This window comes from Pholis gunnellus, assembly GCF_910591455.1.
Source record: "Pholis gunnellus genome assembly, chromosome: 1".
Taxonomy (NCBI): Eukaryota; Metazoa; Chordata; class Actinopteri; order Perciformes; family Pholidae; genus Pholis; species Pholis gunnellus.
The window spans coordinates 6,378,500-6,522,678 of record NC_136528.1 but is presented as its reverse complement, the minus strand read 5'-3'; the positions used below and the strand labels follow the sequence as shown (position 1 = coordinate 6,522,678).

At 42.3% G+C, this 144,179-nt stretch overlaps 7 protein-coding genes across 20 annotated transcripts in view; 2 read left to right on the top strand and 5 right to left on the bottom strand.

Annotated features, from left to right (window-relative positions):
• The window catches only part of LOC306696773 (brevican core protein-like), a gene marked incomplete at both ends in the record, with an annotated part of 13,194 nt that extends 6,998 nt beyond the window's left edge, over positions 1 to 6,196 (bottom strand). The window contains 12 exon segments of the mRNA XM_079160472.1: positions 1 to 648; positions 754 to 852; positions 944 to 1,016; positions 1,552 to 1,650; positions 1,654 to 1,689; positions 2,124 to 2,410; positions 3,196 to 3,489; positions 3,629 to 3,756; positions 4,410 to 4,584; positions 4,819 to 5,110; positions 5,919 to 6,010; positions 6,115 to 6,196. The exon segment at positions 1 to 648 is cut by the window's left edge and continues 909 nt beyond it. Coding sequence (XP_079016598.1) covers positions 1 to 648; positions 754 to 852; positions 944 to 1,016; positions 1,552 to 1,650; positions 1,654 to 1,689; positions 2,124 to 2,410; positions 3,196 to 3,489; positions 3,629 to 3,756; positions 4,410 to 4,584; positions 4,819 to 5,110; positions 5,919 to 6,010; positions 6,115 to 6,196 — 2,305 coding nt within the window.
• A 36,763-nt stretch (positions 6,197 to 42,959) lies between these two features.
• On the top strand, positions 42,960 to 64,243 carry c1qtnf4 (C1q and TNF related 4; the record flags this gene model as incomplete). The annotated part of the gene is made up of 3 exons (XM_079157573.1): positions 42,960 to 43,022; positions 62,916 to 63,277; positions 63,467 to 64,243. The coding sequence occupies exons 2-3, from the start codon at positions 62,921 to 62,923 to the stop codon at positions 64,241 to 64,243; spliced, it is 1,134 nt and encodes a 377-aa protein (XP_079013699.1). The 5' UTR covers positions 42,960 to 43,022; positions 62,916 to 62,920.
• Positions 64,244 to 69,585: 5,342 nt separating this feature from the next.
• ndufs3 (NADH:ubiquinone oxidoreductase core subunit S3) lies at positions 69,586 to 73,084 on the bottom strand. Its single transcript, XM_079175300.1, has 7 exons — positions 72,999 to 73,084; positions 72,544 to 72,609; positions 72,185 to 72,282; positions 71,366 to 71,515; positions 70,961 to 71,086; positions 70,755 to 70,874; positions 69,586 to 69,979 (listed from the first exon to the last, which is right to left on the bottom strand). The coding sequence occupies exons 1-7, from the start codon at positions 73,051 to 73,053 to the stop codon at positions 69,809 to 69,811; spliced, it is 786 nt and encodes a 261-aa protein (XP_079031426.1). The 5' UTR covers positions 73,054 to 73,084; the 3' UTR covers positions 69,586 to 69,808.
• Positions 73,085 to 73,584: 500 nt separating this feature from the next.
• Positions 73,585 to 76,191, bottom strand: ptpmt1 (protein tyrosine phosphatase mitochondrial 1). The gene is made up of 4 exons (XM_079166263.1): positions 75,930 to 76,191; positions 75,449 to 75,529; positions 74,687 to 74,878; positions 73,585 to 74,067 (listed from the first exon to the last, which is right to left on the bottom strand). The coding sequence occupies exons 1-4, from the start codon at positions 76,074 to 76,076 to the stop codon at positions 73,939 to 73,941; spliced, it is 549 nt and encodes a 182-aa protein (XP_079022389.1). The 5' UTR covers positions 76,077 to 76,191; the 3' UTR covers positions 73,585 to 73,938.
• Positions 76,192 to 77,711: 1,520 nt separating this feature from the next.
• Positions 77,712 to 86,893, bottom strand: prc1b (protein regulator of cytokinesis 1b). Of its 2 annotated transcripts, none has more exons than XM_079165405.1 (14): positions 86,763 to 86,893; positions 86,406 to 86,538; positions 85,477 to 85,599; positions 85,011 to 85,244; positions 83,750 to 83,920; positions 83,084 to 83,233; positions 82,842 to 82,989; positions 82,625 to 82,761; positions 81,730 to 81,825; positions 81,498 to 81,644; positions 81,305 to 81,415; positions 81,105 to 81,218; positions 80,039 to 80,218; positions 77,712 to 78,335 (listed from the first exon to the last, which is right to left on the bottom strand). In XM_079165405.1, exons 1-14 carry the CDS (start codon positions 86,771 to 86,773, stop codon positions 78,264 to 78,266), a joined length of 1,827 nt encoding a protein of 608 aa, XP_079021531.1. In that variant the 5' UTR covers positions 86,774 to 86,893; the 3' UTR covers positions 77,712 to 78,263. The 2 variants fall into 2 exon arrangements, with proteins under 2 accessions (XP_079021531.1, XP_079021532.1); XM_079165406.1 differs by having other exon boundaries at positions 80,116 to 80,218.
• An 881-nt stretch (positions 86,894 to 87,774) lies between these two features.
• Positions 87,775 to 118,913, top strand: ppip5k1a (diphosphoinositol pentakisphosphate kinase 1a). 13 transcript variants are annotated; one of them, XM_079157346.1, is made up of 31 exons: positions 87,775 to 87,821; positions 90,986 to 91,434; positions 92,423 to 92,618; positions 93,068 to 93,158; positions 93,263 to 93,348; positions 93,984 to 94,138; positions 94,479 to 94,580; positions 95,038 to 95,199; positions 95,475 to 95,596; positions 95,751 to 95,852; positions 96,641 to 96,727; positions 96,806 to 96,881; positions 97,076 to 97,185; positions 98,547 to 98,632; positions 98,747 to 98,872; positions 99,049 to 99,170; positions 99,832 to 100,014; positions 101,219 to 101,360; positions 102,115 to 102,338; positions 102,575 to 102,702; positions 102,783 to 102,897; positions 102,991 to 103,098; positions 103,495 to 103,611; positions 103,717 to 103,848; positions 104,426 to 104,519; positions 106,476 to 106,601; positions 112,790 to 112,849; positions 113,417 to 113,578; positions 116,313 to 116,450; positions 116,545 to 116,658; positions 116,973 to 118,913. In XM_079157346.1, the coding sequence occupies exons 2-31, from the start codon at positions 91,291 to 91,293 to the stop codon at positions 117,581 to 117,583; spliced, it is 4,221 nt and encodes a 1,406-aa protein (XP_079013472.1). In that variant the 5' UTR covers positions 87,775 to 87,821; positions 90,986 to 91,290; the 3' UTR covers positions 117,584 to 118,913. The 13 variants fall into 13 exon arrangements, with proteins under 13 accessions (XP_079013472.1, XP_079013471.1, XP_079013474.1 ...); XM_079157345.1 differs by having other exon boundaries at positions 103,495 to 103,623; XM_079157348.1 differs by lacking the exon at positions 112,790 to 112,849 and having other exon boundaries at positions 103,495 to 103,623.
• Positions 118,914 to 124,015: 5,102 nt separating this feature from the next.
• map1aa (microtubule-associated protein 1Aa) lies at positions 124,016 to 131,836 on the bottom strand (the record flags this gene model as incomplete). Its single annotated transcript, XM_079178813.1, has 3 exons — positions 125,113 to 131,836; positions 124,495 to 124,721; positions 124,016 to 124,171 (listed from the first exon to the last, which is right to left on the bottom strand). The coding sequence occupies exons 1-3, from the start codon at positions 131,819 to 131,821 to the stop codon at positions 124,016 to 124,018; spliced, it is 7,092 nt and encodes a 2,363-aa protein (XP_079034939.1). The 5' UTR covers positions 131,822 to 131,836.
• Positions 131,837 to 144,179: the final 12,343 nt, after the last annotated feature.

Here is a 144,179-nt window from a genome sequence, read left to right as displayed (position 1 = left end):
TGAGCTCTCCAGAGCCTACTTCAGATGAAGGGAAGATAAAGGTCCCCGTGCTTCCCTCTCCAGCTTCTTGGAGTCCACCTGAAGCCGAGCCCTCTCCAGAAAAAGTGCTGTTGATGCCCGAAAATACAACATTGATGCCGGATCCGTTTCCACTGACAGCTGAGCCAGAAGAATCTGTACTGCTGAGACCTGATTCTCCACTGGGCAGCTCAGCAATGGCACTGCCAGCCAAGTCTCCAGAGCCAGACAAGTCCCCAGAGCCAGCCAAGTCTCCAGAGCCAGACGAGTCTCCAGAGCCAGACGAGTCTCCAGAGCCAGACAAGTCTCCTGAGCCAGACAAGTCCCCAGAGCCAGACAAGTCTCCAGAGCCAGACGAGTCTCCAGAGCCAGACGAGTCTCCAGAGCCAGACAAGTCTCCTGAGCCAGACAAGTCCCCAGAGCCAGACAAGTCTCCAGAGCCAGACGAGTCTCCAGAGCCAGACGAGTCTCCAGAGCCAGACAAGTCTCCTGAGCCAGACAAGTTTCCAGAGCCAGACTGGTCTCCAGAGTGACCCCCAGAGGCGCCATCAACCGCAGACCCTGAGCCAAAGTCTGCTGAGCCAGAGCCCGAAGTCTCCACAGGTGTAGGAGAGACGATGGAAGGAACAGCTAAAGAGACATATAGAAGAAAAGAGTGAGGCACATTGGAAATAAAATGACATTTGCACTAGTAAGTAATACTATTAATTTGTTCATAATTTAAATATAGCTTACCAGGCCTCAACAAATCAATGGTTGATGTTAGGTTAAGGAGGGCCTCCTGGATGTTTGTGATGTTCAGTCCAGTTTCATTTGCAATAAGTAGAAAATCCGCTGTAAGAATTGAACAATAAGAGAAAATGATGAATGAATGATGATAAATGTTTTTATAAATCAGCCCAGTAGACAACAGCCAAGCATGTACCTCTGAAACAGTATGCATGAAATCTGGTATCAAGTTCAGGGAAGTTAGTTTGGTTGGGGTGAGTGTTGTAATGGTAAAAAATATATATCAGTATCATGAAATGGTTAGAAACATTAGAAGAACAGAGGTAGACACATTTAGGCTTGTCCAAACATGGGGTAAGAACAGATAGCTCTGTGTAAACATGATTTATGATCAGATCAGGAACTGAGAGTTACTGTTTACTTTAGAGGACCGTAAAGACAGACACAGGAAGATGATCAAAGGGTCACACTGGGGGTTTGTTCCTGTCCTGGGGATGTTTAGGTTAATGTAAATGAATCTGACAATGAGATCAATGGAAAATGGGAGATCAGATCAACCAGCGTAAGACACCTTTGACCTGTCTAAAGGAGGAGACTGTTCCTGCTTTAGTATATAGTGTGTGAGGATTTGAACTGATGTTGAAGAATGCTCCCAGCAGTCTCTGTGTGAAGAGCTGTGTTGGGGTATTCTCCCTCTTGCAAGAGATTAAATGGAACTGGACAACTTTGAATGATTTGGAGACTTGGATTATTTTGATTTGCGAATAACACTCTCTTCTCCCGATTAACATAAAAATATTCTACGACAGTGTACACAGTGTTCACTCCTGATCTCCCAGCTCCACACTCAGTGCGGGGTTTGTTGATGGGATAGCGGACGCTACGATCCACGAGACAGCCAGCTCAGCACTTGTCAAAACCTTTTTTCCAGGCTGTATAGAGCTTGATTTTGTTGTTGTATTATTGCCATTTTTTAGTTTTTGTGCAAATGTCTTAATTTATCCTTAATTTTGTGCTATAAGCTTTATTGTGAGGCTATTATTAGGTATAATTATTATTATTATGAAGCATTGGCTTCACTCGGCAGGACCGGAGGTTGCCGCATGGTAAATACGCAGCGCTCCCATTGCAAAGAATTTAAAAATAACGTGAACATTTGCTTAGCTTAGCATCCCCTGCTTTTTACCCTCCTCGTCCCTTCATCCCACACCCCTTCATCCCACACCCCTTCATCCTACAACTCTCATCCCTTCCTTCCTCAATTCTCCTTCCACTCCCAAAGTCCATCCCTCTCACTTCAACATGCAACTGGACACTATGCAGTTATCCTAACATGCATCAGCAGTTCAGTATTACTGACCAGTTGGAGACGTCACAGAGCCGTTGTTGGGCTCTCCTCCGACATCGGGCCGGGCGGTGGCTGGTTCTATCAGGTCAATGGCGAACTCTGTGACGTTTGGCGGCTGAGGCAGCGGCAGCCCGGTAGGGCTCTCTGTGAAGGCAAAGTCCACAACAGTAGGCTGCTGAGTCTCCACCTCTCCGACCGCCTCGCTCTCTGTGGTCGTCCGCCTGAAGTACACCTCTGGGCTGTGTGTCACCGCGGTAACACTCAGCACACCGCTTCCCTCGTCTATGATGCCCAAACCTTCCTCATCGGGGGACTCTGGAGGTGATTGAGGAGAGAGAGATTAGTGATGAATCTCTGCTGTAGCTCTGGTTATGTTGGTTCATCCGTTGGGCTTTCTTCTCTTGTTATCTAATTATCTGTTTCACAGAGTCAAACTGCACTAACGGGATTTACAACAGATGAAATTAAGAATTTTACTTTCATACAATTATCAAGTATATTTGCAAAATATGGCTAAATCCGATCACATTCCTTCTTGGAAAACAGCCATTTTATCTTCACTACAGGGTATCTTAACAGGAGTATGTTGAAGTCCCATCCAATAATATTGAGTTTATAACAGGTCCACTTGTCATGTAAAACGTGTAAACCTGCACAAATTTAAAAAAATGTTGCCACTCAGGACAGTGCAAACTTTAAACACAAAGTTGACATACGTTTTACAGGTGATATGGTGAATGTGTCTGCATACGTGCCTGCATACGTCGCCATTTGTTTTTGAGTTTGAGGAAAATATCTGTCTCTTTAACTGCCAAGTGTTCCACTATGTTCATCAGCTAGTTGTCGTTAATGTTATCTGGTTAATGCTTGGTGCTGGACAGGTAGCGTACAGTGTGTTTAATAAAGCTTTTCACTGAAACAACGTTGATGAGAGTGGTGAGACTAAACCAAACCAGTAAACCAAAAAAACAAAATATTGAGCTCAAAGATACTCTCACAGCTCCCTCCGCCACCCTAAACGTTAAGTATTGCTGTCTTTACTAACACTCAGTGTCATGTATTTGTTGGTTAAGGGGGAATTGTTCTAAAGGATGGCCCACCTGTGTAGCAGAAGGCGCCGTAGCGGGACTCAGGAAGTGGGTATCCTGTCTGGTTTGTGTGGCGGTAAACAGTTCGCACCCCCAGCAGACCCCCTCCACATTGTGGCCGACGGGTGTTGATGGGGTAGCGGACGCTCCTGTCTCCCAGCCAGCCGGCGTTGCAGACATCCATCCCACCCTGCCAGGCCAGGTAGAGCTGACCAGTAGTGGCCAACTGAGCTACCTGATTGGTGCACGCCTCCACCGCCTCAGAGTAGGTGAACTTTTCTGCAGAAGCGGTGTAGAAAACTCTGCCTGTATCAAATAAGAGAGGTTCATTAAAGTCAATGAGTAAAATAAGGATTGAGCTTAAAAACATCCCCAAACCTGAAAATGTAAGAGGATTCCCACAACAATCACAAACAGAAACATTGCGGCGTTGATCTCAGTGTACCTGTCATCTCCTCAGTGAAGCAGTAGACGTCATAAGTCTCTTTGAGGTCCCTCACTCCGTATGTTCTGACCCCAGGCAGCTTCTCTTTGTCGCCAAGGCAGTTCGCACGAGGATCACGGATCGGGTACCTTCGGTTAAATGGAAATGAGCTTCGGTGTCTTCAATACGAAATACGGTATGTCTTAAATAACAAAAACTATCAAGCACAAACTAGCCGTGTTGCAATTCAAATATCAAATGTTATGCAAACAATTTTGCACAATTGAGGAAGTTCTAGCAAACCTTTCCGTTTCCATAAAGCTTTTCTAATACGATACTTCAAAATGCACATAGAATACATGAATGGGAACACGGCAAGTATTAAACTGCCTCTGCACCGCAACTTTAGAAATGGAAAAAGAATTCTGATTTATGACTAGAACAGTTTGACACACGGTGCTGAGCTGCATCTTCTATGTGGCATCTACTGTTGTCTGCTGTCTCCCCTAAAGACCCCCTGTCCCCCCAAAAGAGACAAAACTGGTCTATGTGGGTCTCTCAGAGTTTTTAAACAGTGTCAAAGTATTTAGTAAATGAATAAACATTACAATTGCCATTTGGGTGGCCAGTATTTTAGGTGTTTGTTGGACACTTTTATACAGTATAGTGTGTTTTTCGCTATCCTTAGCATGTGAGTTTCATGTTTGTGAGTTAACACCCCGAGTGTGTCATGTCTCTCTACCCCTTCGTTATAAATAGATATAGTAAAGAGTTGTTGTTGCCCATCATATGACAAACTGACCTGACTGTGTGGTCAGAGAGCCAGCCGGCGTCGCACTGGTGGAATCCATCGTCGTAGGCTGCTTGAAGCTGTGCGGCTGAAGCTACGACGGCACTGTTCTGGGTGCATGCTGCCTTCGCCTTTTCAAAGGTCAAAGTGTAGCGGCCCATGATTGCCCGGTAGTGGAACACCATACCTACAGAGTTAAACAAGGACTTTAGTTCTACTGAGAATGAATTAAGTATCATCTTTTGATGACCAATAAGACTAAACATATAGACATAACTACCTGCCACTTATAGGCAGAATAACAACACATGTTGCTGGATCGCTTGGAGCCGATTCATGCACTTGTCTTCTAAATTTAGTTGCATTTGCACCATGACTTGAAGAGTTATGGCAGTTCATGTCAAGTAGGCCATTTTTTCACCTTGAACCTGCACATGGATAATGTCGTGGCTGTCCTCGATGCCGTGCTGAACCTCACAGCGGTAGAATCCTGTGTCACTGGACCGCAGCTCGGATATCTTGATGCTAGCGTCCGTGGAAGTCAAGGGGTAGTTCACCAGATGAACTCTGTCCAGGTAGCTCTCGCTGATGCGCACCTTTCCCTGCAAGGCCACTAAGATAGTCGTGACGTTTTCTTTGGTGACGAGGCTCCATTTGATGCGATAAGCGAGGGGAGCGATGGTGGGAGCTCCAGGGTCTGGGCCGGTGTGGTCCTACGTAGGAAACAACAACACAGTTCACCACCAGTTTCATTTTTCACATCTGAAAACAAATTGTTTTTTTCAGTATGTGACAGTGATGCAACCGGACATGCTTTTGTTGATTACTTTCGGTGCTTGATTGTATGAGGATACATTGGGATGTGAGATGTTTGATTGTAGACGGTGAAGCTTGAGCCCGCAATGTCATACAATATGAAAATGTATAATTGGGAAATGTCCTATCTGGTAATGTTAAGAATATTTTAAAATAATTCTCGGATCTGCGGCAAAAACTTCTAACTAACTTCTCACCAAATTTCAAAACAATCTGTTACAACCTCCTCTTCTGAAAAGTAAAGCCAATGTTGAAGTGCCTTAAAGCTGCATTCTCACTAATGTCCATCAGGGGGCGACTCCTCTGGTTGTATAGAAGTCTATGAGAAAATGACTCTACTACTCTCTTGATTTATTACCTCAGTAAACATTGTAAACATGAGTTTATGGTCTCAATCTCTAGTTTCAAGTCTTCTTCAATACAGCATGACGTTCATTTAGTAAATGATGGTCCATTTAGAGTCAAATAGACCATAAAGCAGGGTCTGGGGCCTTGTGATCCTACTTGGGAAACAACAACACCATAGAGGAAACACAAGAGGAGAAATACAAATGTTTTTTAGATTTTGGGGTGCACTGTCCCTTTAAAGTACATATATATATATATATATATATATATATATATATATATATATATATATACAGTGGGAAAACATACTGCTTTTTAAAATAAACCGACATAAAGTAAAAGCACATGATTACTCACCTCAAAGTGACAGGGTAGTACCAACGTGGCTCCCAGTAGAGGACGCTGTGGCTCCAGAGGGATGACTACACTTATCAGCGCATCCTCCGGGTCTGTGGAAGAGACCAGCAAGAGTTTTCTGGTGAATACACTCCGAAGACTAGACTGCTGGTTATGGCAATGACATCTAATTAAAATATGATATATTATTTCTTACCCATAGAGGAGGGCTCTTCATAATCAAATGCTGCTGAGATGGCATGTAAACACACAGAGAGCAACACAATCCTCCTTATCATGTTTTACCTGAAATTAAAAAAAGGAACATTAGCAAAGATCCAAGTCAGTAAAAACTCTTTGTAACATCAGAACACAGGACATTAAGAATTTAATAAGTCGTAAAGATGTCATCTGATAAATGTTATTTTCCTGCATGCCTTATATTCAACCTTTTTATTATGATGATGTAAAATCATATAATATGCATTTAATGCTGTTTCTGTTTTCACTGATTCAGTAAAAAACTAAATATATTTTCTCTTTTAAGTGTAGTAGTGCATGAAACAATAATGGTTTTAAAATAATAATAAATAAAGGTTTGAATTTGATTGATTTTCTTTGATGGGGACGACGCAATTTAACATATACAGTTCAAATACAGAGCATGAAACTGATGTGGTGCCCAGCCAGTTGTAGCTATTGCTAATTTCCGACTCCGTTACATGTACAGTGTAGTTAAAAAATAAAACTTTTATTATTATAAAACCACAATAGACTACAAATATGGAAAAACAATAAAATACACAATATACCAATACATCTTTGTAATTTAAAGTACAAGTACACTGTAATGAATTGCTGTAAATTTACGGTGAATTTAAAACGGTATCTTACAGTATTTCATAATAACTGTAACATACAGTTACATTTTTGTAGAAGTATTTTTTGTGAAGTGGTGGAAATACAGTTCTCTATACAAGTTCAGTGAATCACGATCCATCTACATCGTACTGTCTATTGTTGGTTATTGTATCTGTAATGATGATAGAATATTTTTTATTATTCAAACTGTTACAAACCCGAAATTCAAAGTCTCCAGTATTGTTTTGTCTTCATGGTTATTGAACTGTTAACATCTCAGATAATGTTTCACTTGGTCTGTTTCATTACATCATGTTGCTAATATTAGCGGAGCTAGCTTTGTAATGTTAGCTAGCTTGAGCTAAATTAGCCTTAGAAAGGTGAGCTAGCTAACAGTATAGCAAGTTAAGTTAATGTAAATAAAGTGAATCACCAATTACAGAGTTAAGATGTAATGTTAGTAACCTAACCTGTGTTTACTTGTGCTCTTATTGAACCGACTGTAGGACCGCAAACGGGACGATTATCAAAATGGAGATGTGTGTTCAAGACGATGAACAGTTGAGGTAACGCTAACAGTAACGTTACGTGCCCGATGGTATGCTACTGTTGTTCTGTGGTAGGTACCTGTCCCTGGAGTGGTATGCTATTGTTGTTCTGCGGTAGGTACCTGTCCCTGGAGTGATATGCCAGCTGATCAATTGACAAAGAGCAGTTTGTTTTGAAAATTAATTATTTGTTGAAGGGTGCATGTGTCATTTTAACTAGATATTTTGGTCTGCGAATGGTCACAAAGACTGTCTATAAGAAGTGGACGCAGTCACCGTGACATCACCCATTGGTTTGTGGTCTGATGTTTTGAAGCCTTGAGTTTGGCGATTTTGCTGTTGCCATCTTGGATTACAGCCTGTATTACAGCCTGTCAATCACTGTGTAGCCCACCCTAAATCATACCCTGCTTTATGGTCTGTTTGACTCTAAATGGACCATCATCCACCAAATGAACATCATGCTGTATTGAAGAAGACTTGAAACTAGAGATTGAGACCATAAACTCATGTTTACAATGTTTACTGAGGTAATAAATCAAGAGAGAAGTAGAGTCATTTTCTCATAGACTTCTATACAACCAGAGGAGTCGCCCCCTGGTGGACACTAGAGAGAGTGCAGCTTTTAAGACACTTCAGCATTGGCTTTTCTGGAGATTGCCACCTGCTACAAATACACACTAAACACATGGAAGTCCTCCATAAAGTTACATCCAGTCATTTGAAACACATTATGAGCAGTTTGAACGCCGGCCTGAATGCCTGCTCTGTCTTTATAAATATGCTTCTGGTTCTGACAACATTCTTCCTCTCTTGCCTTGTAGAGGGAGGGTCACATCTTTTAAATCATAACAGTCCAATCCAAATGATTTATGTTGCTTAAATTCTAAGTTGTTTGAAGTCCAAAACTCCACCTATAGAGTCTCAAACAGACATGATTCCAGTTTTCCGAAGCAAAAGATACACAGCAACGACATTTCCCGAAATAAAACATCTCTGTGACGTCGACGTGCCGGTCGAGTGACTACAACTCTCTCCAACAGCCAGCGCTCTTATTTCGTCACAGGAAAACAAGGCGCTCCAGTGCTTTCAAGAGTAAATGTTTGCTGTTACTCCATCTGAGTAACACTTCCTGCTCCTCCCTCCTTCCACACTGAAAGTCAGAGACTTTTCCCAAACTCGGTTTGTGTATTTGTTCAGATCACATCATTGACCAAATCATGCACTGAAGGACACAGACTTGATCTTGACACGTCTTATTTCAGTCTCAGCACAATAACAACAAAATAATTGCTTGTTAAAGATGTGAGCAACCTGAAAAATATACTATCTTATACTAACTGCCTGTGTGACAAGTGCATTTTTTCACTGACTTAAAGTGGAAATTTAAGTTAGAAATTGATTTTATTATCACATTTACTTTCTGTCATGTGTTGCCTTTACTTGATTCTTTTAAAGACCCTGAAAACTTGGTTTCAAATCTTCATGTTTAAGATTAGAATTAGAATCTGATGATAGTTTCTGGGTTATGCTTTACTACGTCCACTTCTTAAATAGAGTCTATGGAAACAACCAAAGCTGCTCCAACTTCGGCAGAACATTCTCACTAAGTGAGATAGTGGCTGCGACAATATGTTTCCAGGATGGAGTACTTTCCTTCACCTCTGAGCAGACTGAAGAATTGAAAACTCACAAAGTTTTCTGGGCTGCAGAAACATAACACAACTTTCTACATCGTGAACAAATTGCTCACAGAGATTTAGAGACGGGAGGACGTCCCTCCCATTACCTGGGCTCAGATTTGTACCTGGCAGACAGAGTTTGCCAGGTACAAATCACTGTGTAGCCCCGCCCCTAAAGCATCCCCTGCTTTATGGTCTGTTTGACTATATGGACCATAATTTACTAAATGAACATCATGCTCTATTGAAGAAGACTTGAAACTAGAGATTGAGACCATAAACTCATGATTACAATGTTTACTGAGGTAATAAATCAAGAGAGAAGTAGAGTCATCTTCTCATTCATCCAACTTTCATGTTTCCAGCTTCTTCAACGCACTTTTTTTTTTCTAACACTGTGAAAAGTGTTTGAAACCCTGGAGGGAGTGTCTCTCCAGGACTGAGCTGCGGTGTCTGGACTTCAGTGACAGTTCATTAGCAGCTGAGTTGTGTGAGTGAGCCGACTCCACACTGAGCTCATTCAGCCTCTGGCGAGGTCCACTCCCAGAGAGACCGGGGGCCCATAAGACCAGATCTGTTCCCCCTGAAGCCCCTATTATGGCAGCTCTGACGACACCAGGGCCTGTGTAAACAGCAGCCTTTCCATCACGTCTCAACACTGCTGACATTCAGGCCGGAGACTCGGAGAAGTGTGAAACATGATGGGAGGAGTCGAGGGCCGAAGGTGTGTGGTCGTGACGGAGCTTTAAAGCTCTACATGAGGCACATTTCTCAAGTTAGGTTTCATCACGTTGAATTATTTACAGACAGAAGTAAACCGTCCATTTAAATAATTAGACACAACTCCCTAATAATAATAATAATAATCCTGTAACAGGGATGTATAATATGTTAATGATGTTCTTTTATCTGTTTTTGAATCTGCTTCATTATATAATTAACTTAAATATACGTCTGTGGTACTTCATAGTGAGTTGTACTGCCTTTCTGATACTTTACCAAACAACATGCTTTGATGTCATGTTGTTTGTCTCGTATCAAGTCATTTTGGTTTCAGATTTGGTTATAGTTTGTATTTTCTTCAGCTATTGTGAAATGTATTTTTATTCTAATATTTGCATTCTATAAATTGCACAGATAGGATACTGAGCTACGGATTGTCCAGTTGATAAAAACTGCTAAACACAAATAATTTACATTTCTTTTTTAAATATTGTTCGTCTTTCACACAAAGCACAAATAGAGACGATGGAATAAGATAAACTGAGCTTTTTACAATAAGATACATTTATACAATATAAAGGGTATTAAAATAACATCACAAGGATATGAATTAGCATATATTAATAAGATTAAAAAGAAAATAATATGTTGTTACAACAATAAAGCACACAGTGACGTAAATAACCTTTTCATAACTTCTGCATTTCCTCATAAAATATGCCAAAACAAAACAATAAAACAAAGTATTTCGCCCACCTGTTGTAGAAGTACCTTCACACTCTTCTTCAGTGGTGTATTGTTGGTGGTCGGCTGAGCTCCGGGGTTGTGAGTTTTGTAAAAGTCCCAGTGAGCAGCAGCTGAGGATGCTCGGCTGTGTGCAGAGGAAAGAGACTGGGACCAGGTCTGGCACCTCTGAGGGAAACACCGTCAAGCTGCTCACCGTGAGCCATGAGGTGGACTGCTTTCAAAATAAAAGCAGACTACTGCTGCTTCAAAGATTTCTCAAAGTGTGCTTCTGGGTTAAAGATGTTCACATGATGGAATTCAATGTCTGTGAATGTAAAACCAAGCATTCAAATGCATCCAAGCCACTGTAAATGTAAAAACCTTAACACCTATCCTAGACACGTGTTTTCACAAACGTTTATTTAAGTCTCAACAGGCCATATCTATAAATAATGAGAAGAGGGAATTTTTGGCTGAATAAACGTTAATTTTATTGTCATTTCTGCATCACCTCATATTACTTACTTATTTAAAACAGCCATTTAGAAGAGATATACGTTCGATAAATCACACCTTTGTTTTATGCACGTGTTATTGAAAACATAAACATGTTAAATACTTTATAAATGAGACCAAATAAATACATTTAACTGAAATTAAATTAGGCTCGTTTTCTCTCTCATCAGTTAAACAAACAGAATGTAACCTAGTAGTAATCTAGCCTTTTATATGAGATCAATATTAGAAGTAGGCTACAATTATCGGAGCAATACGAACATTCAGGCTCCCTAATGTGGCTCACAGGTGCACTGAAGATATAAATGTTAAATAAAAGACTATGGAAGGAATTCTGCAACTTTATTTGGGACCCTGGCGAGTCTTTGGCCTAAATAACACATCCTTAGAAACACTGGACCTCCTGCAAGAACTTATTACAGTGTGAGAACATTCTTGTCTCAACTTTCTCTCTCTAACCCGTCTCACTCCCAACTCATCCAACACTGACGGTGGGTCAGTGTCGATGACACTTTTCATATTGGTGTCTGTAAAATAAATATAATTAATAGGGCTATGCAGGAATGCAAAAGAAAACAAAAATACACCATCCAAATATAGTTTGGAAAGTGTAATATCTCATAAAGCGGCATTTTAAACACATCACTAGTACAGCAATAAAAGAGTATCCTGTAGCATTAAGTGATGACCATTCATCTAATTATGACAGGATTACTGCTGCACTTGTTTGATCAAGTTTTGTTTTGTGTTCTCAGCCTGAGGTCCTCGAGGAAAAAAGGCCAGACGATCATCATCTAAGTCTCTTCATTCAAAAAAATACTTTTTTTACGTGAGTTTTTGCTTTTACTTTAATTGTCACTTTATTTCATTTATGGTATATTACTGGAGTTGGTACCAAATCATACACTCCTATCTGTTAAGCTGCCTATTTTTACCGCATTTGATTATGTAAATGTTATTAATAGCAGCAGTAGTAGTAGACAGATCATTGCTGTTGTCACCTTTCAGCATGGCCTGTCATTTTTAGTACATATATTCAAATTGGGCAAATGTTCTGCTTTTATTTTGAAGGAAACGTAACTGGGGCTGTTTGGCATACCTGACTCATGTGATGCCGGAGGGCGTGGGCCGTTCCACCCGCTGGGTAGAAATGAGGTAATGATGTTCTTTGAATAATCAGACTTGAGCTTTTGAATCGGATGAAACACAAGACTGTACTTCTGTGTTTCTACAGGGGTCCATTTGAATGCACTGCCATGATGTAGTACTGAGCTTATAATAACTTCATTGCTCTGTGTAGTATTTATTTCTATCCATCATCACCTCCTAAGTGATCCCTGTCTGTTTAAAAGTGACAGATTTAGGATAAAAACATTAAATAAACAAAAACAGTATATATAACTGCGTCCTGCTGTCACCACGTTAATTAATGTGCCTCTAAAACATCTCACTCCTCGCCTCCTTTAACTCCTCTCCGCCCGCTCACTTTCACTCCTTAAAAAGAGAAAAACTGAAGACAAAGCTGCTCTTTCACTGAGGTACCACTGAGAACAGGAAACAGCAACATGTGCAACTACAGACGCCTACAAATGACCCCCCACTTAACTTACAAAGGGAGTCCAGGTTGAGTGAGACATAATGACAGTAACGCTCCATTTCCAACAGCAGCACATATACATATATATATATATATATACATATATATATATATATATATATATATACATATATATATATATATATATATATATACATATATTCTGCTTCAGTTTCCTAGCCAGGAGTGGGGGGAATGCATCGCTCCAGAGTGTTGGACTTGTTCTCTCTGGATTATAATCTGAATAGTGTGCAGTAACTGAACCACCCGGACCGGGCCTCAGAGACACTCGGGCCTGTCCCACATGTACTCTGAGATGTTTAGAGTTTGAGTCAAGGTGTGGCTACAAACTGGGCTATTTATACTGGACGCAGGGTTCAAGGGAAATGACTAAATTGTTCAACAAAGTTTCACTCAAGCTCCACCTCAGCAACCTGTTTTGCTATGACATAAGAATAATGGTGAAGTGTAAGTTGTTCCTGTGTCAGAGGCTGTTTTGAGGCAGGTTATATTTGTGTCTGTGGTCTTCTGTCTTCATCAGTGTTGAACTAAAGCCACCTACAGCGATGGAGACAGAGTTTCAGTTAAATCCTCGGGGATCAGCAGACATTTCCTCTTTCATAAACTCCCTTCACAAAAAGAAAAAGGTCACTTTCTGTTCAGGAAAGGTGCTGCAGTCTGAACAATGACGGTTGTTGTTTGATGAAGTTTGCATGGCAGAGATTGACCGAGGCAAACCTTTAAGGGGACGAAATACAATTTTGTTTTGAAAAATTACTTCAAATATGGTTAAGGGAAAAGGGGTTGTGAAACAATAGTGTATTGAAGGGAGAGAAACCGTTTTGGGGTTGTGTTCTCCGCAGTAAGCTCCACAAAAGAAGCAGGTATGATTCCTAAAACACGGAAATGAGTCAGCATTTGTGTACGTCCGGTTCCATCGTCTCAAATCAATGTGTTATTAAAGAGATTTTAACGTTTTGTTCTACGATATGAAAATAGTCTAAATCTCTTTTAAATCACTTCTTAAAACACATTTTTACAGACTGGCTTTCATGTGATCTCGTCGCTTTTTTGTTTCATTTTTATTTGTTGATTTTACTAAATTGACTTTATTCTTTTTATTTCTCAGTTTATTTTTATGGTATGGACTGTCTCACTGAGCTTTCCGTTTATTGTTATTGTCTTGCTTTTGCTGCTTTGTCTGTCAAAGCACTTTGTAAACTCTGTTTTTAAAGGTGCTATATAAATAAAGTTATTATTATTTTTATTATAAATGAGACAACGTCCTCAATAGAACACTCGTCCTCCTTCAGCTTAGTAGTGGAGTTCCTTTATAGCCTAACGTTAGCTTTTTATGCTACACTTCAAACATCATAAATGTGGAGTTCATGAGTTAAGATTATCTTGATGAACAAAATGTGTAAATATCATAAACGTTTGTTTGACACAGAGATTATTTTCTGCAATAATCCAAAATTCAATGGAAAAGAAATCCCATCTGCAGACTAGAGACACAATCAAAAGTCAGATGACAGGAGACAGAAATGCCGTTCAGTGGCTGATTGATAACCAGCAATGACTCATGAGGAAAGTGGTCAGTATGTCGATTCACAGATATTTATAGATTAATAACTACCAATTGATTCATCGAGCAGTTTGGTTTCCAGTAACTCATAATGAACCTTTCACCTGGAGGTGTGTCAGTGTTAATTGTTCTGTTGGGTTTGTATGGACAGGGCGTTTCCAAGCTGATGGACTTCTCGTAACTAGCATTTGAACCTTTTTTCTCATACCTGAGAAGCTTCCCTGCAGACAGGAAATCGGCTCTCCACCCGCTGAAAGAATTTAGTCAGAAACCTCTCAGCAGAACATGTTTTGAAAGCAGCGTGTGTTTGTTTTTTCTTTCCTCGTACACATGAATGGCTTCTCTGTTGCCTGCCGAACAGAACTGAGTCTGCAGCTTCAGCTTGTACTGGAGGTCAGAAACAAGCTGCACGTGAGACCTTTAAAATATCTACGTGTTAAACATGCTGCATAGTGTTTATGTTGGGGAAAATAGTATGCGTGGATACATCTTGGATTTTGGAGTTAAGAGGAAAAACAAATATAGATAAGCCCAAGTTTAAACCCACAGGAGCACAAACTTGTTCAACAAGTGCATTTAGATTTAGGGAAAGTAGATGAGAGGGAACTAATCTTCTGTATACAGGCCAAAAACCAAGTATACGTCTCAAGACATATGTCCACCACATAGACATATCGAGTCAAAGGTGTTTACATGTTGGATATCACTCTAAAAATCAGAAAATACTGAACCACAACATTTTCTCCAATAGTCTTTTAGTTAACATGAATATGTGCAGTTCACCTTTGAACCACATGAGGGAGCCTGAATGTTGTTCTTGTTGTGATTTCATGATAGGATTCTCCTCAATGAGGATCAGTAATATTACTTGTCATTGATTATTCTTATCTTATAATTATTCTTATTCTTATTTTAAAATGTATTAATTTACAATTTAGTCTATGACATTTTTTGTTTAAATAATGAAAAATGTCAAAGGTGACAACTTATTGGTTGTATGTGTTGTTGAGTATTAATGTTTATTAATGTCTTGATTATCATAATTGTTTGTTTTTTTAATCAACTTATCGTTTGAGCTCCAGATAACCTGCTGAATAACGTTTGTATTTCGAAAGCTTGATTCACCGAATGTATGTTAGCTAAAGAATCGTCATAACTGTTTATTGTTACAGAAGAGTTTCCCAGATATTGGTTTTAATGTTCTGCAGATTTGGGAAAATCTCAAGATGCAGCCTAGAGTGAGAGGAGTCCGATGCTTGAACCATGACATGATATCTAGATATAAGATGTTAGAAAGACCTTCTTCCATACGTAACGTTATATCACAACAGCTGTTCAGGAAGGAAACGTCACCATCGAGGTTGATTTTAAAAGATTAATGACACATCTATGGATCATAGTTTGCTTTAGGGCCTACCGTTTGTCTTATTCTGTCAAATCATACAGAACATTTAATACGTGACATTTTATAATATATTTATAGTAAACAGCACATTAGAGTTGGTTTAATGGTGTTGTGAATATGGCCAAATATATATACAGTTGCACTCAAAATGATTCAACCCCCATTGCAAATTAGGTTTATTGGCAAAATTGACAAACTTTCAGCTGTTTTCAATAAACAACTCAAACAAGGACAATTTAAATAGCTCAACACAACTAAGGTACAAGTGGTTTCTCCCAATTCAACACAAAATGTCACTTTTAATGACACTACAGTCTCAAAATGATCCAACCCCTTCATGACAAGCATCTTTAGCACTTAGCACCTTCTGCTGTTATGACCTGATGCAAACGTGATGCATAGCCACCAGTTCTGACAGCGTTCCTGAGGAATCTTAGCTCATTCCTCATGGGCAATGGCCCCCAGCTCTCGAATATTCGTGGGTTTGCGTGCTGCAACTGCCTTCTTCAAATCACACCAAAGATTTTCTATGTGGTTCAAATCAGGCGACAGTCTAATCTTCCAGGACCTTTTCTGAAACCAAGCCTTGGTGGACTTTGAGTTCAAAGTTAAAGGAACACTGGCTACACCACCTGGACGATAGAGGAAGCTATCGACGGCTGCCACCAGATTTCTGAGGCGGCAGGTGGCCAAAAACCCTTGAGTGACTGCAAAAGACCTGCAGCAAGACTTGGTGGCAGCAGACACTGAGGTTTCAGTTTCAGCTGCATACTAAACGCTGAAGGTCTCCATGGCCGAACTCCAAGACGTACACCACTACTGACCCACAAGCACAAGAAAAGTCGGCTCCAATATGTTCAAAACCATATAAATAAGCCACAGAAGTTTTGGGATTCTGTTGTGTGGAGCGACGAAACAAAACTGGAACTTTTCGGGCCTAAGGATCAGACGATGAAGCACAGTTGTGTAGTAAGAAGAGCGGCAGGAAAGAGAGGAAAACGGTGCCATGTGAACATGAGCTAATCCCTGCTGAGTGGAAGCGTGCAGTGGTCATTCCCATTTAGAAACCTGGCAAAGAAGTTGATCATCGTGGATCATACACACCAGTTGCCCTTGTAACCCATTGGAAACTAGATAATATATCTAATATTTAAGATTATCTCCTTTCACTGATTATTATTTTATTTGAAAAATGACCACATCTTTTTTAAATTCTGCATTTAATTTATTATTTAGTTTTAGCTCAAGGGTCTAATTTTGTATTTGTAAGTGTTCTATTGGAAGAAACTTGACAACAACCAAAGTTATTGGTTCAAGGTTGAATAAGCGATTGTTATCGGTGCAAAACTCCTTCGCTCAGGACGTTCACAAGGACCTAACATGGGCTCTCCACTTCACAAAGGTTGTTTTTTTTAAAAAAAAAGGCCCAACAGCGTCTGTACGGCCTCAAGCGACCGAAGAGAGAGCCTATGAAGGCCTATGAAGGCAAATCGCTGTCAAAATCCGAGAGTGCAAATAGTCCCCTAGTGAGCGAAATCCATCACTGCTCTTCTGCTCGCGAGTCTTTCACCTCCTCGCTCGCAATATTTTATTTTTGACAGCAAGTGGGCGGAGCCAGTCACCATTGTGTCTAGATTTAATTGGTTACAATCTGTGTCTTTGGATTGGTCGGATATCACTCTGACACAGACCTTAAGTGGGGGTATAGAGGTGGTTTTCAATAAATAAATATTGTACTTTTTACTGTACTACATCTCAGAGGTAAATATTGTACTTTTTACTCCACTACACCTCAGAGGTAAATAAATTATAAGATAAAAATGTATTTGACGACTTGGGAATGAGTCCGGGCTGGTGCAGTACACCCTACCTACCACCCCCCAAAAGTGATGTCTCCCCCTAAAGTAGTTTGAACACTGGGTGGGAAAGTCGGGGGGGCGTCAGGTGGAGAACGGCAGGTCTGGGACATTTCTCAGAAATGTATGGTGGGTAATAAGAGGCTGGGGGCAGAATAAAAACAAGTGAGGCAACAGTCGTGACAGAGAGGGGTACACGCCCCTCATGTGCTCATAGCTGTTGGACAACAAACAACAACAAAAATGCAATATTTTTTCTTTAAAATAGTCCCAAGTAAAAACTAGATACCTCCAAAACATTTTAGGTGCTTAAAAAAGTAAAATATTCCCCAACTTCTACATCCAACTGGCAGCTGACATCAAGTGCGCGGACGGTCCACATAAACAGATAGTTTCTCTGCTGTTTATTTGACTGAAGTGAGTCATCGCTCCGCAGCGCTGGGACTCGCCTCCCAGATCAGCACGCTCTCCTCGTTTCCCTGGCAAAAAAAAAATACTAAAATGAGGCGAAATTTTTTCCGCGCCAGCAGAAAGTGTCTCTCCACAGAACAGCTCTATTTTGAGAGGTATCCCTCTAATCTAATGTGCTGCAGGCATCTGCACACTCACACAAACACACACACACAAACACACTCACACATATGGGTACTAATGTGTACAAACACCATTCCCTACAGTGTCTGACTCTGTATGTATGTGTGTGTGTGTGTGTGTGTGTGTGTGTGTGTGTGTGTGTGTGTGTGTGTGTGTGTGTGTGTGTGTGTGTGTGTGTGCGTGCGTGTGAGAGAGAGAGAGAGTCTGAGCACGAGGTGGACATTTTCTACAGCCTTTAGTCTCTTGGTAAATATTACATGACTACTGAGCCCATGTGATCAATGGTTTTCTGGGGCGTGTTTCCTCATAAGCAACATTAATAACTCAGTGATTATTAAAACCAGGAGGATTTTGGCGACATATCAGTGCTGTTTCAATGTTTAGTACAACAGACTGTGTCTTCTGCAAACAAGCTGATCAATTGACAAAGAGCAGTTTGTTTTGAAAGTTAATTATTTGTTGAAGGGTGCATGTGTCACTTTAACTAGATATTTTGGTCTGCTAATGGTCACAAAGACCGTCTATAAGATGTGGACGCAGTCACCGTGACGTCACCCATTGGTTTGTGGACTGATGGTTTGAAGCCTTGCGTTTTGCTATCGCCGTCTTGGATTACAACCGTTGCCATTTTTTTTTTTTTTTGCAAATCATAAACAGAAGTGACCATATTTGGACTGAGGAGGAGTGACGTACAGCCGCCGTACACGTCTCTGGTAGAGACCTGTCAATCACTGTAAGCCCCGCCCTAAAGCATACCCTGCTTTATGGTTTGTTTGACTCTAAATGGACCATCATTTACTAAATGAACATCATGCTGTATTGAAGAAGACTTGAAACTAGAGATTGAGACCATAAACTCATGTTTACAATGTTTACTGAGGTAATAAATCAAGAGAGAAGTAGAGTCATTTTCTCATAGACTTCTATACAACCAGAGGAGTCGCCCCCTGATGGACATTAGAGAGAATGCAGCTTTAAGACATGAAGCCTTGGCTTCACTTTTCAGAACAAGAGGTTGCTGCCTGGTGTATCAACACCATTATACAGTATATTATTACCAGCAAGTTGCATTATTTTATTATTATTTTATAAAAGTACAATATTTACCTCCGAGATGCAGTGACGTTGAAGTATAAAGTGGCAAAAAATGGAAATACTCAAGTGCAAGTACCTCGAATTTGTACTTAAGCAAACATACTAAGTAACATTAGTATACTATATCCCATGAGGCTTTGCCGCTCGCTTGCTGTCAAAGCCTCATGGGAGTTTTTACCTCCATGTATTTCTACTTGCTGAGTGTCTGGAGACGAGCACACACATTAAACGATTTTTAATGGAGAACTGGTGTACGGTGGCATTGTGTTTAATGAGTTGTGGGATGTAAATGTTGTTATTTGAAGCGTCTCAGCTGCTCTCGGGTCAGTTGTGACGCTCTTGTTTAATTTGTCTCCAGGTTGCAGGAGGCGGGAACGTGTCTGCAGGTGAGTGGGAGGGAAAAAAACACCTTTCGAACTGACCTTTAAGGTGACTGTGGAGGTATGACTTATACAGGCGTGTTTGTGTGTGTCAAGGATAGTCAGGAGGTTGGGAGAAACATCTTTCTCACACACACACACGAGGGCTGGTTGTGTGGAGGAGTAAAGATGAGCGGCTGGTATCTTAGCAACAGCACGTTAAAAAAAGGAGGAGAGGGGAGAATGCGTCGGTGAAGGTGGATGATGTACCAAACTACTGATACTCTGCACAAACACACACACACACACACACACACACACACACACACACACACACACACTCATTCATGTCAAGGCTCAACACTAATGGGGTATTTTGTAGCCGGAGCCCCTGGACAGCAGACAAAAGGTTCGTCTGTTTGAGCTTCTTGATGTTGTTCGGATCTGAGCCAGACTTGTTTCATGTTTTCAGGACTTTTGCACAAATGTTGAAAGCTGATACTGAGAGCTCTTAGAACAAAAAGCTACCAATGTTTAAAAATGTATCTATCTGTTCCTATTTATGCCATAATATTTCAATAATTTAGTGCAAAATCCTTCTGAACCCAATTCCAAATATCACAAAAAAAACAACTGTTTTTACGCTCAGCTGAGGTAGAGAAATGTGTGCGTGGATAAAAACGACACAGACCTTTAATTAGAAATTAGCTAAAATTCCACCAAAGCGGTAACCTCTGGTTCTGCCGAGTGAAGCCAATGCTTCATGTGTTAAAGCTGCATTCTCTCTAATGTCCTCTAATGACTCCTCTGGTTGTATAGAAGTCTATGAGAAAATGACTCTACTTCTCTCTTGATTTATTACCTCAGTAAACATTGTAAACATGAGTTTATGGTCTCAATCTCTAGTTTCAAGTCTTCTTCAATACAGCATGATGTTCATTTATTAAATGATGGTCCATTTAGAGTCAAACAGACCATAAAGCAGGGTGTGCTTTAGGGCGGGGCTACACAGTATGGTAAATAAAACAACATGGTGACGGCCGTAATCCAAGATGGCGACGGAGAAGTCGCCAAACTCAAGGCTTCAAAACAGCAGTCCACAAACCAATGGGTGACGTCACTATCGCCTCTAGAGGTATAAGTGGTTTTACAAGGACAGGACTGGCCGTTCATTTCACTCGATACCTCTGCAACACGTAGACGTCTTTGACAGAAGTACAACACTGTAACGTCGTCACATTCTGTTCACAATGGCAGTTCTTTTTTTTATGTTTTAAAAGTAAATTCCTGCCAGATCTTACACATTGCACCTTTAAAAATGGGTCATGCAGTCAACATCAAAAGAAATGTAATGGCAACTTTAAAAGCTGCATCATTACTGCACCACAGGAGTATATTCATTAATATTCAATACAGCCATGTAAATCACAGAAGTAGGTTCAGTTGTGTCTGAAAGGAGAGTGAGGAACCCTGTATGTACTCTTGTTTAAGCATTAAAGATGCATTTGACTTTGTATACTATATTGTATGTTCTCTGTTTACTTTTGACCCGTTGGACTTTCTTTTGCAATGACTTCTGCTTCAGGAATGGTCAGATGTGGAAATTGAGATAAGAAGATAAAATAACCCTTCATTATTCCCACAGTGGGGACATTTGCAGGATTACAGTGCAAACAAACAAGACACGCACGTTTAAATAAAACAAGAACAAAACAAGTATAATAAGGAAGAAATCACACAGTAAAAATATAATGAATAGGTAAAAAATAAAAAAATAAAAAATATGATATAATTGGACTGAATGGTTGTTCATTGACTCCACATAGTTGGAGAAAGATGGTGAAAGCTCACTGATTAACATGTTATATCACATTTGTTTGATCCATATACACAATTAAAACTGTATCACCTTGTGATTGACAGGTCTCTACCAGAGCCGTATACAGCGTCTCTACGTCACTCCTCCTCAGTCCCAATACGGTCACTTCCTGTTCACTGGTTGCAGAAGAGCCAAGATGGAGACGTCCAAATTGCCAAACTCGAGCCTTCAAAACAAACCACAAATCGACGGGAGACATCATGACGACTACGTCCACTTCTTATACACAGTCTGTGGTTTCTAGGAAGCAAATGTGCATAACCAAATGTTGAACTAGTGCTTTTGATGAACAACTGGTGAATATCAGTAGGATGAGTGTCTTTGGTCACTGGATCACAGAGAACAGGGAACCAGCTGCTATTAAAAATAGAGTCTGACATCTTTTGTTCTTTCTTCTCTAAACTGCTTCCCACCATTGTCGTCGTCGTTTTTGTGTCTCCCTCAAGTTCTATGAAATCTAAATCGGTGCCTTTTGGCCCGTCTCGTTTGGATGATGCCTCTTCACCTATATATCGCTGTCTGTCTCACTTTCTCCATCTCACACCCTCACACACACTTCTGAGAGGTGTTTCTCTCTTCCAGGGTGCGAATGGGATTGGCTTCACGAGGGACCAGAAAAGATACATGGGCGGATGAACTGAAAGATGACGGAGGGAGGAGATTGATGGAGATGGCGGTAAAGGGGGGGAGAGAGAGAGAGAGAGAGAGAGAGAGAGAGAGAGAGAGAGAGAGAGAGAGAGAGAGAGAGAGAGAGAGAGAGAGAGAGAGAGAGAGAGAGAGAGAGAGAGAGAGAGAGAGAGAGAGAGAGAGAGAGAAAATAGGTTTTGTGAGACTGGAGTCTGACCTGAATCTGTACCACGAATACGACTCGGAAACTAAAAAGAAGAGAGGAAGAACAAGAAAGAAGGCGCCGAAACAAAAAGAAAACCTAAGCACAAATTATAGCTTCCTGCTAGATCAAGAACAACTCTCGACTGATGCACAGCTGGTAACGTCTCTTCCTTATTCAAATCATATTGTGATATAGTTCATTTTAAAGTTATCTGAAATTAATCTTTCGCACATTGAATCTACTTTTCACAAGTTTGTAGAGAAATTATTTATTTAGATGCAGTGACTTAGTTCATATCATATATTCCGGCATTTATACAATACAATGAAAGTTAAGAACATCTGAAACCATTTGAGGAGAGTCTATGGAGCAGAGCCGGATGGTTGTATGACTTTAGTCAGAGCTGGAGGAAGCTACGCTATGATTGGCCAGTCTCTGTTCGAAAATATCTGTACACCTGTAGACAGGGGCCTTAATCTGCTGGAAGATATCTGAGGAATGTGCGTATAGGGGTTTGGTTCGGGAGGAAGGGATGCTGAGGGAGACGGAGACCGAAGGGTAGAGTGACAGTTAGTGTAAAAGATATATCAAAGTGAGGTGGGACAGTGAGGATGAGAAGCAGAGAGGAAGAAGTGTCCTTGGCACTGAGCAATATCCTTCTCCCACTGGGTGTCATTACAGACTCAGAGCCTCAGCTTTAAGGACTCCACAGGGCCAAACAGCGCTGAGCCGGACACGACCACACTACGGTGACACTAAGTATTAAAACACATCATTTCTGTGACCTCCAGGCTTTGCCGCTTTGACACGTTCGTCTGTCGATGCTTTCGGTGAGGGCACAGAAGTAGAACAAAGATTGACTTCATAGGCAGCTTTTAAAGGTAAATGAAGGTAAAATAATGATTTCTAGCTCCGCTTTTTAAACGAGACCACGAGTCAACAGCCATGTTAGCCGCTCTGTGAGGCACAGTGGTGGCTAATGTCGTAGTTTAAGTTTTAGCATGCTAACATTTGCTAATTAGCACTAAACAGAATGTACAGCTGAAGCAGATTGGAATGTCATCAGTCACGGGCAAAAACCATGGACTGGTGGTCAACGATGAGAACCTTTTTTTTTTATCCCGTTTGAATTGTGCCTTGAACACGTGATGTTTGTCAATTTAAAAGACCATTTTTCAAGTCAAGAAAGTCTCCCTTTTGTCGTAAAACTGTGAAAATACGTAATTAGAGAGACAACACACCCAAAAGTGGCCTCACTGACGTCTCTCTCTGAAGCTACGATGTCTGTGCGTTTCACACCAGGATGTTCTCTCAACAACAAACGGGTCTTAATCGTTCGTTCTCTTCCCGGTTGATAAAAAGAGTCGCTGAATAAAAACACATCAGGTAAGATAACGTTACATTTGTGCGTGGAACATTGCTAAGTTAGCTAGCTAGCAAGGCAAGCTAACAGCCATGTTGGTGTTGTACATTGTGTGAGACGAGATGTAGTTCATTGAGCCAATTCACAGAAAACCAAATTATACTACGACAAATATGAGAAACTGAGACTTTCTTGACGTGCAAAATATTCTTTTAAATTTACATTATGTGTAATTCACGGCACAATTCAAACGGGACCAGATACAAATATTCGTCATTGGCCATTGACTACCGTACATATTTTTTTCAGATATAAGGTCACACCAGGGGACACCGGAAGGGGCGGGACTTCGCCTCTCTATATAAGTCTGGATTTAGTCAATGTGACATCGCTGTGATGTCACCCAGCGGCTTGTGGACAGCAGGTTTTGGAAGCATCCAGTTGGGCATTTTGGTCGTCGCCATCTTGGTTTTTGGTTTAATTCGATTTTGGTGGTCAAACCATTTTTACAGACTGGCTTTCATGTGATGTCATATTTTTACTGTGTTACTGCTTTATTTTATTATTGTTACTAAAATGTATTCATTTATTTGTTTATTTATTTGATTTCTTAGTTTGTTCTTATACTATCGATTGGTTTGATTGTTTCTTCTATTGTACTGTTTTATCAGGGTTTAACTCTTATCTTAGTTTGTCGTGCTTTGTTGGGCGTAAACTCTGTTTTTAAAGGTGCTGTATAAATAAAATTAATAATATTATTATTATGTAAACTGCACCATGACGGTTGGCAGAGAGATACAACCGCATGGCGATAATTCCAGTTTCTGTTTTAGAAACTGATATTTGTAACCACATCAGAAGGCGTCAGATCAGAAAATGGGTCGTTCCGGGATGTATTTTGTCATTTAATTTGGAGGATTTATTTATGATTGAGGCTGTAAAACTGAATATAAGCCCTGCAGAAATTGGTAAATCACATTAGAAGTATATAAATACATGTAGCAGAGGCAGGGTTGATGTATTTGAATACATAACAAAGAGCGTGTGAGGGGATTTTCCTCCCTTAGCTCGCAACATTAAATACATTTCCGCCTTGTTAACTAACCATATGAAGGAAAATGACAGTGAACAACAATGCAGTGGCACAGCATGCCTCGTTACATTTGTACAAATCATCTTCCCTGTGTGTGTGTGTGTGTGTGTGTGGCCATGCGTTTCTCCGGGTATACGTGAGTGTGTGTGGGTGTCAGAGCGAGGATGAGAGGAGATGGCTGGATCTGCAACGCAGTCTGTCTGCTCACACAACACACACTCTGTAATTGGACTCAGAGGAGCGAGGAGATCCGCCCGGAGGCTTCGGATTATGCTGATATATGGCATATATTGCTAACATTCCTATCTCATATCTGGCTCCGTTGTCAGTACACCAGCAAAGTGAAATAAGGACGAGAGGAGAAACGCAGTCGGCCCCCCGAAAAAACCCCAACAGAGCATCGGGGGCCGACTGTCAAGTCGGAGGCAATCTGACACGAATCAGCTTCGAGCTTGTTGCGTTTTATCTTCGGAGACATTTTTTTAAATCAAACAACAGATTGCTCCTCTGGGGCATAACACACACAATCACAGGGACACACACACATTCAAAAGGCTCATTCATCACAGGCAATTTGATTTAGTTTTCCCATCATGTTAGCTCAAAATCAACAACAGCATTCTAGGAAACACTCATCAGCACGGATGTGGAGGGGTACGGAGTCTCAGATGTGCCAATGTTGCTAAAAAGTTAAATCAATCAAAGGTCGTTCAGTTTATAAATACAGTAAACTCAACATTGACAATGGACTGAGAAACATTGATACTGACACACAGTTTGGCTCCTTATTTTTTTTAACTCCATATTCTATCTCAACATATCCTAAAGTTGTTTAAGTTTTTGTGCGTTTTCCTTTGAGCAGTCAGTGCAGCTGGAAAAAAACTCCTGTTTAGGCAACAGAGCTACCTGGTCAGGTTTGGGAAAAGATTGTGGTTTTGGGTTCAAAATAACTACGTTTGAAATACTTGGTTGCTTAACAAAACATGTAAATATCATAAACGCTATTCTGCAATAATCCTCCCAAAATGATCTCATAGAATAATCCCATTATCTTTTTGTTCAGGGAACCAGTGCGATGATAACTTCCTGGTTTGGCCTATAAAAATACGTTACCCATGTAGAACTTGGGAACATTTAAACATAAAAAACATTATATATAATACGTAAATACTTGGTTAGGTTTAGAAAAATATTCTGGTTAAAAGGGTTAAAATAAGTACAGAGGTGACGTATTTAAACGTACCCTTTACTTCGGGTTTCACTCGGGACACAAGTCTCCTGGGTTAACTTAAAGTCCTGTGTCTTTAAACCCGCCCTCCTACATGGACTTTGTCTCTCTTTTCAGGTGGTCTTGGTTTGTAAATTTTGGTCCCCACCAGGGTTTGATTGACAGCTTTCACACCGACCCGTACAAATCTACCAATCACATTTAGCGGGCAAAACTAGCTGACTTCATTTAAACATTTCTGTTATATTTGTTGCGATTCTCTATACATTCTGGCAGCAATTAATAAATAAAGAGTTTTGGAGCTAGTGCTGCTACTTTCATTGGAAAAGAGTTGGCAACACTAGACTGGGTTCTTCGGTTAGATCATTTTTATAATTCTGCATCTTCTTCTAGTCCCAAGTCCTACACATCTACAGTGTGGATTGAAAAATAAATGTGAGCACCGTAGCTCGTAAGTACAAGATCTTTTCTTGTAATTAAAATATAGCAACTCATAATTAAGATATAAGGTGTATTTCTTCGTCTTTTTCGAATGCTTACGTTCAAAATCTGATATTCTACCAACATTTAAATTATAAATATTTAATTCCGCAACCAAAAGTACCCAAAGGGTCTCTTATAATTATCTATATTCCACACACCTGATACATTATGAACAAATCAGACTCCGTGTCCTTGTCGAATGCGTTCGACGTGATGCTAATGTCAGAGAGGCTTCATGCGGCGAGCTCTGCAGCTCACGACACAAATCTGAAGCCACCAGGTGTCTGATGTCTGAGCCGCTACCTCTCCATCACGTCCGGCCTTTCACTTAAAATTCAACTCATGTGGTTGTCCATTAATTTGTGGGAATTGAGGTCTCAGTGTGTGTGTGTGTTTTATGTGTTCAGTATTCGCTCGTTGTCATAGGATGCAAAGTGTTGCCATAGAAGAGAGAGCAATTCATTTGAGCTCATTATGTGGCTGAGGTGGGCCGTCATTAGTCTCCAGAGGAGGTAATGAGAGCAGAGTTTCTCCTCTACGGAGCTCTTTAAAACCTGGAGGGGTTGAGGGGGGGTTATGGGCTCTGCAGACGAAAGCTTTATCTTGGGAAAAATCTGTTAAAATATATATATATACACATTGCAGATTTAAAGTTCAACTCGTGAAAATATTAAAAACATAAAGGGCTGATGCCTGATCCCTAACGCAGGAAAAAACTGGTACAAAATCCAATAAAGCTTCACAGAATGAAAGTATTTCTCCTTATATGGCCGGGGCGGGCTGAAGTATTTGAAAGCTACTTCACTTATTGCATTAAAGTTACTGAAAGGAACTTTAATGTATTGATTTTAGCTGTCACTGTGGTGGTAGTGTTCCTGAGCACCAGAGTCGATTTAGAAAACCTCTTATTTTACTGCAGCAGGGTCTGACAGACTGCCCCTCTCAGTCCTGGTTCTCCTGTGCCTCCCTTCCCTCCAGCGGGTCCAGCAATACGTCCTGGGTCTCCAGCAGCGTGGTGTCGGTGTTCGCTCCCAGAGAGGAGAAGCTTTGCTCCTGGAGGAGGATGCGGAGGAGGAGGAGACGCTGCTGCTGCCTCCGGAGCTCCGACTGCAGGTCCAAGGCTGCAGGTGAAGCCGGATCTGGGTCTGTCCACGGTGGACCGGTCTCTGCTGGAGGATCTGGGTCTGTCCACGGTGGACCGGTCTCTGCTGGAGGATCTGGGTCTGTCCACGGTGGACCGGTCTCTGCTGGAGTCTGAGCTGAAGGAGTTTCTGGTGAACCTGCATGATGTCATCTGGTTTCACCAGAATCCGACCCGGTGGCCCCGATGACGAGCATTAATAATAATTCTATAGAAATAGACCATCTTCTCTCTGATGGTCTCTCTACTGATGATGACTACCTTGTGATTGACAGGTCTCTACCAGAGCCGTATACAGCGTTTCTACGTCACTCCCCGCTTTCCAAATGGTCACTTCCGTGCGCTGGTTGCAAAAAAACAAGATGAACACGACCAAAACGCTGAACTCTAGGCTTCAAAACTTCCACACAATGACTACGTCCACTTCTTATATACAGTCTGTGGAAAAAGATACTGAATTTAGATTTCATTGAATATTTTTCACCATTGACAACGATTTATTATATTTCCAGAACAGCTGCAGTTGAGTGATCAGACATGTTTCAGGGATCTAAAATCTGGATTTAGTCCGTCTGTCTGAATCAAAGAGCGAGGAGCTTCTATCTGTGTTAAATCACACGGGGAGAAATCCATCTGAGAACACACACGCTGAACAATTTCTACCTCCACAGGGGGTTAGGAAAGGGACCAGAATGCAAGGAGGCTTTAGCCAGCATGTGAGAAATGCAATAACCTCTCCAGTGACATTTGAGTAATTTGAAAAAAAATAAGTAGAAAACAGACTCAAACTTATTCTCACTGTCTCCACCTCGACGTAAAGCCCAACTGTGTTCGGATTGACAATAATAGATCCTGTAACGATGTAGAAGCAGAGGAGGCGGGGATTTTGAGGGGAAATCGAATAAACCTGCTCTGAATTTCCTGAACGGGGTGTGGCGCAACATTTAGATTTAGAGTTGTCCTTAATGAGGATTCCACTGCAAAGAGTTGTGGCTTTTGTGTCTGTGCATTTACATGCAAAAGATCAATTCAGGTGCCCGAGAGACCAGCCAGTCGATAGTTGCTGGACCAGGAGCTGAGGGCTCAGTAGCTTTAGACGCTCCTGTCAGCTCTGATCAGTGTGATGGAGCAGAACGTAGGCGAACAGGCCAACAATGGGCCACAAGGGTTACTGCAGTATCAGGAAAACCAATATCTGTCTTTGCCAAGTCTTCGCTCGGGGGATTTATTGCTGGTCTCCTGGGAAGCTTTTTTCTTTTTCACTGCTCTGTGTTTGGGTTATTTTCATTTAATATTAGCTAAAGTTGTGCTCTGCGACGGGTTGAAATTAAAAAAAGAGATCCCACTACTCTCCTCAAAGTATATTTTTGATATGACCCCAAATTACAAACTTGTAAAGGTGTAAAGTTGACGCCTCTGTGAGCAGGATGTTCCCCAAACTGTAGGTTTTATTTCCTTGCACCCTAATGCACAACTCGCTGCTCTGGTTGGGGCAAGTGTTTTTTCTGGGTGAGAACATTAAAGATGATCTGGGATGTTTGAGTAATACATCAACAGTGGTTTAAATGTTTCAATAAATTGAAGTTTAAAACCAAAGACTGGACGTAGTCGGTGTGACATCACCCATCGGTTTGTGGACTGCCGTTTTTGAAACCTCTAGTTTGGCATTTTGGCCGTTGTTATCTTGGATTTTTGCCGTTGCCATGCTGTTGATGTTTTTTGCAACCAGAGTGAGACCGCGGTAGAGACGCCTTATATGGCTCTGGTAGCCACCTGTCAATCATGCTTTATCGTCCATTTGACTCTAAATGGACCATAATTTACTTAATGAACAACATGGATTGTATTTGTTGGTCCTAATCAGCCTCATGAAATAAACTACTCCTGTCAGACGGAGTTCTTCAATCAGTCCAAGCCATGTTGAGCAGTATTTATCTAATCTACGTTGTTCTTGTACCATTCTGGCAAAGTAACGCAGCGCTCAGATGCACCGTGTGTTGTGTGGCGTTTGAGCCGATCTGTCTTCGTTATCATTAATTCACGTGGTAACGCGTTGGCACAGAGCCAGCCTATCAGAGAGCCCCTGGAGAGCAGCTCGGGAGCTCCGTCTGTACTCGATACCAGCAGACGAGCACACTCCACTGACCTTAAGAAAACGTGTGGAATCTTCTTCCTGTATCCGTGTGGTTCTCTGCACATTTTCATGCAGATCAAAAGACATCCTAGAGATATTATTTTTCCACTGATCTGCTTCCATTTAAAACAGCCGAAGGGTCCCGACATTCTCTCTATGGGGATCTATTTTAGATATCACAAAAAAGATCAAATGAAAAATTTGAAAGTAAAAGTGGCACAAAACTGCAATAGTCAGCAGGGAATGGACTAAATCTCTCCACCCAAAACAGTGATTGTCCAATCAGCAACGATAACCAGAGCATGGCAGTTTTTTAGAGGATGGAGTCTCTCAACATGCTGTGTTCCTTTCTAAAACCAAATAAACAAGAACAAAAGTGTAACTAGCTAACCTCACTTCAAAGCACGATAATCAACGTATCCTCATGCAACAAAAAGTTATTGGGGGTTTTTTCTTGCATTTTCCTACAAATGTCAGCTGAAGTGTTTAGGCAACAAAACTATGGTTTGGATTAAAATAAAGTGTGTGTTTAACACAAGATGAAGAGATTCTAGTTCTTTGATATAAAACAGGTCAGTAAAAACCCCTCTGGTGAATGTAGAAGCTTCTGCGTGTCTTAAAAAAGAGTGTAAACTAGACGTCCTTACTAGAACACCATAGTCCTCCTTTAGCTTAGTGGTGGAGACCTGAAGTCATGTGAACGTGGTGGATTTTCTTTATAGCCTAACGTTAGCTTTTTATGCTACACTTCATAAAAAAAACATCATAAAAGTGGAGTTTCTTTATGAAGATTATCTTGATGATCACCGCTTTTTGCCACAGATCTTATTTTTTGCAATAATTCAATTACGTTCATACTTCCATTATCAACACTGATTATCTTTAAGTAACATTTTACATAACATTAATGTGTACATTTGAAGAAATAGAAAATCAAATCGAACTTTCACGTATAAAAATAATTTGTACAATTCATCTGCCAGTTTGTTGCTTGTGAGTAGCTTTCGTCACAGCTGCTTTTGTCTCTCTTTGCTGCAAGTCGTGCAGCTTTTCTTTCTGATCCAGTGCAGATGTCCAACTGGACCAACAGGGCCGGTGCCGATGGGCTGCGAGCCAACAGGCCAGGTGTTTCTCCTCCAAAAAAACTAAAGAAACGGTATCAGCAGGCTGCATGGAGGAATGAATTAATCAGCTAACCTGTAAACAAGTCTTAGCTCAGTGCATACCAATTTATTTTTCTACACCTGTGAGTTTTCTTGCATAAGCAGCTCCTCCCAACATTTAAATGAACTAATTCACAGATTTATTTTGCCTGATTTCTGTCCAATAATGAATAATTTAGTTGAAAAATCAAAAATACGTATATAATGTAGTTCTATTTATCAAGCTAGATTGTTTTGGTGTGATATGCCTACTGCTGTATCAACCGTAGTAATGTCTTTCTTCTCTCCAATAATAGAAAAATAAATTTCAAAAGTTTTACAGCAAAGTGTTGCCAGTAATCATGACCCAGTGACTCAAGATAATCCAAAGATCTCGTTGTGAGCGGTTGCATACTGTCTTTTAACCAGAGTTCCACAGAGCCACAAAGGAACAGCTGAACCACAGACTGTCGTGGACGTCACTCATTGGTTTGTGGACTGATGTTTTGAAGCCTTGAGTTCGGCGATTTTGCCATCGCCATCTTGGATTACTTCGGTCACCATGTTTTTTTTGCAGCCAATGAATGGAATAGACCATATTTGGACTGAGGAGGAGTGATGTAGAGACCTGTCAATCACAGTAGCCCCGTCCTAAAGCATACCCTGCGTTATGGTCTAATTGACTCTAAATGGACCATAATTTACTAAATGAACATCATGCTGTATGTAAGAAGACTTGAAACTAGAGATTGAGACCATAAACTCATGTTTACAATGTTTACTGAGGGAATAAATCAAGAGAGAAGTAGAGTCATTTTCTCATAGACTTCTATACAATCAGAGGAGTCGCCCCCTGGTGGACACTAGAGAGAATGCAGCTTTAACACATGAAGCTTTGGCTTCACTTTTCAGAACCAGAGGTTGCCGCCTGGTCTGAACAAGGTAAGGTGCCACCCTTTTGTCCTTTTGTACAGTTTGTCCTGTAGGTTTATTTACGAGTCACATGACGTAGATGACTACGGAATGTTTTTAACTCAAACTCCTGAAGCAACACAACTTGGATTGTGGATTTTCTCCCACATTATTTACACAGTTGCCTTTCCATGAAGTTATTGTATCACTGAAGACTGTTGCCCTCTCCTCGCCATCCCTCACTTCATCTAAACACAACATTTTTCCTTTGTTTCTTTTCCTTTTTGGTCAAATTACAGCCTCAACTGGCAGGTTCTATTTCACTTTTGGTAATGGAACCATTAACAATTGTTCCTGTGGGATTTCAGTGTTGCACTTTCTCTCAGTGTGTTCCTTCTGTATTTACTCGGTTGTTAAATATGTGCTACTTTAAGAATGTCTACACGTAAAAAAATAAATTGTTCCCTCCCAAAAACTACAGGGAAAGACAGAGGCTCTATAGTAATAAAAAAAAGAAATACAACACAAAGAATTGCAATATGTGTGACCCTGCCAGCAATAAACACCAACTTCTTGGGTCACGTGCATAAAAATGTAAAGATTCACGACTAAAACTCTTACCATAACATAAATAGTTAAACACAATCTGTTCAGCATCATCATCATCATCATCATCAGGGGAGAAAAGACACAAGACGGGCTGGCAAGGGACCCTAGGGAAATATCAGGATCCAACCTGTGAGTGGAAAGGAAAAGGTCTGAAGAGATGAAAATGGAGAAGGGGGAGGGGGGTGATGTGAGAGAAAGGAAGTAAAAGAGAGAGAGAGAGAGAGAGAGAGAGAGAGAGAGAGAGAGAGAGAGAGAGAGAGAGAGAGAGAGAGAGAGAGAGAGAGAGAGAGAGGGGAGGTTCAAGGAGGAATGAGGGGAGAAGAAGAGGAGGTGAGCGGTGGCGGCGAAGCTGAAAAATTGCATTTTGATGGAGGCAAATTGAATCAGCTCTGCAATGGAGGCCTGAGGGCAAAGAGACAGATTGAGACGGTCATGACAGTGCCGAGAGATTACTGCCACCTGTGTGTGTCTGTAGGTGTGTGTGTCTGTTGAAGTGATGATTGCCTGCCGTCACTGTCTTCAAGTCTCGGATGAGGATATTTGGGCTCACACTGTGACAGCCACTCCACCCATCTTTGAGGTGAATGAACACACGCACACACACACACACACCTACACTTACACACACTTTTATGGATTCTTGGCTGAAACGCCATCAACGTCTCCTAACAGGATTATGTCCGCTAGCAGACAAACACAGCCAGCACAGGTCTGTCTGAGAGGACTCAAAGTCACATTGAAGAAATTTGGATAAACTCGCTCTCAGCAGTCACGCTATCATCTGCCTCACATTCGTCATCCAACAGAGAAAATACGTCTCCCTGGATGTCTTAATTTAAGCGTGGAGGGTTTAATAATACCACATGACGCATGATAAACAGCAGACTGGATGTTTTATGGGGGGGGGGGGGGGCGGTTCGCCGTCTTGTCACGTATCGCTTCTGCTGCACCTCAAGGCAGTTTGTTTTTCAGAGCAAGTCACGTTTGCTTGTGGAGCAGCTTTTAAACGCAACAGGAGCCGACCGAAGCAATGTGAAATATAAGGACAAGAAGGGATACTTTTTAATCTCTTTAGGGGAAAATACTGCCTGAAATACAGACATGCACAAAGAGGACCTATACACATGCATTGTGTATGGAAAGAAGTCAGAATGAGGGGATCCTCGTGGGCTGGTGCCTCGAGCAGATAGGGGTTCAGTGCCTCGGTCAAGGGCACCTCGGTATTGCCAAGGAAGCAACGTCCGGTTCTCCCGAGTGAAGCCAATGTTGAAGTACTTTAAAGCTGCATTCTCTCTAGTGTCCATCAGGGGGCGACTCCTGTGGTTGTATAGAAGTCTATGAGAAAATGACTCTACTTCTCTCTTGATTTATTACCTCAGTAAACATTGTAAACATGAGTTTATGGTCTCAATCTCCAGTTTCAAGTCTTCATCAATACAGCATGATGTTCATTTAGTAAATGATGGTCCATTTAGAGTCAAACAGACCATAAAGCAGGGTATGGGGCCTTGTATGAAAATTATTCGTTATAATTCATACAAAAAAGAAAGAAGCTCGATGATCTCATTGCTTAAATAAGGTTCATTTCATAATAACAGCAGCAGTATATAACACCAATTGTCTTATTCATAATTTGTAAACATAAGACTTTAACTGTCCGGTTCTCGTTGTCACCGTTACAATCTAAAGTTTCTCACTTCTACATTATTTGTGTTCGAGTGTGCAGAGTGATCTCAACGATACGTCTGAGATGAATTCTTTCTAAGTAACTTTGAGGAAAGCATCGTTTGTAACTCATCTACATCACAGCCTCATTGTCATTATCACCATCGACAACAACAACAAGCGCTGGTTTTGTTCTTTCTGCTGTGTGAACCCACTGTGCAGCTATATTTAGTTTGCCAGCCTGCTCCATAAAAACAGACCTAATGATACAACTAGAGCAGCCCACAGTGACAGAGCCCCTTTGCAACCTCAAGCAACGCTCTTCGAAGCCCTTGATGTTGATAATAACAACCCTGAGAACCTGCAAAATTCATTTTGCATTAACATACGCTGCTGTGGAAGATGAAAGAGAAACCCCTAAATCTATTCTTTTTTTCTGCAGTATATTAGTGAGCAGGAGGTTAATCTAAAGAACCGCTTTTTTTCTTGAAGTCCTAGTGAAGCGAAAAATATATTTTCCCAGTTTTAATCCTGTGTCCATGTGTCATTTGTTCATGTGTCTCTTGTCGTATGAGATAGATATATATATATATATATAGATATATATATATATATATATATATATATATATATATATATATATATATATATATATATATATATATATATATATATAAATATTCACGGTTGATTTCTGGTTGGTGAGCGGGCTTGGAGCTCGACGCTGCCTGGCAGCATGGAGGGAGCCCAGGCAGCGTTCAACAGCATGTACTGGCAACGCTACAATACAAGGATTCAAGAATAATTTATTGTCATTACAGAGATGCACAACGAAATGCACATGTAGCCCATTTGTGACAGAACAAACACATGCCAAACAAAACAAAACTAGTAGTACATTCCTGTCCTGCTGTCCGCTCGTCAAGTGCAGCTTGATCCTGGACCACGATGGATCCAGGTCTCTGGTCCATCTTATTTTTCTGTGACCGGACATCAGACAGCCAGGAGCATGCTGGGTAGTGGAGTAGCCATCTTGGATTTTGAAGTCGGGATTGGTGGGGGTTTGTCCAAGTCGGAAATCCGACTTCAGGCAGCATTCCAGTGGAAATCTTTGGCTGTGAAGTCGTAATCTCTGAGTTCATGTGGAATGCAGCATAACAACAGGTGAGGGAGGTGTATGTGGAGCCAACAGTCTTTTGTAGCTCCATATTGGGCTAAACTCTAAGCCCGTCCACTTCTTAGCGCTCCATCCAAATGCCACTGGTTTTGATTTAAATCCCTGTTGTTACTGTGCCCCGCTGAAGTATTCCGTTTCACTGTGAAATACGTCACGTTACAGAAGCTAAAGAAGGTCTAACTTCCGTTTCTCTGTAACCTTAATTGAGTTTTTGAAATATGCGAGACAGATTGATGATCTATGGCTGCAGGAAGGCAAACTGTTTAGTATGCAAACGCATACTAAGCAGTCAAACTGTCTATGGATACAACACACGACTTGCTGCCATCTGTCTTTTGAAAATGAGGGAGCTAAGTATGAGATGTGGCTCATATCTTCGATCCATATCTCATTTAAAAAAGCAATTTAAGATATTAAAAATATCCTAGATGTACAGATACAGTCATTAAAAATGTAAATACAACAAATCACCATCAAATCAAAAGCAACTCAATATGACCTTAACATTTTGAAATAATTTGAAAAATTCAGGATGGTGGAATGCACAACTTCCCTCCACGGAGGTTGAGATGGAGTGTGAAGAGCTTGTGGATTGCTGTGATGAATAATTAACCAGAGGGAAACCGGGATCCTTTAATGAAACCAGCCTCTTACATCAGTGGCGTGGAGGAGCTCAATCATTTATCAACTTATACTCACGTTTCCACACAGGCTGGGGAAAAGACACTTTGTTAGCATTTTGATATGCGAACACACACACCACCACTCAATCAACCAGCACTGCAGCGTCCCAGAGGATTTTAATGTGAAAGATCTGAAATTTACATTTTTGTTAAGAAATCGTTATTATCCTTAGTCTTTGTTTTGATTCTGTATTTTAGTGAATTACCAAAAAGACTATAACTGTGTGGTTAGGCACTAAATAATTCTGAATACCACTTAAATTTCAACAGTTACAGTTAACTAACCAGCTCGTAGGCCAATGCTGTTTGCCCTTTGCTCAGTCCCATCTGTGATGCAGGCACTGCACGTTACCGGGACTCTTTACATTACAAGTGTGAGTGCTGAAGTTATAGAAGATACATTGAGCTCACATCTTCTCAGAAACCTTGGAAGCACAGGACAGAGAACAGGACTCCGGTGGTTCGAGAGGAGGTGGACTTTAAAAAATGCACTACAGGAATACGCTACTGTTTGTCATGTGTTTGTTGTGTTACAAATGGGCGACAACTGAATTTCGTTGTGCATCACTGTGTTGCATAATGACAATAAATGACCCTGGAATCCTTGAATCCTGTAGGACCCCAGAATACCATCTTTTGGGAATTAGAACCATAGCAGGACTAGTGGAAATCAGTGTAAACGTTAGCCTGCTAACTTTCTGGGCGGAATTCGTTCCAAATGACTCTTTTGGTAAGAAATAAAATAATCCCTCAGCAAGTTACAGCGAAAATGAATTGTCCTGCAGGATGTACGCAAATCCTTGAGTTTGTATTGACATGTGTGCCTAATTCATCAAACTTATAACTACCAAAATGTTTTATTGTATTTTCTGCAATAGTGTGGTGTAAACAGTTTATATAGTCTGGACCCACGACAGAAGGACAGCTAACTAACTACACCCTCTTCTTTGTGAAACAAACACCACACGTGGTGTGCCATTTCAACAGTCACACAGCTAACCAGCTAGCTAGCGGGCTAATGCTAGCCTTTGCTTAGTCCCCTTCATGACTTGAGACATCTGTAGATCTCTCAGAGACTTTGTACGTCATTTACTGCAAGTCATGATTCGAATCCCAGGTTAGAAAGGGCTTAGGTTACAACTAACCAAAAGCCATCTTGTGGGAATCAGTGCTAACGTTAGCGAGCTTACTAGCTTCCACTTTTTACAGTAGCTATACTTAAGATTTTAGTCCTGGTTGAATTAGAATTTCTATTTGAGAGACTCAAATACAGCATTTTTTTCCGGATACATTGCCACAGACACCTCGTTTGCAATACTTTCATTAGTTGGCCATAGGCTCAATCACATTACCTCCTTTGGCGTTAGATAGTGAGTTAACATACATTTATTTCAATGAGAGTCATTGATGATTGCCATTTTAATTTGAACTTATTAGAGTGGCTTCCTAACCTTCCTCCATTTTATGAGTGGAATAAGAAATTGAACAGCACAATGTCCTCCAAATATCGAATGTTGTAAAGGAACAGACTGTAATCACTACAGTATGTAACCCATTCTATGTGGGCTAGTTGAAAAGGGAAACTTAACTTCCTCCCTGAAATTTGTACCTTTGACTACTTCTCAACTTTGTTCAGAGCACAAAGAGTCAAATAATTCACAGCCGCAGAGACAGACTCTGATAAAGTACCAGGCTTGTATTCAACTTAGAGCACAGAGGGTTTTAAGAGTTTTTTTTAGAAAATATGATTGGGTTAAATGATGGTTTTCCTGCTTAATTCTTCTATGAGGATTTCAGCCATCTTTATTTCCCCGTGTTTCTCACCCTCTAATCGTTTCCTCACATATCTGTCCACTGTCACCTCATCCATCCATCCATCCATTCATCCATCCATCCATCCCTTCCCTCCATCGGTCTCTCTGGGAGACATGGAGCTGTAATAAAACAGATTGTCAGGGAGGATGAAGATGTCATGTTGCAGGCTTATTGCCGTATGCCTCTTTCCACAGATGAGACGCTGCTTTGTTTGCCTGGAGCTGCCTACGCACCAAGTCACCTTCTATTTGAAGATGAGTCTTAATTTCAACACTGGGGAAAAACTCTGCCGTTTGTGTTTATGATGAAATATTCCTATATCTGCCTCTTGTGTTATTCCACATGCTCCACGCTAAAAATTTGTATTCTGGGAGATGGCATTTCAAAGGCTTTTTGGACTAGCAGTTGCATTTGCAGCAGATGCTTTTCTCACTAATTAACGCCAGCGAAGACAACTCTGACATTCACTCACCGAGAGCAACAGAAACACAGGCTCTTCCCTTTTCCCACACTCACAGATAGAGCGAGCAAGGCACTGTTCATCTCTCTGCTTGGCACATTTACACCGGCTATAGGTTAATTGGCTAATCCCAAGTGGATGTAGGGATTAATGACCACGTAGAGGCAGGCAGATAGTCTGTAAAAGACTGACAGCAAGGGTAGAGGCGGAGAGAAAATGGCAATCGGGAAAAAGAAAATGAGGGGGACATTGGGACCAATTTGCCCGTCTTCTCCCATCATTAACTGATAGCTGGGACGGGTCATTAGCCGAGTCTGTCCTGTACTTTGGTCTCATGGTGAAACACCTGCTGAAAGTGGCAGATGGTGAAATTTAAGAGCCCAGAAATAGACGTCCATGAGGGGGAATGGTTGTTAATTCAGCTCCTGCCCTATTTTCAAATCACCAGTGCAGTGCCCGTTCAAAACATGCCTGTTCAGAACGGGCTGAATGCAGAACCGCTCATACAAACAACTTCACACTCGATGCATTTCCTTTGGGTCCGAAGCCATACACCTGCCATGACATAGTTGCATCACACACAGACTGTATATATAAGAAGTGGACGTAGTAGTCGTGATGTCACCCATTGGTGCGAAAACTGCTAATTTGAAGCCTCAAATTCAGCATTTGGCCTTCGCCATCTTGGATTATGGCCGTTTCCATCTTGCTTTTTTGCAACAAGTGAACGGAAGTGGCATTATTTGGACTGTATAAGAGCAACATATCCTTATACAACGGTTTGTATGATATCTCATGAAAATTCACTGGTGCACCCAAATAAAACGGCAAATGGTTTAAGATTTGTATGATATTTAGTAGGGCTGGGCAAGTTAACGCGTTATCGCATTAACCTCTTGAACCCTAGGCCTATTTTTAGCCCTGTGCTCGAAAATGTCCTACCCTTACGCAAGAGGGCTTATCTCGCTAACTACAAGGTGTATTTGCAAAATAACACAAATAAATGTGAGCTTTGTTAATATGTGTACATATCATTGTATATGTTACTGGTAAATGCTGAAACGGATGTTACACACAGCTCAAATTGAAAATTTTCAGGTTCGTTTTTTTTTTTTGTGCCTAAAAAGCACTTTTATTGATTTTAAATGATGCACAGGCAGGCATAAACTCTCCCAAATCATATTACAACATGTCAGCAGTCCTTTTAAAAAAACAATTGGCTTTGATAAAGTGAAGTACGCCTGAGAAATCAATGCCGGTGTACAGGTCAGCCAACGTCAATTCTGATTTTGGAAGGCACCGATATCGCTGTGTTATTGTACTTTTAAATACTATATATCTATATATTTCACTTCTTTTATCACTAATAGTGTTCAATCTATCTAATACAGAAGTTTGGCATCATTTTGAGAGCCTGGGCCATATGAAAACTCAGCTAAAAATACATATGTTTTACTCCAACACAACATATATTGAACTCTTACAGTGGCCGATGATAAAATACGCAGCAACTCAAATCTTTTGGACAATGTAGCTTAGACATTTTGTTGGAATCCAAACACCAAAAGCCAGACAGCATTAATGAATAACCAAATTATGACACCAGGAACCTGATCCGTACAGAAACTTGCACATGGACTCATGTGAACAGAAATGTTAAGTGTAAGGGCCTTCTTTATGGAGAGGTCATTGGAAGACAAATCTATAGTAAAAATGTAGTACTAATATTCTTACCTCTCATTTTCCTCTGCAGCCAGTCATTGCTTCTTTCAGTTGAGCCACCAACAGGTAAACAGGAACCTATGGGCACAGAACTTGCTATTTATCAAATTGTTTTGGCAGTTTGATGTCACATAAGACAAACCTGTCACTGCTAAATGGAATTTCAAAAATAAAGCCAGACAGTCAGCACACAAATAAACAAGGCCCAAAAAGTGTTGCCTGTTCTACATGGCAGGTTAAATAACCCCATTGTGCAGGTGTCACAGCTGTTGCTGATCAGCTCTAATTGGCTCTCTCTTCAGAGAGTCAGTGCTAGTTGAGATTCAGCCCTTTCCTGTGAATAATGTTATACAATCTATCAGATCATAAAGCTCTGAGAATATTGTATTTATGAATTTGATGACAATTTTTTGATGTATGTTAGGAAGCAATCACCATTTTAAATACAATCTCGCTTTAGGTCCAAACACTGACAATGCTCCATAAATGGGGAAAATGGAAGATTTCAATGCCACTCATGCCAAGATCCCACTAATTCCCCTCCATCTCATTGTTATACAAATAAAACACAAAGGCTTTGATGTGAGCTTCCCAAATTTCTGTGATTAACACCAGAGTCGATGCTGCTCACTAAGTGTACCGTGAATTTCAGACTGAGCCGTCTGTCTGACACTAAGACAGGCTGCTGAAACCAATAACCTCCACAGAAGATAATAAAAGATTTTATTTCTGCTCTAATTTAAGCACCGCAAATAAACAATCAGGTGACAGACTGAAGGCTTCCTGTTGGTTTGTTCTTAAACCAAACTCATTAGCACAGAGAGACATAATGCACTGTTTTATGAATTCAATAATACGGTTTAATTCAGCCCAAATCAAATAACATGTTATTTTTATTGCAATCAGGTACTCTTCAGGAAGTGATAGCACATTTCCAAAAACAAAAGAGCTCTCTTATATACTAGTGTATTGCGATGGTTAATATATATTTTCTTTGTGTAGACTGAGGAGTATTGGCTAATAACGTTGGGGATGGGACGATAAAGGAGCGGACTGTTGATTGCTGTGAATTTCCATTATTGGGATATTCATGAATATCTTCACTTAAAAGACTTGTTGCTAGCTCGCTCGGAAAAAAAAGTAGTCTGATTTAAAGAAAACAAGAATTATCATGTAAGAAAGACCTATTTATTATTTATTTATGTAGGTGGACCTTATGATTTATAATCAGTTCATTTAAGATTGATTCATTTTTTGTTTTAAACGGGATAGTTTGCAGTTGATACTATACTGTTTAACTGACAATAACATTTTTACTGATTAACCGTCTATGCACGCAGTGATATTGAAGTAGGATATGATGATTGTCAATTCAAAAGATGATTTTGTGAGTCCTGAATGTCGCATTTTGTTGTGAAACTAAACACCCTAAAGTCTTGAAGCTACGATGCCTGTGTGTTTGTACCAGGATGTACTCAGACAACGGGTAGTAAAAAAAGAGTCTCTGGATAAAACACATCAGCTAAGATAATGTTACATTTGTGTATGGGTAGCTAGCAAGCTAAGCTAACGGCCGTGTTAGTGACGTTCATTGTGCGAGACGAGAGATGGAGTTCACTGAGCGGTTTCAACTGAACAAACTAGGACATTTTTTACTTGTAAAATTATCTTTTGAATTGCCAAACAATTCAAACGGGATCAAAACCATATTTGTCTTCTGCCATTGACTGCTATACATATTCTTCTCAGAATTATGGCCTCTCTTTAAGGTCAATGTGCAAGACGAATAAATGAGTCACTTGAACGTAGACATTTGTCATTATTGGACATTTTCTGGAACAACTAAGGGGCCGATCGCACCGAGACGCGTCGCTAGAAATGAGTCCCCCGCAAAACCGTTGTTTTCCAATGGCACTTGTTTTTCAGGCAGGTTTTAGATGCGACTCGCTTTGTTTTTGAAACGTCCACGCCTGTTGCGCCGCGTCTCGGTGTGGTCGGCCCCTAAGGCTGTCGTTTAATTTAAATAAAGTATATACCGGTAAGCATTTCAGCATAAGACCATCATCAAGAGACCGGTTCTTGGTACGATTTCTCTTTCGGTTGCTTACAGTCACCTCTAACTTTCTAGTGTTTGTGGTTCTGTGTGAGTAACAAACTCTCACAAGGAGTAAACAGAACCTTCTGTCAGTTTGGACATGTCCACACCATTCCCCCCCCCTCCTACATCCCCAGCCTGCCCATTAGATCCGTTTAGCCTCATTGCCCGGCCGTGCTTCCCACTCTTTTTAATTCTATTTCTGTGTGTTGGCCAACACACAGAAACAAATGAGCGCGCCAGTTTGCCGAGAAAGCTATCCAAAGGACGCTCGCATGCAGCAGAGCGCGGCGGCAGCTTGCCAAACGCCGGCCAAGAAAAGCAGAAAGCACAGGAGGGATTCAGTCAAGTGCTCATTTAAATATGAGCGAGCAACAGACTGTGGAATTTGAATGAGATTATAAAGGGAGACGGGGGTAGGATGAATTTCAATTTGAGAGCATTACATGTATTCTCTCTCTCTTCTGTGTCTCCCCCGCCTCACCCCCCCCTCCCAGAGGTGAGATAATGACTCCCAACAATGAGCAGGAGGGAGGAAGTTGGCAGCGTTGTCACCACATAGCGAAGCCCAACGGTTATTATGGCACGGCCGTCTCCTCCCTCCTATTTATCTGTTTACACACACACACACACACACACACACACACACACACACACACACACACACACACACACACACACACACACACACACGCGCGAACAAACACTTTTGCGCACACACACACACTCTAGGATCTAATTTAACAGCATCTAACCAGCAGCTTCACTGCAGTGGTACGCATTGCACCTCTAAAACCTCATTATATCACAACATCCCCTAAGCATATTACATATATATATATATATATATATATACACATAAACATATATAATATTGCCCAATGCAGCTTCAAAAACAGCTTCAGGTTGAGGGAAAGACGCTGAAGGAGGGAGAAAGAGACAGATGGAGAAAAAACAGCGAGTGACAGGAAAAAAAAAAAGAGCAAGGCGGGTGAGAGAGGGGAGGGGAGGTAGTAGAGAGGGAGGAGAGAGAGAGTAAAGAGGGAGGGGGGGTTGATCCAACAACAGCGCTGGTGAGACAGAAGTTTCAGCTCTGCGCTTCACACACAACCAGGACAGAAGCTACCGAACACTCATACATACAGGTGAGACAACTCTTCTTCTTCTTTAGCTCTTTTTAAAGCCCTTTTTATACTATGATACTGACATCCAGGTGTGAAGGTGAAAGAGATGAACTTCAAGTTGTGAGTGTGCAGGCACGCAACGCCGGAGCATTTTATCCTGAGGGACGAATGTCAACACAAAAAGAGTCCGGAACGAGCCTCGTTCCTCCCAATGCAAGAGTGTCATTTCCCACATGAAGTGGCTGTCTGTGTGTGTGTGTGTGTGTGTGTGTGTGTGTGTGTGTGTGTGTGTGTGTGTGTGTGTGTGTGTGTGTGTGTGTGTGTGTGTGTGTGTGTGTGTGTTTGCGTGCGTGCTGGTGAAAAAAAGCACTGTACTGTGTGTGTGCGTTCAGCAGTCGGCGCGTCGGAGCAGCATGCATTATTTATCTCCAGAAACAGCGATACCTCAGAGGAAGAAACGTATATATATATTTATATACTGTAATGTGTCATGTGTGATGGCTGAAGCTACAACCTGCCTCTTCTTATATGCTTCAGCTGTGCACACACACACTTGCTACATCTTTGCCACAGCAGGTTTGCAGCGCATGCAACGGATATCCTATGGTTTATTTATCTTTCATTATCTGCGGCGGAGATGCCGGAGAGACCCCCGAGGCAGCGGGAAGGCGGTGAATAACGCTGAGGTGATGAGATCTCCCTCATCTTTCAGACGGCTTTTCTCACACTGAGGAGGTTGACTCCTTTTTGTCTGCAGTACCTTAATCCACATCTGCTGCTGCAGGGCAACAGATTCATCATCTGGCTCAGAGTGTGTGCAGATTACATATTTGTTAAGGGGGCATATGCTTGTGTTACTTACAGCATCTGTGTGTTTGTGTGGCTGCATCGAGCAGCTGCTGCCCTGCTAAATTGAAGACCGGAGGCAGATCCTGATGTATAGAAAGCAGCAGTTATACACACACACACACACACACACACACACACACACACACACACACACACACACACACACACACACACACACACACACACACACTTTAATGACAATTAAAGGAATGCTCCACTCAAACTCCTCCCCTGTGGGATTGGGAGGTGGTTTCTGAAAAAAGTTTGGAGTTTGGAGGAAGACTGCAGCTTGGATTTACAGTTGAATAGAGTGTTTTTTTATCGGCTTCCTCACACAGTCCAAAGCAAAGACTGGATATAAGAAGTAGACGCATTCTGACGTCACCTATTGGTTTGTGGGCCGATGTTTTGAAGCCTTGAGTTCGACGATTCAGCCGTTGCCATCTTGGATAACGGCCGTCGCCAAACCTTGGCTTTTTGCCACCAATGAACAGAAGTTACTATATTTTGAATGCGGAGGAGTGACGTAGAGAGGCTGTTTATGTCTCTGGTAACGGCAGCAACCTATCAAACCCCGCCCCAAATCATACCCTGCTTAATTGTGGACTGATGTTTTGAAGCCTTAAATTCGGCGATTTCTCTGTCGCCATCTTGGATTACGGCCGTCGCCATGTTTTTTGCAGCCAATGAACAGAAGTTAACATATTTTGAATGTGGAGGAGTACGGACGCCGTATACGTCACTGGTAGAGATTGTGTAGCCCCGCCCTAAAGCATACCCTGCTTTATGGTCTATTTGACTCTAAATGGACCATAATGTACTAAATGAACATCATGCTGTATTGAAGAAGACTTGAAACTAGAGATTGAGACCATAAACTCATGTTTACAATGTTTACTGAGGTAATAAATCAAGAGAGAAGTCATTTTCTCATAGACTTCTATACAACCAGAGGAGTCGCCCCCTGATGGACATTAGAGAGAATGCAGGTTTAAGATATGAAGCATTGGCTTCACTTGACAGAACAGGAGGTTGCCGCCTGGTCCAAAGACATGAACCTTATGTTATTGATGACTCTAATGGTGGAGATTCACCAAATCTGGCCAACAAAGAAAGACATGACGGAGCCCCAAACGGTCCGCTTTGATCCGGAAGGTGGACGGGGCTCTCCATAGAAATGAATGGGATCCGTCAACTTCACATACGTCAACAGATGTGGCGCATCTCCACCTGTTGGTGTGAATGTGAGCTTGCATGTTTGTCCGTCTCTGTGATTGCCTGGCGACCTTACAGATAATGGATGGATTGATGGATTCCAATAATGAAACAAATATTGCTGCCTGGTCTGGGAGATGTTCGTGTTTTCATCTTACAACTTTCACAGCGTGTTTTTACTTCATGGAAGTTAATTGTAACATTCAGGTCGCCTAAAATTGTGTTATTCAGTGTTGGGTTGTACTAACGGCTAATCGATTGCAAGCCGGAAGTCTATAATTCCGATTCCAATTTAACTGCGTCCCAGTGCATCTGCTCGGGAAAACATTGACGCTAGCAGCTAACGGTTTGTCTCCGAGGTTCACAACCATTTACAAAGAACCTAAGAGAAAAAGTGTGTAAAGTAACCATCTAGTACCGCGTGCTCACATGTAAGCACAAATTACTACAACGTTGTTACAGCACGTTTCACACAAAAACTCAATGAAACACAACATAAAGTAATACAAATGATGAAAAGATTGAAGATGGTTAGCCAACACGCTGCGGTGACGTCAGGTGTGTTTATGTCTGCCATTTGGAGTTCTGACTTTCCAATGCACTTTTCCGTGTTGGAGGATTCCCATAAATGATGCCGGTGACAGAATACCACAGCCTCCTTCCCCGCATCTTATCAAAAACAAAGGGCAGTGACCTGACTCAGGTATTCAGCACTACAGCTCCACAACATTGACTTCATACTTTAAACAAGTCGAGGCTCTGATGCCTCTCTTGTTTCGTGCAAACGCTTTTCAGTAGTTATATTTTGAAACAATCACACTCTTCTACAGGTGTTACTTTACCCGAGGAAGTTTTTCTGATGTGTTTTTCCAGGGTTGAGTCACTGTAAGAGTTGAGAACAAGCATCATACTCTCTCTGTTTTCATGCTGCAAGTATTTTTAGATCTGGTTCGACTCTTTTCTCCGTCGACCTCGTGCAGCACGTTGAATCGCTGGTGCCCCAGTGTAAGACAGTTACAGTCCATGTACACGCAGAACAACGCAGACCAAATGTAGACGTTACTGATTGGAGATCCACAGATCTCAGCATTCTAGAAGAGATCCTGAACATCATGTTGTGCTGTGCAGCTGCCACCAGACCAGAGCTTACAGGTTAAACCATTTGAACTTACAGAAACGACTACAGCCAATCAAATATATGTATTCTGATGAGCATCGCAGCTTGAGTGAGATATACACACACACACACACACACACACACAGGAAAAAGGTTCAGAGATTGTGGCAATTATTAAAAGCTGCAATGTGAAGCGCCACTAACCTAACACATTTAAACATGAATTCACTGCCCAACAATGAATACAGTTGGGCTCAGTGGATCCACAAGAGTCTCAGCTTTCCAGCCAAACCCAGTTTATGCAATTCAAGACTGTTTAGGTACATTTCTATGTGGTACACATGCACTGCACGTCCATAGTAACTAAACCTCAGAAGGGGAGGGTGTAGCTTAAAACTACATTTTGCACCAGAGTGGAGCCACGCTGGTATTCTGAACAAGCCTCCAGAGTGAGGCTGCAGCGACTAATTACAAGAACGACCTTCTCTGTAAGTCAGCCGAGGATAGCAGCGGTTTGATCTTTTGAAATACTTTGTAAGCTAGCAGAAAGAATTGCTGCACATCCCGTTTTTTAAAGCGTTTTGCAAAAAGAATATTTAAACGAACGAATGGTTTCTTGGCCACAAGGAACGCTCCGTCAGCTGCAGATCTTATTTTCAAAGCGTTGGGAGGAGAGACGAACAAGATGGGAGGGCCTCTTGATCATGCACGAGTCGGCACACACAGCGCTGCTGTTGTGGTGTCGAGGCTGGTTGCTGTAACGGGAACAACTGGCAGTATGTTCCAAATAAAACCATCGATTCGCTGCAGTCGAAGGAAGTTCACCTCTGAGAGGACTCAAAGGAGATGGAGGTCTGTTCGCTCGGAGCGTGCCAATCCTTGAAAGCACAACATGCATCCCACTCAGGACACAGAAAACAGAAACCGGTCCACGTGAGATTATTGACCGAACTGCAGGCGAGTGTGTTGTGGAACAAGGGTATGAAAAGAAAAGTATGATGTGAGAGAGGCAGTCGAGGTTTGGATTACTGCTATATACCAGTCATGAAATAAACCCCGAGCTGAGAAACATGACAGCTCGGCTGCAGACTTCTACAGGGAATCGTCATCTGATAATCCCTCTGTTGCTGCCCTTATCCGTCTCCTGCAACATCCTTAAAAAAAATCCCTCTAAACCGAACCCTGATCTCTTTTTCTCCGTGTGCAGAACGTAACCTTCACTTCAGCCCCAAAAAGAGAAGTCCTTCAGGAGGTTCTCCACGTTTTCATGCGTCATCTTCCTGCTTTCTACCGAAGAGAAAGTGTGACAGCGCTGAATAATAAAAAGCACGGAAAGTGAGAAATTATTACCTTTGAGCTGGCGGCTCGTAGCTAAAGGTGAAATTGACGCTTGGCGCACTACAAATCAAAGTTGAGCTGGTCTCAACTCTTTTTACATGAAGCGTCAACCAATCATGTTCCTCAGCAATTTGCTGCTGACGTCAGCATTTTAGCTTGAAGCAGCTCCAACACAAAGGCCGCCAGTGACTCGAGTGATTCAATTAACATTCGTTTGTTCGTGTACTGACCACCTCGAGTTAATCAGAGAAACTAGAGAATTAAATGAGTGAGAGCGATACAACCAGACTATTTTCAAGCACTAAATGGATTAACCACAAATAAATGAGAGAAGTCTGTCTGATGGATTTCTCCTTGTTGAATATCAGCGTAAAAGTAAAATAGCAGCTCTAAAAAAGAAGTTTTTTGATTCTTAGGAACTGAACCTGAAGCGTCGTCGATGTTTTAGATCACAGAAACTTACCACGTGTTTTTTCCTTTGTTTGGTTATCCAGCAGAATAAGAGAAAACCACTGATTTTGAATGATTATTTTATTGGTGTTTAAATCGTGGAGTGAGACATACTACGCTCACATTTTAATCCCAAACCCCGTTTGTGTGTTTAGTCCTCGTAATGACTCGCACTAGGAGCCCATGTCTGTCACTGTCACCCATGTTTCCTGGTTCTCTGCCGTAGCTGTTTACTCTCTCTCTCTCTCTCTTTTCGTCTCTGTGCGGTGAAGTGACAGGGCTGAGTGAGCAAGTCTTTTCTGCTGCAGCTTTTCTTTGTACTCTGGTTTTGTCAGGAGAAAGAAGACGTTTACAGGACGGATTTCAGTTCATAGAAATGGATATTCCTCTGTTGTTTCGCTTTAGCTGACAAGCTCACACCTCAAAGTCTCTTTCTCTCTTTTTTGTATTCCTTCTTTTCCGTCATCGTCTCCATCCGTCCGGTCCCCACAGGCTGGTCCTGAGTCCACAGTTGAGCAGGCAGCTGACAGCACAGTGACAAGTGTTGAGGATGAGGAGGGAGGGAGGTTGAGGATGAGGAGGAGGAAGGGTAGAAGAGGGACTAATGAGAAGGACAGCAGCAGCAGGGGTCTGTCACTGCACCTCCAGATAACAGCCCCCCTCTTTGATATCTTGTCCCAAGTGAGCAGGTCGCTCCATCGCCAGCTTGTTGCCACTTCTGCTTCTTTTTTTTTTAGCCTTTGTGCACTTGTTAAGGGAGGAGGAGGAGGAAGAGGAAGAGCCTGGTGTCAGACCTCGTATGGATCAAAAAGCCAAAGGCAGAATGGAAAGAAGATCCAGCAGTGAGAAAGGACCGTTTATTTTACCGACCTCACACCCAATACGTTCTATGAAATGTGAATCTATTTTCATTCCAACATCAGACAGTCAAACGTTACAATAGTATTGACAATGTAACACATCATCTAAACAATGTGTTTAAACTTAATTAATAATTAAAATAATCAGCCAAACCCATTCCATTAATACAATCAGAATGTAGTATAACTAATCATAGTAATAGTAGTAATACAAATAATAACCGTAGAAAAATATACAAAAATCAAGAATAAGTAAAAATCAAAATATTTTGGTCACAGACTCCTTCAGACAAACATCTCAGTAGATTTTATTCATGGGGTTCTTATTTGTTACCAATTTAAGAGACTCAACTGAAAATGTGTTCACAGGTGAAATATAAATAATTAAATCCACATGTGCTGTTTTCTAAGACGTGGTACATTCTGCAATACATTGAAGTAAAATGGTTTGTTTTTCACATTACTTTTTAAACACATTACTGTATGTATATATAAGAAGGTAGTTATGTTGCATAGCTTCTCACAATACGTATAAATATGAAATATGTATTAATATGCAGTACTTACAAGAAGTTCTTGTATATTTATAGAGACAGTTAGCAACATGGAGATCTTTATAAGTATTATTTTAAGTTTTAGTATCTTTGCAGTTATGTTTCTCAACACATGAGCTCAGAGGTCTGGAGATAAATCAGTGAGCTTGAAACAACAAATATAAATGCATGTTTGAGAGGTAAAAGTGCTTTATTGTTGTAACTCCCCTCTGCAAGAAACGTAGCTTGTAATAAAATGCTTTTGTCTATTACGGTAGAAAAGAGAACCCGTCAATACGCTGCTCCATTTCCCTTATTAACTTGGCAGCTGTGGTTGTTGTTACTCAGCAGGTTTTCTGGGCCAGACGCTGAACCTCAAATTGATCCTGTTGGTAGCGCTGTGCCATCAATGAGAGTGTGTGTGTGTGTGTGTGTGTGTGTGTCTGTGTAAAGTGCTTTAGATAAAAGCAGCATATAAATGTGGTCCATATACATCAAATCCACAGACGGTAACTTGATTTTCTCTCAAATGCGAAACATCACAATCCTGTAACCGATAAAAGTTCACTGAAATCATGATTACTTGTGTTTAATTTGGGTCACTGTGCACCACGGTAACATAACATCTTTAATTAACTGGTAGCTTTAACTGTGTATACAGAGTATTCAGGTTGTTTGGTTGCAGGACATTGTTTTTTGAGCTCAGGATGTATTCACGCTACTACGTTTACCTTTTTAAACCAAGCAACTCTAGTGACCACCAGGGGGTGACTCCTCTGGTTGTATAGAAGTCTATGAGAAAATGACTCTACTTCTCTCTTGATTTATTACCTCAGTAAACATTGTAAACATGAGTTTATGGTCTCAATGTCTAGTTTCAAGTCTTCTTCAATACAGCATGATGTTCATTTAGTAAATGATGGTCCATTTAGAGTCAAACAGACCATAAAGCAGGGTATGCTTTAGGGCGGGGCTACACAGTGATTGACAGGTCGCTGCCATGGTGTTGTCTGGTCTGGGACTTCGTTTTAGAACGTTAAACCTTTCACAGTGGCTTTTCACTTCAACAAAGTTTGTTGGTACGTTTTGGTCGCCTAAAAATGTGTCTCAGTCAGTGTTGGGTTGTTCTTAGCTCCACTCTCTTGGAGTAGTATGGATGCAGCCTCGGTCCGGTACACCTTTCAAAGGCTACCAGTGTCCTGATTGCGGTGCGACGTATCAACAGAAAAAAAAAAGCTTTTTTTTCCAGTTTGTTCCAGACGATGTCCCAACTGCTGTTTTTATAAGAACGTTTTCTTTTGTAGATCTAAAACCTGGTTTCAAAACCTAAAGGCAGTGGGAAATAAAAGGTTTAAATATTTATAAATACAAAACACAAGCAAGCAGCAAAAGGTATTTTAGTTCAGACTCCAGGTGCCTTCTGTCAGTTCTCCTGCCCAGAAACCTCACTCTCCTTCGGGCTTTGGTCTGCACACATGGCTGATCATATGAAGAGTGCAACACAACAGTCAGTGAGGATGGACTCTGAAGAAATAATCATTGAAAATGCAAAATACTGGGAGTGTTTCGTGTTAAAACTATTCATACAAGAATTTGCGACAGTTGCAGCACTTTATCAGTAAAACGTTAGAACAGATTCATGCAGGCAGAGGACCAACTACCAGGATGCTATTGATCCAGAGCAGCGTCGGGCAGTTTGTCCGAGGTAAACTGTATATCCTGAGCTACTGTAGGCCATTTTGTTGAGTAGCCTTTTAGTGAAATGCTCTGAGTGAATTTGAGTTCCCTCCATAAACAGAGTGTATATGGCTAGGACTTTTATTTTGAAATGTAAGAAGGGAAGGAGTGGATCTGGTCTGCGGGCGACTGTGGCTAAGTGGATAGCAGGGCAGTCCTTCAATCAGAGGATCGACGGTTCGATCCCCGGCTCTGCTGGTAGCATGTTGATGTGTCCTTGAGCGAGACACTTAACCCCCAAAAAGTTGCTCCTGTAGCTGTGCCTATGTGCATGTGATAGAATCTGAATTGTAAGTCGCTTTGGATAAAAGCGTCTAAATGAATGTAATGTCTGCACGGCTTTTGAAAATGTTGCTTTTTTGTTGTGCAAATTTAGTGTTCTATGTGAAAGCAACCTTTGATGTCCATCCTCAGTGGAAGTGTACATTTTGATATTAACTTCCAGTGAGATGTGTGAACTTTAATATCCAACCTTCCTTCAGAAGCCAGAGCTTTGATTCGGCCCTCCCAGCAGGTAGCTGGTCTCCTGAGGCGGCTTCACAACATCAGTCACACCCTCCAGCCTTCACGGAGAACCGAAGGGCAGTATTGATCATTACATAAGCCGTCATGTGCTGGGATTTGTCTGCAAGCACATCCAGATGTGAGCTTTATTCATTTCTTTGTGCTTTGCGTCAAATTCATTGGAGGATTTAAAAGAAAGAATTGGTTTTGTGCTCTTTCTAATCAGTCCTTTGAGGATTTTTGAGTTGGAATCAGTCGCTTGCCCCTGAGAGAAACAGGTAAAACACATTTTTATTCTTTTTCAACCTGGCAACGCGCAATAGATGTGAAAGGCTACTGAAGTCTGCCGGGGGGGGGGGGGGGCATTTTCTATGTGTGTACCACAATGTAATTAACTATTTAGACATTTATATCCAACCTGAGGTAAATTATGAGTTTAAGTGTGCAGGCGGCAACTTCTGGTTCTGCCAAGTAAAGCCGATGCTTCATGTGTTAAAGCTGCATTCTCTCTAATGTCCACTAGGGGCGACTCCTCTGGTTGTATAGAAGTCTCTTGATTTATTACCTCAGTAAACATTGTAAACATGAGTTTATGGTCTCAATCTCTAGTTTCAAGTCTTCCTACACACAGCATGACAGGTCGCTACCAGAGACTTATACGGCGTCTATACGTCACTCCTTCACATTCCAAATATGGTAACTTCCGTTGATTGTAAAAAAAACATTGCAACAGGCATAATCCAAGATGCTGTTGAAGTCAAGATCACCTAAACCCTCATGACCAAGAACAGACTCGTTCACTTTCATGTTCTCCATAATCATGTGGGGGGGTTCCTTCCCCGTCTACATAAAAACGATCAAAACAGTGAAAATAAAACCAAACCAGACCATCACACAGAATGCAATACATGTGCAATTTACAATTCCTGCAAATTACTTGTCAAAATGAAGCACGCATCCTTATTTCTAGTGTTTGAAACCATTGTTCCATAATTATACAAGGAGAAAAATACACTGCGGAACATTTTTTTCACCCACGGTAGAAGTGACCGCTTTCTCTTTTGTTACTGTTGCTATCACAACAGTTTCAGTTTAACTGTATAATGTGACTCAAGGTCAGACGAGAACTTGCTGACATGCATTCTGGAAAAAGAACATAATCACACGCCCATGCAGAGGTGGGTGGTGGAGGGGAGGATCGAGGTTTAGGGAGAGAAGAGCGTGCACTGCTTTCTTTGGTTCTGTACTCCTGAACATCGGATCTGAGATGAAACGATGACTGTGTGGTTACAGTGCTGACTTTCAGCTTTAAATCTGAGGGTGTTTTGGCCAAATCTGATTAACCATGCTGCTTTTTATACCCTTTAAAACCTGCTTTTTTTACCATTTATGAACAAAACATTCATGACATCACTTTTTAAGTTGTAGCTTGTTACAAACAGTTGGTCATTTAAACATCCAGCTGTTACAAAGCAACATCATCTTTCCTTTGGAGTCCTGTTTGTTTCCATCTGATGAATGTTAGTCCAATACTCGCCTCTCTTTTATCGCTGGATTTGGTCTCCACCATGTCCTGGAGGGAAATATCCATCTCTCTTAAATGCTCCACCATGTTGACTCGCTGGTCTCTAACTCTAGCCGTGTTTCCATGAAATCTCTTAAAAAATTAATATTAACTAGGCTCATTTTCATCAACTGGTTTGGAGAGAATAAACTCGGCTACCGCGTAGTTTATTTAGAAGTTGGCGCTATAGGCTACGCTTTATGCATGACAGTAATCGAAGAAGAAGTCGAGGTTAAGAACCAGAAACGAAACAAGTCACCGTGGCCTGCTGACCATCTGCCAGAGACAAAAAGAGAGGTCTTCAATAACTTCTTTCAACTGGGAAAGTTGTAATAGTTCTTTCATGTCCGCCATGTTTAATGTTGTGACTTGAAGCGTTAATTCGAGCATAAACTCCTTTGTGTGTTCTCGTAGCTTACGTGTGAGCATAATCAAAGCATGAAGCAGTCAATGAACAGGTGAAAGAGTGAATCACCCCAACAACAAGACGGCCTTCAGCATGCGGCCTTAACTGGCCGCTCAAACGATCATGCAGTTTGCTGCACCTGAATGAGAGATTAAACGTGGACAGACACGGACTTGCACAGTCACTCACGGATCGCATGACCCTCCTGGCGGACATGATGAGGAGAGATGAGCTGCTGAAGACAAAGTGTCATCATCAAGCTGCTCTCACTGGTTTTGTGCCTGTGAGGATTTCAAGGCTGCGTGCAGTAATTCTAACAAAGATATTCATATTCTAAAGGCGCTTTTACTTTAGACGGCAGTGGGAGAGGAGGAAGCAGCAGCCCCCCCCCCCCCACCACTCACTCCTCCTTTTTGTTGTTGGGAGATGGGGGTGGTTGGCCTTGAGCTGGAGCTCCACAATGGATGGTTTGTCTGAGCGCTTGAAGCTGTTTCATCCTTTTGTGTGTGGCTAAACATGAGCATTAATGGGAACGGATGGCTTTTTTTTAGCCTGGACACGGACAGGACTGATGTATGATGAATGTCATGTAGACGTAAAAGCTTTGGAAATCGGATTTTTAACTAAACCTTCTGTGAATTAGAGATGTAGATATAGTGCTAATAATATTTCACATTCTAGTCATGAATTTAAATGGCAACAAATGGGCCTTGTTGCAGAGCAATTTTGCCTCGGGTGAGATGAGAGGATTGACTTTAATTTCCTGTTTGTGGAACAGTTATGGAGCTTGAGCTGTTTAGCTTAGCTTAGCATGACAACAGGAAACAAGGTTTCTGTCCAAAGTTCAAAAACACACCTACCAACACCTCTAAAGCTCACTGATTCACACAACGACTCCATCTTGTTTAAGCAAGAACAGAAATGTGAAAGTGGTTCAGGGAGAGTTCCACCTATCAACCCCACAAAAGCTAATTATTCATCAATAATTAGTTGATATAACCTAATAATAACTACATGCATACTAAGTTAAACCAACAATCCCGAAAAGCTGCACTGCATTTTACAGATTTACAGAAAATGACTGAAGAGAATGATTGATGTGTGTCTAAAATCTTGATTTACTGGCAGAGGAGTGAATGTGTGAACGAGTGACGAGTACTTTACTTTCTGATAACAGTCCCACAATGCAAAGCGCCGCATTTATAGATGGAAAAAATACTGTAAACACAGTGATATTGACATGGTCACTACCGATCAAACAGCTCCAAACAACACCGCTATAGGTCTTTACTAGTAAAACACTCAGTGCAATGTTTAACATCTACCATGTACAGGAATCTGCACCGTATTTATTCCCTTTAATCTACGACCGTCTTTAAGGCTTACACATCCACTAAACCTGTTCTTCAATGCCTGCCGTCCTTAAACTGGAGGATGTTTCTACAAATGTAAAGGCGTTAATAAGTAGTTAAATGCTGTTATCCTCAACACAATGACATTCACACGTAACACAGAACATGGCGATAGTATTATTCTGTTTAGCTTCATGGTCTCAGTCTTGTTTCAGTTTCCAGTTCGTCAGAAATCAATAAATTCAGCTTTCAGAGAACATGTGCAGGTCTATTTAATGGGGTAGTGAATGAGTGCACAATTATATTTGGAGCACTTAACTTACACATAAATCCACTAATTCTTTTATTTAGCATTTTAAGTTTTTTGTCTACAAATGAAACAAAAAAGACACAATGTGTTAATTGGTGAGCTTTAGAGGCGTTGGTAGCCGTTTCATCTTTGCCTCCAATATTCATGCTAGGCTATGCTAATTGTCTCCTGCAGACACGTGGCATTCATACCAACCCTAGCAAATAAGCATGTATCACGTATATCTACAATGTAAATTATGATGACAAAAACAGAACTAGTGTGTGTGTGTGTGTGTGTGTGTGTGTGTGTGTGTGTGTGTGTGTGTGTGTGTGTGTGTGTGTGTGTGTGTGTGTGTGTGTGTGTGTGTGTGTGTGTCCATGCATATGTGCAATGAGTGTTAGTTATTTTGGCATCAGTGCAGACAGGAAACCGTGTTCGACTGTACAACGGAACAATAGTTCTCTCTGTGTGGCTTTGATCTAATGAGAGGGAGAGATGGATGGAGGTCGGTGTGTGTGTGTGTGTGTGTGTGTGTGTGTGTGTGTGTGTGTGGGGGGGGGGGGGGATAGTGAAACAGCCGCTCCAGGAAACTGATTTTATTTCAGCTTTGATTTTATTTCAGCTTATGATATAAATAGAACCATATCAAGTGATGCCAATAATACTTTAACGCAAATCGGCTTCTCATTCACACTCAATTAGAGCACAAGCTGGTTAAGTTGATAAAAAAAAGTATCTGTAGGCCAACAGCTGTGCAGCTAAAGGAATTTCACTTCCAATAAGGAGCAGTTTGTAAAAGTAATTAATAAAGTAAACATACGCGTACGTAGAATCCACAAGAGTACAAGTAAATATATAACACCTGTAGTTCATCTGGTCCGGACCAAAGGACCGACAGGTAACTCCTTCATTGGACAGTTTTGGCGATCATCAACCTGCATCATCAGCGCCCCACGAGGGGAAATCAAACTCTGGTGATTGACAGAAGTTTAATGCTTCTAATGTGTGTATTTATGAAGAAACAAGTTGATAATAGGTATTATTATTATTATTATTAGATGCTTTTCGCGCTCCCAGATGACCGGTGCGAACGTCTGGGAGCACGCACACATCAGCAGCGTCACACGTGTTTTAATTTAAATATTTTGAACAGTGTGTATTCACACCGATCTCGTTTGGACCAGTTGTTTAAAAAACCCGGAGCGATTCACCCCAAAGTTCTGCTCCGTCTTTGTTTGGGCATTTGTGAACAGAGTAGATCTCACTGGGATGAGGAGCAGAACTAAATCAACCCTTCCATCCGAATAAGCCAAATCAAATTATCAACAGGACATTTAACATGCGTTTCTTTATAGAGCATTTAACACGTGTCTTCTCTCTTTACAGAGAAGTAGGCCATGAATATGAGTTTACAGATAATTACAATTCCTCCTCTGCATCGTGGAGGTTGGTTTATTCCGTTTTGCCGGTTACACTCGTCGTCTTCTTGCTTCTTCACGGTACATTTTGTTTGTACGCCATCTGGTGTTTCGGAGAATAATGCAACTAACAGCGCGCTGAGCGTAAACTTAGCGAGTAGAAACAAAGCTTTACTCTTCTACACACACTCATCATGCATCACAATGTTATCTAGGACACACACACACACACACAATTCCTCAACTCACAATCGCACAAAAATAGACCTTCCCACCCACACAACATATTTAGGCCACACACACACACACACACACACACACATTTACTGTACATCCACTCGAAAATAAATAACAGCAACGCAGCCAAACACCTTCCCACACCTTCACACTTTATTCTAAATCCACTCTCACAAGTATTTTTTTTGTTGCAATCCTCTCTGTCCTCGTTCTCTCCCTCTTTTTCCTCGCCTTCCGTTTCCTCTTCCTCCCGCCGTCCTGCTTTTCATCCCGTCTCAATCATCAGTTATTGATCCGTCTCCGGGGAGCAGAAATCAGCCTCTCGCCTTCCTCTATTTTTAGACGTAAAGGAGGGTAGATCTCAACCTAAAGCACAGATTCAACTGGGATCTGATGAAAAGAGAGTTGAAGGAAGGCCTGTAAAATAATGTATATTTTATATTTTCATTTTTTCTTCTCTGTAATATTGTGTAATGTTAATATTATATAGGTGGAGGCTTTAAATAAGCCTAGTGGGTTTTCTGTCTCTTCCTGCACCGTGATGTTATTCATCTCGGTTTAGTTTGTGTATTTTTTAAATTGTGCAAAGTAAACTAAACGAAGACTAACGTCCGTCTCCAGTGCAACCGCAGTTTTCAACATTTTGAGATTTTAACTTCAATTTAGAAAGTAACAGATGAAGCTTCAAGGTCTGACGATCCTCGAGTCTGTGAGGCTCCTTTCACGATCCGTCGTGTACTTTGAAAAATGCATGAAGGTCAATCTGAAAATGAAGCCGGTTTTGAAATCCTCAATCGGCTGACCTTTTGGAGACTGAATGGGGTTCAGCCGGCAGGTTTGTGCCGCCTTTAAAGAAACACACAAGTAACTGATGGTGTGTTCAGACTGTTTTTCTTCGAAGGGCACATCGATCCTTAAAGCTTGAGCTGAGCTGTGATGACGACGGTGTTTGACATTCTGAGTCACTCACAGGTTTTGTAGATACCAGAGATCAGATGGCAGCGTTTGATGACAGAAATGATTACCCAGCTGTGGAGGGAGAGACGACTGTCGCATAAAGAGTAGAGAGCAAGGGTGGCCAAACTTTTATGATTGTGCATGAACAGAAATATATGAGGAGTCACGGGCCAAAGAATAGTGAATAGTTTTCCCGTCACCACGGGTCTTAAGGCGAGTGCGTGGGACAGACAGAAAATGTACCAAGTTTGACCTGAGAGTGAATAAGGGCGAAGTAGTTCAGCAACATATGCAGGAGTCTGACCGGGTAGTTGGGTCAGGTTAGTATTGGTAGGCCTACTTTATATGAAGTAAAGAATCTCAAATATTTTTTAAAGTATAAAAAGGACACAATCCTGCAATCCTGCATTGCCACTAGACATTCTGCAGGGTTGTGTTTTTCCCAGCGGGCATTGCACCAGACCTCCACCCTTCACGTCATGTGTGGCGAACACGCACACACACACACACACACACACACACCAGCCTCCACACGCTGCTGCTTCAGGCTTCACTCTGCAGAGCCGCAGGGAGTCACCCGTCAACGCCGACAGTGACTGCTCGTCTGAGACCGGTTCGCCTGGGATGACCCCCCCAAGATCAGAGTCCTCCTGATAACACCGCTGCCGGGGTCACTGAGGCAAACAACCGCTTCATCTCTCAGGATAACGTGTCATTTACATTTGTATGTTTCTGTATTAATTTAAATGAAACTGGCAGAAAACTCAATTAAAAAGGGGAAAAGTAAGAAGTCAGTATCTGAAAACGTATTTGTGTCAAAGTGCAGCACATCAGAGTTACTGTTACTGCAATCAAATATTTGCGAGTAAAATACTTTTCAATACATCTGTGAACATGTAAACAAAAGTGAAACCTAATTTAGTCTTATTCACCGCCGCTATGTTAACACAAGCACAGCATGAACGATCAGCCAAAAGCTTTTATTTATTTATTATTAAACTTCTCTGATGAATGCAGGAATGACTGATACTGACGGATGTCTGTGTTCTTTACAAACGTTTTTATTTTAGTAACATTTTACATTTGTTTCCAGTGAAATTTTAATATTTCTCTCCATTTCATCCCCTTTGTAAAGCGCTTATTAAATAAAATGGATTATTATTAATAATGTAATTGATTAACATAATCTGTTTCTTCTTTTTATTTTGTGGTGGAAATCTGAAATTAAGATTGAGAACAAAGTTGTCTTTCAAGAGTTCATTACAGCATCTTCAAATGGGCTCAGATCAAACAGAGATCAAACAGATCAAACAGAGATCAATGTACTCCACAGAACAAGAGTGCCGTATTACAAAGTTACATCTCTATGTTGGCTTCATGATTAAGTGTTGGGGGTCACGTTGACATTTACATAGAATTAGCTGGAAGGTTACAGCTGAGTGGGGAATAAATGAAAATATAATATCTCGTCCTCTTGAAACAAGTAGCATCAACAGCTTTCATCCAGCTAATGAACTCGTGAAGAGTGTTGCTGCGCTGAGAGGCTCCGATGAATGAAACCAAATACTCGGATTTAACAGGAAACACAGTTCACGTCCAGAAGTACAATAGTAATTTACTACTTAATGCTGATGTTGAGTGTAATTAAATGACTGTAACCTCAACCGCACACTCACATGGTGCGTACACACATATACTGACACATGCTTAAAACAAATAAACATGTGCAAATCCAAAATCAAATCAAATAAACATTACCTATTGCAAACAGAATGTTTCAAAAAATAATAATAAAATAAAAATACTGATTTATTATGTATTATTTGTGTTATAATGTTGTGGTTATAATTATAAAACAATAATAATAGTACAGATTTAAATGGTGCATTTAACTAAGGAAGAAGTGACTAGTCAGATTTTTTAAAATGCAGAACAGTGTACTTTTTCTACGTGCACTAATTCTGCTGCACTCTTTTCTGCTCAGTTGCTCTGTGTTGCTTAACTCCCATGGGTGCTCATTATGGAAGGTTTGTTTGATCTATTCTTTCATTGCTGTTTGAACCTGAAACATCAAACTCTCCAAGGAGTAGTCTGTCGACATGACTAGTAAAAACTGCTGCCATTACACAGACAAACAAACACTACTTTTCAGTGCGAGCTGCCATTATACGAGCACGCCTAACGGCTCTATTGTCTTTTTATTAGTTCAGATTTCTGTAAAAAAAAAAAGATCATATCTGCACTGCAGCATCTTTTGTTGATTCCTCCTCCTGCTGCAGCAGCACAAGTAATCAGACAAAAACAATCAGTTGTGCCTCGGTGCTTTAAGTACAATTAACCGCTAGAATTACTTTCTATTTAAAGGAGGTTGAATTAAAATAAACATACAAAGAGAACATTTCGTTCCAAGAGTAAATAACTTCCAGGCTTTGGTAGTGATGCATTGCTTGTGATGATCAGGCAAGCGATTCAAATGCAAGGATCACAGGAGAATGGAGTGAAGAGCAAAAATCCAAAAAGTTTACTGAACTTTGGTTCACAAAAGGCAAAACAGGCAGTAAGCAGAATGAACACACCGCATACAAAAAGGCATATACAAAAGTCAAACAAAGAAACAGGCTACAATCAAAAGATCCAAAAAATGTAAATCACAGGGAATATCAAAACGCTGGAGCGCTATAGTCTAGTGAAAGAACTGAGACAATCTGGCAAATAAGTGGTGAACAGCTGGTGTATAAGTAGTGGGAGGTCTGATGAGCTCATGAAACACAGGTGAGGATCAAAACAGGCGGGAAACTAAACAAAGGCAGGAAGTAACGCAACCTAAGAAGCAAGTGAATACAAAAAATAAAACAGGAAGGGAAATGAACTAGAGTTAATGTGAGTCGTCACATTGCTACTGTGAATACAGACTAATATATGCAACACATAAAGAAGTATATCTATTATCTATGACCAGGCGGCAACCTCCGGTTCTGACGAGTGAAGCCGATGCTTCATGTGTTAAAGCTGCATTCTCTCTAGTGTCCATCAGGGGGCGACTCCTCTGGTTGTATAGAAGTCTATGAGAAAATGACTCTACTTCTCTCTTGATTTATTACCTCAGTAAACATTGTAAACATGAGTTTATGGTCTCAATCTCTAGTTTCAAGTCTTCTTCAATACAGCATGATGTTCATTTAGTAAATGATGGTCCATTTAGAGTCAAACAGACCATAAAGCATGGTATGATTTAGGGCGGGGCTACTGTGATTGACAGGTCTCTACCAGAGACGTATACGGTGTCTCTTCCTCACTCCTCCTCAGTCCACATAAGGTAACTTCCATTCATTGGCTGCAGAAACACAACAACATGGCAATGGCCGTAATCCAAGATGGCGACGGCGAAATCGCTGAACTCGAGCCTTGAAAACGTCAGTCCGTGGCTGAGAATATATATACACACACACGTGGGAAAATGTTGGATGTAAAGATTCCACTGTTTTTTCAAATTTTTGCAAAAGAAATTATCAAAGAAATTCAGCTTGTGTTTTTTTCTTTTCTATGATTTAGCAAAAAGCACAAAAATAAGCGTCCCGACACTGCTCGAGGTTCAGAGGGTTGATGAGATTAAGGGGCAGTTCCACCTCTAAATACTGAGGCGTATACTTCATGAGAGTCACGTTATCCTCGTGTAGGTTGATAAACTGAACATGGAGGCAGCTCCACCCGAGTGTGTCAGCTTCCTGTTGCTTCATTAGAGGAGGACAATGAGACAATGAGAGCGCTTGTCTCTGCTAATAAAAGACACATTAATACCTTGTCTGCTTGAATGACTCAAACACAAGCACAGGGATTGTGTGTGTGTGTGTGTGTGTGTGTGTGTGTGTGTGTGTGTGTGTGTGTGTGTGTGTGTGTGTGTGTGTGTGTGTGTGTGTGTGTCTTTTGTTTGTTGAAGCCTGTGTTGTGTGTTTTTGTGAAGTGCCCATTATGTGAGTATTGTCTGTATATGTGTGTGGTTTAAATGTTTTTTCCCACCAAACTTCTGTTTGTAAAAACTGTCAAGAACCAAAAGCTGGTTTTGAATGTGTGGTCAGATTTGTAATTTTGTTCAGTTATTCTTTAATTTTTTTTGTTCCTAAATTATATCCAATTTCTGGGCAATTTCACGCATTCATTGCCCCTCGTTTCTTCTCCGTCTCTACAGTCAAACCGTTGAATAAATGCAAAAATGTCAACATGGACACCAATATATGTTGATACCCACCAAAGCAATGATTAGTCTCCAGTTTATACATTTTGTTTCATATTTATTCTCATTATTATCGACTCTTTTGTCAGTATTTTGGTTCATTTAGTAAAAAGAAAGTAAGAAGCCTAAGTTTGATGAAATCTTGAGTAAAGAGGTATATATGAGAAACCAAATTATAGTTTGCAATTTGTGCCATTAAGTCATAATTTCAGGTGTTAGTTGCTCAAAATGTCAAGGAGAAATCCTCCGTAAACCAGAGCCGCGGTTTGACTTGAAACACACTGATCTGTAATGACCAGAAGTGAATTATGAAACGATAAAACAGATTCTACATTCTGGAAACGAATACAAATATGAGGCTTAATACAGATGAGATTATGATGAGCAAGAAACAGAACAAACAGTCCTCAGGCATTTTTAAGATCTTAGTCTCAATGCTGCGTTACATTAATAAAAGAGTGACATTTATTAGAAGCATCAGAGAGACAAGCTGCAGCTGACTGCAACGCAAGAGGTTGAAGGTTCCATACAATGGATTTGCTGAGGTGTTTCATGTTAAGAGAAAAGAAAGTACTGCAAAAGTCAAGAAACATGAATAGAAAATAGAAAAGTAAAAATATGTACAATATATTTGGATTGGAATGAAAGAGCTGCAATGTGCAAAACATTAATTTTATTCAAATGTATTCTAGATATTGTAGCAACAGAGGTTACCTTTGATCTGAGCTCTCTTCTAAAAGAGTCTAACTTTCTTTATATCACGCTCAGCAACAAAAACACTGCATCCATGTCGCAGCTGCAGCATTTACATTTTAAAAGCCGTATATATGCAACATCTTTTTATTTTCCTTCAGAGACGATGCTGCTCCCAGCGAGCGTTCTGATTGGCCTGCTGTGCCTGAGCCACGCCGGCGGCGCGCTGGCTTTCGCCCGGCTGCTGGACAACGTGGAGCTGCGCTCGGCGTTCTCGGTCGCGCGGACCAACAGCATGGAAGGCGGGCCCAAGATGACCGTGACCTTCGACGCCGTTTACGTCAACATCGGCGGGGATTTCGACCCGAAGGCCGGCCTGTTCCGCTGCCGCATCACGGGCGCGTACTACTTCTCCTTCACGGTGGGGAAGTTTCCGCACAAGGACCTGTCGGTGATGCTGATGAAGAACCGGAACGAGGTGCAGGCCATCGTGTACGAGGAGAACGCTGGAGAGGAGAGGAAGGTAGGTTCAGGCTAGCTGTTTTCCCTCCAAGTAAATTCTTACAAAAAGGTCTTTTATCATGTGGAAGCTCTCCAGGTGTCTCGCAGTGCATCATGGCTCTTATCACAGAGGGTGTGTTTGGGTTTTGGTGGGGAATGAAAGCAGAACCAGAATCTGGTGTAATGAAGCCTTTGCGTTCTCCATCCTCAGGTGCAGAGCCAGAGCGTCATGCTGCAGCTGGAGTTCGGCGACACCGTGTGGCTCCGTCTTCACGGTGACCCTCGCTACGCGCTCTACAGCAACACCGGACACTACACCACCTTCAACGGTTACCTCGTCTACCCGGACACCTACGGCTTCCAGACGCACCACCACCAGCACCCCGCCCTGGAGCCCCACCAAGACAACCAGGCCACGGAGCACGTGAAGTCCGGAGCGGGAGAGGTGGAGGAGGAGCTGCAGCATCGGGAGGAAGAAGAAGAAGAGGAGGACGACGATGACGAAGAAGAGGACGAGCAAAGATCCGCCTTCTCGGTGGGGCGCACCCAGAGCATCGTGGGAGTCGACCAAGCGGGCATGCCGCAGCACCAGCCGGTCGCCTTCGACACGGCGTTCGTCAACATCGGCCGGGACTTCAACGTGACGGAGGGGCTGTTCACGTGCCGCGTCCCCGGCGCCTACTACTTCTCCTTCAACGTGGGCAAGCTGCCGCAGAAGACGCTGTCCGTCAAGCTGATGAAGAACCACCTGGAGGTGCAGGCGATGATCTACGACGACAGCCAGGGCGAGAAGGCGCTGCAGAGCCAGAGCTTGATGCTGTCGCTGAAGCCGGGGGACACCGTCTGGCTCTACTCCCACCAGAGGGACGGCTTCGGGGCGTACAGCAACCACGCCAAGTACATCACCTTCACCGGCTTCCTGGTTTACCCAGACTTCCCCAACACCACCACCAGCAGCAGCCAATCATACGCAGACAAGAAACCCTAGCTGCAGCACGTGAGCGAGGGACTGAACATTGTGGGAGGAATTCATGCAAAAGTGGAAAAAGGGTTTGTGTGCAGAATACTGGCGGGTTGTCTTTGACGCTTCCTCTACATATGAATTCCTTCTCAAAGTCAGAGAGACCTTGGACTGAATGAATGAAAATCTCTATCCAGTTGACGGCTTCACAGGATTTCACTTCATCGCACTCGAAAACGTGGAAACCTTGAACGTCAGTGATGTGAACTCCAATCGAATGTTTCAGTCTAAAACTCGTTACCCGCTCACCTCTGTGTCGACACGACTCTCGTTCACGACCGCCGCAAGGAGTTAGATATCGTACTTCCACGTCATTGCACAACAACAAAAAATCAATCTTGTGTCCACTGTAAGTGCTTTGTAATTACATTATTTTATAATTAAATCAATAGTGGGTGCAAAAGTTGACATACGTCTTCTGGTAGGAAAATAGTTCCCTCTCCCATTAGAGTGAAAACAAAATGTCAATTCAGTCAGATTATCTGGCTCAAACTAAATGGTCATTAAATGCATTTGATGCACTTCTTTAAGCTATAATTTAGGCTCCTAAACCGCAGTAATGGAAGGGGAGTTTGGTCGTCCTACATGAAGGTGAAGAGGTTCATTTTCAAGTGAAATACTTTCTGTTCGTGTATTTGTTATCCTCGTCAAAAGACTCGGTATTTCTGCTCGTGTGTAAAAAAAGAAAAACCTGTTACTTTCTTTATGTCGTTAGAGGCATGTGGAACTGTAAATGAGTCGCTCTTATTTTATCTCGGAGCGTTTTCTCGCTCCGATACTCGGTTGTAGCAAGAGAAGAGGACGACAGGACGAAGCAGACGTCGGTTTTTGGGGAAAAACTGCGTCTCCGTACCGTCTGGACCATAATTTGATTTTTAATTCCAACAGCAGTTTAATTCATGTCTTCAGATGACGACCACAGTGGGGGGGAAATTGAAAAGAGCTTCTCCCGGGGCCTCTGTAATATGCATGTCTGTTTAATTTCACACCGCCGGGAGAAAGATGATGCTCTTCACGTTGCGATGCACCTTGACTTCATGAAATCGTCTTCTGTGTTGGAGGCACCACGTGAAGTGATACTTTACAATTTTAGTTTTACAGCTAACTGGAGGTGAATTTCTGTTTTAAACTATCGTCTGAACACATCAATTTACTTACGTTTAAAAAAAAAGATGCAACCGTGCAAGAGTTTTATGAATTTAAATGAAAATTCAACTGCTCACAGCTCATAGACATTCAACCTTATAAATCAAGATGATGAACGGTATTAATATCACATCCACACCGAGGCCATAACCCACGTATAAGGGTTGACAGGAAGACATTCTAAGGGTTCAGTAGAGACCACTTCCTTAAGGACTCCTGCTGAATTTGGAAACCAACTAGCTGGTTCATGAACCCACAAAAACTTAAGATAAAGATAAAATATTGATTTGCAAATGGGATATTTGGTTGTAGCTTGTGCACAAAGACAGCATAAGATAGAGAAAGTAAAAAGTGACAGTGGTGTTATTAATAATATCATTAAAAAAAAACAACTAGTGAAAGGTTACGTTTTCTTTTCTGTAAACAATTCCTCTAAAGAAGTGCATTCAGCACAGCATTACAATTAAGATTCCTCTTGATAAAACAAAACACCATCACAATAAACCTGAACATGTATGAGACACACATTGGCGAAAGCTGAATTTTCTGCAGAGTCATAAGTGGCTCCACCTCACAGCGGTCTCTTTGGCACCGGGTAAAAAATGGCCTCACACCTCCTCAGTCAGCGAGTCTCCTGCTTCACACTCTCACCAGGCCTCTCTCCATCGCGGCTGCACTGACTTCTAAGAAAGTAATACGGTTTAGGGACAATGAGATGCAAATTTAATTGTTCACAGTGTGAAATTATTCTGCGCAGTGTGCCTCATTTCAGATCGTAATGTATTCCGTCACAGTCTGACCCCTTGGTGGTTTCTCTATTCCAGCCTCAGTGAGAGTTCAGAGCACAGCGGCGGACCGATGATTGCTTCAGTTGTACTTTAAGACTGACCTGACCCAGTTCAGAAAGTCGAGATCAGAACCACAGAAGTAGAACGGACTGTGAACCGTTTTCCCCGGTCATTTGACTGGTACAAAAGAAAATGCAGATTGTTGTTTGTTGTTCTGGTGACAACACACGTTAGTGAGGGTCGTAAAGTGTTCGCCGGGAAGAAAGCGGACGCAACTTCGTAGACGGGTGGCTGGCTAGTTAGTTAGCTAGCTAGCTAGCTAGCCAGCCAGCTAGCTTGTTCCTCTCTAGGCGGAGGGACCGTTAGACCACCAGCCTGCTGTTCAGCTCATTTTCTGTAACCGGTGTAGCATTAAAGCATGGTGGAATTAGCAGGCTAGTTTGCTAATTTCGCCATGCTTTAATGCTACACTGACAGTAGTGTGTGTATGAAGCAAGTTGTTAAATGTTACTCATTTCGCCTGGCTCTCATAACGCTTCACACCGTTACTACTCCGCTGCTGGTTTTAGTCGTTACTGTCGTCCCGCCGCGCCGATCATCCTGCTACGTTGATTTGATTTGAATGGGAATGTCCGTTCCACTCATCGTTTCTCTGATCACAATTCGTGGTGTGTGAAGTGACTTGAGCATAACTCATCTGAAGCACTTGTGTGATGCATGCACGTAACAGAAAATACAGTGAATTAAAAAAAGAAGATTTCTCATGACTTGCTGAGCAGCTTCACAGGGTCGACGCCTGTTTACTGTGTATTTTTATTAAGTGAATCGTTTGTACAGTAACTGACAATGTGTTGGATGTATCTGGTCTGTGCTTTATTTATTTCTGATAATCCTGATGAAAGATGGATCATCTTTTATTACAAACTATGTCGAGCAGACGTGAGTCAAAACACTGTTGGAAATGTTCCAAAATTAGTGAATTGTGTGTCCCAAGCACACAAATCCAACCATGATGGAAATACAACTAAAAGAATATTAAAAAACAAACATTTTGACCCACGTCTTGTTTTCAGTAGTCTGACTCTTTGAAAACGTCTCGAGTATTTCTTACATGTACAATGAATGCTTCAATGAAAATGTTTGACAAAATAAACAACATGGAAACGTACGGCCTGAACTCTGAATGCATCCGTGATGTGAACTAAAGATGGAATCAGCAGCATTCAGAGGAACGTGATCATTCTTGATTTTATATTGTGTGCTGCAGCACCAACTGCTGGTGGACTCCAGTATCAGAGACGGAGGACCCAAAAGGCTCTTAAAACGCAGTTAACCACTCAGCTTTTTACTGTGATTTAGTTTATGTATTGAACCAGTTAAAACCAGTTGAGATAGCATCCGTTTCCAGATGTTGACCTGGCCAAGAGCACACATCGATGTAATACGTACAAATAAAAACAAAAAGATACATTATAAAGTATACAAAATATTTCACATAAAGAGTAAAAAGTTATCCGACTTAACTAAATAAAAAATGTGTTGACGATGAACATGTTATATGATAAACCACTTTTAGTTTACAAAATATAGTGCAACATTTCAACGTGGACGCTTCACGCCACAGAGCTCTGAAGTCCAAACTGAACTTTTGCAGCCTATTCATGAAACTTTTTAATCAATTATAAACACACAGTGAAGCGCCACAAGAATTAAGCAGAAAAGAGACAAAACTCATGAAAATTAGACAAAAAAACAACAATTAGTGACCGCTGGACACCACGGCGGGTGCAACAGACATTAATAAAGTGGCACTTCTTATAGAACCAACAGCGGAGTAAAACATCACCAAAGCAACATATATATGAACAATATAAACTCAGCAACAAACACACACATTTAAGCAAAAGTGCAGTAATTGCGCAGTGCACGTACACACACACACACACACACACACAGTTACAACAATGACAACATTGTACTCACCTGTCTGACATCCTTCTGTGAGTCTTTAGCACCATAATAAAACCAGTCCACTCAGCATCTCTGTCCCAGTACCAGTCCTCAACCAGCAGAGTCACTGAAATATCAGCTCCTCGATGAAGTCAGAAGTCACATGAAGGACCCACCATGAGCATTTTAACATTTAGCATGGTAGCAACACCCAGCATGCACCTGGTTTGATTTGGTTCACTGTGCATGCTGGCCGGGTGGTGCATTAAATCACTCTATGAAAGCTGCATTCTCTCTACTGTCCACCAGGGGACGACTCCTCTGGTTGTATAGAAGTCTATGAGAAAATGACTACTTCTCTCTTGATTTATTACCTCAGTAAACATTGTAAACATGAGTTTATGGTCTCAATCTCTAGTTTCAAGTCTTCTTCAATACAGCATGATGTTCATTTAGTAAATGATGGTCCATTTAGAATCAAACAGACCATAAAGCAGGGTATGCTTCAGGGTGGTGCTACACTGTGATTGACAGGTCGCTGCCGCCACTCCTCCGTATTCCAAATATGGTCACTTCCTGTTCATTGGTTGCAAAAAAGCCAAGATGGCGACGGCGAAAAACGCCGAACTTGAGGCTTCAAAACATCAGTCCACAAACCAATGACGTCACGATGACTACATTCTGTTATAAACAGTGTGTGTCAGATACAATAATTGTAACCTTAAATCATAATGACCCACTTCTTCAATTAACATTCATATTTAGAACATTTGTTTACATATAGTACATTTTTGAGGTATTTTACGTGGGGTTTTTTCGTGCCACTTGATATTTCTACTTGTCTACTTTTATCGGATAGCTTTAGTTATTTTTAAAATACTCATTTTTGCACCCAACACACATTTAAATGTACAGGTTAAAGCTGAAACGATTAGTGGATTAACCAGTTGATCACTCACTTAAATAACATGCATAACGGTATTCTTATAGATTTGTTTGGTTTTATTATTTTCACTATTGTACTGTTTGTTATGCACCATTTACCAAATCAGATTCCTTGTATGTGCAAACAAATCATTTCTGATTCTGATCTGTTTATATTCATAGTTTGTATAAATAAATAAATCTGTAATTATTGTGCACTTGATAAGACTAAAGAACCTGAACGTTGAGCTCTGAGTAACTGTGACACTATTTTTGTTATTTTTTATAAACCAAACAATCAATTGATTGATTAATGGAGTAAATTAGCAGCAGATGAATCAATTATGAAAATAATCACAAGTTAATACTTAAAAAAGAGCTCAACCTACTACAACAGTAAAATCCTGCTTTTACATTAGTGCATGAGTAACAATAATCAAATGATAGATTATATAATAGCTAAACAGTCACACACACAGTTACAGTAGCAAGTGTTTGTATTTTTTATTAAAGTCAAAAGTATGTGGACACCAAAAGAAAGGCTTGTTTTGTTTTAGGCCCAACTGAAAGGTGAAGAGTTAGAGTATCCACATACATTAAACCAGAAAGATACTGAAATTAGACAGATCCACAACAACTCTAATGAAGGTTGAGTTATTACTGTTTTTTATTTACATAAATATTTCAGGTATTTCAGAATGTGGTGATGAGACCGAGGGACGCTTCACTTGGCCTCGGGGGCCACGTCTCCGGCCTCCAGCTTGGGCGCGGCCTCTTTGGGCTCTCGGTGGGCAGGGAACACCTCCCACGGCGTGTTCAGGTCAAACTTCCTGAACTCCTGCGACAGCTCGACGGGCTCCGCCACCACTCGCTTCACCTCGTCATCGTAACGCACCTGCAGAGGGAACGTGCTGCAGTTTAGCAATTTAAATAAGTATTAAGTCATTTCGTTCTAAATCGGTCTGGTTTTGGTGGAATATATAAAAACAAAACAAGGTCAGAAGTCTTAATTAATGCTGACATTAATAATTCATTATTTCAAAGAAATCTACGTAGTTCCAGAACATATTTAGGCCATAAATGATTCCTTCTAAACACAAACTATTACGGATTTTTAAGGTTTAAGGCAAACTCCGTTTTAGTTTTAGCTCATAAGAGTTTGGAGAAATAGAATAGAATAGAAGAGGCATTCAAACAGACAGCAGGATGTTCAGAGAGGCGGCAATTTTTTATGCTTTCTGTTGCCATTGTGACCGTTGTAACGGGATAACTTCAGAATAGAAAATGTAAATTAGAAAGCTAGTGAGCTAACTAGCAGACAGCTGGCTGGTTAGCAAGCTTGCTAATTCCACCGTGCTTTAATGCTACATTGGGTCTAACAGTCTCACTCCCCACATCGCCGGGAAAAGGACAAGCTAGCTAGCTAGCTAGCTAGCCAGCTGTTCGTCTCCGGAGCTGACTCCGAGCTCTTCCCGGGCGTGACGCGTGTTGTCACCATAACAAATATCAACAATCACCATTTGCTTTTATGACCACGGTTAAATGACCACAGAAAATGGTTTAACGTCCTCTCGCTCTTCCTATTGTCTGGGCACAGCTTCCATCCTGCCAATACGACTACATACAAGAGTCACACACACCGACGAAGCCGAATAAAGCCGACTGAGTACCTCTACGTATCCTGAGAGAGGGAAGTCCTTCCTGAAGGGGTGACCTTCGAAGCCGTAGTCCGTCAGAATACGCCTCAGGTCAGGGTGGTTAGCAAAGAACACGCCGTACATGTCCCAAACCTGCACAAACACACACACACATTTATGCTCAGTTTGTCTGAATGTCAGTGGAATTTAAATAAAACGGGACGAGTTTCTTGACTCACCTCCCTCTCGTACCAGTTGGCGGCCATGTGGACCGGAACCGCAGAGTCCACCGGTGATAACTCGTCTGTGTACGTCTTAATGCGGAGACGAGAGTTGTAGCGCAGCGACAGAAGGTGGTACACAATCTGTAAACCAGCACACGTACACACACACATAAAAGACAAATAATACTCTCCTGTCAAAGTCAACATCAGAACAAAACTTTTATTTTTATTTTAATTAGATTTGGCTGTTAAATCCAAAGATAAAAATATCTGTGCTTTATTTCACAGGTAAAAATGTGGTGTAAGATGGAGTTAAATGACTATAATACTACAGTAAAGGGGCAGTCTTATCAGATTTGTTACCATTAATTATCACCATTAGGCCATATGTCTAGGTGTGTGTGTGCGTGTGTCAGCTACCTCAAAGCGGTTCTGTCGTGATGGGATGTCGACAGCCGTGAGGTCGATCATGTTCCTGAACTGGGTGTTGGTGTGGTCCCTCAGGAAGGTCAGCACAGGGATCACTCCGTCAGGGTGGATCATCACCTCCAGCTCGTTGTAACAGCTCACCTAAACACACACAGACACACAGACACACACACACACACACACACACACAGACACAGACACACACACACACAGACACACACACAGACACACACACACACACACACACAGACACACAGACACACACACACACACACACACACACACACACACACACACACACACACACACACACACACAGTAAGCCATCTGCATGTTTCTAAAATCTAAATATATCGTGATAAATATAGTGATTCTAATAGTTAATTAACTTGTCCTGCATTTATTTACGGAACAAAGAGAAGATTTGTGCCTGCTGTGATTGGTTGTTCCTTGTCACATGATGCTGCAGCTTTGAACTACTTTTTATCTTGGGGTGCCGTATAACACACAAAAGCTAAAAGCCTATTTATCCAATTAAATGTGTCCTGATTGTCTGCTCGCAACAAAACAAAATCTGGTCCATGCGGCCGCTCTTCATGTCAGCACATACGAAGCAGATGAAGGAGGGTTTTTTTCCTGTATTTGACTCGGACGGACGACATCTCGTCGCCGTTTTAATTTTGTTCTGAAGGAATGCGGAGGAGTGATGTAGAGACGCCGTATACAGCTCTGGTAGTGACAGCGACCTATCAATCACCACCACCGAGTAGCACAGGAGGACTGTGAGCTCCGATCCTCGTATGAACTGACCTGGACCTGCTGGATATATTTGGGCATCATCTCAGCCATGTACTCCCCAAAGGCTGCCAGCTGGCTGTGAGTGACGGCATCCTTGGGCCTGACGGTGGCTGCATGGAGGACAGAGGAGACAAGAGGTTAGGGAGGACTGGACAAGTCATCACTGCACTCTCCTGCGCTAGCAAACTCATCATTAAAAGTTAAAGTGATCAATAACTATAACACAATAACATAATAAACATATGATTCTGAAATGGGCCAGTCTGCCCAATGAGTACTTGATGCTAGTACCTTTGTACTTTTACTAAAAGATCAAAGTACTTCTTCCACCACTGGTCTCCTGCAGCATCAGTTAGTTAATATGTACTTACGACTGGTTTCGGTGGTGGAGCTCTGCAGTCTGTTCTGCTGCTGGAGGAGACATGAACTTCTTGCAACTGGGGAACATAAAACACGGAGGAAGGAGTGAATAAAAAAAATAGTATAAACACGCCACTGAGGACTTCATCTACAGAGCTGTAGAGGAGCTGGAGTGATGTGAGCAACACGACAATAATAACAAGTAAAACACTCATAAATCTACTTATAAGACTCCTGCACGAGCGTTAATGATGTCTAAATAAACTGTCACATAAATAAAACATGAACTGTCCTCAGCGCATGCTAACGTTAGCATTAGCTAGCTCGAAGGTCAAACCTGACACATCTGACGGGTAAGAAATAACACTGCGTTGTTTGCTCCGCCAAGAAAAGACACACCGGACAGTGTATGCATCACTGCAGCAAACAGCGAGTATAAAATAAAACAGGTTTATGGTCAACTTACGGTTATAACTCCTTCCAAGACCTCCGCGGACGAACCGTACTAGCGACGCCGCCATGGTTGTTCCGCAACCGCTTTCTTCTTCGTGCAGAAGACGTTTAGACTGTTTGGCGGGCTGTCGCCCCCTGGCGGGCCGGAGGAGGAGCTTAGTATTCGTCTCAAATTCCCTGATTTTAATCGGTATTATATGGAAATAAATACTCAATCTAAGATATTAGAACAATACAATAAAATGATACCAAATAATATAACACATTTATGTTACTTAAAGCTGCGTAAAGGAAATCAATTTGTTGTGGTGATTTTGGCGACCCCTGTGGACAGAAGTGGTAGTGTTTCTGAGCACCAGACTCCCTTCAGAAAACCTCTTTTACTGCAGCAGAGTGCTCTCTCAGTCCTGGTTCTGATGGTTCTTATGAATGGATGAAATCATGAAACAGCAGCGTCTGTCAGTAGATGTTTAAATGTTATCACGTTACTAACACACACACACGTAACATGAAATAAAGCATTTTCCTGTAAACGCAGTAATAAAACGTCCTCATCACTGTCAAGAAGCACACAACAACTTGATATAAGTGGAGCGTTTTTTATTATTACAGTCACAAACAAACAGAATTGCAATGTTGCCTCCTTGCTTTAGGAATATGACAGTATGTTCCGACTGAAACAGGATGATTGGTCTGTTCAGATATTTGAAAAGTTGTTTTTATGTACATTTATTTTACACCTTTATGCCACTAGCAAGAAACCAGCTGGTCGGGCAGTGAGGAAAGTTTCTTTGTGATCAGGGTTTGTATAAAAAAAAAAAAAAATGTGAAAATGAACTATTAAAACTTTGGAATTTTCCAGTAAAAACTTGGGAGAATTATATTTAAGAAGGTTAGTTTGGCATTGTCTTCATTGGGTAAACATTCTGATACAAGGCTCAGCATCTGATCTCTCAGCTGGACTGTTGGCACACCTGCTCGTAGTATTTCCTGAGCATCTCCAGCTGAGCCGAGCGCACCAGGATGTGCGGTCGAACGGACGCCAGCTTCTGACACGCTTCCTCTGGAGTCCAGCAGTGTAGCTGAAAGTGTAAAAAAAAGTACAGAAACACTCAGAATCTAGATACTTACTATATAATATATATTCACTCAGTCAGGACCAAGTTCCATCGAATCAGTGGAGTAGATTCATGACTTCAATACCTCACAATCATCTGTATGTTGGTACCGTTGTCATTGACCAGTATACATTCTGCTGAGTACGTCACCGCCACACGGCCGCTGCAGACATTTAGTTTTTTGGGAAGATTGTATGAAATGTCTACCACAGCATCTTCGAGTCGATTACCGGCATACATTGCTGCTTGTTTTTGAGTTTAACTGAAGATTGCCTGCATACATTGCTGCTTGTTTTTGGGTTTGACTGAAGATTGTCTGCATACATTGCTGCTTGTTTTTGAGTTTGACTGAAGATTGCCTGCATACATTGCTGCTTGTTTTTGAGTTTGACTGAAGATTACCTGCATACATTGCTGCTTGTTTTTGGGTTTGACTGAAGATTGTCTGCATACATTGCTGCTTGTTTTTGAGTTTGACTGAAGATTGCCTGCGTACATTGCTACTTGTGGACAAAACCCACAGTCCTCTTCATTCTGTGTAATAATGCATCGTTCAGCCACCGAGTTGTTGTGCATTACTGACCCGAATGAGGTACGCAGCAGCCATCGTTGCGCTACGGGAGCGTCCGGCCTTGCAGTGCACGTACACGCTGCTGCCTTGCTCGCGGTGCTGCAGGGCGAACTCCACGCCTCGGCACAGGTTCTCCAGGCTGGGGACGCCGGTTAAGTCAACTGTGCTCAACCTCAGCTGCTCCACGCCTGCGGCCCGCCACTCCTGCAGCCAGCATCAAACAAATCAAGTCAACCCGTCATTCATGAAACTCCAAAACTCAAGCTGTGGTTACGTTGTTGACGTCAGCCTGTGGCAGCTGGTCTCTCTCTGTGGAGAATTATGTTTATCATGGGGTCTGATTGACCTGCAGCAACCCAAAGCTGCACCTAACGATTATGTTCATTATCAAGTAATCTGTCAAAAGAAATAGTGAAATATATGTAAGAATTCACCAGAGCCCAAGATTGTGATTGCTCATTTCATTTATTATAAAATGGTTACAGATTAACTTTCATTTGATTGACTAATCGATTACTCGTCTATTTGTTTCAGGTATAAGGTAATCACCTGTAGTTCAGCTGATTATCATCATCTGGAATACAAATCTCTTGAGTAGTTTCACAAAACACAAAGAAAAGCTGTAACATTTACACTAAAACTGTCTGATTTCTTGATCCAAACTGTTATAATTTAGCTTGCAGTCAGTCACATCACACTGAACATCTTGTTGCTGATTTTAATCTTCTCTTAAACGCACCAAATGTTCACCTGAATGTTGTGAAGTGAACTCACCTCAGCTGAGTTGCAGAAATATTTGGTCTCATACTCCTCGTTCATGGTGATGACCCCTCGAACGTTTTCTGTTTCTACCAGCTGCAACACAACAACAACAAACATCAGGTCTCTGAAACAATGATACTTTAGCTACAGAGTCCATTTTGAAATATCCAGGTAGTAACAATTGCTGAATTAGTTAATTGGTGGTTCTCACAGGACAGAGACGCTACAAACATATGATTGTATAGAATGACGCATTGCTGTAGATTAAACTTGTGTTTCTTAAAGTGGGGTCTGTGGCACAATGCCAGGAGTCTGTTTTCAGATTAATTAATTGAAATTACAATAGAAAATGTTTCATGTATTTATTCATCGATCTACCTATCTTAACTATTGTTAAGGTTTGAATGCAGGACTTTTACTTGAAGTGGAGTATTATTGTCACAGTGTGGTACTACTAGTACTTTTAGTTCATTAAAGCGTCATTGAGTCGCACCTGTTTGGTGTCAGACCTGAACGGAAGCGCTCCGAGGAGGACCGTCTCGTCCACGCGATCGAACCAGCGTCTCGACGTCACCTTCTCCATGACAACATTGTAGGCTAACGTCGGGTAGAAGAGCACCCGTGCTAACGCTCCGGACATGACTGATCTACTAATTATGTTAACAACTTAGCTTTTAAAGTCCGCCGGCTTTTGGTTAGTACGCACAGTGACTCACGCGAGTCTGACCTGACGGTTTAAACGTTGGGTCGTTACGTTACGTTTTCTTCCTTTACGGCAGGCTGCTCCGGTAACAGCATGACTTCCGGTGTGAATCCTTCAGAATAAAATCATCCGTGACCTCCACAAATGTGATTCTTTGAGATAGTTTTGCAAATTGTATTTTATTATTTTTATTTGTACAACAATGTATTTTAAGGGCCACTGTTTAAAAACAAGCAAAACAATAAAATAATAAAAAATTCAATAAAATACAAAAAATAAAAATAGAGCAGATGATCTGGAACAGATTTGGCATGGCTACTTGCTTCCCATCTGCAAAGTGCATTAATCCTGCTGTCCTGTACAGTAAACATTTTAACATTAACTTTTAATGTGACATCGACCATACAAACTTTATTTAGATAACTAGATAGAAAGTGAAAAGATACTAGATGCATTTTTCAAATCACAAGTTACATGACGTGTCTGCAGGAGGAAGAAAAAAAGAGATCAAAATAAGAGAAACATTTTAAAAACATGAAGACAGACAACTGTACAAACCACCAAAGTAATAGAAATCAATGAAAAGACATTTTTCTGGCCCAACATGTTAAAAAATTAGCTCATGTAGCTTTTGACTTTTGTGCTTAAGTACTTCGCCCAGTTTTGGTTGTTAAACATCCCCAAATCTCCATTTTAGTTCTGCACAAAATATTCTGTTGACCCTTTACTTAAGAATCCCTTTTAACTTAGACAACAATGTTTCTCAGGGGAAGTTTGGTTCATACCTATCACAAAAACGATGACATCAGAGAAGGAAACCTAAATGTTAACATCAGCCGGTCCTATGTCATGTGAACTGACCTCAAATCAGCTCACCTCCAATTCCATCCTAGAATTTGGAAATATAGCATTAAATATGCGCAGCTCACCGATAAGTTAGTATTTAGTTTGCATACGAGGCTGATCACAAGTCAATGAAACCTTTCAGACCTTCAATCTGCAGACACAGAGGTGTCAGCAGATGTGGCCTCGGATAAGCCAGAGATATGTGCAGAATAAAGTATTTAGTCTCGAATAGAAAATCCATGTCAAAGTTTACCCAAGTACATCTCAAATAAAGTTAATGACAAACTCGACCTGATAAAGCTGTCTGGAGGCTTAACATTAAGACACACACAATAAATTTAAATTTCATAAAAACACAATTTAGAGTAGACTTGGTGGGAGTTGTGTGAGACTGTATGATGATTTATCTTAGTCGAGCTTAACTAAAACACGTATACTTTATAATACAGATATTTGTGACATTTTCCAAAACATTCTACAAACCTGGAACGTTGCAGGTTTTTCCAATCGGTCTCATTTTAGAAACGCGTGTCTTTACATTTCACTGTATTTGTGGTAAACCATTGAGGCTGATGTAAAGATATATAGATACTGTATTTATATATATATATATATATATATATTTTTTTTTATAAAGGAAAATTATTCATCATAAAAAATATCACTCCATACTTTAAGTGAAAATACATTTATTGAATCCATGTGATTTATATTCAAACAGCAATATACAGAATATAGAGCGTACTTTAATGTCCAGTTTAAACAACTAACATCTTTGTCAAACAGGAGTTACTATGAAGAGCAGCGGATACAGAAATATGTACACAGATGCATACATGTATACACACACACATTTGGATGGAAGTGTGTGTGTGTGCGTGTGTGTGTAACATTTCACAATGCGCTGCAAATATATATTTTTTCAAAAAAAAGTGCAAAGTAAATATAATACATTTGGCCTGTAACCCCGGATTGCACAACATCAGAAAGCTAGAATTTCTTTCATTTTTTTATATAAAAAAAAAAAAAATGTGCGGTACAAAATGCAAACATCTATTACATCTCGATAACTGGCGAAAATCATTGAGCCAAAGTAGTGTTAGTTTAATTTATGATACAGACATTTCTCTTCCTCTTACAGACAGTGATAGACCACTGACTTAACACTTTATACATCATTACCTTCATGTACTTATAGAAGCGTATGGCAGTGAGAGGCGCTGATCCGCTTGGGAGGAGATCAGAACTTCTTTGAGAGGAACACGCTGCGATCAGAGGTCAGAGGTCAGAGGTCGTGGAGTTCAGGATGTCGTGCTGGATCTTGGCGTTAGAGGCCTTGGACAGATCTCGCTGTGAAGACAGAGAAGCAGACTTGTTGAATCCTCGAAATGTAATGCAACGACGGGAGGAAGACGAGACAGGAGGAAGCAAACGTGCCTTCAAGAAACAGCCGCTCTACGTTTCCTTATCATTATGAAGTGACGCTAGTGTTTGTTAGTGTGAACTCTGATCCACAAGAAGAGCTTTTAACCGCAGAAATCCACACTTTTGCTTAAACACTATTAAGTAACATCACGTTATTTGCATCAAGCTATTTGGAGAAGTGTTGTTATGGAGCTACCGTCCCTTTAAATAGGGATTCCTACATTTACCAGGAAGCTGTTGGACAAACTTGCTGCTTGAGTGAATGCAGCTGTGGCCCTTATTAAAAGCTACGACAAGGAACTTCATTTTGTGGTGATTCTGGCCCACTGGATAAAACTTAAGTAATTCTCTTCTCTATAATAATAATACAAATTGTGAAGTTGCCTCATACGTCACGTCACAAAATAACAAATGCTTGTTATGTTCACTATAATCTGTCTTCCTTTACCAAAACATATATGAGTGTTTGGGGCAAATCTGTCCTTCTGACCAATCAGAGGCATCCCCCATCCCGTCTCTCCACATGGCATCAGCCAGCGGTTTAAACACGTATACTCGTGTGTTACTATGCATGACTCTGGCTACTCGAGGTCCATGCATAGCAGACGAGTGAGAAGTGAAAAGTCAGGTGAAGAGACAGAAACATGTCAGAAGTTGTGGATAAACAGGTTCAGACCGACATGAGCCCAGCAGGCTTCCCACTAGACTCTGGAGGTCCTCGTCAGAGACGATCCATCCGGTACCACAGACGGGGATCTCTTCATACACCAACATGGAACCAGCCAGCAGACTAATATTTACATAACGTAGCGTACATTATACAGTTTCACACACTTTAACATGGAAACCTGCATCTGCTTCCGTGAGACGTTCACAACACAATCAAAATACTCTCAAACAAACTACAATTTGAACCTTAATTAATGATCGTGAACATAACTTCAGACGGCCATGTTGTCTGTTTCATGGCGCTCTGATAGACAGACTAGTAGTTCATTGGAAAATAAGAGAACGTTGAAACAAATTTCCAGAGCATTTGACTTTTTCACTCATTTTCTGTGTTTTCAATGACGTGTAAACAGTCCTCTCACGCCTTAAAGGAGCTCAGCTGTTGTTATGTGGCCGTGCTCTTGCTTCGTCTGTCGAAGCACTTTGTAAACTCTGTTTATAAAAAAGGTGCTCTATAAATAAAGTTATTATTAAAACTTAATATAATTACCACCCTGAGAAGTTTCCAGCATTTGGGCATTTTGGCGTTCCTCAAATTCTTCAAACTGGAGAATCTAGACTAACGGGACATCCCACTGCATGCTTTCTAAGGCGGGGCTGATGTCGGTCTGAACGCTGACTGTGCACGTTAAAGCTAAAGCAGCAGGTTAAGTTGCTCGTTCAGGGTAATGTTGCCTTTAACTAGAGGCATGCGGTTACTGCAATAAGAGAGATTAGTCAGAATTACACAGTTTTAGGATTCCAAACACACCTTGACTGAACAGATTCAGTGTCGACCAAGTCCCTCTAAAACATAAATTTACACCATCAGCATTCACGACACGCTTAAATGTGTTGTTGCACAGAAATGAGGAAAAGGGAAGCAGAGAAAATAGATTAGAGACAAAAGTGGAAATTACCGCAAACTGGGAATATGTGCTGGCAACAGAGGCTATGCTGAAGTTACGCTGTGGACTAGCAGGGGTCAGCAACGCACCGCTCAGAGGGCTCCCCTTCAGCTGGGCCTCGTTCTCCTTGTTGCAGCCCTGCAGCCGAGGGTTCGGGGGTTTACCGCCACACGGAGTCCACGATGCCGGAGCCTGGAGGGACACACGTCAGACCAACTATCCTCTTGAACGACACATCGGGTACATTTTACAGTGAAAAGGATGAACGAGAGTGAGCGCAGCGCAAGAAAAAATACTCGTTCACATTCAGCAGACATTTCAGGAGCAGTGACGACAGCAGAAACACTTCGGCTGAGGTTATGTACAAAGCACCAACAAATGGAGAAGACAGTGAAGATTATAGTACGCTAGTTCTTCCAGAAGATAAATACTTGCCACTACTTTGTTTTTGGATTAAACCATAAAGTTATTTTTCATTTCAAATATGGCAGAAAGTGCCGTTTTTCAGCCTCTCAAATGTTTTGTATGATACTAAACTGTTTAGGACGAAACGAGAGCTTTAAAGTGTCGATCCTTTAGCTTTCAGTCCTGAAACATGGAGTTGTGCTCAGAGTCGAGCAGTCTGGAGGTTTGGGCTGTGTCAAGAATTCCACACTAACATGAGATTTTTCTGAAGTGTAGTTCTGTTGCCTGACGGCTCAATCACCGTCGTGTTACCTCCTTCAGCGACAGATAGCGACTTAACAGATATTTATGTAAATTTAAATCCTTAAGATTTTCCACTTAAATTTGATCACCTCTGACTTTGAGGAACGGGAATGGCAACATGCCGGTATTTTTGCATCCTCATTTCCGTTCTTGTCAATGTAGACGTGCAGCAGGAGTTCCAGATCAAATTAAATTAAAAATGAACTTCTCCTCGTTTTGACTGTCTTTAGTTTAGGCAGTGAGGCTCAGGTTGTGGTTGCTTAATACCGGCAGGCTGAGCGAAACCTCCCCAAGCACCTCCGATAAAAGGATGAAAGCGAGACGCAACATGTGAGCGGGCCCTTAGTCTCTTCTTGACAATGAAACCAACCTTGTTAGCGGACAGAGGAGGGCGGAGCGCGGGCGAGCGGCAGACGGTTCCGCCGTAGACGGAGCGGCTGGTGCTGTTAGAGGCAGCGCTGGACATGCTGGAGGTCCCGTTAAACTGACGAGAGAGGCGGAGGGGAGCGGGTTAGTGGGTTAAAGAGGCCACATTCATAAGAAAGCTTAAAAGTGAAATTGTTTTGCTACCTTTCGTGATTTATTTGGGGTTTGAGTGCAGAGGAGTCTGCGTTTGGTGGGGGTCCGTACTGCCGTCCCGTACAGCATATCCTCCTCGGTCTGCTTGCTCTTCTTGAGATGCTGTGAGGAGTTCGTAGAGAGAAGAGTGAGCAACACATCCCGGCTCCATGAGCCCATAAAAACACCGCGGCAGCTTGTTTACCCTCTCTTGTTTCTCCATCTCTTTCTCTACTCGGTGCAGCTCCCACTGTTCCTCCACATACTGCAGAAACTTCTGCCCGTTTACCAGAAACTCACGATCCTGTTCGCTTTCCCACGCATCAATCTGGGCTTTTAATTTCTTTTCCAGCTAAAAACAAAACAAACGCACGAGTTAGCGTTGAATGCTCAACAGAGAAGCTAGTTTAGAATGAGAGGCAGCCCTCACAGCTTACCTTGGGCAGGCTCTTGTGCAGCTCAGACCTCTCTTTCTCCTCTTTGAGAAGATTCCCTCCTCTGTTGGTGAATCTTGTCGGATCTGTGGCTTTTTTCTGAGAGAGAAAGATGAACGAGAAAGTTCTACCTCAGCTCCTAAAATAACTATAAACTGTAGCTAAAATACAGACACGCAGAACCTGAAGGACACAAATGTCCCCATTGAAAACACACTTATTTTTCTCCACGGCTATTACAGCAAAGAATCATGTATTATATTATATCAGGCTTTCAATCTAGAGCCATGGATTCAGAACATGTGTTTGAAGGACAAATCCAGGATGTCAAAGTGATTCAGCAAAGAAAACAAGTTTAAAGATAAAGATAGAAGCTGAAGTGTAAAAGTGAACCAACACATCACCTGGAGATCCAGACAGAAGACATGAAACTAAAAGAACACTGGTCCTCTTTATTCACGGTTAATCATTAAAAAGAGCAAACATTAGCACACCAGTAGGTCGACAGGTGCGTAGGAGAACACCGAGCTCGATGTACCAAAACACTGACTAAATATCTCTGAATGCAGTGAAGCAGACAGTGAGCGGGAGTCTTCTGCTCTATACTGTCACCATCATTAAAATAGTTTCAGTGGAACGTCATAGACGCGCTAACGCTAGTTCATGATGTGCTAACGTACTCTGCTAATGTTAGCTCCACGAGCTCCAAATCCACTAAACCAGCCTGAACATGAAGAACATCTGAAGCCACCGATGAGTCTGTGGAGACGGAGAGTCGCTGGACGATGCTACGCTATGATTGGCCAGTCTGCGTTTGTGGGTGGGACTTAGAGAAGTTGTGTTGCTCCTCTGGTTGCTGCTCACAGCGAGTGTTAGTTCCCCGTCACATGGTACTCACCTCCAGCTGCAGGAAGAGTCTCCAGCTGTCCTCCCACTGGTGAACGCCTTCATAAAGCTCCTTGTGATCCTCGTAATGCTGCTTCAAGCGCTGGATCTCAGCGTCATGCAGACTTAACAGATCTTCAGTAACGTCCTCTATGAAAAAAATAAATAAATTAAAGTCTGAGTCTCTAGTATTTTTCCGACGAAGACAACGTTAAACAAAAACAACCCACCGCTAAAATATGGAGCGAACGTCTGCCGCTGGTCGCTGCTGAAGAAGCACTTCTCCCAGAACACGGCGATCTCAGAGCGGATGGCGTCCGTCACGTTGTGGATGTTCAGCCGCTTGAGCTCCTCCAGACGCTGAACTTCTGCTTGTAGCTGAAGAGGAAAAAATAAAAGTGTAAACTTAAAAAATGAACAGGAAAAACTAAAACAAACTGGGAACCAGGAAGTAATAGTCAAATCTTCTCACCGCTTCCAGGTTCCCCTTCCTGGATGTGACCATGTGTTCGTTGAAGGCCTCTCTCTCCTCCTGAGGAACGTCCAGTCTTCCCCACAGCCGCTGGATCTTCTCCCGGTGAGCCTCGCACGTCGCCTCGTTCTCCGCCTTGCGCTCCTCCAGCTGCAGGATCGACACGAACACCGTTGGATCGCTTATTATATAAACGCATCAAACATGAGAGGGTGGGGGAAAAGAGGAGGAGGAGAGGGCTCCATCTCATCTTCTCAGAAACTAACAATCAGGATTATAACTCGCTGAAGGGAAACGGGGACCAACCGAGAGAGATATTAACATGACACATTATGTGGATAAGATTGCCTTAAAGAAACATCATAAATGCATTCAAAATGTCATTACACTTAAGTAAATGAACACTGATATTAACAGTGTGGTGATGCAAGTTATTATGTTGGAGAACATGGAGACTCTTTAGAGACATTGAACCTGCTCATTACTGTGAACAGATGAACTGTAGCTTCGTACTTAGGCCTCAAGCCGACGTGAGGAAACATCCGGCAGGAAGCACTTTGCGAGCCCACAAAAGAAAAGTGTGCTAAAGAGTCAGCGCGTCCATCCTCGGGGAACATTTATTCCTCAAGCAGCTCAAAATGCCGTTTTGTAAAACAAACATCTTACCTGACAAACAAGCAGTTTGAGTGACGTGATGTTGTCTATCGAGAGGCAGAAAGAGTCCTCGTCCTCACAGACCACGTCCTTCTCGAAGCTGGTCTCGGGGACGTGGTCCAGCTCCCCCATGTACAAGATGATCCGCCTCTTCAGGTCCGTGAACTCGGCGTACCGCCTCGCCTGAAACCACGAGAGCGGCGCACCATTTGGTCAAGAACAGATCAGATCAGTGTTTATGACAAACTGTGGAGGTCTTGTGGTGACCTGCTGTTTGTTGTTATACGACAGATATGTAGTTTTATAGCAACACCAACCTCATCTTTACTGTAAAATGTCACAAGAAAAAAAAGTTTGCTAGCATTCAGGAGTGTATTATCAAATCATCACCCAATTTCAAGAGTTTTCCTTTAACATGAATTCTCAAAATGAGCCAGCAAAATACACAGCAAACCCCAAAAAACTAGAAAGTTATCATCTTAAAGCCTTGAATCTCTTTTCAGGTAAAATAGAGCTCAAGGAAGAGAGAGAGAATCAGACTCCTCTTTGCATTTTCAACCCAGGGTTGAGGGTTTGAATTTATTGCAGAGAACACATGTATTTTATTAAATACATTTAATAAACAGCCCAAAAGAGGCTTTCATCTGCTCCTGGTCATTGTAGTTCCTTCAGCCCGTTGTCTGAGTCTTCATGGCGGTTTAAAGACTACGAGCTTCTGTCTCCACAGTAAATCATCTGAGTGTTTGATGGTTAGAAAGTAAAATAAATATTACTGTTGTCTCTTCTTCACAGCACCACCGTGCTGTCTCTCTCTCTTTTTCTGTCTTTTATTTTAAATTAGGAAGTCAGGAGGCCGACAGCAAAGCCTAACGTTACTTTTTAATGTTACCAATCAAACAGAAACTCCCTTCCCTCGTCCTGAATCGATTCTAGAGTACTTTCTTGTTTTATGAATGAAGCTGTGTGTGTTTGACCAATCGTGGACAGTCATCCCTGCAAACCCCACCCTGAAAGCCCCATGACCAGGGTCTTTTTAGGGGCTAAAAGACCCCCTAGAACTCAATCTGGATCCCTGTCCCTGCAGTCAAAACACAATGAGTTCCTTGAAACAGTTCCCTGGTGAAAGTTCCTGCTGTTGAAAAAAGGAGCTATAGAAAATTATTGTTCTGCAAAGACAAACCATCTGCAGTAAGACCTGTAGCTGTCTAGAAGAAACACTTTCCGCCTCATGCAGTCAAAATAACTCCACAGACATAACAAAGCGAGCTCTCACCTTCTCCGTGTTCTGGTTGGCGATGTGCTGGCTGAAGCTCTCCAGTTCTTCCGGCGTGGGGACGGATTGTGGAAGGATGCCGTACGGCATGGAGCACAGGATGTCGCAGAGGTCCTGTTCCTGGTCCAGTAGAGCCTTCAGCTGCTGCATCCGCTGAGCCTTCTCCGTCATCAGAGCCCCCACCTGGGTACGGATGTTCCTCTCCTGCTGGAGCATGCTGATGCCAGTCTCCTCCTGAACACACGAAGAAGAGAACGACAAGTTCAGGATGTTTCTCAAGCCACTAAAGTCTGTTTATCATCAACTAATACCTACAATCACTGAGAGGCGTTTCATATTAACTGACATTATGCAAAATGAAAACATCGTGAGCAAGCATGTTAAACATTTTCTTAAATAACTAAATTAAACAAGAATAGAAATATTTGCATGATTTAGCAGCATTGACTCTGCTGGTGGTCGTTACCTCAAACATAGGCAGCTGGAGTTCCAGGTAGAGCGTCTCCATTTCGGTCCTGCAGCTTTGGATGCTGCTTATGAGTCTGGTCTTCAGAGACTCCTCCTCTTTGATCATCATCTCCAGCAAACTCTGGCAGATGAAGACAGTGAACTGAATCAGCAGTGTGCAGACAGATGTGTGGATCTATTGAAATCCAGTAACAGATACCGAGGGCCGATATGGATACAGCTATTGATTAAAGTGATGCCTTTACGGGCCCAATATATTTGGAGTTATCTTTTTATCTGCATGTTTGAAGCCTTCTTGAAACTACAAGTATGTTTATACACCGTCAAATTTCTCAATCAGTTCATATCTTGGTCCCATTATTTCACTAACAGAACATTAATATCAGATAGTTGTCTGTGAACTTTAGCAGATTCCTGCACAAACCTGTACAGCTCTCATCTTAAAACGGATATATTGTGCTTTTTTTCACCATGTTTCCTATATGTATGTGTCTTAACTTTGCAGGATTTGCTTTTTATTTTCTCTCACCAAAACACTGAAGTAAAGTCCTTGGATGTGAAAACCTACCTGGCAATAAACCTGATTCTTCTTTGATTAATGGACAGATGTCTCGATGGAGTGGTTAGTTTCACTCACCCCCTCCCCGCCCCGCCCCCCCCCCCCCCCCCCCCCTCCCTCTGTCGAAACCTGTTTATAATCCCTCAGATCACAGATACATTTGCTGACCCAAGAAAGCAGCAGGTAAACGTTTAGGTAAACAAATGTCTCACCTTGATGTGGTTCTTGACGACATTAACTGGAGGTCTCACCTTAATGTGGTTCTTGACTACATTAACTGGAGGTCTCACCTTGTTGTGGTTCTTGACGACATTAACTGGAGGTCTCACCTTGTTGTGGTTCTTGACTACATTAACTGGAGGTCTCACCTTAATGTGGTTCTTGACGACATTAGTCCTCTGCAATCTCTGGTCCTCGGGGATACCGATCTCCTCCCAAATGTCCTTCAGGTGGCACAGCGCTTTATTCAGGCACGACACGGCCTCTGCTGCGAGCACCTCGCTACAGGGACAGACGGCAGGACAGGTGATCAATACATCTATAGGCACCAATAGTGACGTTTAAAAACCACAGAAGTCACGTAACGCTATCTCATCAAGCTAACAGACGTTGGAGTTGTTTTATCTAATGCTAGCTAGCACATTTGATCAACAGTTAGCTACGTGCTATCTCATTTACCGAATATCCAAGTTTATTTAACGGTTAATAAACAATAAAAAGCTCACCTCTTTCTCATTGTTGAATTCCACTCTGTTGTGATTATCAGTGAAGAGTTTAAAACAAACTCAAAGTTGTCACAGAGACGAGCGGAGCGTCACCTCTCTCTCTCTGTCCGTTTGTACGCAGTTCAAAATACGAGTACCGCGGCGTTCTGCTCTCTGATTGGCTCAAAATACGAGTACCGTTGCGTTCTACTCTCTGATTGGCTCGTTCTACTGGAGCGCGTGTTGGGTCAAACCAATGTCGGCCGCCAAGGGGGTGGGTTTCAGGGTTTCGAGTGAACCGCCCATCTCTGGACAACTGAAGAGGGAAAACAAACACACTAGTTTTCATTAAGGGTGTGGTGATGTCCAGCAGCAGTTTGACACTTCATGAAACAGAGGTGCGGTGGTTAACTTTAGACTTGGAAGAATTCACAGCAGACCAGTGATGGAAAAAGTATTCAGATAAAGTAAAAGTACACAGTTAAACCTGGCACAACAACATCAGGCAGTGGCCCTATTCTTTACTAATTTTAACCAACACTGAATAAAATAAACAAAACTAAACATTGACAAAACTATGTAAGATACTTAAGTACCTTAAAATACCTTGACCTCATTGCATCAGTGAAGCAGCTATCAGCAGAAAAAATAATGAAAGGTCAAGCACAGTGTCCAGAGAACATTTTATTAACACATGTAGTAGAGTAAAAAGTACATATTGTCAGTAGAAGTATAAAGTGGCAAAAATGTAATTACGAGTAAGTACAAATACCTCATATTTTTATACCTCATATATATATATATACTCCACTATGCTGCTGTAATCCTGTAAATGTCCCCACTAATAAAGGATTATCTTATTTTAATAAATACACACGCAAACTGACTTTGTTGCTCGTTGTTCATTGGCTCATGTGTGTTACGCCTGCTCAAAGTTTTCCTCTTTTCCCATTGGTTGTTACAGACGTCCATCACCTGTGCGTCAACCAGAAGAAAAAAAAAGAAAAAAAGAAGATAGGTTTCACATGCAAACTGTCAAGCGAGCCGATGGCAGCGATACAAATCCTCCAGCTACACTGTGTGAGTTCATCATTTGTAACGTTATGGAAACATCACCGACACGCGTCACAGTCGGTAACATTAAATAAGCGCACAGACATTTGGTACTTTACTTCAAAACGCGGACAAAATGGCAGTGGTTGTAGTTGGCTAGCTGAATGCTAACATTAGCTAGCTGAATGCTAACGGTAGCTACATGTCTTTTTACACTGCTAAAAATAACCGAGAGCTAATGGCAGATAATTCATTGTTTAAAATATTGTGATTGACGTTTCAAAAATATCAACGTCTGTTTTTTTTTATTGCTAAGTTACACGATTTTTTGTGAATATGTTTTATTGATTTTCACAGGTTTTATCCCAATGAATGCAATTACAGTCTGACATTTAAAACCTCATTCCCACCCAGCTACCCACTGTAGGTTTACAGGCTACAAAACGTATACATGCAGGTAAACTCAGGTGAGATAAAGACATAAGAAAATAAATAAGAGAGAGAGAGAGAGGAAAACAAAGAGAATAGTAGAGAATTACTAAGAAAAATGTGGAAAGTCACAAAATAATTAAATAAAGATAGGAGATCCACATTAGTCTTAAGGAGTCGTTGAAGTCAAGAAATTACCGCCCAGTGGCGCCCACACCCACTTCAGTCTGCCAGTCTGGTTAGGTGACAACATGGCAACCAATAATATATTTAAAACGTTCCCTCCTTAAGTGTAATCCCGGCTGTCTTTATAGAAACAAGCTGTGGCTCAGATTCAGGCTCCACTGTCTGTGAGGATAAAGGATGGAGGTGTGTGAGTCTTCTGGTTCTAGGTCAGGTAGAGACAGCAGACATGTATTGAAAGGGCACGTTTCTGAATACAAAGTGGTGCAATAGAGATCCAGAACTTCAGGCGGTGATTCTTATTATCATCTATGCGATGAAGAGAGAGGCCTTGGCACTGTGTCTGTGTTGAACATCATTTATGTTCCACGTGTGATTCATGTTTTTACTATATTGTCATATCGGCTTCTATGAGAACCTTCACTGTCACAGATGCGTCTCAGGGAATACGCAGCTGTTTTGACAATCTATTATTTGTTAAAGTCGTTTTCTGGTTTCCAGCTTCTCAAGTTGAAAGATTTTGTGTTTTTATATCATGGTAAATGTAATATCTTTAGGTTTTTGTTGCTGTTGGTCGGGCAAAACAAGATGTCTAAAGGCATCACTTTGTGCTCTGTTAAGCATTGGTACTCATTTTTTTGGGGCTTTTTTATTTTTGGCGAAGCAATCGATTGATCTAGGAAATAATCAGCAGTTTAATCGATAATGATCTGTTGGCAGATCAGTGAACGATTCTGCTGCTTCTCTTAAGTTTAAAACCAACAGGATTGTGTCAAACGTTTGAGACAAGATTCGATATTTAAAGCTTCTTCTAAAGTTTGTCATACTGGGGCTACAGGGGTTTGACCCCACAGCATGACATCATGGGGGGGGGGGGGGGGGGGTGATCCTCCAAACTCTCATCAAGTGTAAAGAGGACGTGACCTCACTGGCGAGCGATGGCCCCTCTGGCACCTAAGCAGGTGTAATAGAAGAGATTAACTGTTACGCTCAAGCTCTGAAACACTAATCCCCTTAGGCATGGAAAGAGTTTATTCTAACGTGTGTGTGTGTGTGTGTGTGTGTGTGTGTGTGTGTGTGTGTGTGTGTGTGTGTGTGTGTGTGTGTGTGTGTGTGTGTGTGTGTGTGTGTGTGTGTGTGTGTCAGGCAACGGTGAAACTTTTGTAATGTTTAGCAGCCACAGACCCTGTTTTCTTACTTCTATTGCCTTAAATGGATGTGACCAACATCAAGGCACGATACTTTGGTAATAACTGTGTTCAAAAGTAAAGATAACGTCTTCACGATACGTTTATTAAATACATCTGTGACCGTCTTCTGCACGTCGTCTTTCACCCGCTGAATGTCTCTTTCCCAAGAACTTTTATTAGGCGGAAGACATCGGTGGGCTTAACCACTCGACCAACCACTTAACCGGCGGCGACGTACATTTGTTCATAAGTCCGTCAGTGAATTAATCTCTCAATAAACCCACAATTTTCCAAAGTTCCTAAATTGACATATTAAATAAGACAATTTGCTATTATAGAAAACACAAACATTTGAATTTTCTTCTCATATTTGTTTTCACTTAAAAAAATACTTGAACGAGTACTCTATTATCGGAATAGTTGCCAATGAATGTTCTGCTGACTGACTTCATGGACTAAACGCTCTAAGTGAACATGCTACATTCATGCTTAACTATTTGTGAATCCCAGGAAGGTTAGCTGAGTGCTACACGTGTGGAGGGAACTTGGTCTTGTTTGTTTCCTCAGCTGGAGATCCCCGTGGCTTTTGGACAGTAATGTGTTTGTTTATCTCGTTTTGACCCCTTGTAGGCTGCTTATGCTAATAACAGTATCTTCCACTGACCCGTGAGTGACTGTCCTTCAGATGGGTGTCTTATAGCGCGCCAGGGAGTAACGAGTACGACGGTCCTCGTGGTCTCCATGACTGGCTCATGTTTAGTGGTGATGGAGATGCAGATCAGAGCCGACGCTCCTGCTGTCTGTGCAGCAGCAGACTGCAGCGTCGGCGTTAAATGTGTAACAGTAGAGCAAGTCCTGGAGGTAATTATTGCTCAAGCACACGGCCATTACTGCTCAAAAGTGACGGGGTAATAAGTGGGATTCAAAGTGCCACGCTTGGTATTTCTTCTTTTAGTTGGAAAACCAGAGTCACCCACACAGCTGGGCATAACGAGACCTCCAGACGTATTCATGTAGACTTAATGGATTTCATGAAGATGTGGTGGATGCTTAAATCTTTAGATATAAGAACAGATAATACATCCATCTATACATTTTACTGCCGTTTCTCACTCTTATACTCTTCAGTCTGAACTTACGTTCACTTTGCTTTTGTCCCGCTTGGTTTCTGTTCAGTTTATCCAGATAACGTCTGTTTGGAAATTAGCTGCAACATTTTCAGAGATTCTTTTACTCACTTGTGTGTGAACAGTCAGCTGGTGAAATCCTACTTAGTCATTCATTTTGTAGGCTTTGTGCAGTACATACTGATACCGAGTATGTAGTGCGTGGTACACACCACGAGGCCAAACCCTATTATTAATAATGAACGTTTTGTCTCTCGCGTAGGACGTACAAATGGAGGACAGGACTGTCACCAGATAATCGGTGCTGAAGACTCTTGAGAAACCCAAATGAGATGTGAAGAATGAGTGACTTGAATAACGGCGTCATCACCGAGGACTGAACCATCTCCATCGCTTCACACGTAACCTCTCTCCGCCTCACAAACGCACACCTTCGTCCACCCAGCTCTGCTCTCCAGCCCAGGCAGAGTGGACCCGTCGCCGTCCCTCAGGCCTCGCACCCTCATATCGGCTGCGTTGGTGTACGATGGCGCGGTGGGACGCTGAGGGCCGCCGCGGGAGACTGTGATGTCAGAGCCCAACAGCCCGGGCGAGAGCCGGCGTGGCGCTCCCAGATTCTTCGTGGGCTGCGAGGACGATGAGAGCGAGGCCCTGGACGACAGCATGAGGACAGAGATGGAGCTGTATGAGGACGACGAAGACACGGACTCGGTGAGACGTCAAACTACACTACCTCTCTACTTAAAAATGTGTCGGTGCGAGCGTCAGATGATCAGTGAGTAATAGATAATCCGATGCACTTAAGTTACCTGGTTATTGCAGCAGGTCATTCACTGCCAGCGCTCTTCGAGCCGGCCCGTTAGCATTAACATTGGTTGCCGTGGTGAATGAGTCAGCTGGATAGCAGACGAGAGAGTCTCGGGCCAGACTTCGGTCAACAAAACAACCGTCAACCCTCTGAACCTCCCGTCACATTTTACTCTCTGTGGCCTTGATTTTCACAGCAATATAAACTATAAATATAATATATAATATTAAGCTATTCACATTATTACAGCCTCTCCTCTCTGCTCTGTGTTCACTTCCTGAAGTTCAGTCAAAGTTTCTCTGATTTGTTGTCACGTGACTGTTGGTCTCAGATGAATGAATCATGGCTTCATAGTTGCTCTGAGGAGCTCGCAACTTAATGTTTTACAGGATCTGGTTAAAGGAAACTGTTTATTTGGGGCAACATTTTAAATGAGACACGTAGAATAAAATGTTTTTGATGAAATGTCACAATTTTTATCTTTGTTCCGGGTGTGTTTTCTGACGGAAGCGTTGGTCACACACGGTGTGTTTAAGGACCTTCGGAAAGATGAAAATCTGACAATTCTCACCGTTGTTACAGCTTCTGGCTGTGATACACGGCGTAGTGTTGGTGATTGTTTAAAGAAAACATGCTTTTCCATCCTGCCGGCAGATTTTGTGGTTCAGAGAGTTAAGGACTATGGTTGGGGGGCTTTCATTTGATTTGAGATTGTCAATGACTTTCTCTGTCTTAGGAGAGGAGACACTACAGAAATCTATTACTGTCAGTCCTTAAGTGTGAGCTTTTATGGGAGCTTTAAGGGACAAAGCTGCCGTTGTTTCTCCTGCTTCCTCGTACAGATTGTTGAAATGTTGTCCCCTCTCTCTCTCTCTCTTTCTCTTCGTTCAGCCCCCGGAGCGACAGATCGTGGTGGGGATCTGCTGTATGATGAAGAAGTCTAAGTCCAAGCCGATGACCCAGATCCTGGAGAGGCTGTGCAAGTTTGAGTTCATCACCGTGGTCATCTTCCCAGAGGACGCCATCCTCAATGAGCCCGTGGACAAATGGCCTCTGTGTGACTGCCTCATCTCCTTCCACTCCAAGGGTACAACACACACACACACACGTCACACACGTCTTCATTTATTATACGTGAACCTTGTTTGATGTGTTTCAGACAAAGGTGATATCTATGTCCGAAGCCATTATGTTTTCGTTTGTCTGTCGGCTCCATTCCTGTGAACGCCATATCACAGCTTGAGGGAATGTCTTGAAAATGTAGCAAAAAGGCGTCCACCTTGACTCAAGGATGAACTGATGAGAATCTGGTGGTCAGTGGTCTCTGTGACCTCACGTCCGTCTCCATTCTGGTGATATCTCAGGAATGTCTTGAGCGAATGGCTTCAAATTTTGGCATAAACAGAATTATGTTGAGTCCATCAGAGTCATTCTCTCGACGTCGCCGTAACTCTGAACTCCTCTTCCCCACTTGTTATTAACATCATGTTGTCCATGAGCTTCATCTATTGGTTCATCTCTCTGCATGTACACCAGGCTTCCCGCTGGATAAGGCCGTGAGCTATGCCAAACTGAGAAACCCTCTGCTCCTCAATGACCTGAACATGCAGTACTACATACAGGACAGGTACTGCTGAGATGTACTCTTTAACTCTACGTTTACAATATTGATAAAGAATATACAAAGAAGCATCGTGTATTAATGTGTTATTTGATGTATTTGTTTAACAGGAGAGAGGTGTATCGCATCCTACAGGAGGAAGGGATTGATTTACCGCGCTACGCTGTGCTGAACCGCGACCCAGACAACCCAGACGGTCAGTCTGCCGCCTCAATGATATTCCATAAGTCTTTACTACAGTAGATAGCTGACTATATTCCTCGATGAAAAGTCCCTCAGAAAAACAGCTCCAGTCCAGGCAGCATCCTGAGGCCAGTATCCTAAATATAGTATCAAACATGACGCAGTCGCAAGTGTGCCATACTTAAAGGGATAGTTTGGATTTTTGGAAGTGTGGGTGTATGAGGTGCTTTTCCATATTCAGTGTATTACCGACTGAAGATGGCGGTTGGCGCACAACCCCAGTTTGGAGAAACAGACGGGAGTACCAGCATGGGAGCTAAGCGTTTACTTCCTGTTTCCTTTGTGTGGAAGTCAATGGGTTTTATCAATGGGTTTTGGTTCGATGTCTGAAATACGGTCTGTGTTTAACTTTCCGTTAAAGTGTAAGCAGACATGTCGTAGAATATTTTCACCTCTTTATCTTTCTGTCAGACAGCTACCAGACTCCCGTCACAAAACCAGTCATTTTACCTCAAAGAACACAGAGTTGCTGGTCTCCCACTGCCTTTATTTGTTACTCTGTTTGTGTTATTCTGTGTACATTTAAAGGGATAATCAGAAAAGGGGGGCTTCCTGGCTCACAGAAGCATTTTCTCTGTGTTCCTCTAGAGTGTAACCTGGTGGAAGGAGAGGACCACGTGGAGGTGAACGGAGAGGTGTTCCAGAAACCTTTCGTTGAGAAGCCCGTCTGCGCTGAGGACCACAACGTCTACATCTACTACCCCACCTCTGCTGGTGGAGGCAGCCAGCGGCTCTTCAGAAAGGTGTACATCAGACTACAACAACCACTCTATTAATACTTCACTGTTAATGACCGGCCACTATCAGATACAGGAGGCAGATTGTTCAAAGAACTTTCTTTTCACTGCTGTCGTGGGTTTTGGGGTTCAGAGGATTAATGCAGTAACCTGCACCACTTGATAGCTTGTCCTGTAATGGTACACGAGTCTGTTGCTCAGAGAAAGCACATTATCATAATTGAGACACACTGTTGTCCAACACGGAGCTGCAGCCTTTATTTCAGATGGTGATGGACCTTAAAGAGAGTAATGGGAATGCACCGTTGCACTGGATGGTTTTTCACTCGCTGTGTGATTCGTGTAGATCGGCAGCCGGAGCAGCGTGTACTCACCGGAGACCAGCGTGAGGAAGACGGGCTCTTACATCTATGAAGAGTTCATGCCCACAGACGGCACGGATGTCAAGGTAGAGTTTGTAATTTATGTAGTAAAATAAGTGTGTATGAATGAAAAAAAAAAATATATATATATATATATATATATATATATATTTTTTTTTTTTTTTTCATTCATACACACTTATTTTACTACATAAATATATATATATATATATATATATATACTCAAATGTAGATTTTTAAGACTAAAAGGTTTCTGAAGCATTTCAAAACCTCAGACATGTTTAAAGTGCTCTGATTGTCGGTCTGAACTACGTGCAATATAAACGAAGCTCAAGTGTCATCGTTAAAAGGATTTTGTGTAAATAAAACTTTGCAATGTTGATACGGAACAGGAAAAAAAGCACTTCACAGCTCTATTATTTTAATTAAGAATTTAAGAATAATGTAAGTCAGTTAAACCTAGAATCAACGTTTGCATTGAGAGTGATTGAGGATGTCTGGTGGTGTGTCATGTGACCTCAGGTCTACACTGTGGGGCCCGACTACGCTCACGCTGAGGCTCGGAAGTCCCCGGCTCTGGACGGGAAGGTGGAGCGAGACAGCGAGGGGAAGGAGGTCCGCTACCCGGTCATGCTCTCCGCCATGGAGAAGCTGGTGGCCCGTAAGGTCTGCCTAGCGTTCAAGGTGAGGAGGAGGAGGAGGAGGAGGAGGAGGAGGAGGAGGAGGAGGAGGAGGAGGAGGAGGAGGAGGAGGAGGAGGAGGAGGAGGAGGAGGAGGAGGAGGAGGAGGAGGAGGAGGAGGAGGAGGAGGAGGAGGAGGAGGAGGAGGAGGAGGAGGAGGAGGAGGAGGAGGAGGAGGAGGAGGAGGAGGAGGAGGAGGAGGCATCGCCGCTTTGTCCCGCCGCTCTCTTTCCCTTCGTTGTGGAGCATCGTTGCTGAATTTGTGTCCTCTCTCTGCAGCAAACTGTGTGTGGCTTCGATCTCCTCCGAGCTAATGGACACTCGTATGTGTGTGACGTCAACGGTTTCAGTTTCGTGAAGAACTCGATGAAGTACTACGACGACTGTGCCAAGATCCTCGGGTACCATGTTTATTTTTATTTTTTTTGTCATTGCTGGTCCACTGGAACATTTTCTCCTGAGATTTGATTTGAGTTTGATTGATTGGAAACCTTTGATCTCATTGAGCTTGCTTTGTTTCATTCCTCGTTGGGTTTCCCTTCATCGGCTCCTCAGGAACATCGTGATGCGTGAGCTGGCGCCTCAGTTTCAGATTCCTTGGTCCATCCCGACGGAGGCGGAGGACATCCCCATTGTTCCCACTACTTCAGGGACCATGTGAGTCAGAACCGTTTACTGATGTTCAGTTGGCTTCGAATCAATTTGGGTGGTCCCTTAAAGGGATAGTGTGGTTTGTTTGAAGTGAGGTTGTGTGAGGTACACACCTTTCAGACGGGGAACAAGCAGGTATCTACGCTCTCTTCAAAGCCATGATACAGCTATCGTTACCTCCCAGATCTCAGAGGTTGCTGGTCCACTTGCTGCATCGATCAGTTAGCTTGTTGGTGTGATTTGGTGAATTCTAACCACAGACGTATATAAGAAGTGGACGTAGTCATGGTGACGTCACCAGTTGGTTTATGGACTGATGTTATGAAGCCTCGAGTTCGGTGATTTCGCCGTTGCCATCTTGGATTTTTTGCATCCACTGAACAGGAAGTGACCATATCTGGACTGTGGAGGAGTGACGTAGAGACGACGTATAGTGTCTGGTAGCGACCTGTCAATCACTGTGTAGCCCCGCCCTGAAGCATACCCTGCTTTATGGTCTGTTTGACTCTAAATGGACCATCATTTACTAAATGAACATCATGCTGTATTGAAGAAGACTTGAAACTAGAGATTGAGACCATAAACTCATGTTTACAATGTTTACTGAGGTAATAAATCAAGAGAGAAGTAGAGTCATTTTCTCATAGACTTTGGTTATTCATATACCATCAGATACCCTGTTGACATATCAGGAAGTTATGACACAATAGATACCACCCAAGCCTAATCTTTACATTAAAATAATACTGCTATATTAATAATAATATTAGCTAACTTTCTCTTGCACTCTTCAGGATGGAGCTACGATGCGTCATCGCTGTCATCCGACACGGAGACAGAACGCCGAAACAGAAGATGAAGATGGAAGTCCGCAACCCCATGTAGGTTATCACTGCTTTTACTGGGCTGATTAAAACAAAACGTTTGATTAATCTGAAGTTTGTCTTCCATTAATCCAGGTTCTTCGATCTATTTGAAAAATATGGAGGATACAAAACTGGGAAATTAAAGCTGAAGAAGCCCAAACAACTGCAGGTAACAATTAGTGTGTGTGTGTGTGTGTGTGTGTGTGTGTGTGTGTGTGTGTGTGTGTGTGTGTGTGTGTGTGTGTGTGTGTGTGTGTGTGTGTGTGTGTGTGTGTGTGTGTGTGTGTGTGTGTGTGTGTGTGTGTGTGTGCTCGCTCGCTCGCTCGCTCGCTCTGACAGCTTGTTCCTCTGAACTCTCAACAGGAGGTGCTGGACATCACGCGTCAGTTGTTAGCAGAACTAGGACAGCACAACGACTGTGAGATAGAAGAGAAGAAATCCAAACTGGAGCAGCTGAAGACTGTTCTGGAAATGTAAGTGAAGGGAACTGGGTCTCTTTATTAACCACTAGACACTCCGTCTCATATTCATTTAAGTCATTTCTAGGTCATTAGGTTGTTTTAAAACTATGATAGACTGCAAAAAGGAAATTACATTTTTTTTACATCCATACTGGTTTTGTAGTGAAACTGTGCAAGAACTCCGATGTATGGTAAGTATCCTGTAACATTATACGGTGATATGGTATTAGTCTGGGTACATGCATTGCCTCACTGCTCACCTTCTTGTAGAATTTGGACAGAGTGTCCTGAGTTTGTCTTTGGGTTCGTCCCGTGCTTGTGACAAATTAGTTTTTAAAAGGTCACCATCTGCCAAACACGACTCCAAGAGCCTTTGATGTTGATTTGGCTGCAGTGTATCGCCTGTAAACAGCCTCCTACGCACAAGAAACGTGAAGCTAATTGTCTTTTATACGCCCAGATGGTAATGGCACGACTTCACTCATGTATTCTTTAAAACACTAGGTTCAGTTCAGCTCTATCGTCCCACTACAGGAAACTAGGTTTGCAGCAACGATTCATAAACGCATCAATTATAAAAACAAAACCTAAGAATACAGATCAGACGATACAAGACGAGGTAATGGTTCATAAAGTATAGAAACGTCAGCTGATCTCCAGTCCAGTGTTCATTTGATGAAGTGCAGACCACTGGCTCTGGATGAGGCGCGTAGGGAGAGGACGGACCTCCCGTGTGAGATTTTGAGGAGAACCCTTTGGTGGACACGGACCCTCAATCTCTTTGTCCTTCCAGTGTTGCAGTCAAGACCACCTCGAGTCCCACACAGACTAAAATGTGGAATATTCAAACCTCTGACTCACTTTTCAAATTGATCTGAAAGATCCACATTCCCATAAACACTCCTACAGAAAACAAATGAAGATTTATTCATTCAGTCACTCTTTCATTGCCATATATTCTGTATGTGTGTGAATTTGTCCTTTTGTTGTCTCTGATAAATCACAGTAATGACGTTAACAAATACAGGCAGTTTAGTGCTGATCGTTGTTGATCGATATATATATATATTTTCAAAGTCCTCTTTGTGTGAGACAGAGTGAATACGCCTTCAATTATGAGACGGGACGAAGAATCTTATTTACAGCTTCACAGTCATTGTATTTTAATAAGGAAGACTTGCATGTAACTGCACATCCTGGTCCCGTTTCTACACGAGTAAACACCACATCGTTAGTCGTCTAATCCTCAGGAGTAACGGCCCCCATTTTGTTATCGGAGGTATAAAAAAAGGAGGCGTACAATCATGTTTATCCATAAACAGCTTTATCTTTTTATTGACTCCAGATTTGTTTTATTTTCTTGCCAATAAAAGGTACGGCCATTTCTCTGGGATCAACAGAAAAGTGCAACTAACTTACCTGCCCCATGGGCAACCCAAAACCTCAAGTGAGGAAGAAGGTAGGACGATATTAGGGCTTTTTCTTTTTCTTAATCTCTTACTATAAAGTAGTATGTTTTCAAGTTGGAGCGGGCCAACTGAAGTTACCGTTTGGATGGTGTGTGTGTGTTCAGACACGCGTAAGGAGGGTCCATCTCTGCTGCTGGTGCTGAAGTGGGGAGGAGAGCTCACGCCTGCTGGCAGAGTTCAGGCGGAGGAACTGGGGAGAGCCTTCCGCTGCATGTACCCCGGAGGTCAAGGTGAGACACACACACGAACACACACACGAGGTGTAACTGTGTCGGACTGAAAAAAACGATTCCACGGTGGCGACATCTCATAACAAACTGCTGCTTGTTGCACACAAAAATGCAGCCGGTTTTGAGTAACTCTGTAAACCAGCAGGGTCCTCGTCTGTTTTCACCGATCTTTGTAGGAGACTACGCTGGATTTCCAGGCTGCGGCTTGCTCCGGTTACACAGCACCTACAGACACGACCTGAAGATCTACGCGTCCGACGAAGGCCGAGTGCAGATGACGGCCGCGGCTTTCGCAAAGGTAGGCGGCTATTCTAAGAGCTCCGGACCAGAGAGACGTTTCTGTTCTGTAAGCTACATAGTTTAAATGCAGTTACAGGACGTTAATAGAATGTCCATTGATAGAAAACACAGTGTGTTTAATAAACCAGCCGGAGTCATCGTCTCAGTTAAATAGAGGGGAAACAGCGCCACCTGCAGACTCTCACGTGACATTAAAAAACAAAGAAGCGAGAGATTGTCAGAGGAAAGCACAAAAAATAATAATTACAAAGGCTCGCCCATCCAGACGATAAATACTAGGTGCTGGACGGAACAACGTGTAAAACATACTAGATAAAATATATTTAATCGACTCCGTTGACGTTTTCCAAGCTCTTCTTCAGAAAAGGAAAGCGGCCTTCTACGAGCTAGTTATGTTTTCCTTTCAGCGATTAACAGCTTCGTTAGATGAGAGAGGGCCACTGAGTGATGTCCTCTACTGTGAAATAAAACTACAATGTGTTTTCTGTAGCGTAGAAATGACTCGATGTCAACAAGATCAGACAAGTCACAAATACATCATGCTGTTTGGTTTCCTTTAGTCCCCGTACAACAGCTCATGCTAGCTGTCATCTGTGTGATAGCCACACTGATGAGTTATACAAATCACAGATTTCACACTTCTGTGTGTGTGTGTGTAGGGTCTGCTGGCTCTGGAGGGCGAGCTGACACCCATCCTGGTTCAGATGGTGAAGAGCGCCAACATGAACGGGCTGCTGGACAACGACAGCGACTCGCTGGGCAGCTGCCAGCACCGCGTCAAGGCCCGACTCCACGAGATCCTGCAGAAGGACCGGGACTTCACCGACGAGGACTTTGACAGGGTGAGTAGAGGACGAAACTTTAGTCTGCCCTGTGAGGCCCCGAGGAGGGTAGCAGGGGGGAAAAACACAAAATCACTTGCACAGTTTAGAAAATACACAAACATGACGGAGATAAATAATATCACAGAGCACGAAGAGGCAGAAAACCCCACTAGGCTTACTTGAAGCCTCCACCAAAATAATGTTACATGTTCACAATACTATAGAGAGCACAACATATGTATACATAAGATATGACAAAGATAAATATACTAACAATACATTATCAAAAAGACAGAAAATATGAGCGTCTGCTTGTTTGTTTAGCTGTGTTAGCTCCTAACCAATAGTAATGCTACATGACTGAAACAACATGCACAATAATAAACGGGGAAAGCAAGTACAAAACAGCAATTAAATGATCTTTTAAGCTTCTTTTGTTAGAAATCTGTACACTTGTGTGCACCTCTTGTACAGCCGGTGGTTTTTACACAGGAAGCACATGTTTTGGGTCATGATGAGCAAAGAGTCTGCTGCAGGAGTTTGAATCAGCTACAAATACAATAACTAAGAGATCGGTCCGTAGTTCACGGGGAGGCGTGGATTCAGATTAGCTTTTTTTAAGAAGACGCGACAGCTGCCACGGGTCCTTCAGCTTGTCGGTGTTGAACCAGATCACATTGGTCTGGTAGCTGAATAATAACTTGTTTTTCATTCATATGTATTTGGTCTAAAGTCCCTTTTTATAAATGCGCCATGGAGGCACTCACCCCGTAACTCCACAAGTTAAGCTGCTGAAAGTATTCTAAATATAGCTTAAATCGATTCTTTAAGGTGTCTAAAACACGTCCACAGCAGTTCAGTTCTCCTGTCTGTTCCTATAAGCTCATCTACTGTAGGCAGATACATAACCTACATATTCTAGTGTATGTTTCCCACAGTAATAGTTAGCCTGAGATGATGATATGTAGAGACAGCGGGTTCCTATCTCCTTTTGATCACTGAGGATTACTAACCTGTTCTAAAGAAAGCAGAAAGCATGGGCTCTCTTGAGCTAATTGTTTGCAGATTGATTATATGTGGCTCTGTTAAATCCAATGACAAAGGTTCAGCAGCCTTTTGAGCTCTTTGTAAAGTGAAAGCAGTCGGTATTCATTTGTTTCAAACAAGGCTTTTTATTAAATCTTTTTGTGCTTCTTTTTCTTTTTGTTTCCGTGTGTGACAGCTGGCCCCAACTAGCAGTGCCTCTTTGGTGAATTCAATGAAGATAGTCCAGAACCCGGTGGACACATGTGACCAGGTCTACGCCCTCATTCAGAGCCTCACCTCCCAGATCCGCACAAGGATGGAGGACCCCAAGTCAGCCGGTGAGCGATGACGTTTGGATGACTGCCTGGTGATATACAGCCCACATTATATCTTCCCCACCGATGGCTGGCTTTCTGCAGGCGCATTTCCTCCGTGGCGTTGTGCCGCAATGGGCTCTTGTTTGGCTAAGAAAATAATAAAGGCCCCGGGTGAAGTTGGCTTTGCAGCGCCCCCTCGCCTCTTTCTGGGCTCGTGGACTTAAACTTTGTTCATGCTTGCGCTTGGCGCCGTAGCGTGAGCCTCCGCAGACGACGCGCGAGCTCTGAGCATGTGTGCTGCATTATTCTCCGAAACGCCAGAGTGCGTATGAACAAAAAGAAGAAAAAGACTACGAGTGTAACTCATAGATATGCCCAAAGACTGTAGGTTTAACGCAGTAAACTACCCTCCACAGTGACTCAATCTCATACTTATGGATACTTTATTGTCTTTGTCCAAACCCTGTAAAGAAACCAGTAATGTATTAAAAGCATTATAAAGAAACAAAGGTTGAATATCCTGTAAACTATTTGATTTGGCTGCAAAATATTTACTCAAATGAAGATTTTTCAGATCTCCTGTTTCTAAAGCATCTGAAAACGAATTGGCCTTCTTTGTATAAGACGTGTGAATAGTGATTTTATCAGTGAACTATGTGTGACATCGCACACGCCACGCACAAATTTACAAAAAATTCTAAAAAGGCATGTTCAATAAGTAATGTTTCCAAAGTCGATGACTAATCGTGTTAAACGATCTCGTCTGTCTCACCAGACCTGCAGCTGTACCACAGCGAGACTCTGGAGCTGATGCTGCAGCGCTGGTCCAAACTGGAGAGAGACTTCCGCATGAAGAACGGCCGCTACGACATCAGCAAAATACCGGACATCTACGACTGCGTGAAGTACGACGTCATCCACAACGCCACTCTGGGCCTGGAGGACACGCTGGAGCTGTTCAGACTGTCTCGAGCTGTGGCTGACATCGTCATCCCACAGGTGAGGAAGAGGAGGGGGGAGAAGGAAGAGAAGGAAGGAGGAAGTTCAGATAGAGAGGAGACGGTTGTTACATCTGGTCGACTGCAAAGAAACATTTTTAAGGCTAATTTCCGTCTTTTGTTTCAATATTCAAGATATAGAGAAGGAAAGCACAGTGGCTAGATATTTATAGATGAACTTACTTTCATTCTTTAAAGATTTGTTTTAATTAACATATTTTTCTTCTTTGTTTCAAGGAATATGGCATTAATAGAGTGGAGAAACTGGACATAGCATATGCCCACTGCCTCCCACTGGTGAGAAAGATCCAGCTGGACCTGCAGAGGACCCACGAGGACGAGTCCGTCAACAAACTGCACCCTCTGTGAGTAAATTGAAAGGCCGTTTGGATGGGGAGACGTGATGCAAAGTGTTTGGACTGACTGAATGTGGCATCTTCTTCAGGTACTCTCGAGGAGTGATGTCTCCAGGGCGCCACGTCAGGACACGGTTATATTTCACCAGTGAGAGTCACGTCCACTCCCTGCTCAGCATTTTCCGCTACGGAGGCTTGCTCGACGTAAGCGGTCGAACATCAGTCCCACAGAACTGTAATGTTTCCTCAGATGGGGGTAGAAGTTATTTTTTTAATACGCGTGTGTGTTTGCGACAGGAGGAGAAGGACCAGCAGTGGAAGCGTGCCATGGATTACCTCAATGCTGTCTCTGAACTCAACTACATGACTCAGATTGTCATCATGCTGTACGAGGACAACAACAAGGTAGCGTGTTTGTTTGTTTGTTGATGCTTCACATGGCCTCCATGACACTGTCTCATCCTGGTACCGCTTGTCTGTGTGTTTACATTTGTATATGTTTTTTTCAATCGATTTTAAAGTATAAACTTGTAAAAGAGGCACCATGCAAGTCCATTAACGTTAGCTATTTAGCCCCGAGCTATCGGTAGACGAGCCGGTCACTGGGATGTACTTCGATATAAGTAAAACCAATCATTGTTTTATATTAGATTTAACAGTTTAGCATCAAACAAAAAACAGTAGTTCTGAGTAGCGTACATGTGTATAGAGGTGTGTATATAAATAAACTTGTGCAGCAGGAGATTAGAAATGGTATTGGAACATTTAACATCTCTAACATCTCCGTTGTTCCCCCTAAAGGACATCTCCTCAGAGGAGCGCTTCCACGTAGAGCTTCACTTCAGCCCCGGAGTCAAAGGCGTCGAGGAGGAGGAGAACGCACCGACCGGCTTCGGCTTCAGGCCGGCTTCTGCAGAGGTAACACGGCAGGTAGAATCCCATCCCAGTGTTTTTCACCGTGTTGTTGTCCCGCAGACTGCAGCATACGTATTCTCTCTCTCTTTGTTCTTTCTGCTCGGACAGAAACAGACCGACCCCGGCAGCCTGGAGGACCTCTCGCGAGATGAGACCGACCGCGCCCTGCCGCTGTCTGAGCCAATCACCATTCAGAGGAGGTCCCCACTCATACGCAATCAAAAGACCGGATCCATGGAGGTAGGAAGAAGCAGAGTCACTGCACCAGACTCTAGGCCTGTACCAGTAGTTCATTTCAGTTCAATGACTGCATTGACAACAAGATTTGAATGCTGCGCCGCTTCTTCTTCATTCTGTTTCAACCAGACAGCAACCTCTTCCCCACATGCACCTGTATTAAAGTCTAGAAGCAATTTAAATGATGGTAAAGCCATCCCGTTACCAAAATCATTTTCTTTCATTGTGGACTTGAAGAGTTTTGTTCATGAAAACACTACAAAGCATCAAATCAAGTCTGTTTAGCTATTTGTTTATTTACTTTTATAATCAGTATATTTTATAGACCCAGAGCTGCTTCTTCTGTGGTTTTTGCCTCTCCCCTTGTCCTAGGGCATATTTTATTCTGCCAGCTAGTAGAGACTTGTGCATGATATCAAATATAGTCGAGATGCCATGTTACCGCTGTCTGAGGATTGTGTGTGTGTGTGTGTGTGTGTGTGTGTGTGTGTGTGTGTGTGTGTGTGTGTGTGTGTGTGTGTGTGTGTGTGTGTGTGTGTGTGTGTGTGTGTGTGTGTGTGTGTGTGTGTGTTTTCACCAGGTTCTGTCAGAGACATCGTCCTCGAAAGTCGGCAGTTATCGCCTCTTCTCGTTGTGCTCACGTCAATCCCCCGAGATGAAACAAAGTGGATTAGGTACGTGTCAGAATGCACCGTCAACTGTGTGTATATAGACCTCATCACTGCCACTGTATTGCAAGAACAACAGCAATAATAATGGATACATTTCATACCTGTTTTGGGATCAATATTCCAGTTTTGTAACTGTTGGTCCAGTTTCCAGGACTGAGATTACCATCCTTCTGTAATAACTTACTTTTTTATGGAGCATCTCCATTTGAATTTAGTTTTGATATCAATGTGCTGGTTTGTCTTTGTCTAGCAGATGAGCCCAGAAATCAACTGTGAAATTGTTTTCCACTCATGTGAACGAAATGCGATGTAAATCATCAAATATGTGTCCCAGTGGCGTGTTCAGATACTCAACTGAGGCGTTGAAGTCTTTGCAGAGTTAAACTCTCAACATTTCACTGGCTCCTCTTTCCCCGACAGCGGGCCTCAAATCATTTCCCCAATCAACATTATCTTGATAGAGTTCCTCTGCAGGCTGTTTGGTGGTTTGTTTGTTCTTATCAACGTCTTTTCAGAGGAACGTGTGTTGAATTGTATCGAGCACCTATTCAGTGCTGCAGTCTCAGCTGTCCTAAACCATCAGAGATGCGCATCACGTTTTGGTGTCAGTCCCTCAGAATTACAGAAACACCACCTTTGGGAGGCGCCATTATACGCTTCTGTTCATCCGTCTCACAGAATGACAAAGTCCCCTCGTAGTCCGATCTAATTCTGTTGCTTTTTCCTTTATTTCCTCTTTCCATTCTACTCTTTCGCGCTCTCTGTTTGGACAAACTAATGTCAAAAAGCACTCTGGCAAATGTAGGAAATCAATAATTTAAGATGAAAAAATGTATACACTTAATAGTCCTGTTATATTATATTGTTTTGTATATTATAATATTGTATATTATATTGTCATTTTTGAGGTCATGTTCATATATCGTACGATAAGTCTAAAATGTAAAAATGATGGTGGTCATGTCCATCTGTTGTACGATAAGTCGATAACATAAAAATGATTGAGAGGATGTCCATATATCGTACGATAATTAAATGTAAAAATTATCTTGGTAATGTCTGTACGATAAGGAGATAATGTTACAATAATTGAGGTGATGTCCATATATCGTACGTTAAGTCTAAAATGTAAAAATTATTGTGGTAATGTCCGTTTATCGTACGATAAGTAGATAATGTTACAATAATTGAGGTCATGTTCATACATCATACGATAAGTCTAAAATGTAAAATTTATGGTGGTCATGTCCATCTATTGTAAGTTAGTCATTAACGTAAAAATGATTGTGATAATGTCCGTTCACGTACGATAAGTCGATAACGTAAAAATGATTGAGAGGATGTCCATATATAGTACGATAATTCAATAACGTAAAAATGATCGTGGTAATGTCCGTTTATCGTACGATAAGTAGATAATGTTACAATAATTGAGGTGATGTCCTGATATCGTACGATAAGTCAATAACGTAAACATGAATGAGGTGATTTCCATATATTGTACGATAAGTCAATAATGTTACAATAATTGAGGTGATGTCCTGATATTGTACGATAAGTCGATAACGTCAACATGATCGAGGTGATTTCCATATATTGTACGATAAGTCGATAATGTTACAATGATTGAGGTCATATTATGGTGACAGGGCTAACAATAAATTATAAGATAGCACTTAATGCATTTAATGTCTCGCAAATGGATATTAGAAAAGCTGTGAAAGGATTTGAGGGTGGAGTGTTTCCTGTCAGCCTCGATGCAGGACATTAAAATCGTTCTCCTTCCTTCCTCTGGTGAGGAGGACCGATGTGCAGAGAGCTGTTGGTACGAGATGCATGGTTTCCTCTGTCTGCCTCTGTTTTTCTGTCTCTCTCTCTGGATAGTTGTTTGAGTAACAGCATGATATGTAGTAATGACTAACCCCCCCCCCCCCCCCCCCCCCCCCCCCCCCCCCGCAGGCTCTCAGTGCGCCGGGCTCTTCAGTACCACTGTCCTAGGGGGGTCCTCTAGCGCCCCCAACCTGCAGGACTACGCACGCGCACATCGCAAAAAATTCTCCAGCGGCAGTCTGTCCTACAAAGACGGTACGTGTTTGAGACCGCGCTCCTATCACAAGAAACCTGCACAGGGCAACAGCAGATCAGTGCCTCACACATTTCCTCTTAGTCCTTCTACACGTAAAATGGTGTACGTTTGACTTCCTGAGCGATGCCCTAAACCTAAAATATATATATATGTGTGTGTGTGTGTGTGTGTGTGTATGTTTAGTCTGAACAAGTGGTGGTTATAGTAGCTAGAGTTTGTGCAAACACAGCAGCAGTAGAACTTATTTGGACTGGAAGAATGTGTGCTCGATGAGAAAAAGGAATAAACATCATGTATACACATATATACATGTATTTAATAGTTCTAGTAACGTCTGTTTTCTTAGACTCCATAATCATTCTTGCCACCAAACCCACGCGATTGTTTTCCATCTTCTTTCATTTATTTTTTCTTTTCTTTTATCGCCGCACCACTTTGAGTCAAATTGGTGTATTTGTTTTCCAGCAGCTTTGATACATGCTGCCTCAGGCCCACTTTAGACGTCATGTGTAATAACAGGAAATGTGGCCACGAGAATAGCACATGTAACAACGGTGTCATCACATCGGTGTCGTACAGTCGACACGTTTTTTCAAACTTTATGCGTTTGGTTTGTGGCGGAGCTACTTAGACTTCGGTTGTTTTTGTCAACTGCAGCGTCGATGTAGCTCGTCATTATTAGACCAGATAGAGTTGTTTTAGTCTGATATTTTTATTCAGATTTTTACTTTAAAAGCTCCTGCTTGTGTGAAGCAGCTGCTCATTAGTACGTGTCCATTAACTTCCCCTCATTCTCAAAAATCCTCATCATCTTCCTCCTCCGATGTTATTTTTCTGCATGGTCCACGGCTGCGCTGACTTCCTGTTACAGTCTGTTCAGTGGTTGTAAAGGAAATATACAACCGTGTTTATTTCACAGCCAGTTGAAAGTACTCAAAGTCAAAGAACTGGAGAAGTTCTGACATGACTGACTACATGTTTACATGCACACTGGTATTCCACTAATATTCCCAATATGTCAAATATTTGATATGTCTCATGTAAACATCGAGTTTATTCCGAATGCAAATATCTCAACGTCGACCTTTCTGAAGAATGAAAGGAGGGCGGCTGAGTTCACACGGTCCGACAAGTCCGACACCGTCGGGAAACTTCACACACATTTAGAAGCAAAGAAGCCAAATGGCACAAGCGGCTCCGGCCGTTTCACTTCTCCGTAGTTTGACGTGATAAACGACGTGTTCGGGAACGGCGTGGACGTGGGATTCACTGGTGACGAGGATGAGGCACCGGGTCAGTTTACGTGAAATCGGAAAATATGCAAGGCCGCATGTAACCGGGAATATTTGTGGAATATTCATCTTCATTAGAAATGTAAACAGCTTATTAGGAATGTTGTCTTTTTCGGAATAAGGGCAACAGCCAGAGTATTTGATGCATGTAAACGTAGTCATCAGAAACATTGTGTGTGTGTTTGTGTGTTTCATTTCACATTTCATTTTTTGTTCTGAATATCTGGGCCCTCTGCTGATGGAGTTATACATCTAGTGCTTGTAACTGTGTGCAAATTCAATGTTAAATTCAAGGAGCTGAGTGATGCATCATGGGCCGCCGTGGCTCGGCCCCGAGTGTGTAGCTGATGTTTGTGGTGGAGTCGTCCAGTAGATGTCACTGTGGTACCACACACAGACACACACCACCCCCCCCCGGTCCTCTCTCATCGTCTGGTCTTTGTCATCCATCTTGTTCCCTTTTCAACAATCAAAGGAAGCGTTCTGGTCTTGATGCAGTCCAGTGCGCGCATATTGTGCTGGTTCAGTGCATGCTCCTCCCTCCCTGTCATCTTTTTATTCTTATTTTTATTTGTCTCCACGCTGAAGCATCTTTATCCTGGTCAGGATCACCGGCTGATATCTTGTTTTATTGTTGTTTACGCGGTTGAACGGCATTTAAGTGGGATTGTGGATCATCTTGTTAGACCCGAAGCAGGTTTCCAGTCACTGGTGTGACCTCTCATCACCTCCTAAGTTACAACATTTCATCTCACTCCGTCACCACGAAGATGTTCCTTCCATGTAAACATGAAGTACCTCTGACCTTCAGTCAGGTGTTCCTCACTAACAGACTCTTGTTCTGCTGGTTGATCCACATTAGAGAAGAACAGGGACATGACTTAAAACATGATTCATTCAATTTGCTGTGGCCTCGAGTAACACTAGTGATTTATTTATTTATATTTTTTATTTCCTCAGAGTTGTTGTCTATGCCGGCAGTAAAACGATTTTCTGTGTCGTTTGCAAAGTATCCGACTAATGGTACGTCTGCTTCTTTCAAGTACTTTTCCACTTCACCTCCCTTTTGTCTTGCATGTCTTCAAACTTGTTTCTGGACCTTTTTGGGTTCTTTTTTTCATTTTTTCTCCACATGGCCCTCCAGCATTCCAGGTTTCTAATGATTTTCTTTCTTTCTCTTTGTTTACCCGTATGCTTTTGGACTGTTCCTTTTCTAACACTACCTGACATTCTCTCTCTCACCAGGGTTCCCACTGGTCAGTTCAACTAGTGAAAGAGTAAGACTTCAGGGTACAGGGAATGTCAGCAAATCTTTGCAACGGCCTCATAGAAGTGTAGCCGGAAATAAAGACATCTTCACACGACTTCTACCTGTGAATACATAAATGCACGTATTCTCTTCAGAAGGCCTTTATACACCGGGAGCGTGTTTTTCGTGCGATTATTTTGCATTTCAATATGTGTTTTTTCAAACTTTATTTCTCCTTCCAGACCAGATACGCTCTCTCTGTTCTTGCATTTCATAATAAAAGCTCAAGTCAGACAACAGGACCCTGGTAGTTGGTTCTCTGCCTGCGCAAATCTATTCAAAGCTTTTATTGAGAATGTCTCTTCCAAATTTACCGGCATAAATAGTTTTGATGCGAAATAATCGCAGGAGAGTTCTTTTGCATTTTTTCCGGATGGTTAATGAGTCACATCCCCCGGTGTGTGAAGGCCGATGATGAACAAAAGACCGTTCTAATCAACTGAATCATCCTAAGCTACCTTTAGTCGGTTAAAGCAAAGTTCTTCTCACACCTTGTTCCAGTTAACCCACAGTCACCATTTCACACTCACTGCAAAACCTACTTCCCCTGGAGCCATTTAGAAGTTTCATTTAGTGTCCAGTTTAGATCACAGACTCAATCTGAGTCTGACTTCATTTCAGTTTGTCTCTCAGAGCTTCTTTACTGCTGTTTACACGAAACCACTTCCTCAACACACGCTAAATATTTTACTCAAGATTAAGATTTGGGACACTTACTAATCGTCCTCATTTTTGCATCACCGCTGCCAGCTGTAGAGTTGCACAAACAGTCATTTGATGGCGGACATAAATATATAATAAATATAGTCGAGAGGCAGGACGCGGTCTGGAATGAGTCCCTGCTCTGGTCCGGCTGGAGGACGGTTGGCTCAGTAATGGAGTCGTTTATTCCGGCTTTGTGTATTTTTGCAGAGTGATTTCTGGCACAACCGTTCCTCCTTCCAAGGTGCACACTTTTAGAATAACTTTATTATTAGACCAGCATGCTTTGGTTTGTTGTTTCTGTTTCAAGTCATAACTGATGTCAGCAAACTGTTTTGTCACGGGGGTCAGTTGAAAAATAATTTCTATACTTTTTTTATTGAAGGGATACTTCAATTTACTGTCACAATTCCATACAGTTTGGGGACGTGCGAGAGACAAAGGGGAGGTTGAAGCAGCAGAAGCTGAGATATCCTGACGTTTAGTCCCCCGCGTTGGTCGAGGTCCTAAACTCCTCCCTCTCAGGCTTTCTGTTAAAAGTGAGTCTGAAGGCAGAGATGATCCTCCGGCGCCACAGAAGACAAACTGCACAGTGGTTCTCTCTGCACGGCCGCGTCTTAGAGCTGTTCTCAGTCAAACAAAAAGAAGATCTTTACGGTGCCGCGAGGGAGATACAAGTGGTAAATCTACAAGAATAAAACAAACAAATTAACAAACAAGTTAAACTCACAAGAAGAGCGTGAGCTGCCGAGTGCAAACCTGACTTTGGCCTAAAGTAGTGTTCCTGTGGTGAGGATGGCCGCTCAAAGATCCAAATACACGTTTGTGTTCATGTTCTTTCATGAACATAAATAAATACTAATATGATTAATATAATTTGCACTCGGCGGCTCACGTCTCCTCGGTGTTTAACCGTCTGAGGTGTGATCGATGTAACCTCACACAGTGGAGCGATGCTCTTCTTTTACTTTAAGCTCAGAGAATATTAGTGTTTTCTCAGAATCGTACCCCTCCTCCTCCTCCTCCTCCTCACCACCTCTGTAATTGTGTTTTTTGTACCTAACACGCCATCCTGTGATCTACAAAGCGTCAGTCACACATACAGAACGTGTGAACCCTGCCGGCCTGGTTTTTGGACCTTTTTTTTTAATAGCAACCAGTCATCATTTCTTTCTTTTTATTAACTTCTAAACGTTTCATTCTCTATCTTCACGTTTTACAAAGCAGAGAGCCTCATGATGGAGATTTGTGCTGAGTCGAGGGTGGGAACCCTGTTTAACATTGATCACCATTATCCAATAATTCAGTTATTTATTTTGAATGTGTGTGCATGTGTACACAGTATTCACATGAAAGTCACTCCGTCGCTGCTGAGGATGTGAGCTCATTGTTAAAGGTGAATGTTTAATTCTTCCTCTGACTCTCATTGATTAACCTGCGGCCGATTGAAGGGTTGAGTCCCAGCTGACTGAACCAGGATCAGCTCTTATTGAGCGTGAACAGAGGACGGGTTGAAGCATCGCTCGTCCGCCTCTTGTGTTCTGAAAGAGACGTCGCTCAGTTTTGTTTTGATCCATAAGCACACACAAAGCTTTCAGTGTTTTCAGTGCTCACATGTGGTCGTCTAGTGTGTCCAAGACTTGAAAAAAGGGCAAATATATAAATTAATAAAATATTATTGTTAATGTTGCGGCTGTACCGAATTACATTTTCTTTACCTTCAAAACTTCTCTTGAGGTTTTGGATGATGCTTCAAATGTCTGACGTCATAACTCAAAATATAAGTTATTCATCAGATTAAATGAGTTATTCTTCTCTGTTAAATAAACTTTCTTTAGTTATAAAACGTTTTTTTAAAGACTAAATGCCAACAAATCTGGATGGAAGCTGAATACTTTGTTAGATAGAATCTTGTTAGTTTTTAAATGTTGACTTTTAGAGCTAACAAAGCTCTGGAGTTATTAGAATCCCACGCAGCCACAACTGGAATCTAACAGAAGCCCAAATGCACGAAGACCTTTTCAAAGAAACAAAATATTAAATTATTACTAAAACGACTACTGTTGCGTTCACTGGTCACAACGTCAGCTGTCACTACATAACGTAAATGACGTTACTTGATGGATGGTTTGTGTCTCGTTGGTATTAATCATTTAAAAAGATGATGATGATGATGAGCGGTGTGGTATACATGGTGTTGGATGAAGAGCTTTCTTTACCTGAAACACAGCTGGTTCTGTGTTAACATGTGACGCCTGCAGAGCTTCACTCATGGCTTTCAGTGTGTTTGGGGGTCTTTATGCTACAAACAGTAAAATACATGTAATATAATAATAATAATGAGCTTTATGTGCAGAAAGACGGCGTTCAACCCGAATGAAAGCTGCGCAGCTTCTAGATTTGTATTCAGAATTGTCACGTCCACGTGATGAATGGAACTGTCCGCTACCTAAATGATGAAGAAGTGTTACCGCAATGTCTCCACTTTGATATTTCTATTGATTTTTGGATAATTTCTTGAGAACATTTGATCGGTGAGACAGACGAGAAGCTTCGACATTAAGATATCAACGTTGTGAACGAGATACTTTTCTTTCCGCTTCATCTGGATAAAAACAACCTGCTGGTTGTAAATAGGTTTGGTCGGTCTGGATTTTGTAAATCTCTTATCTCTGCGTTTGGATTGAATAGCCGTGTTTTCTGTCGTTTAACGGGTTTGTTTGGCAACAATGTTGATCCACGAATGTTTCTGCGAGGGTCGACTCGTCAACCAGAGCTGTGTGAACGCGACAGTCAGATTTTTTTAAAAACACCACACCGAGTGAAACACCCACACGCTACATATGTTAGTGTGCTGTTCTCTCACATACATTGTTCACCACAGGAACACAAGACGACACTTCCACCACAGCAGCGGCTCCACCGGTCTGGTGCGCTGCTAAAGGTACGGCGCAGTTTGTGTTTGCTCCAAACGTCCAGCTGCAGCTTTGGGTAAAAGAAAAAAAAAAAAATAAAAGATGGCGTCAAATTGTTTGTTGTTGTGGACGCGAGATTCACCTGCACACGCAAAAAAAGAGCTCCCACAGTGTTTGTCTGGAGACGTGGCTGCGAGACTGTCCTGTGAAGGTCTTGTGTCGCTCTTGCTCCTCTCGTGGATTCTCACTCAAGGGTTTTTAAAGTTTGAATAAATGGAGGTACTGCGGAGGAGCAACACGATGTGGTTTGTTTTCTTGCTGGATGATTTGTTTTGCCGCGCAGAGAAGTGTCTGTTCAATTGGTTTTCTGCTGCTGCTGCTTCTTCTGATGTGCGGCCGCTTGGCGGCCATGATGAGCTGCTGGCTGCCTCCTTCACGCACACGCGCTACACTTATCTCTTTATTTCCCCTCTCATCTTGTAATGTACTTCAGTCCTTCCCTCTCTTCCTCGCTTATCTCCTATCGTTTCATGTCTCTTGTACTGCTCCTCCTCCTCCTCCTCCTCCTCCTCCTCGCTCTCCCTCTTCTTCCTCAGAGCCCCTGGAGGAGCCCCGTGTGGCCCAGTTGTTGAGGCATTTCCCCACCAACCTCAGCCTGGACGGGGCGCTGGCCCACCACCTCCACCAGTGCTCCTACCACCTCCGCCTCTTCCGAAACTGGCTCATCTCCGGCCAAGACCCCCTAGAGTACCTCCACGGTTAGCCCCTGGCCCCCCCGCCCTCCCCCCCCTTCCTCCCCAGCCTCACGCCCTGTTCAACCACTGCTCACGGTTCAGTTGGGCCTGTGCTCGTACTGTGGTTGACTCTCATGCTTTGCCTCTTGATGTTCCTGCATGCTTGCCTGTTTCTGTGGTTATGCAGATTGCAAGCTGGAGTGCTGTGAGCTGTTTTGGGTTTTTTGGGCCATTTTTTTGCGACCACTTTCCCCTCTGCAGTGGTGTCTATCTTTACCCCTACGTTGTTTTTCTTTTTTGAAGGAGTCCTTAACCATACAAAATATCATTAATGCCACATTACTTTTCGGAATTTACATGCAACAAGACAGGAAAAGTAGGGCTCCAACTCACAACTATTTATTTTCTTGAGGAACAATTTCTAAAAGTGTCTCAAAGATATTAAGTGTATTATCACAGTGGACAAAGAACACCAGTGATTATTCTCATATGAGCAGTTGGAACATTTGTGATACTAAAAATAAATGACAAACAAGTAGTTTTCTTATCAAAAGTGAAATTCTCTCAACATAATAATAATAATAACTAGAAAGGCACTTGGAGAGCACAGACCTCCGCCAAGTCCAACCTGCTCCAAATCAACGGGTTTTCTCTTTGGTCCATGCTACACCCTCCTTCTCTAATCCTGCTGACACACTGACTAAAAACAACCTCCATGGCAGAGGTAATAAAAAGATGATTCTGATCCCAAAAATATAGATTTTCTTTGAGAGAAACCTGTCTCCTTACTGAATTTATTTGGTCCTTTTGGCCTTTATGTTGGATAAACTGCATGCATTCAAATATCACTTTTGAAAGAGTCCAACATTCAAATTTTAGACTTTCTTTTCTTGTCCCTCCCACTCTGTGCTCTCCCCAAACTGTTACCAAACTCCACCACACTGGCTCATTGCCAGTGTCCCACCAGTGTCCCACTGTCGTCATTCTGCAGTGAAAACAGCGACGGACGTCGTTCCCATTTGTCGCTCCAGTCGTTGTCGGATCGAGGCCACGGAGATAAAATGAAAGATGACATTTAATTTGTGTTGGCAGGACATGTAATCACAGCAGCGACAGACGAGGGACGCGATGATTAGTTTGATCAAACGTCAGACAACAAACGAGCAATAATAAACTGAGCAGAGTGTTCACCCACTGATGTGTGGACGCACTGCAGTGATCACAACATCTGGCACAGCTGGACATCAGACTGAAATGTGTTCTCTGACGGCATCAAACGCTAGTTATTATATTAAGGTCATTGTAATAAGCTCTAGTTAACAAGGCCCTTAGAAGTGCTTATAAGATGATTATTACTAGTGTTGAGACTGTTATTATACTATTAACTTTATTGTTGGACTATCAGACATTTAAAAGCAAGAAACTAGTTTGTACACAGTTTAAAGAATGTTAATTAAAGCCTTATGAGTTTCTTACTATTTAACAGAATTAGAAACATTTATTACCTATTATGTCATTGTTAAATCCAAAATCGCTTTATAAATACATACTTTATAATGCATTTATTAACATGTTTCATATAAATGCTTAATGTGTTATAATCTAATAATAATCTAACAGTGTTTGTGATGCTATGACACTAAGGACCTTATTACCTATTAACTAACGCTTATTACATGTCATATTCTTCGTCTCGTTTGCTTATTCTTTGATCAGAGTTCTGCTGATCTAAATCAGGACACTGTGCTCATGTGTAGACAACATTAAACACGCAACACTGATGAATACCAGGTTTTGTAGAAACTCAAACTAACACATATTTGTACCAAAGCTCTCAGGCACACAATATACAGTAGAAGTTCAGGAGGAACATTATCAGCACGTTCCTCCACAGACTTGTTTATAAATCAACATATTGCACGTGGCGTCATATCGGAAGTTGGTTACATGCTTTATGAATATTTCCATGTTTAGGTGACGCAGCCTGATCATGACTTCACGCTGTCTCGGTTCAAGATTAAAGATTTTATCTCATTTTTTATTTATACTTCCAGCTCTAAGCAGATAATCTGTCATCACTAGCCTGCGCCTCCATGTTTCCATGAAGGTACAGACACCGGTGTTCTTCATCCACACATTAAAGTCACCTCTCTGGAGTCCTTCCTCACATTAACCAGCATGTGGTTCCTGCTTGTTAGCTGAACACAAACATCCTCTGAGGTTTTTAGAGGATCGAGGCGAGCTGTGGTGGTTCTTTGTTACGCTTTGTGATTGGTGGATTGGTTGTGAACTAACAGCGGATGAACTGCTGTGGATAACACGTGGTGGACCTGAGCTGCAGTCTGGACACGTTTGAGCCGCCATGTGCTGCCGTTAGAGCTTCTGTGTGTCGGGACCACACACACACACACACACACTCACACACAGAGGCGTCATGTCTTAGACCTGCTTGCTTTTTGCAAATGCAGCGAGACGTTTTGAGGATGCGTAGACTTGTTGCCGTTTGATATGGTGTCTTGGCGTCCAGCATGGTGTTTTTTTTTTTTTGTATTTGTTTTTTTTGTTTTGCAACTTGCCTGCGTGGAAATGAACCGTAGCGGCTGGCAGGAGTTTGTTAGCGGTGGTTAGGGAGCAGGACGTCAGAGCACAGCGCTGAGGTGTGGTGTGTTTGGGTGTCATCGGAGCGGTTCTGCCTGCCCCGGTCTAACCGAGGCCTGATGTTTGCCCGCGGGCGTCGTGTCTCTCCTCTGCCCTGCAGGCTTCGAAGGCTGCTCCATGGTGCCCTCCATCTATCCTCTGGAGACGCTGCACAACTCGCTGTCGCTGAAACAGGTCAACGAGTTCCTCACCGGCGTGTGCGACAGCGCGGGGGATCCGCACACAAGGACCACCAGAGGTTAGAAAACCCGGCGCAGAGTCGTTGTTGTTTACAGTGTGACTCATGACGATCATCACTTTGACTCTGTGGGTCCTTCACTGTCTCCCTGCAGCTCTGTCGGCCATGTTTGACACACACAACCAGCCGTCGGTGGACTCGTACCTCCCTCAGAGAGTCCTCTCCTCCTCCATCACTCTCAGATCTCGCTCTGACAGACCTCCTTGGTGTGAGTATTGCAGCATCTCCTTCTTCCTCGCTAAGATTTGACATTTCATGGTACCGTTATAATTTACCTTCTCTTAATACTCATTTTCACTGAACAGAGCCTGAAGGCATCACAATGTAACTTAACAGAACCTCCATTCGTCAGCCGTTGGCGGTGCTGATGTATCGTCCGATAACGATTGTCAGTAAAACTTTATTTACACTGTGATGGTTAACGTTAAACTGTGTAATTAATCCACGGTCCGTGACACCACCACCATTACCAGTCTGTACTCGCTCTCATGCCTTTCATGTGTTCATGCTGTCGTCCTGCAGACAGCAGCGGTCCATCCAGCACGGTGTCCAGCGCCGGGCCGTCCTCTCCCACCACCGCGGACACCTCGCCACGCTTCAGCTTCAGCGATAAGATCTCCCTCACCCCTCAGAGCAGCGAGGAGACTCACTCCTCTCAAAACGTCTCCGCTCAGCCGGCGCCGGGCCTCGACCCGACTTGCTCCGCCGAAGTCCCTCCGACTCCAAATACCTCGCTAGAAGACGACTTCAAGCTCTGCGATGTTACCGGTCAACGGCCCGATGATGCCGAATGCGCGCAGGAAGGGCCTGAGGTGGGGTTCGCAGACGGCGACGCCTCCTCCTCCATTGCGGTCTCAGACGCTGGCCCGAGGCCGCCGTGCTCTGCGTTGGCGGAGCTCTCTCTGGCTCGGATGGAGGGTTACTGCCTCCCCGGCTCGCTGCCCGTGCTGCTGGAACTCAGAGAGAGCAGCAGCGAGGCGGGCTCCAGCTCCCAGACGCCGCAGTCTCCCGAGGGAACCGACGAGTTCTTTGACACTCTGGAGTCGATGGAGCTGTGGATGGACGGTCCGGAGAGCCTCCCGCTCACTGAGACGCCGCTAGAGGCGCCGCCGGCTAATGCAGCAGAGCCGTAGAGGGGCGGAGACTTCACAAACTCAGAGCTGTGTTCAACACCATACATGCTGTTCATTGCCTTTTAAATAAAGGCCCACTGGTTAAGTTCATCTGTCTGTAAAGATGTAGGGAGCCACTTGTTCTGTTACTGTTGCTTTGTTGTCGTTGCACAAGCCCTTTTCTTAAAGATGCGTTAATCCATTTGTTTTTGGCCACTAGGAGGCAGAAACACCCACCAAGCTGTTGAGGTGTTACACATCCAGCAGATGTAATAATGTTGTCATCCTGTTGGGAGTTGTTTCATTGTGGCCACAAAGATGTTGAATAATGGAGCTTAAAACTGTAAAATCAGTCTTGCATCATTCTTACCGTCAGCCTTTTCCTTTAGAAAGCTGCAGCAGTGAAGAGCAACCAAGTCTTTCTTATTTCGTTACAGGAAGCGCTGACTTATAGACTGTAAATATACAGTCTCTGGCTCTTCTGCTCTTCGTCGTACGCCAGCGTTTTCGTTCCCGCGCTGAGCGTCTGTGGCGCTTCGTGGTTTTAGTTCCTGCGTCTGTGATTTCCAAACAAAAGCTGAATCTTTATTACTGCCAGTGCAACACACCTAGTGTTCAATCCCCAGGTCAGACTGAGTGTGCACTGCTTACTGCCTACGTCCTTAAGCCTCATTAAAGATTCATTATAATCGGTAAGAGTTGATGGAGAAAAGAAAATATTTATTTTGAAATTGCATCTTTAAAAACAAAACTTAATTCTGGTATTTTTGATACTAACATCAGATATTTAATTGTACCATATTATTGTAGATTTTGTGTAGATTCACCTTGTGATGTGGGAAAAGCTAATTTCTCATTTTTATCACTGAACAAACCGGAGGAGCATTTCACGTTAAATGTGCTTTTATTGTGGCGAGCAGTTATGTAGCAGGTGTGTGTGGATGTTTTGAGGAGCAGTTCAGGTAAATGTGCAATCCTGTGTTTAATCCGTGGGGTTTCATGTTACTACGTACTGAAGAGGACAAACACAACCGTCTCTGTTCTGATAATCACACCGTTTGTTTTTTGTGCTTAAAGGGTCAATTCACTCAAGTTATTAGAAACATTATGAAAAGCCTCAAACGTTTGCTCCGCAGCGTTTGGGTTTTCATCTGACTTCTGATGTTTAGTGATCCAGTAGAAGTCTCACTTCGTGTCTGTTTCACCTCGTTAGCTAACGACTACACACGCATGTCTGTTCTTCTGTGTGAAGTTTAATACTTTGGTTTTTAGAAAGTTCATAATATGAAACATCCACAATATTCTGTAATACTCCTAACAATGTTACAAAATACAACTTTTGGAATGTAAATTTGATTTGTGGGTCTTTTCTTGTTCGGTTTAGGATCTTTTGTTTCTGTCGTCTCAAACAAACCAATTATATAAAATAATCAAGGATCAGAACAAACTTTATAGAAAAGAAGCTAAAGATTTAAATATTTCATTTAACAATTGAAAGCTTTTAAATATCTGCAGACTAAAGTGTAGAATTTAACTTTTTCCACAATGCTGTTACACGACTGTTCCACTTCTTTTTTGCATTTAATATTTCTCTGTAAAGAAAGTATTTAAAATAATAAACATGTTATTAATTAAAAGGTGCAAGATTGCCTCAAATGTGGCAGATTGATAATTAACAGTTGAAGAGTATAACGGATGGATTTGATTTTCCTTTTTAAGAAATATTACGGCCATTGTAGGGAAATAAATAGAAGCCAGGGGAGGATGGATGACGTAATCATTCGGATTCATCGATAAGGAAATGCTCGTGATTCAGCCCAGATTCACATATCATTTAGTAAGTTGTAAGTGAAGCAGCCTGTGGAACAAGTACATCAAAGTTTATCCTTCAGTACTTAAGTAAATGTACTTTCTTTCAACCACTCAAAGTAAAGTCTTTAAAGGAAGTACTTGTATGGAACACTTTGAAATGATACTCGGCCCTTTTCACCTCTTGTTCCCGCTGTGCTCCACCCGGATCATGTGACCCAGGAGGTGATGTCATTGCAGCTTCTCACAGGGGGGGGGGGGGGGGGCTCGACGCTCAGACTGTTGAAAAGAGTCAGAAAACAAAGCCCTCACTGTTCCCACGTTCCACTGGATTACATCACCCTCACACTCTGTGAAGGAAGGAACACTGGTGTCTTGTTTATTTTCTGTTTCTCTGTGGGACATTCATAGTCCCAGGAGGATACATCCTAATCACGTTGGTGATGCTTCTTCCTCTATCACCACTATTAGATTGACATTTTATAGCTTTTTAGTAAAAACCTCTAGTACAACTGCGGATTGGATTGCCATAAAAGTTGGTATATTCATGGTTCCCAGAGGATGAATCCCAACAAGTTTAGCGATCTGCCAATTTTTCCTCTTAACACTGCAAACAGGTCAAAGTTTTCACTCATCCAGTGAAATATCTTATCTACATGTAGGGCTGGAAATACATTCTGCAAAAACAATCATTGTCCCTAGAAGATAAATCCCAATGATTTTAGGGCTCCTCTGACTTTTCCTCTTGCGCAAACATGAGGATCACATTTGCAGTTTTGAGTGAAATATCACGATAACTATTGGATAGATGGCCATGACATTTAGTTCAGGCATTCATGTGCCTCTGAGGATGAATTGCAATAACATGTCCTCTAGTGCCATCATCAGGTCAAGATTTTATTTTGTCCAATACTCTCTGATGTTCCCTTCAGCCTCAGCTGTATGAGCACATGTTAGCATGATAATCTTGGACATGCTAAGTCACTGATATGACCATTTAATGGTATGGAGCCGGCGTAAATGTTAATTTACTGCTTTAACTACATTTTACAGTAGCTTGCCGGTAGATCGACATTCATATTAGCATAGTGATTCAAGTAGTTAAATTACTTTTTGTCATTCTTTTGTTTAATTAATGAAACTACAAACAATTTTGGGCCATGAAAGGAATGCATTAAACCTGCATTCTCTCTAATGTCCATCAGGGGGCGGCGACTCTGGTTTTATAGAAGTCTGAGAAAATGACTCTACTTCTCTCTTGATTTTTTAACATTTTAACTTCCTAAATATTTTTTAGATGGGATTTTTATTTTTGTGGTGTTATGTATGACCTTTGAAGATTTTAACGTTTAGTTCTCAGATATAAAACAGGTCAGTAAAAACCCCTCTGGTGAATTTAGAAGCTTCTACGTGTCTTAAAAAAGATCTTAAATGAGACGACTAGACGTCCTCACTAGAACACTAGTCCTCCTTCAGTTTAGTGGTGGAGACGTGAAGTCATGTGACCGTGGTGGAGTTCCTTTATGGCCTTCCTTTATAACGTTAGCTTTTTATGCTACACCTCAAACACGAGTTCATGTGTAAAGATTATCTTGATAAACTAAACAATGTATGATTAAACGTGTGAATCATGAACTTTTGTTTGACACAGATTATTTTCTTCAATAATCTAGAATCCAATGGAAAACTACTATTAGCTTTTTGTGGAGGGAACCAGTGCGATGCTATGCTAATGCTAATGTTAGCATTTAGAACCTCACAGAGCTGTCAGCGTGGCTGTAGACCCTTAAACTCTCACTGTTTGGGTACAAAGGGTCACAAGCTAAAAACACTTTGTATTAAAAGACTTTCATCAGTTCACAGAAGGAGAACATTCTACGTTATGTAATGGTGCAAAAAGAAAAGAAGAAGGAGACATTTTTTCTTCAGTAAATGATGTTTTTATTGGTCTTCACCACACTTGTTCCCTTTTTAACAATAAATCTGTTTTTTATTTTACCTTTTGTAAGCATTTAAAGAGCGATAAAGAGAATATTGCACTTAAAAACAAGATGAAAGTAGAACCATGAAGCAGAAAGGAGGAAAAAAAACAAAACGATCACGAGGCTTTCTTTACAGCACAGCACAGCCAGGTTACATGTGCCTCCTCATTACCGCACAGCTTAGCTTCTTAAATATACATCTTTTAAAATAGCAGTTCTATGTTAAGTCATGTTTTTCTTCATCTATTACAATACAGGAGAACTCAAAAAGGTACACATGCACGTACAAGCAGGGCTCACTGAAAACCAACAGTCCTTATGATGATTTGTTTCACGGGCTGAACGCCACAGATATTTAGTTTTTTCCTCTTTTTTTATTTTGTTTTGCACAATACGAAAATGCAGCGGTTATGTGTGTGTGTGTGTGTGTGTGTGTGTGTGTGTGTGTGTGAGAGTGAGTGTTAAGCTTTGTCTGGAAAAGAGTGTGAATAATAGGAAACCCTCTCTAGATAGAAATGTTTTGACGTGAGTGTCTGGCAGTCTGGGTTTTGAGTGGTCTGCTCATATGTGAGTTGTTATGGGCCTTTACAGTGGTGCAGTATTAAATAGGAATGCAGCTCACAGAGTGGCTTAACAGGAACAACGGAGCTCAACGTCAGCGTCGTCTCTTCACTGTCTGTAAGGATTTTGTCAAACGGTCATCCGAAGAGCGAAACTGTTTGGGTTTTAAGTTTTCCCTCCCTGCACAGAGTCGAGATGTACCAAGGCCACCAGGAGATCAAAGTCCTCCACGGAGAACGTAAAGGTAAATCTGCATCTTCACATTCAACTCAACTGGAGCCGCTGAGGTCGTTGTGGCTCACTGCAGCCCTCCTGCTTTATTTTTAAATCTTTTTTTTATGTACATGCAATCTGTTGTGCATGCATCGCAGTAGAGTAAAATATCATACAGAAGAATATCTGGAGTTTTTTTTTATTTTTTTACTGCGGATCATAAAATAGCAACCCTGGTGAGGTGTGTTGGTCCAGTTTGTTGGTTTGTTTTGTTCCTGGTTAAAATCTCTTAAAAGTACTTATCAAAATATATATTAATATCAAATTAAAAGCATGTCTACGCATAATAAAAGTGTTACTTGAAAACGTCCACTGGTTAACCACGAAAATGAATGAAATGGCTAAAAACATGAGGTGGCTTCAAAATGTGTTTGCAAATGATATTTAAAAGTAACCAGAAGAAAACAGCACAGCTGTAATAGTTGTTATGTTGCTAAATTTAAGTTTCTGCACAATGGTTACTGTTTGTGCTTCTCCGAGTGGCAGCTCCAGGAACTCTAAAACTCTACGTCTGAAATAGTTTAAAAGTGCCATTTTTATGCTCTATATGTACAACTATTTTTTATTTTCTTGTGCACTGACGTTCTCACCGACAAGACTCGCACAACAACAGAGGAGACCAGCTCGCCGAGAACCTTCCAAACCGCCTCAAAACATCTCCCTTCTGGCACAGCAGGACAGAAAGGCACATGTGGGTGACAGTCTAACCTCTCAACCGCAAACACAAATCTCCCCTCGCAGCCACATGCTCCTATTGTCGTAGTGGAATACATTCTTCGTCCTTCAACGCAGCGTTTTGTACAAAGATTTTTTATCAACGCAGCAACTATGAGGTTTGTCCATTTGTTGAGTGCTGTTCTGTATGTAAAGATATATAAACGGGGTAGAATCCAAAGATCGGGAATGATGACGTTGTTACTTGAATCACCGCCTTCAGTTCTCCTCAAGATCCTCTGCAACGATACGTTAACAGGAAATACACTGAAAAAATACATTGAAGACGACTAACAATTACAGAGAGAAACGTATTCGTCGAATCCACTGTAAGAAATAACAGCCACCGAGAAATTCCTACTGCAACGATTGATTTTCGATTTTAAATAACCGTAGAAATATCATAACTCACTACAAGACAGATTTCTGAATATGGTCTTCCCTATGCTACGGCAAATATACTGTAAACGACATATTTTCTATTGTACTATTTCAGTGGGAGGCACACAGTTCAACACTGGGACTGTCATTGTTTTGGAAGAAAGACAGAAAATAGAGGAGAGTTAAGTAAAGCTGGTCACATTTAGCCTGTAATGATGTTTTCTCTATCAGCAAATGTATTCAAATTAGTTTTTAGGGTTCAGTGGAAGAAAATAACTTTGTTGCCGGCTTTAAAGTGCGCAAACTTGTGCTCTGATTTCGGCCAATTTGAAGACCAGCAACTAAACATTAATTTCCTGTTTTTTTCCTATCCGTATTTTTCTTATTATAACACAACGGACATTTTGTCTTGGCCAATAAACAAAGACTCATTGTCTCAAGTTTGGGAACAAACAAAAAAACAAAACAGAGAAATAATAATGTAGTGGAGGACATATAGTTGTCAGAAAACTTCGGTTGTAATATAAGTGGTGGTAGCCACGACGAGCTTATCAATGAATACAAATCTAGAAAAACATAGACAGTTATCCAGGTCTGTTTCTGCTTTCGCTCAGAGCCCAAAGCAGAGGCAGATTAGCATATCAGGCTATAGAGAAGAGCAACTAAAAACCAGATCTACGCTGAGGGGGGGAGCGAGAGGAAACCGGGGGGGGGGGGGGGGGGGGGGGGGGTCTTAAAACTCGATCTTGCAGGCGGGGAAAGACTCGTCCTGCATGACGACGGTGCTGCTGGAGGCCAGGACCATGATGTTGAGCTCCTGCTGCCTCTCGTGGGTCTGCTGGTACCAGTCGCGGGTCACCTCCGTGTCGTGGGTCGGGATCAGCGTCACCTGAGCGTGCAAGACAACAGATCAGGAAATGTCCCGGGTGAGGGGCAGAAAGGGGTGAGACATGGGCTGGGTTTGACAATCGCAGTGTCTCCCCTCTCTAACTCGCGTGCAGTGTATTGGTTGTGAGAGAATGGCTCGATGTGATATATCTCTGGTATGTTTGAATTGCGTCATCAAACTTTCTTGTATGAATATTGTGGGGCCCCACCAAAATGTTCATACCAAAATCGCCACTGGGCAGGTGGTCATTTTAAACCCTGAAACACACGTAAATAAGTGGATCATTCTAGAATACACGTCAATCTCAGCGTCAAAGCTGTTACCTGTAGGTTCGATCCCCACTGAGCTTTGCCGTCCAGCAGTGCATCGAGGACTCCTCGGCCGGGTTCACCGCTCGCCGCGTCGTTCCCGCTGACCACGTAGTACGCGGAGCGAACGCGTTTGAAAAACTCTTGGTCCACGTTCTTGGCACTGCAGTGGTTGGGAATGTAGGCCAAGTCCACATAAATAGGAAGGCCAGGAGCACCTGCAGACCCGGACTTCTGAGAACCTGAGTGGGAGAACAAAACCAAGCTGTCACCATGCATGCATGTCTTTCATTGTTGTTTGTTGTTGTCAGACTGATTTATATATTTTACATACTCTGCATGCTTTTATGTTTTGTGCTTCTGACATGTCTGTTTTTAGTGTCTGTTATCTCTGTAATTATCTCTCATTTACTTGCTTTGCATGTGTCGTTGTATGAGCCTCTGTGTCGCATGTCTTGATAGTACTTGACAATGTTGTATAAAAGTGTCCAGAATGATGTTTCTACTCATATTATGAAAAATAGCCTCTTGGCTAACTCTGGCGCATTTACAGGAATAAACCAATAAAATATAAAATAAAAAAACGATGTACAAATTATTTTTGTTTTGTAGAATTTAATAACATTTTCTCACCTGAACTGCTCTTGACACCATTCATCAGTGTCTTGCCGGGGTTGTAGCTCGACCTGGAGAGGTCATCGTCTTTGGAGCCCTGTCCGTCCGACAGACGAGACATACGAGAGCTCTTGTCTGCCTCCTTCTTCTTCAGCGAAGCGCTGCGAGGAGACGGCGTCTGTTTTACAGGCATGGGAGACCTCTTGCGCCTGGCCGGGGACGCTGATTTGGTTTTCCCGGAAGTCTTCTTTAAGCCCTTGGCTTTTGGCTCCTTCTTAACTAAGCCGTTATCCATGGAGTCGGGATCCACCATGCAAACATCCGGGCGTGGGGGGTGAGGGTAGGGGTCCATGAGGGGAGCAGGAGGAGGGTCGTTGGTCCTCCCAGAGGAATGGTGGCTGCCTCCTCCTGTGGCGGATAGTTTATCAACGGGCATGTAGTCTGCATCCTCATCTGAGTCCATGTTGCCCTCGCCGGTGACCGAGGGGAACTCCTCGGTGCCTGGAGGGACATCGGAGTCTGACTGAGAGGCTGAAGACTCGCTGACTGAGGTGGGCGGTGTGTCTTCTGTGGCCAGACCCAGCACTGGCAACGTACCGCCGGCTTGGTGCAGAGAGCCGCTGTGATGATGGGGCTGCTTGTGAGCCCTTCTCTTGACTGACAGATCGTGCCCATCAGCCTCTTGCGATTGATCACTCCTGAGTTCACGCTCCTCATCGTCGTCGTCACTGGATAACTGTCGCATGCACGGGTTGATGAAGGATGGTGAGAGGTCCTGTTTGGGCTGCCTGTACTCGGAGGAGGAATACCCAGGAGAGCTGCGACTGCCGTATGAGGAGGTGGCTCCCATGGGCACATCACCAGCAAGATCCTGATCACTGTCGTCGTCGTCGTCATCATCGTCCTGCCCTCCTCGGCTGCACTCCTCGGTGTAGAACGGAGAGCGAAATGGCTGATCGGTTGTAGAGAGAGACAGCGGGCGGGCCGGGTGCTCTGGCTCCATCTCGCACTCCTCTTCGAACTCATCATCGTGACGGTAATGGGGAGGGGAGTCTCCGGGCACCATCCCCATCTGGGACTTTGACATCTCCCACTCAAAAGAGCTCCTGTGAGCAGGTGCTCCCTCTCTGGGCTCCACCTTGGCTTGGCCTGAAGATGCACCACTGGCTGCTGCACCAGCAGGCATCGAGGCGGCGCTTGCGTCGACCTCCGTGGGGCCGTTGACTGTGTCCGGCTTGTTGGCCTGGAGAGGCGAGGACATATAGGAGCCGAGAACATCGGGGAGAGCACCAGCTGTCTTTTCACTGTCAGCTGGAGCGACAGGCTTGTCAGAAAATGAGAGGCTACCAGCCAAGCCGCCGGAGGGCGACCTCCGAGTCATCTCACGCATGTAAGCCTCCTCATCCTCTTCCTCGCTGCTGTCCGTCTCCTCAAAGTAATGTTTGCCTTCTATGTCAGGGCGCGGTGAGGAAGTAACACCGAACAGGGCGGCACTGGACGCCTCTTTGTCTTTGGAGATCTCTGAATGTTGAGCAAACGGTCCTGCTGATGCCCCAAACCCAACAGCCGTGTCAAGCTTGGACCCTTTAGACCATTCAGGCTTATAGAAGCAGTCCGATTGAGGGCCTTTGTCCGTAACTCCATCTGATGTGGTCTTTTGCTCCTTCTTGTCCTCAGCAAAGGCAGCGGACGATAGTGAGGGGAAGGACTTGACCTCCTCGAATGGGCTGAGGGGTGAGAAACGAGATAAACTGGAGGTGGACTCGGCCGCAGTTGTAGCCTTAATGTGTTTCTCTGACACTTCTAGATAGTCGTCTTTGGCGCCAGCGGACCCAGAGAAGGAAGAGTCCATGACCTGTTCATCTTTAAAGGAGGAGTACTCAAAGAGAGGCTCGGCGGGCGTCTCCAGCTCCTCTCCGAACTGACGGCTGGTGGAGAGGGAGCCCGAGGTGGACGATGAGTAGCTATAGGCTGAAGAGGAAGAGTACCCAGGGGCAGCGGTGGTCGTGTACTGAAAGCTTGTGTCCAGTGATGTCTTACTCTGAAGGTCCGGTGTTTTCTGTTTCTCAATATCAGCATCAGCTTTCTGATTCTCGTAATAACTGTCCTCTGTTGATTTCAAAGTGAAATCCTCTTTACCTTTGTCTGTGGTCTGACTTGAATAGAATGAGTCTTTCTCACCACTCCCATATGAGCACTCAAACCCTGAGGAGAAGCCAGAGAAACCTGTAGCTCCTAAATCTGTTGGCTTTTCGCTGAAGGATGAAGAGTCAATCTTCGCTTCGTGTTCAGTCTTTGTGAGCGAGCTAGAGCTGCTCGGCTTCCCCTGGCTGTTGTAGCCGTATCCAGCCATAGAAACCATAAATTCAGGCCTTTTTGAGCCAAACATTTCACTGATCGGACTTTTTACTTCCTTCTCCGACTTCTCTTTGGCGCCTTTCTCCATATCGGAATCAACCGCATCCTCGTCGTCCTCCTCCTCATCCTCATCTTCGTCTTCGTCGTCCTCATAGTCTTCATCGACAACGTCGTCATCATAGTCCTCCTCATCCCTTGCTGTCAGTTTTCGCATGTCCACCTCCAAACACCCTCCTTTCTCGCCATAGCCTGGGGCAGCACCATCAAACGCTGTCATCGAGGAATACTTCTGGGGCTTGGTGCCATCAGTGTGGCTTTTAAAAGAATTGTCTTTTTCTGGTGACAAAGAAGTGGACGAGGACTCGGGTCTATCAGCCACCGAAGGGAATCGGCAACCTGTGTTGTATTTAAATGCCTCCTCTCTTTGGACCTCTTCAAATGGAGGTATAGCAGAAGTGCTCTTTGAGTCGAGCCACGGTGAGGCGGAGGACTCTTTTCCATCAGAGAAGGTAAATCCCTCCTTCTCTGACATCTTGTCGGTGGCTGTTACCGGGGCCCGGGGCTCTGGTTTCTGCGAATCCACTTCACCTTTAGCAGTGTCCTTCTCCACTTTATCTACAGACTCCTGACGATATGAATCTGAGTCCACTGAGCCGTAAATGTCGCTGTAAGAGAACGTTTTGCCATGCACATAGGGCGTGTCCTGTCTTATATACACCGCCTTTTCTTTGCTCTCCTTCTCTGGAAAATTGTAGAGACTGAAATGAACACTTTTCTCGTGCTCCTTTAAAGCGACATCTGTTTCCTCTGCGCTTTCTTTTTCTACGTCTACTTTACTTTGATCTGTTGGCTTATGAGACCCTTCCCTACTTTGGAAATCATCTTTTTCATCTTCATCTGAGTACATCACTTGAGGTTTCGGTATCTCTGTGCTGAAAGACACCTGTGTCTTGTCCGAGCTCTTGACTTCTGTTTCTATCTTTGAAGATTTTGCTTCAGAGGCGAAGTCGTCGTCCAAGAAGCACCCCTCTTTTGCCTCCATAAGCTTGGCCTTAACAGTGGGCTGTAGATTCTTTTTGGTGTAAGAGTCATCTTCCTCCTCATTGTCTTCACTGGATTCTTCGGACTCGTCAGACGCTGTCTTGTCACCGATAAAAGCGGTACTGTCTGAGATGATGGCTGATTTAAAATCTATCGCTGCTTCATCTTTGTCTTCTGTCCTAAAGTGTTTCTCTTCTGTCGGAGAGTAGCCACTGCTTGTCGGCACAGACTGTGTGGGTGAGGCCAGTTTCATGGTGCTGTCATCTGGACTTAGACATCTTTCCTCACTGTCCTGCCTGTGGGACTCTAATTCTAACCCAGGGGAGAAAGACGGAGGGGGTGAAATAGGCTTTATATCAGTCTTAAACCCCTCTGAGCTAAAGAGAGACTGGTTTTCTTTGACAGCCTGTGTGGGAGAGTACTGCATGGTAGAAAAGAGAGGAGGAGGAGGAGAAAAAGTGGCAGAGGGAGATTTCTGCTTCTCCTGAAGCATCATGAAGGCTGCATGTTCGTAGCCCTCTTGGAGTTTACCCAGAGGAATATCGACGTTAGGAGTCTGATCCTCGTCCTCGTCCTCCTCGTCGTCTTCATCTTCGTGGACCGATTTGATCTTTGCGTCACCTTCCATCTCAGGAATGTTGGGCTGGTACTCATCAGAGGTAGGAGACTTGAAGCACTTGTCGTCCTCCAGAGAGGAAGTGGGCGAAATGGTTCCTGCTGAGTTAAGATAGTCCTTCCCCTGGGCGGCCTCAGCGCGCAAGGGGATACTGTTGATGGGGTCCAGCAGGAGAGAGTTCTTCCCAGCCTCCTCCGTCTGAGGCGCCGTCACAGAGGCAATCGACTGGTCCTCGGCTACAGACGTGGCAAAGGATGAGAGTTTGTCGTATTCTGTGATGGAGGTCGCAGAGGAGATGTGCTCCTCCTCTGCAAGAGGAGCGGCAATGATGGCGGGGTAAGGTGCAAGTTCAGGCTCGTGACCTCCCATGAAGGCTTTGGGTTTGATGTCAGACACGGCGGAGCACTTCATCTCTTTTATACCGTGCATGGAGTCAAAGGTACCGGGGACGTCAGGGACAGAGATGTCATAGGAGCCCACATCGTAGCGCAGCTGTGGGATCCTATCTTCTGGTTCCTCATGGATCTCCTCATCAGAGATGGTCTGCTCAGTCTCGGAGTAGCCGGGGATGGTTTCGTCTTGGATGAAGGAGAACTGCTCCGAGAAGGAGGCTGCTACTTGACCCGACAGGGCTGCGGTTGATGGAGGTTTTGGGTCAGCTGGCTTGGTGTCCCACTCCTTTCCATTTTTTTCCCTTTTTGCCTCCTCTGTTTTATATTTCAGGACCTCATCGTCTTCCGTTCCTTCAAGGTCAGCTTTTTCAATGACATCACCCTCCTCCTCTGAGCTGTCGCTCTTCTTCGATCGGTCTCTTATGTCGTCCTTTGCAGGGTATTTGTTATATTTCTCCATTTTCTCCTCTTCGTACTTCTTGTCAAAGACATCACTTGCTTCCTTCTTTTCAGCGGCTGCAACACGTACCGAAGCCCCTTTGTCTTTGTTGTCTTCTATCTGATCAACAGGGGATTTGGGCGAAGCCGATTTTGTATCAGTAGCTGGTGATGTGACTTTCTCATTATTGAAAACTAAAGACGGGACTTTAGTATCTGTATGCAGTGAATGCCCAAATATCACATCATTCTGGATTGGCTCAGTTTTAACTTTGGACTTCTCTTCTTGTTTCAGAGCCTCAAAGTCCTCAGTGAGGTCCTCTGGGGAGGAAACGATGGACCTGTCAGCCAAAGCTGCTGCTGCGATCTCCTCTGGGATGTTCTTTGGGACTGGCTTTTTCTCATGTGCTTCCTCTTTCACTGCTTTGTTTTTGTCTGTCTTGGGCTTAGCCTGAGTCTTAGCCTTATGCAGAGTTTTTCTCACTTCAGGGGTGAGCGGCTTCAGGTCAGGTTTAGTGATTTTTCTCAGCTCCGGTTTACTTGGGTCCTTCTTTTTATTCTCCTTGGCTTTACTTTCCTTTTTCTCTTCTTTTCTTATATTTTCATCTTTCTTTACTTCACGTTTCTCTTTCTTGATTTCTTTTTTCTCTTTGTCTTTCTTTTCATCCATTTTGGACGCTTTTTCGTTCTTGACAGTTTTATCCTTGGGTATTTTCTTTTTCTCCGTCTTGCCTGCCACAGGAGCCACCTCACTGTTTTTCTGTTGCTTGGTGGCTTTTAGACTTTTGAGTTTCTTCTCTTCCTTCTTTTCCACTTTATTCTCTTTCGTGATTTCACTCTTGGACTCTTCCTCATGTCCACTGGCTTCTTTCTTTGTTGTTTTAGGGTGGGGTTTCGGTGAAGACTTGAGACTCTCTTTGCTGTCAGTTCTTGATCTCATTTTTGTCTGTTTGATAATGGGAGGAGGTGCACCAGATGATATGTCTTTTTGAGTAGCCACAGGGTATCGCAGGAAGTCAAGGTGTTTCAGTTTCTCAAGGCCCTCGAAGATTTTATTCTGCGGTGCATTTCCAGGGAAGAGCACCCTAACTATCTTTTCTGTTGGACGGTGAGGAATCCAAACAATAAGAGCGGTAACTGATGTCAAATAGGGGACAGATATTTCTCCTTCTTTTCCATTGGCCATCGTAATCCCTGTCTTGGCTTTGCTGTTCCCAGACCATTTCTGCATTAGAAACTGCATCTCTTTGCTCTCCTTTACAGGGTTTAAGACGTACATGTCTAACTTTCCCACACCAAGTTTGTGGAATAGTGTAATGGGTTCAATAGTGTTGGTGACTACCCTGTGAAGAGGCTCCGGTGTGATACCGAGCTTGTTGAGGTACTGCAAGGTAAGAGATGCTTCCTCAATGCTGCGCTTCACTTTCAGCGTGGACTCAGGCATTCTAAGCTTCTCTGGGACGTTAAAAAACACAATCCCAAGCTCAGGAGAGATCTGGTTCTTCATCCATTCTCCGTTGCTGCTGGATCCACTTCCTTGGTTACGCTCCTCTTCTTGCTCTGCAATCTTCCTCTGGAACAACCCATTGATGCCTGGGAGGTTGTCTGCACCAATATGGGTGAGCAGAACGGAGTCGATCCTGTCCAGGTGGCGAACCAGCTTCCAGAAGCAAGACTTCCGATCAGACCCTCCATCCACCAGGATGTTGAATCCGTTGACGGCGAACAGAGCGGAGTCTCCTCGGCCTCCGGGGAAGATGTAGCAGCAGGGTTTGGACAGCTTCAGAAACCCTCCAGAGGTCGGGGGCTCCAGGAGGTCAAAGGACGACGGCACATCAACCGTCTCTGAGACATACTCGGTGAACTCCGTGACTCCGTCCATGTCGGGGAGGTGAGGTTCGGGATTCAGGCGGTATTCCAGAAGGTTTTGAAATGACTGCTGCTCCTGGTTTTGGCCAAGGGAGCTCCAGCCCCCGTCTCCCTGACAGGAAACAGTAAGCCTGGATGGCTGCTCTGAAGAGGCCTTTGACAGGAGTTCAATTACCTGGGAACACAGTAACAGTTAAAAACCGCCTAAATAATTTGTCCATGTAAGTTTTATAAAAAATGGATCCATACACTGTAAAGAAAGCACACTCTGCTTACTTGAGGGTTGGAGATGATGTCGGAGAAGTGCTGCCAGGTGAAGGCTCCAGCTTGCAGTAGGATGTCGCCTCCCTGCTCAGAGCTCTGGCCGCTCAGTATCAGCAACTTATTCCCAGCAAAATCGGTGATTAGAGAGCGAATCTGGGTAGAGTACAGAATAACCAACTGTAACAACTGCGAATATTGATGCTTTGTAATAATAAATCGTGTATGAGTCATCCAAATAAGAACTGTAAGAAATGTAAAATGTGGGCTACTATACTGGAAAGATGAGACAAATCTTTTTGTAGTAAACAAACAAGCAATTTAATTGGTAAATATTATGCTTCCCAAAAGAACAAAGCTCACATCATCTCACATGTATCTGTGTGTAACCGTTCTCACTCCCAAGTCAAGTATTGCAAGTTGATCAGCGGCTCTACGCGTCAAACTCATAGACTGTACATAAAAAGTGGACGTAGTCAATGTGACGTCACCCATTGGTTTGTGGACTGATGTTTTAAAGCCTCGAGTTTGGCGGTTTCGGCGCTTTATGGTCTGTTTGACTCTAAATGGACCATAATTTACTAAATGAACATCATGCTGTATTGAAGAAGACTTGAAACTAGAGATTGAGACCATAAACTCATGTTTACAATGTTTACTGAGGTAATAAATCAAGAGAGAAGTAGAGTTATTTTCTCATAGACTTCTATAAGACCAGAGGAGTCGCCCCCTGGTGGACACTAGAGAGAATGCAGGTTGTCACCTGGTTGCTATGCAGCTTGACGAGTGTAGTTAATTAGGTTACGTAACATAGCATTTCTGGGTCATAATACTACAAAACTACGTAACAAACATTAACCCAAAACAAGTGTATTACTAAATCTAACCAAGTTATTTCGTGTGAAAATGGAAGTTTATTTCAAATACAGCTTTTCTAATGTAATATCTCCAAAAAAAAATTGGAGAACTACGGTCCCTCTAGAACCGATGTTTGGTTTGTCTGTTCGAGGCTACAGACTGACTGTGTAGAAGACCCGCTGCCTATGTAGATACAAATTATCTTTCTAAGCTAACAAAGACAGCGATTCTTAGTTTCAGGTGATTATACACTCATGAAAACATAGTTATAAATATGATATTACATTTCTGCTAATAGACCCCCCAGAATGCTACACACTGGACCTTTAACTTCAGCCAGCAAAAGGCACGTTAATTTTGTAAGTGATAAATCATTGTCTCAATGAGAAGCTGAATTTGCTGCAGAATTAAGAATAAATAAACAGTTCAGTGTGTTTCCAGACAAACAGGGTTTCTTTGGCAGGTTCAAAGATCAGCTGATCAGTTTGTCATACGACTCTAGACAAAAATAATAATGAAAACTACGAGGTTAACTCATTTCAGAATGTTTGCTATTTAAATTTCACCAGCAGTCAAAGGCGAAACTAACAACTGACTATTACTTTTTAACACTGACAGTCAAATCTGAGGCATCATGGTGGGATTATTTATAACACAAAGAAGTGTCTGTGTCTCACACTGAGTGTGTTCCTGTTAATCAACTGAGCGATGATTACTAGCAGGAGAGACATGGACCTCCCATTGGGGCTGAACGGTGAAACAAAATAAGAATGGCCAGAAATAAGAATACCGAACATGTCCTGCAGGAATTTGTCTGTGTTATCCAGGTGTGACTCACCTCTGAGGCAGCGGTCTCCTCTGATGGGTTCACCAACACCACTGTCTCCAGGACATCACTCTGATACTGGAGAATCCGCTGACCTGCAGGAAACACAGATAATAAAAACATTATTACACCAGGGTCCAATAACAGGCCTTCTTCTGACGGGGCTGCTGTCATTACAGGATAAAATCCACAGTTTAATCATCATTTAGCTTTAATAAAGACCTAGAATAAGCTGATACAGAATATATGTATTACTGTCACACCGTGTGAAATCAATAAAATAATTTTGTTAGATCTAGACGAGTCTGTGAGGTTGTACTTTTGAGCTAAATGCTAGCGTCAGGATGCTGATGTGATTACAACGTTAACACTAACATGCTAATGTTTTGCAGGAATAATGTTCAACACGTTCATCGTCAGCATGTTAGCATTCCATTAACACAGCACAACTGAGGCTGAATGTCATTAGTTTTGTAGATATTTGGATTATTAATAAATGTATTAGACAGATTGAACAGCAGTCATAAAAATGGCCGCCGCTCTGAGCATCATACTACTTTGATTTGAATTGGAATGTCCGTTCTACTACTGTATGTTCACCATCAGTGTGTTAGCATTGTAAGATTCGCTAGCACTAACACAGCACAGCTGAGGCTGAATGTCATTAGTGTTGCAGCTTATTTGGATTATACAAATTGAACGATGCACAAAAATGGCCGCCGCTCTGACCATCGTACCACGTTAATAGTAGTACTACGTTAAGTTCTATTTCTAAAGACAGAACTCTGAAGGCGAACTGCTTTAAACCGAGCTGCTGGTTGAACGGTTAAACTAGAAGAGAAACAATCTCTAACACCATGAACGCCCGTCACTCTGCACATGTGGCCGTGCACAAGCATCCTCAGACCCCACCCCGTCTCCTCTCCCTGTTCACATGCAATCTTATTGCTCCACTGGCCTTTAATAAAGCCCCCCCCCCGACGAGTTTAATCCTGGAAATACACTCTTTTCATACACAATCACAACAACAACAAATAAAAAATAATAAGCCTCTTTGGCAGTTGCTATGGGGACGCTTCTGTGGCTGTCGCTGCTGGCTGAGTTACACTGACCCAGTCTTGGCTGAGGGAGACGCATTGCAGCATTTCTGCGAGAGGGAGGGGATGCTGGTACTGCATGAGAGTATGCACGCAGCATCACATAGTACAGGAGGTGAAGGCGAGTGGCAGAGCAGCAGCATTATAGGCAGCTCCATCACAGTGGGATCTATATTTAGCATGCAAGATGTTGCTGTCCAAAAAAAAGAAAGAAATAGTGAAGGAGCTGTCACAGTGTGTTTATGTCTCCTTCTTCTGCTGGAAGAGGAGGCAACAAGAGGGGGGGAAGAAAAATCCAGCACTTGATGGCGTAATATGTATGTGTTGTAGGTCACGGATACGTGAGGCACACTTTGCAATGTAACATCTGGGGCCAACGAGTCAGATTCATGCGGCTTCATAGACGCTGTCTGAAATGAGTTCACAATATGTTCAGCTGCTGATCAAACCAGTAGAGTGGAACTGATATGTTGTGGGTTTTCCTCTTTTCTTTCTGAACCCAGGAGACGGTTTGAATGTAAAACAAACAAACAACACCAATACTGACATCTAGGGGTTTTTTTTATGTTCTTCTCAGTACGTTAATGAAGACTGGAAACTCCTTATTTGCTGGACACTTGCTTTAATGATGCGAATGAAAGTGCTTGGGGTTAAATGTTAAACATTGAGCTCCATGTTTCAGCACTTTATCAGTGAAATTGATCTCTAATCACCAGCTGATTGACTCTCAGTGATTGCAGACCAGTGTCAGCTGCGTTCGGTCCCAGTCAGTAAACAATGCGGCAGAAAACGGTACAAAACTGTTGCTCTATTTCATGAATATTTCCAGCAACAATGCTAGGAGAGATAATTGGGATTATTAAATAGTTGACGAGTCCGTCGACACGCCGGTTTTGAGGGAGGTTCGCCTAAATGAAAACAAATGGACTGCTGCTTCAATGTTGGACCCTTTGTGATTAAGTTCACGAGGATTTATTACTTTGTTGGACTTCCAGGCTGCTTTGAAGGTAGAGAGACATGTTTTAAAGATTACATTTGTGCCATGCGCTGTATGCTAACCTTCAGTTCAGTATTCATGGTATTTATTCATGGTATTCAGTGGTTCCCAAGCCCAGACTCATAGAGTTTGTATATAAATCTGGATGGTTGTAAGTTCACAGGGTACGAAAGAAGAAACAAAAGAACAAATTCTTGTGAAATATTATTAATATTTCAGACCTCAAAATGTTATCAAAATATCAAAATATTTATTTGTTGAAAATATTCCCAACTCATATCAATCAATCAAGTTTTATTTATATAACCCCATTTAAATAAACGAAAGGCAATTCAAAGTGCTTTACAAATTATTGACTAAGACTTCACAGTCTAGTGAAGTTTTAAGCAATAATAAAGCAACTAATAACTGTTAATATGTCAAAATAGAGACAAATGTCCGTCCCTGTTTTTAAATGTCTTGTTTTGTCCAAAACTCAAAGACATTCACATTAATATTATTTTAACAGAAAACAAAAAAGCTGGTAATCTCCACACTTAAGAAGCCTTTTATGATGAAAAAAGAGCAAATCGATCATCAAAATAGTCGCCGATTATTTTTCATTGTATTTTCAAATAACATTTTGATAGAAGAAGTAATGTTTGCTATTGAATTAAAAGCACCGGCCTGGTTTGAAACCTCTGGCAGCTTTACTTGAAGGAGGGCTTTCTGACCTCCAGGTGAGCCTTTCATTAACTTCTTTATCATCATCTCATCGCTTTTAGCGCCTTCAACTGTCGTGACATCAGACTGAACTACGTACGACGAGAGAGGAGAACAGGTACGAACCTCTTTTCTGTCGACTGTTGACCACCAGTCATAAAGAAAATAAAAATAAAATCATTTCATCATGTAAATGTGTTGAACAGAATGACACACTGAATACACTCTTAATGTCCTGACTAAATAAAGTGATAATGTGACTGTCACAAAAGTTCACTGATAAAAACACTATTTACACGTCTATGGTTCCTTGCTGTGTGGTGACCAGGCGTCAACCTCCGAGTCTGAATAGTGATGTGTTAAAGCTGCATTCTCTCTAATGTCCATCAGGGGGCGACTCCTCTGGTTGTATAGAAGTCTATGAGAAAATGACTCTACTTCTCTCTTGATTTATTACCTCAGTAAACATTGTAAACATGAGTTTATGGTCTCAATCTCTAGTTTCAAGTCTTCTTCAATACAGCATGATGTTCATTTAGTAAATGATGGTCCATTTAGAGTCAAACAGACCATAAAGCAGAGGTATGCTTTAGGGCGGGGCTACTGTGATTGACAGGTCTCTACCAGAGACGTATACGGCGTCTCTACATCACTCCTCATTCAAAATATGGTCACTTCTGTTCACTTGTTGCAAAAAAGTCAAGATGACGACGGCTTAATCGTCAAACTCTAGGCTTCAAAACATCAGTCCACAAACCAACGAATGGCGTCACGACGACTACGTTCTTATATTCAGTCTATGGTGGAGACAAAATGCCGCCTTTCCAGCCCACTAATATAAACGCTCTGAAAAGCCTATTAACCGCCCCCCTCCTCTCATTCCTATTTCAAGCTGTCCAGGGGACAATCTGCTGTAAAGCCACTTGTGTGCCCACACATCATTCAGACTGTTATCATGGAAACCAACGTCGTCTGGGCCTCTGTGGCTCTCATCGGGCTGAATGCGACGGACTCGTAATGGAAGACTAACTGAGGGAGGATGGATGCTCGTAAAAATTGTGACCCTCTGTTGGCTCTGAGTGGTGAAGTGACTCCAGTAACACACACATGAGATTATGGTCGGTGCAATGATGGAAGAAATGATTCGGGCTTTCAGTTGTAAAGACACGATCTGACATACTGTACTACAGCCCTGTAGAGTCTCCATCACGATGAAGACCTGCAAGTGCTTTTAATGCCAATTCTGCATCTTTGTTTTCTGTTTTTCTGATTAAGACTTTTGTATCTCATAATTATGATTTACTGTCTCAAACTTACGATAAAAGTAATTTTGAGATATCAATTGTCACACTGTTTTCTGTGACCTTTCGATTGCTAGCTGTTTATTATGTTACTTGATTTCAGCAGATGGACTATGGCTAGTTTTAAAGAAATCTCAAATCTACCTACGTCAATATGCTACAAAACGAAAGTTAGTTTCAGGCAACAAAACCACTTAATTAGGTTTAGGAAAGCCGCCAGGAACGCGTCACTTCACGATAACACAATAACAATCGATGTTGAATACATGTCCATGTATCGTACGATAAGTTGATAGCGTAAAGAAATATTGAAGTCATAAGCCGATAATGTAAAAATGATCTAGGTCATGTCCCTATATCGTACTGTGATAATGTAGGCCTTGTGGCTGCTGATGAATTGTGGATCACTTGGAACCACTATCTGAAATTACAGTACAAACACTCCAATAAAGTTTTGCAATTGAGGGCAATTTGCTCTTTTTTTTTTGCGGAGGGGGAGGGAAGAAATAATTAGTTTATATGAGTATATAATAACCTTATTTTTAATTCTTTTTTTTCTCTTTTTTTCTCCTTGTCACTGCATCCCAAGATGAATGAGTTACATCACCTTGACCTGCCGCGAGGATCACCTTTTATAAATGCGCTTCACTTCCCACAGACTCTCTGAAAACACTAGAAATGTCGCTGTCACTGTGAATTGGACTGTTATTGCAATGAGGCTCGTTGGCAAAGAAAGGGGCCAATTTTGTGCAAAATGTCTGCATATTATCTCATTTAAATCGGTGCAGATAGCACAGCGGCACCAAGGCTCATTTCACCCTCTGTGGGTGCTTTGAGAATGACATGGTTTCTTTTTGTTTGTGAAGGTTTAGCGTCGTATATTAGTTTATGCAAACACACAGTACTCCTCTGGAGGCAAATCCTCAGGTTCTGTCTTGTTTTGTTCGCTGAGCTTTACAAAGTGAGATGGTGCAGAAGTAAACCTGAAAATCTAAGAAAATGAGTGGGCGTTTCATAGCATTAAGGAATAACTGGCGCCCACACATCCGCGCCTCTGGTGCATGATGGGAAATGTTTTTTCAGCTGCTATACCGTCCGACACACTCTCCGCACACTTGTTGCCACAGCTTCACATGCTGGCATCCCACCCGAGGCCGAGAGAGATGTCAGCTGTGACTTTGTGATTATTTGTGTGGTAAAAGTGCACCATGTCCCGCATATGTCACTCTGTGTGACTCCACATCGTCCCACTGCTCAGGCTACCCAACACAATTCACTTTTCTAACCTTACATACAACCCGGCAATGTTGATTCCAAAAGCCCACCTGTTGTAAGATTCAGATTCAGATTCAACTTGCAAATTGAGTCGACTTAAAAAAGTCGAGCTGCTCGTTCGGTTTCCAGCTGGCAGCAGATTTAGTTAATAACCTATAAGCTAGTTCATTTTGAGTGGCAGCATGATGAATGATATCTTTTCTTTTTGACGAAAGCAATAAGTTGCCCCTTTTAATGACTCGTCAGAGTCATCGTGAAGGTAATTAGTCACAGCAGAGAAAGCTGAATGTGAATATAATGAGCGGGGTTATTGGCACTGTCTGGCCATGCTGTAATTATCTCTGCATAAATGAATCACTGTTTGTTATAGAGTCACTTACGCAGTCAAATGTGGTCAATTTAGGATGTTTCCTTTATTTATAAGAGCTACTTTGTCTGAAATGCTTTAATTTACATTTTAGCCATGCTGCCAGTGTAGCTCTGGGATGTCAGTTCGTCGTATATCTCAACAAATATGATGGATTACAATGAACTTTGATACAAACATTCATGAGGATGAATCTTACTTACTTTTCATTAACCGGTCAAAATTTCGTATAACGCTTGCAGGAACACACAATGCCGCGTGGTTACCGTTGTGAAAACACGGATTAGGTTTAGGCAACAAAAGTACTTGGTAAAGGTCTGAAAAGATCATGCTTGTGCTAAAATAATAATGTAACGGAGCGGCCGTATTAAGTCCTCTTCACAACACCAAAGACTGTTGGGAAACATGAATGTCTGAGCTGAAGTTCATCGCCATACATCCAATAGTTGTTGAAATATTTCACTCTGGATCAAGGTGTGTTTGGCTGGATGGTGACATCGGAGTTCAACGTTACAGTTTTGTGATTTAACTAGATAGTTGTTGGTTTGAAACGTAGCTTAAGAGTGCCAACAGATCACAGACACAAACCAACTGTGTGTAACCAAAGCTGAGCTGATTTCTCTTCTTTAGGCGGGAACGTGATTGATCGGTACCCAGGTAAATCACTGTTTCCTATCCTGGTTCATCAATTAACTCTTAATCCATCAGCCTGTGCACAACACATAAAGTAGCACTGCTGCAGCTGCAGGAAATTACACATTAAACGTGAATCATGACTCTGAGCAACAGGGACAAAAAAAAGCCAGCGTACATTTCCTCAGAGAGACGTAACTGTGACGTGCAGGAGATTTGTATACCTGCTGCTTTTTACCGTGGGATGTGTTAACGCCGATGCAGCTTTCAGGTCTGGAGGGAAATAATCAAAGGGCTGAACAAGCGGTGCAGCAGCAGCGTTTCGTGATGTAAAAAGCTAAATGACTGAGTCACATTAAGGTCCCTAATTATAGCACATATAAATCATTTATGGAGATATATCCACAGAGGACATGGTTACATTTTGGTTTTATATGTATGGTGCACTTATTTTAAAACACATCATAACTGGACTTCAGGTAAAAACATTAATTACAATTAACATGCGTCTAATTTTGAGATTTTTAGAAATATAGATATTATATAGGTATTCCATATCATGTCTTCTTTCAGACTAGAGGAAAGAAATCAAAATACGAGAGGTGTGGGGAAAAGTCAACGCAGCAAAGGGTCGCGATCTTTTTGCGTGCCGATATTGTATCGATACACAAACGGCCATCTATATATGTATTAAAATTTTAAATACAAATGAAACCTTTTGGAAATATTCGCTTTTCAGTCCACTATGGTGCGGTCATAAGTAAAGTAATTTGAATATGTAGACTGTAATACAAACAGTTTCTGTCTGAACAAAACCACAGTTAGCTTCAGGAAAAACATCGTGTTTGGCCTTAAAATGACTGCGTACAGGTGATCAGGTTCAGGAAAACTGTCACAGATAGTTTGGAAAACCACAACGCGATGTCGAACTCTGATCTTCTGGTTGACAATCCGGTTTGTTGGTTCCATCGAGTCCTCCAAAACTCGTCATTTTAGATATTATAAAGTACGTCACTTGCTCTTACTGTCGTTTAGTTACGTTGATGCTGACGTGTGTCGACACCACGTTTAAGGCTCCTCGTTGACTTTCAACTGGAATTATTTTCATCCTGAGCGACATGGAAAAAAAGCATCTCTCTGAAATCATTTGAAAACCAAAATGTTATAACATTTCTTCAGTGAGTGAGTCCATGGCAGTGTGGGCTCCATGGTAACCGAGCTCTGACTGTGTCATGGAGTATAAGTGGGGGGCGGGGCTAAGCCAAGGGTCTCATTAAAAAAGCATGTATGCTGTTCTTTGTTGGGAGGGTTCACTCAAGACAATGTGCAGGTGATCCATCATCAGAGCTACTGTGTGTGTGTGTGTGTGTGTGTGTGTGTGTGTGTGTGTGTGTGTGTGTGTGTGTGTGTGATGGTAACATGGAACGCTCCAGTGAGAACAGATACAGATCAGTAATTACAGCACAAACTGAGCTACTTTCACCCCAAACACAGAGTCACAACAGCAAACATCCAGACCAGCGATGAGATGAGTATATATTTCACCTCTTCTTTCACCATCACCTGCTGCAAAGCCTCGGGTAACCAAGAAACAGGTCTTGTTAGCAGCAGCAGAAACCAATTATCACTGCAACACTGAATTCAGAAGTGTGCTGTACGTATTTTACTCATCGTGCTATACGGAGCATCTCAAAGGAGAGACTGTGTCATTATTAAATGTATAGTTTCCTCTTTTAAAAAGGGTCAGGAAGTCACATCAACAGCTGGTCACTGTAGCTTTTCATCAAGCATTAATCAAACAGGAGGAAATAGAGCATTATGTTGGGGACTATTTTCAGCGGCGGACTAATCCACATTTGGTGCTCTCGTCAGTTGTTTGTGGCAGCAGGACGGTGTTTGTGTGTGTGTGTGTGTGCGACTGAGTCTAAATGATCTACAGTGTGTGTGTTCATGGTGATAAAGGAACATGTCAACCAGTGCAACAATGGCGCAGAGGAAGAAGCTAACTGCTTGACTAACGGAGTTGTCAGCTGTGTGCTGGAACCGAACGGGTGTTAATTGTATCCAGCAAGCCACACGTCAGCTGGTTTACTGCAGCTGTATGAACCCAAAACAAACAAGTTTGCTGGAATTTAATTGCAATAAACGGACAAAAAGGGATGCCGAAATAACTACCGATTTGTAAAAAGTCTGAATTCATGCTTTGTTAGCTCTCTCCACAAGACGACAAGCAAATAACTTTTAAATAGCTTGTTTTCTTTACATTGTAGTTACTTGTAAGCCTGTTGCGCCTCATACAGATGCTGAAGAGCCTTTCTCTCTGGTTGGACTCTTTTAGCACGAGAGGCTTAAACGTAGGCTTTTCTCTTTACACTGATTTCTATGTGTAATGTTGGACGGTGAAAGCTCTAGAAACACACAAAAATGGAGGATGCTCCACCAGCACATCTGCTTTTAAATGCTGCATTTCCTTTTTAAGAATTAGCCTTTCACCTTTTTTTGAAGCATCACACCGGTGGAGTGAATGCACCACCAGTCAGTCGGGGGGAAAACACCTCTCTCGAAGCAGCACAAACGACTATCCTTGTTGCTCTCCACGCTCCACCCTGCCGGATCCCGCTGAGCTCAGCACTCTGCCTCACCCACCCTGAGGCATTATGGCAGTTCACGGAGTACACTACAGGGTGGTGTGTGTGTGAGTGTGTGTGTGCGTGTGCGTGCGGAGGAAGCAGGCTTCATGGACATGCGTTTGTCTACAGGAGAATCTAATACAGAGAATCCGATGTGATCTCATTCAGCCGGCTTTAGACGTCATGAAACGAGGTCCTTCACAGAGACGTTATTACCGATGACCTCCGCCATGCTGCTGCTGCTGCTCACAGACGCTTCATCTGTCCGTTAAAGAGATGAAGCCGGCTCAAGGACATTTCAAAGACGGCTTCCTGTAATCATAATAAACCACCTGTGGGGTTGAGTTGATCTACTTACAACGGAAGTCGTGTGTTTCATTGATAAAATGTCAGATTGTCTAGTGAAAAAAATGCGCATCACAATTTCCCGAACACCAACGTGGCTTCTTCAACGTGGTGCGGCAGCTATTTAAATGATCGATTAATCGTCGTCTTTTTGAGCAAAAGTGTCAAATAATGTCTGGTTCCAGTTGATGTGATGTGACTGTGAGCTGCTTTTCTTTGTCTAATGTGACAGTAAACTAAATATCTGTTGGGTTTTGGACTGTTGGTCCGATATAAACAAGTCATCATTTTACTATTTGCTGACGTTTAACAGTCTAAATGATTAATCAATAAAATGATCCATAGCTTCATCAATAATGAATGTGATTGGCCGGTGCAGCCCTGGTCTTCAGATTGTTATTTTTGTCTGAGCAGCAGAACAAAGCTTTTTTTGACTCGGTAATCAATGAATTGTTTTCAGCTCTACAGAAGACGTCACTTTGGGTTTGTGGAATACTGATGTAGAGCTGAGCAATGTGTCGATCTTCAGGCTGATCTCATGCAGCGTTCGCGGCTTCAACATGCGCTGGAATTCACAGATATCCATCGAAATCAGTTTCTTTGTAATCCACGTAGTCATTTACATTTCAAACAAAAGCTGGTTATGCAGCCAGGAGACCGCTGTTCATTCCACATGTGAAACCAGAAGTCAACGTTGATTTATTTATTGCGTAACCTCCGTATTTAAGTAACACCACTTCTGTAGTTACTTTAACCCAAAACACAATCTGTTCCTAAACCTAACTAAGTTGTTTTCCTGTGAAGACGGAAGTTTATTGTGAAAAGAGTAACTTTTACATAAGATAAACAAACCGTCGTATGAGGATACGATGCGATATTATATCAATATACTAGATAACATCTCACATTTTGAGTATAGTGATGTTGCATTACAGTAAAGTGACGTAATTCTCAGAACTCAACAGACTGTTCTAATTGTTATGTTAATCGCCTTTACACACTTTTTATCCACATTACTGATGAATATTAATCAAAAATCTCATTGTGTAGTTATTTTGAGAAAGCACCAATAGTCAACC

Bases quoted from the DNA above. Each gene is read 5' to 3' on its own strand.
- prc1b (XM_079165405.1), bottom strand. The intron at 82,762-82,841 runs GTGGGTTGTTTT...TTTTTTTCATAG, and splicing joins GTTCGCTCCATATTTTAGCG to AGGACGTTACTGAAGATCTG. The intron at 81,416-81,497 runs GTAAACAAGCTG...AACTCCTCACAG, and splicing joins AGATGGAGAAACAAGAGAGG to CATCTCAAGAAGAGCAAGCA.
- ppip5k1a (XM_079157337.1), top strand. From the start codon at position 91,291: ATGTCAGAGCCCAACAGCCCGGGCGAGAGCCGGCGTGGCGCTCCCAGA. The intron at 91,435-92,422 runs GTGAGACGTCAA...CTCTTCGTTCAG, and splicing joins ACGACGAAGACACGGACTCG to CCCCCGGAGCGACAGATCGT. The intron at 92,619-93,067 runs GTACAACACACA...CATGTACACCAG, and splicing joins CATCTCCTTCCACTCCAAGG to GCTTCCCGCTGGATAAGGCC.
- ndufs3 (XM_079175300.1), bottom strand. From the start codon at position 73,053: ATGGCGGCGTCGCTAGTACGGTTCGTCCGCGGAGGTCTTGGAAGGAGT. The intron at 72,610-72,998 runs GTAAGTTGACCA...TATGTTCCCCAG, and splicing joins TCTTGGAAGGAGTTATAACC to TTGCAAGAAGTTCATGTCTC. The intron at 72,283-72,543 runs GTAAGTACATAT...TCCTCCATGCAG, and splicing joins CTCCACCACCGAAACCAGTC to CCACCGTCAGGCCCAAGGAT.
- ptpmt1 (XM_079166263.1), bottom strand. From the start codon at position 76,076: ATGTCCGGAGCGTTAGCACGGGTGCTCTTCTACCCGACGTTAGCCTAC. The intron at 75,530-75,929 runs GTGCGACTCAAT...GTTGTGTTGCAG, and splicing joins TCAGGTCTGACACCAAACAG to CTGGTAGAAACAGAAAACGT. The intron at 74,068-74,686 runs GTCAGTAATGCA...TTACACTTTCAG, and splicing joins CTGCTGCGTACCTCATTCGG to CTACACTGCTGGACTCCAGA.